Here is a 110299-nt window from a genome sequence, read left to right on the forward strand (position 1 = left end):
GCACATTCAACCACTTTCACTTCTCAGAGCTTTCTCGATGATCCCCAGGGTCAGGACCAGCGTGAAGAAGAGAGATGCCCAAGTTGCAATGTTGAAGAAGCCCCAACTCTCATGTGCCCATCCTGCACTTGCACGAGCCTGGGAGTGAGGACTTCTTTATACATTGCACCCTGGGCACCTCTCCTGCCTCATCCTACACCCTCTCCAGAAAGGTAACTCCCTCTTTCATACCCCTGAACTCCAGATGAGGTCAAACCAGAAGACACGGTGGAAAAGGCTGTCATCTTCCAAGCTGTGCACACTGTACTGTTAATTCTAAGATTTCACTTCTTGTCTCTTAACACCTCTCCTCTTCACCCTAGATCTGCCTCTGCCCCTCCATCCCCTCCCACATACACACAGGGGCTCTGTCAAGCCAGCACTGGCCCATCCTACCCTTGCGCAGTTGATGTCTTAAGACTGGGAGCAGAACTTTACAGTTAATCTGAGTAAATTTTGTCTTGTTTCTTTCAGCAAGTCCTCCCGTTGTGTATCATCTTTTCTTAGGTCCTTATTTATTATTCAGCCGATTAGCTATTTTCCTGAGCCTTGTTTCCATTCATTCATTCATTCATTCATTCACTCATCATATATTCCCTGAGCACCTTTTCTGAGTCAAGCTCTGTGCTGAGGGCACAGAAATGAGTGACCTGTCTCTACCCTTAAGAATCTCTGGCAAAGGAGGAAGCATGCAGGTAAATAGCTGATGACAGCTCAATGGGCTGAGTGTGACTGTAGAGAAGAATGGCGGTGCTCAGCTCATAGAGTGGCACTTAGACCAGACAAGAGGGCCAGGGAAGGCTTCTGGAGGAGGTGACATGGCGTGAGATCATAGGGGCTGACCAGATGATTGCATCATTGGATCTGACACATGAGCTGTCCACATCTTCCTCCAAGTTGTTAGTGATCATGGGGACAAGACCAAGGCTAAGCCTCGTTGCAACCAAGAAACCACTCCCATCTGAAAGAGAAAGTCACCCTGATGAATACCTGCGTGCTCTAAAAGACTGCTGAGAGCTCAGATGGGGCCTTAGTGCAAGTGGAAATTCGAAAAGGGCAGCCCTCAGCAGCCTCAGTACTGCTCCCTCTCTCCACCCACCCCCAGTGTGGTCTGGTGAGAGAAGCACAACCCAAACACGGCGGGAAGGGCCCCTCGAGGTGTGAGGCTCCTAGTCCGCTGCCTCTCTTCCTCTTTCATCCATACGCATTGATGCCTCCCTTTAAACTGGTGACGGAGGAGAGGGCGTGTGACTAGCCTGCAGTCCCCAAGCCAGCCAAAGATAAAAAGAGGCTGACATTCAGGGCTCTGGGTTTGGGAGTATCGGGCAACAGATTTCTGTTCAGAACCTACGCAATTCCTGCCACAAGGAACTTACCCCTCCTCAAGCTTCCAACTAAACTCAGTTCTCAAGCTCTGTATCGAAGCTGCAGTTAAGTCGGCCGGCTCTTTATAAAGGAAACAGCAGCCCCTTCTGTCACTCCGGACTACAGGCCGACTTGCTTTAGAGCTTATGACCTGAGCTGTGCTCCGAACAGGAGGAGGATTTTATTTATACCTCCACCACAACATTTCTGGGAAGGAGTCCAGCCAGACCACTGTCCACTGTCTTTGTTTACTCATCTGCTTTATTTCAAAGGAACTTGGGCTGAGGATTTGGGGATACCATCTGATCTATTATTATTAATTATGATAACAGCAATGACCAATTACTGAACACTTATTATGTGTTAAGCACTTACATGCATTATTATTATTATTTTATTATTATTTTTTTTTGCGGTACGCGGGCCTCTCACTGTTGTGGCCTCTCCCGTTGCGGAGCACAGGCTCCGGACACGCAGGCTCAGCAGCCATGGCTCACGGGCCCAGCCGCTCCGCAGCATGTGGGATCCTCCCGGACCGGGGCACGAACCCATGTCCCCTGCATCGGCAGGCAGACTCTCAACCACTGTGCCACCAGGGAAGCCCTTACATGCATTATTTTGTTTAATTTTCTCAACAATAAAGGTTATTATTCCCACTTTGCAGATTAAGAAGCTGAAAACATTGATCACTTGGTATAATTATTTTTTTAGTTAACAATTTAATAAGAATAATTTAATAAGTATTTATTCATTTATTCACTCCACACATTTGTATTTAGCATCTATTTAGTACCATGAGGAATAAGGCACTGCCTATGCCTTCATGAAGTAATGACAGAGTAAGGAGGGGGAACAAGAGGAGAAAAGAACTAATATTGATTGGTCATCCACTCTGTGCCACTCCGCTCAATGCTTTTAATTGCACTATCTCATCAAATCTTCCAACAATCCTGTGAGGTAAGTGTTTATATATCCATTTTACAGATGAGAAAAACTGAGTCTCAGGGAGTTCAAATGACTTGACTATGTCTGTACAGCTGGTTGGTGGAGGAGCTAGGATTTAAACTCATTTCTTCCTGATGCCAAAGCCCTACTTCTTGTGAGTATATATTCAAAGAAATGCTGTTTTTTTTTTTAAAGTTCATTAAGGCATAAGAAGGGGTCAGGAAGGTGAAATGAACAACTCTGCCCAAGGGCAGGCAGATAATTCACTAAAACAGTTGGTGATCTTTGAGTTCCATTGAGCATTCATTTCCTCAGTTGTCCAAAGAGCCAGAAAATGTTTACTGAGCACCTAGTTGTGCCAGACATTTTACGGAAACCAGGGAGATGATGGACAAGCTAGTATGATGTTACCTGCCTTCATAGGGATGCGATATCAGGGGATAAGGGAGGTCTAGCATTAAACAATGCAACTCCCAGCAAACTCTCCAGTTGGGATCAGGTGCTAGGAAGAAAGAGAAATAACAGGTGTCACAGAAGTACAAGGGGTGCCCTAAGTGAGACTGAGGTGTGTTGGGAAGCCTGGATGAGGAATTCACATTTGAGCTGCCCCAGAAGGCCATGAGCAGAGGCTAAATAGAGAGAGAGGATGTAAGAGCTGCCAGGCAGAAGGGAGAGCACACGGGAAGATTCAAGGCAGGGAGCAGCTAGGAGCACAAAATTTGTGAAAAGGAGAGATGGGAAGGAAGGTGAGGCTGGGGAGGGGAGGAGGATCACAGGAAATCAAGCCAAGTTAAGGGTTGGGCACGTATGTCTGGAGCAGGGCTTCTCAAACTAGGTGCAGGAAACAAAAGTTCTGTTTTTGTTTCTCTGGTCTCTCGTATACCAACACTTTTGTAAAATACAATAAAAATGAAAATTAAAAAAGCAAACATATATAAAATAATAGCATAAACTTATGATTACCAGATTCAATGGACATAAAATGTCTCTGTCAAATTGCTGTTTTTTTTTTTTTTTTTTTTTCTTTTTTTGCGGTATGCGGGCCTCTCACTGTTGTGGCCTCTCCCGTTGCGGAGCACAGGCTCCGGATGCGCAGGCCCAGCGGCCATGGCTCACGGGCCCAGCCGCTCCGCGGCATATGGGATCCTCCCAGACCGGGGCACGAACCCGTATCCCCTGCATCGGCAGGCGGACTCTCAACCACTGCGCCACCAGGGAGGCCCCAAATTGCTGTTTTTGTACTTATCTCACTGTGGACCAGTTACAGTTTGCAAACTGGCACCTGTTGAGGATCCTTCCCATGAGAAGCACTGCTTAGAGCCTCAGGGAGCCATTTTCTGGAAATGTTTCTGGAAGAATAAGTAACATTCAGCCAGGGGATAATGAGAAAGCTACAGGAGAGGAGGACCTTGAGGGCAGAGGCAGAGCCATGGAGAGCAAACTGACGTGTTTGGGGAACGGCAGAGTATGGGGTAGGTGGGCCAAAAGGGTGAGAGGCGAGGTTGGCAAGCAGGCTCAGGTCTGGGAGGCTTCCTTAGCTCTGGTGAAGAGACGAGCAGTTAGAACTGCACTGAGCAGACCCTAAATAGCAAAAGGAGCTGCCAGGGTCATTGCTCTCTTTTGAGTGGTGTAAAGCAGCCATGGGCAGTTCTATGTGCATGAATCAGCATGGTTTGCACACCTGATCGCCAACCTCAGCATTCTCCCTCCACACACACAAAAAAAAAGTAAGAAAGAAAAACAAAGCACCTGATTAGATCAATGCTTAAGTCAAAGGCAACCACTTATAATTTGATTAGAATGCTTAGAAATGCCATCACTGAAGATCTTTAACCAGTAGGAGTGGCCTATACTTCATAGTAACTATTTGACTCAATCTCGGGTATTAGAATTATTCATTTAATCATTCCAAAAAAGAAAAAAAAGAAAAGAAAATTCTAAGTGTAATAGAAATAGCTTCCATTTCCAAGCCCTGGGTACAAATGTTTTTCACACTATATTCACAAACATAGTGAAGCTCAGGGAAATTCCATAGGGTCCCGAAATTCACACAACTAAGTAAATGGCAGATGTAGGATTCCAGCCCGGAATGTGCACTTCTTCCCACTGGTTCACACAGCCCTGTGCTCAGTCACAATGCCATGCTGGTCAAGTGGGAGACAAGGGACCTGGTGGGTAGGATGGGTGGTTCAAGGGCCCCAGGGTAGGACTGGGAGGGCTGTTGGGGAAATATTCCATATCTTAACACATTTTCCTTTGCTGGGCCACCGGGGTTGGCGGGGGTATTCAAAAGCAATGATAAACAGTCTTTTAAAATGTTTGGTTGGAGTAGAAATAGAAAACAACTTAAATGACTGCTTTAGGGAAACACTGAAATGCAAAGGAGATATGATACAGAAGGGGTGTAAGGGCTGCAAAACTGGTTGTTTAAACATTACCCAGCAGACCTTTCAGATGGAAAATCTGATATCTCCTTAAAATTGCTAGAGTGACCCTTCACTGAACGTGTGCTCAGTGCCTTACCTGTATTATCTCATTCAATCTTCACCATGACCCTAGGAAGTAGGTTTGAGTACAGTCATCCCTTGGTATCCAGGGAGGACTGGTTCCAGGACCCCCTGCAGATACCAAAAATCCAAAGATGTTCAAGTCCCTTATATGAAAATGTGTAGTACAATCTGCCCTCCGTATCTCCGGGTTCCATGTGTGTAGATTCAGAAGGCTGACGGTATTCCCGTTATACAGATGAAAAACCTGAGGTTCAGGGAAGTTAAGGGAGTTGCTCAGCGACCCAGAGCTAGTAAGTGGAGAATCCAGCATTTGAACCAAGTCACCAGACTCCAGAGGCTGAACTCACAAACTCAGTGAGGCCTGTCTCTCATGCTGATGAGAGACTGCACGCTTTGGCCAGTGAAGTGGAGGTGAGACTATCTTTGGAAGGCAGCTGGAGGATTCCCTGGGACCCCTGATGTTGGGAGTGCTGGTCCCTGTGGGTCTGAAGTGGGGGCCCTCCTTCTGGCACCAAATAAATGGAGGTCCCGTGGCTCCTCCTGAATGGCCTTTGATAAATTATCTGGATGGACTCATGGGTGAAGTTTTCATTTCTTTGCACGTGATTCCTCAAACAGTTCTCACCCAGACATTGAATGTCCGAGGACAGCGGCTGAAGTCAGGACATGTTTTGCACACGTGGGTTTCCCTTTCTAGCGGGTACAGGCCACAGCACCACAGCCCTATTCAATGCACATAGCAAGTGGAATCCACTTGTTGGTTGAGATGAATATGAACTCAGCACGATGATAATAATACTCCTGATAGACAGCACCATGGCAGTGGGAATCATCCAGGACAAATCCAAAGAAGAAAATAGCAAGCAGGGTCAGACAGAGCTGTGAAGTGCCACCTCTGCTCTCACCCTAAAAAAAGAGTCTCAGAGGGAACTTTTCAATTGATGTGGCCACCAACATTACACTCAATTGCAATCAATCATTCCAGAGGTCTCTCTGCAAACTTCCTACAGAACTGACAGCTGGGCTGAGAAGATGGCCATCCTGACATTAGGAGAAAATGTTTGATAATAAATCAACAAAGTCTTGGTCTTCTTGAAGCTGACATTGTAGAAGGGAGAAAGGCATTAAGAAACCAAATTCATAATAAATAAAACAATTACTGACTGTGGTAAGTTTGGGGAAGGAAATAAACTGCGTGATGAGTCAGAGAATAACTGGGGGAGTGAATCATTCAGGGTCCCAGCGGGAAACATTCAAACTGGGTGACTGGAGAGAGTTTTTAAAGAGACAGTTTACAAAGGTGTGGGAAAGATTGGATAAAGAAGAAAGCTATGGGGCAGTAACACCATGGCTAAAAATGGCACCATTTCTATCCATAGCCTGAAGGGGCAAGGGGAGAAAGCAGTTACCAGAACCTGGAACCAGAGGTCATTTGAGAGGATGATCGACAGCAGTTGTGACCTTTGGAAGCAGAAGTGACACCACCACCTTCAATGACCCAGCACACAGGGAGCAGAAGTAATAAGTAGGACCTAACATCAGAAATATCATTTGATGAAGCAACTGACAAAGGATTAATCTCCAAAATTTACAAGCAGCCCATGCAGCTCAATATCAAAAAAACAAACAACCCAATCCAAAAATAGGCAGAAGGGCTAAACAGACATTTCTCCAAAGAAGACATACAGATTGCCAACAAACACATGAAAGGATGCTCAACATCACTAATCATTAGACAAATGCAAATCAAAACTACAGTGAGGTATCACCTCACACCGGCCAGAATGGCCATCATCAAAAAATCTAGAAACAATAAATGCTGGAAAGGGTGTGGAGAAAAGGGAACCCTCTTGCACTGTTGGTGGGAATGTAAATTGATACAGCCACTATGGAGAACAGTATGGAGGTTCCTTAAAAAACTAAAAGTAGAATTACCATACGACCCAGCAATCCCACCACTGGGCATATACCCTGAGAAAACCATAATTCAAAAAGACACATGCACCACAATGTTCACTGCAGCTCTATTTACAATAGCCAGGACATGGAAGCAACCTCAGTGTCCACTGACAGATGAATGGATAAAGAAGATGTGGCACATATATACAATGGAATATTACTCAGCCATAAAAAGAAACGAAATTGAGTTATTTGTAGTGAGGTGGATGGACCTAGAGTCTATCATACAGAGTGAAGTAAGTCAGAAAGAGAAAAACAAATACGTTATGCTAACACATATATATGGAATCTAAAAAACTGGTTCTGAAGAACCTAGGGGCAGGATAGGAATAAAGACTCAGACATAGAGAATGGACTTGAGGACACAGGGAGGGGGAAGGGTAAGCTGGGACGAAGTGAGAGAGTGGCATGGACATATATACACTACCAAATGTAAAATAGAAAGCTAGTGGGAAAGAGCTGCATAGCACAGGGAGATCAACTCGGTGCTTTGTGACCACCTAGAGGGGTGGGATAGGGAGGGTGGGAGGCAGGGAGATGCAAGAGGGAGGAGATATGGGGAGATATGTGTACGTAGAGCTGATTCACTTTGTTATACAGCAGAAACTAACACAACATTGTAAAACAATTATACTCCAATAAAGATGTTAAAGAAAAAAAAAGAAATAAATATCATTTGAGGGGACTTCCCTGGCTGTCCAGTGGTTAAGATTTCGCCTTCCAGTGCAGAGGGTGCTGATTTGATCCCTGGTCAAGGAGCTAGGAGCTAAGATCCCACATGCCTCTCTGCCAAAAAACATAAAAGAGAAGCAATATTGTAACAAATTCAATAAAGATTAAAAAAAAAAAAAAGAAATATCATTCGGAGGAAACACTTTGATTCTTCACTTCTAGGATGGATTTCCCTGGATGTGAGGTTTGACAATGGCAGGTTAGGAAGAAGAGATGGCCAAGCACAGCGCAGCAATGGCTCAAGACCCCACTGTAATCCCACAGTAAATCACACTCTTCAAGTGCAGTTGCTTTGCACACACCCTGGGATTTGGCCATTGAAAAGGGGCTATTTGCATACCAGGTCAGCAAAGGAAATCTTGTCAGCCTGGAGGGAGGTGGTCTCTGGACCTTGAGCGATGACGTTGGGCTAGCCACTTAGTATTTCCAGGCCTCAGTTTCCTCATTTGTATACAGAGGGCAGTAGGCTCAATGATTTCTAGATACCAGGCAAAGCTGTACAGAGGAAGAAGCACAGACTTTGAAGCCCAGCAGCATGAGTTCAAGTCCCTCTATACTACTGGCTGGACGACCTTGGACACACCATATCTCTGGGCCTCAGCTTTGCTACCTGGCAAATGGGGATGACAGTGTCCACCCAGGCCAATCACAACGTTTAAACAATGTATGTAAAACCTCTAGCATTTTGTGCAAAGAATAGGAGCTCCATGCATGTCTATTCCTGTCCTTCAAGGCAACATGTCATAAGTGCCAAGAGAGCAGCCTCTGAGGTAGATTGGGTTTGAATCTGGCTCTACCACTTTCTGGTCAGGGACCTTGGGCAAGTCATTTAATCTTTTTAAGCCTCTGCATCCTCATCTTTTTTTTTTTTTTGCAGTACGTGGGCCTCTCACTGCTGTGGCCTCTCCCGTTGTGGAGCACAGGCTCCGGACGCGCAGGCTCAGCGGCCATGGCTCACGGGCCCAGCCGCTCCATGGCATGTGGGATCTTCCCGGACCGCGGCACGAACCCATGCCCCCCGCATCGGCAGGCAGACTCTCAACCACTGTGCCACCAGGGAAGCCCTGCATCCTCATCTTTAAAACAGGAAAGAAAAGATACTACCTGCCTTTATAGGGTTGTTGTCAGAATCAAATGAAATAATGTATATTCTGCACTTTGAATATCTTCCCTCATCACCAACCCTCATCCCTTCAGCTGTAATATTCTGCAGCTGTACATAACATTACAAAGAGCTTTCCAGAATGTTCTGTGTGAGATTTTTCTCAGTACTTTTAGTTCAAAAAAGTTACATAGGGTTGGTGGTACTGTCAGAATTTTTGCTATAATTGGATTGAAGCCATATGCTGAAGTCTACCTTGCTTTGCCCTGAGTGACATGCATCCAAGATGATAGTCGGTGTGCCCAGCAAAGATGGCACCAGAAGAAAAGAATCTGCATTTACCTCAGATCCCCAGAAGGCCACCAACCAAAGGGGAGCTGCTGCCAACCCTCCACATCTCAACTTATTGCCCTAACTGCTTTCTCAGACCCCTGGTGTGGCATGGTATGAAGCAAAAGAAATTGTAGCCACTAAGAAGGGAGCTGCTAATTTAAATGTATAGTTTGGCAAAGTGAGCGCCTCTGAAGAGCTCTGAGGGAGATAATGGCGGCTTCTGTTTGGAGGCTGGAGTCAGGAAGGTTGTTAACTGCACTTTAGGGCCAAGCATTGCTATAGCAACAAAGGACTTAGGGACATTTTTGAACAGACTGTTTATTTGGAAGAGTTTACATGATAAGAATAACTTGGGTTCTTTCTGGAAGGGATAACATAAGGACTTTTTTTCCTCTTAAACATAAGGACATTTGAAGGAAAATTCTTTTTCCAAAGCTGCAGAATAAGTGGGGGGAAAAGATTGGTAGGTTTTGTGCAAAAATATTAGTAGTTATAGTCTCTATGTGGAGAGAGTACAGGTGATTTTTTGTTTTACTTTTGGGGCACTTTTCTGAGTCTTCCACAATGGTTTTGGTTTTGTAACTAGGAAAATTTTACATTAAAAATAATATATTGACTATGATAAGACATAAGCCTGGAAATATGAGAAAGCTCAGGATCAAAATGGGAATGGGTGCTTGTGGACGGAAAGAGGGCTGAGCCTGGACTTGGGGGAGGAATGGCCCACAGGGACTTTACAATACTACTGACCCTTGGCCTGGGGTTCCCTGGCTTTGACTCTGGGCAAGCACCCCAGGGGTAAGTGAGTGACAGGTTGACATTTTGCTGAGGGGAGAATTCAAATCCTGCTGTCCTGGGGATGGAATAAGGGAGCCCCGCTCTCCCTTCATCACGTTCATCACCGCTTGACTTTGAAGCGCTTATGAGGCAATTCTCCTAAGATAAAAACCATATTTCATTGCGAAAAGTGGCCATCAAGTAATGGGGGAAAAAAGTCAGTGGTCAATGTGTGACGTGAGAGTTTACCCAGGAACGTCATGACTGGAGGGAAATGAGATTTGAAAGACATACTGTGCAGATATTTATTTTTATATTGTATATTAGGCAATTTGTGAAGATCTTGAGACGTTTTTCTCTAAGTCTCTTTTTCCAGGGAATGATGTAATTGTTTGTGAGGTGAGAGTGGGGTATTGAGGGGGCAGGGAATTTCAGGGGAGAAAAATCTAAGACAGCAAAACTTTCGGCATGCATTTATTGAGCTCCTTATGTATACCAGGCATTTATTTTAAGGAACTCATAGTTATGCAGTAAATATTTAAGCAACAATAATATACTATACTATGTTCATAAACAATATAACATGATTGTGAAGGGTAGCAGAATATACCACTCCAAAATATGCCTTTTTGGTATAAGGATTATTTTGAGCTGATTATTTTTGAGAAACTGCAGGCACAAGAGAAGCTCTTAAACAGAGTAGAAGTTACCCTTGTGTAAGGGACATTTACATTTATAAAGGACATATCTATTTGTAGGCATCTCCGACCCTGTACCAGGAAGAGGAGGATAACTCTAAATCAGAAGAAACTGTGGTCAATGGAAAAGACACTGACTTAAATCTGTATAGCAAACCTTACCCCTGTTTGCTGTGTCTTCCCTGGGAACTTCTCATAAACAGCCTCTCCTCCTCTCCCCATCTTTTTTTTTGTCTGTAGGGGAAGCTGGTATTTAAGGTGAAGGCTTGGGCCATCTCAGGGAGTTACTCAGTTTCTCTGGGTATCATCTCCCATGTATACAAAAGGCACACATGTTAAAAGCAAGACAACAGGCTTAAAATGGAGTTGCTTATGCTAAGCCCTGAGTCCACAAAGCTGAGGCTTGACTTAGTGAAATTACAGTTTCGGCTCCCTCAGAAAAGGAATCTTAAACCAGTCGATCAGGAATCACCTGATCGGCACTAGTGAGGTCATCTGCCCGATAGACCCCTGCCAACTCCTAAAGGAAAGTAACCTTACAGTAACCAACCCACTTCTTTGCCTAGTATAACGTTCTTGTTCCTGCTCCCTTCTGCCTATAAAAGTCTTTCATTTTGTACAGCTACTCAGAGCGCCTTTCTCTCTGCTGGCTTGGAAGCTGCCTGATTCATGAATTGTTGCATAAAGCCAGTAAGATCTTTAAACTTTACTCCGTCAAATTTTGTTTTTTAACAATTTTAATAAACTTCTGTTTGTTTTTCTCTTGTAATAAAATCTGTCTTTTATTACAGGGAGTTGTAGCCAAGAACTTAGAAGGGTAGAGAGAAAAGTATTTTTCCTCTCCCACAGTGAATAAAAACCACAGGTTTGGATTCAGATTTACATCTTAATCTGGTTCTGCAAATAACCAGCTGTGTGACCTTAGCCATTTGCTCAGCTAACAGAAATAAGCCACATAGCCAGGATCTGAACCCATGCATATATGATCCCAGAGTCCTGGGTTCCTTAAATCAAAAGGTTTCAATTGGAAAGACTTGTTGCTTTCTGGCATGTCCTCAGGTTCCTCTGTTCCATCTGGATATCTGTCTGGCTCCAGCTGCAGTTCTGGCTAGGCGACATTCTTCCCGCAGCCTCCTCTGCCCCAGAATCCAGGCTTTGGGACACTGTTTGCTTGGGTTCTCCTACTTGTCTCCATTTTTAATTTTCAGAGCCGTGAATTAAGCAGGAACCAGATACGATTTATTAATTCCATTCCTACCCCATGATCATGCCCAGAGGCTTGTAGGCACACACTGTAAATCACAAAGAATAATAATAATAATAATAAAAGAGCTCTCTGTTGAAAGCTGCCTTAAGGGACATCTGTCAGCTTGTCAGGGACCCCCAGAGAGCCAGCTTCCTCTTTCCTTATTCCAGAATAAACCACAGGAAGAGGAGTCTGTAAGCGACAGGAATTTTGAGGCCAAATGGAGAGACATTCCCAGCCCCATCTGCCTTCTTGGCTAGCCATGAAAGCTTGCCCCTTCTTTTCTACAAAAACAGGGAATTATAAACTAATGTGCCAAGCCCTTTGTAAAGATGTTCAGATGCAACCTTCACAACAGCCCAATTAAGTAAATACTTAAATTATCCTCATTTTACATATGAGGACATGAATACTCAGAAAGGATAAGTAACTCTAGGATGTGCAGCTTATAAACTGAGGAGCTAAGATTTAAATTCAAAGACACATGATTCCAAAGCCTATGCTTTTTTAACCACACTAGACCACTAGAAACTTCTAGATCCTTCTTGAATGTCCTTTTGGAGCCTCCCAACAAAAAAACCCAAACTGTGGTCCTAATGCAAGAGAGAATTAGGTCAGTGAGAATGTTGTTTAAAAATACACAGTGACCTCCAGCTGGCTCCCTTCCATGAGAGACTGGTGAAAGTTTCTTATTCACTCAGCAAACTCTCCCTGGTCCCCACTCTGAGCCAGGCACTGGACTAATTACTGACAATACAGGGACAAATAAGGCCCAGGCCTCAACAAGCTAGCAGGAAAGACAGACAAGGAAACAAATACAGTAAGCATTTTAGGGTGTTCTCAACAAGTAGGGGATACATTGAGAGTACATGGGAGAGATGAGTTCCTGGGTAAATATCCCCATGGGCTCTCAGAGACACTGCAGGGGAGTAGTAGGCATATGGCCCTACCGCTTCCCAGCTGAATGATCTCTAGCCCAAGACTAAACTGCTCTGAGCCCATTTTTTTCCTCATGTGTACAATGGGGACAATGCTATTTTGCAAGGCTCTAACAATAATGAGATAATGCAGGCCATGCTTAATGCTCCTGACCTTCCATCACCATGTATCACTCATCACCAAGTCCATGTTAATTCTATCCCCTAAACATTCTCTGATTTCACTTCCATCTCTCTGCACACCATTTTAAACAAGGTATTGCCAACTTTCACACAGACTATTCAACTAGACTCTTAACTGGACTTCCTGAGCCTATTCTTTCCCTCTTTCAATCTGTTCTCCATCATGAAGCCAGGGCCATCTTTCCAAACCACAAATATGATCTTATCAACCACCACCATTCCCAGTCTTTACCTGTTTAAGAGCCCTTAGTAGCTTCCCATGGGTCTCAGGAGCGACTGCATTCCTCCACACAACCTCCATGGTCTGGCCTTTGCCCCTTCTCCCATCTCTTCTTGCCCTAGGCATCCCCTTGCTCCCTGCTCTTTAGCCTTGCTGGACATTCTTTCAAGCCCTCTCATACACTAAGCTGTCTTCTGATGCAGGGCCCATGAACAGGCTGTTTCCTCAGCCTGGAATGTCCTTCTCTCCTGATCTCAGCCTGAATGTCCCTACCTCAGGGACACTCTTCCTGAAAGCTGCCCCCAACACATGGCACGCCCCTAATTAAATTGAGCTGTTTGTGGATTCCAGTCTGTTTCTTCCTCCAGACCAAGAGCTATCCATGTCGACCTGCAGACCAGCAAGAGACCTGTCAGTTTGGGCTCACCCCTATATGCCTAAAACTTGGTGACTGACACACAAGAGATACTCAAGAAAGAATTGTCGCATGAATACATGCACGGTACTCGATAAGTTTACAAAAATGTGTTTCTTTTCCCTTGCCTAGGGCTTCTTATACATGCAGTTCAAAAAAAGTTGCTCTTGTTTTGTGGCTCCTTTAAAGAAATAAACGATTTGTCAAGAGTCCTCAACAGTTGCCGACTCGTAGAATTTCCCTCTGTACAAGAGATGGTCGGCAGAGGGCCCCACAGGAGCAATTACTGAAGTCAGGTCAGTGAAAATAGCTGCTGCTGGGAGACAACAGACCCTGCCCCCAAATCTGTCTCTCCTTGAACCACTCAGACAGAACCCCACCATCAGGCTGCATACTGCTGTGGGCTCTGGCCCGCCGTGTCCAAAATCCTTTTGATCTAGCCTCAAGAAACATAGGGCAAGTGATCAGAGGCCAATGTAAATTATTTGAACACAAATTCACTACTTGCTGCTTGATTTGTCGGTTTCACGGTAAAGAATCTGTAATCAAGAGCTTGCCCTGTTGGGTAGAATCATGCATGAGTGTTAGGGGAGATCTGCTTTCTATGGGGGCCACTTTTCACTTGCCAGTCAGTAGTTTTATTTCCATTTTAATTTTCAGAGCATCTGCCCCCCAGCAACAGCCTGCGATTTGGAATTCATGGCTCTGTTGTGTGTTTATGCACTGTGCTTGCTTGTAATTGACAAATTTAAATTCTGGTCATATTTCATTTATTACACAGACCCCGGGAAAAATCTTCCGTGAAAACCTGATTACAGCGAAAGTGCCACAAGGTAATTGCTATGAAAGAACTCCTGCAGCAGCGGGGCTGAATATTTCATCCACCCATAAAATGATTATGCTGACAAGGTTCTGAAAAATAATAAAATCTGTTTAATAAAAAAGAAGCAAAATATCGGTGTTTTTACGCACAAAGTATTAAAACATCCTTCATTTTGGACAGATCCTAAGTCATTTGATTTTTATTCAAATGATGACCCACAGCCAAGAGAGTTCTTTTATCAGAGTTTCATAATTCTTCCCACACCACACGAGGCTGCTTTGAAGCTTTCAGGCCTGTTGTTGCCTTCTAGGACAGCCATGAGTGTGCTTTTCATCGCTGTCTTGGATCTTTGGTCTGTGTGCCAGGATGAATCAGAAAGCAGAAAAAACTATGAATATTCAGTGTTTAGATTCTGTGGTTCATCCACTTTCTCCTTGGCCACCATGGGAACTGTCCCTCCATCAGAGGGCTTTTTAGAAGCCACGAAGGTATGACTTCCACTGTCAGAACTTTGCTGAGGGCCCAGCAGAGTGATGGACGCTGATGCACACCCTGGTTTCTCTGACTCTTCGGGATACTACTGTAGCAGGCCAACCCCTTCATTCAGTCACTGGACCAAGATTTATTGAGCACTAACTATGTTCCATGAATTGTGCTAGGCACAGAGTACAATCATAAGCAGTGAGTAGACAAGGGTGAGCACAATGATAGTTTCTTGCCCTTATAAAAGATATGTAGTAATAGTGAAAGAGACCAACCCAAACAAAACTAAAAAGTAAAGAGAAACATACATTTTAAAAGTACAATTTAAATCAAGTATTATATGGAAACATAAGGGGCTGGGAGAGAGGATGGGATGATATTAGAGGATGGCCTCTCTGAACCCTAAAGCATAAAAAGAAACCAGTTTGGGAGGATCAGAAGGAAACAACTGCAAAACAGTTGTCAGCATGTTCTAGGACTGAAAGCTGTGTGAGACAAACAGAAACCAGAGCTCATAAGGCCTTATAGACCAGGGTCAGGAGCTTTGTGCTTCTTCCAAAGTGGACTGTAGGAAACCACTGGAGGATTTTGAGCAGGAGATGACATGATCTAATTTACCTTTTAAAAAGCACATCCACCTGTAGTGTGCAGAGCAAGCAGATCATGGGGGCAAGAGCAGCAGTGGGAAGCCAGTAGGGATTCTATAGCAAGCAGCACAGGCCGGGCTGGGGGTCGGGCGGGGGGATGGTTTCCAAGACCAGGGGAATGGCAGCAGGGCTAGCAGTAGGGAGTGTTTTAGCACAAAAAGTTACATATAAAAATGTAAATATTAAAGAAAATCATGTAAAATCTCAGACCTTAGCACTGGAGTTTACATTATGTTGGCAAGTGAAACTGGAAGCAGACAAACAAAAAGCCTAGGAAATAGAAGAAATAAAGACCTGAATTAGGAAGCACCTGAAGCTGGAATATCCATCTCCTTCCTCCCCACTCCCAGAATCAAGCAGACATTGTGAGTCTCTGTTTGCTGCTATGCCCAGGGAGCGGGGGAGCTTCTGCCCCAAACACTTAATTAGAAATTAAGTGGACCTGATATAGGCCTGAAAATTATATACATACATATATACATATAAGATCTTACGGAAAAACCCAAACAAACTTTTTGGCCAACCCAATATATATATATATATTATTTTATATACATTTATATATACTTTATATACATATATACACATAAAATTTTCAAAAATGACTGAATTCTGGCATCAGTAACCAAAATAAATTTCAACTATGGTCACACATTTAATTTATGTAGAAAATGCTCAATGAAGCCATAAGTCAATATTCCTCAAAATATGGTCCATAGCTCCCCTAGGTTAAACTGGAAGAGGAGGGATTTAAAATGCAGATTCAGGGGGCCCCAACTTAGATTTACTAAATCCGAGTCATTGGGGTGAGCCTTGGAATCTGCATTTTCACTAGCTCCCTAAGTACTTTTTCTACACTGTAAAGTCTGGGAAGCTCTACCTCAAAGTGACTGATATCTTACCATGGTGAGAAATGCCCTGGAGAGTTTAAACTATAGAGAAGCTGGGTTGGGACTAAAGTTACAGCTAGGCTAAATAAATAAATGCAAAAAAGTGAAATCACCCATAAATCTCACTACCCAGGGATAACCATTAACATTTTGGTGTTTATTCTTCCAAACTTGTTTTTATGCACATATACATTTTTTTCATTTTAAAAAAGTGAGTGCACACTTAGATTCTATTGTAATTGACTTCATGAACATAATACATTTTTTTTTCATAAAGGCACAAATTTTTCATTGCATGGCTGGCTGATGAGAGTGAGGTGTGGGCATGGGGGGCAATGCCCAGAGGGAGAAACACCTGATCAGGATCTATGTCTTTAATAAACATGGGAAGTATTGTTGGGAGATGGAGGGCTGACATGATAGAATTAGAAACACATTTTATTTAGGGACAGAGAAGATTTTCCCTGATTGATGGATCTCTGAAAATAAACCCAACTTGTGTCATGAATATGCCTTGCTGGATGAAGGCATTTTCTGAAAAGCCAAGTGCAAAGAGTTTTCAGGCAAACAGGCATAGCAAGCAACTGTCAAAAACAGCACCATGTTGAATACTGTCGGCTTTTGTCCATCTGCTTTTTCAAAGACCTAGCTTCTTTCTTGGGTTACAAGAATGTTGAAGGAAGGAGGGAGCCAAATTCTGGCACAGTAAGTGTCTGCATTTTATTATTTTAGACATCAAGTTGGAAAACCTCAATATTTTCTTGGCTTCCATACCTACTGAATCTACAAGCCTTCAGACTGTTTGTTTTTCTTTTCATGGTTGAAGTGTTTTGGGCATAGGATTGCCAGATTGAGCAAATAAAAGTACAGAATTCCCAGTTAAATCTGATCCTTAGATAAACAAATTTTTAATATAATTATGTGCCATACAATATTTATAGTAACAGGACATATTTATAGTAAGTACCTATTTATAGTAACAAAATTATCTGTCGCTTACTTGCAATTCAGATTTAACTGGATGTCCCATATTTTATTGGCAACTCTATTTGGGTAGCTTCCTATTTCAGAGGGAAACGTTGGCGCAGAACTTAATCTTTTGCCCAGCTTTATTGAGATGTAACTGAAATATAACCTAAGTTTAAAGTGTACAGTGTGATGATTTGATACATGGATATATTGTGAAATGTTTACCGCAATAAGGTTAGTTCACCCACCCTTCAGTTCACACAATTACCACGCTGTTGCTGTGATGGGGAGAATAGTAAAGCTCTACTCTCTTAGCAACTTTCAAGTATACAATACAGTCTTGTTAACTAGAGCGCCAAGCTGTACATTACATCCTTGGAACTTATTCATCTTATGACTTAAAATTTGTACCGCTTGACCAGATTTTCCCATTTTCCCCACCACTCAGCCGCTGGTAACCACCATTCTACATTCTGTTTCTGTGAGGTCAGTGTTTTTAGGTTCCACATATAAGGGATAACATACGGTATTCATCTTTCTCTGTCTGAAAGGCGAATTACGCTCAGTTCACTTAGCATAATATCCTCAAGGTCCATTCCTGCTGTCACAAATGGCAGGATTTGTACATAAAGTAATTTCTTAATTAGAAATCAAAATATTTTAGTTAATGCAGTGATCCATGTGGATTTCTGTTAATAACCTCCTTCTAAAGTTCAGAAGTGTTTCTTTCAGAGAAAAAGAAAATGACTCGGTCCAATGTAATCTCAGCTGCTATGGAAGACAGAAGGCAGCTAATCCAACTTCCACTTCAGACTAGAGGCAGAAGCCATGCGCTGTCTTCCTTTATGTGATTGGCTATGGCGAAAGCATTGGCTGTTCTTTTCTTTTTTTTTTTTTTGAATTTTTGAATTTTATTTTATTTATTTTTTATACAGCAGGTTCTTATTAGTTATCTATATTATAATATTAGTGTATATATGTCAATCTCAATCTCCCAATCCATTGGCTGTTCTAATGAGCGAGGACACTGGTCATGCTCCTCAGGGAATGATCCAAGCATATGCTCATTACCTCCCAAATCTGTGTACACAGGAGTTGTACAAAGCAATATTCAAAAAGGAGTTGATGCTCCAGCAGGAAGCCAGCCCTAGGCACAGAGACCAGCACTTGTAATTTACAATGAGCTATGGGAGGATGGGAATGGGAACTCTGAGAACAAGGGGAAGATGTGAGATAATTTACTCAATTTGTTTTCCTGGAAATGAAGACTTTATGTCAAGAATTTGTAATAAAACTAACTGAGACACTCAGCTCCATAAAATGCTTAATCACCTTGTTGTTCTCTAACAGCTTTTTTCTTTATGGGAGAATTTACCAGCTTTTTAATCTCCTTTATTTGATTAACATTAGAATCAACAAAAGCAACCAGTCTTGGGTTTCTGTAGTGTTGTATTTGCAAACTTATTAAGGAAGATAGATTTGTTTTAACATCTTTATAGGAGTATAATTGCTTTACAATGGTGTGTTAGTTTCTGCTTTATAACAAAGTGAATCAGTTATACATATACATATATCCCCATATCTCCTCCCTCTTGCATCTCCCTCCCTCCCACCCTCCTTATGCCACCCCTCTAGGTGGTCACAAAGCACCGAGCTGATCTCCCTGTGCTATGTGGCTGCTTCCCACTAGCTATCTATTTTACATTTGGTAGGAAAATAGATTTTTTTAGGGCCTCATCTATAACAGTCTCAAGCCTTAAGTAGCAGATCATGCTTTTAAAGTTTTATGTTCTTAGGGAAAAAAAGACAGAATCTATAGTAACTTGAGGAGGAAAAGCACTACAATAAGTAGTCATCATTGTTCTAAGACATTTTTATGGAGGAAAATACATTATTACAATCTATCTTTTTCTGACTTCAGATCTCTTTTTCCCTCTTATAACATTAATTTAGAAGAAGCACAAAGTTAATTCTTTTTTTTAAAAGGCTCATTAATTCATTTTTCCCAAGTACAGTAGTTTGAACATACTCATAAGAAGTGATCAGAACTGTGGATGGGTAGAAGGTCTTTAGATTTAATCAAAAATCCTGTGAACAGACTCTCCGCAGGTATTTGAGCTGAAGCAGGTCCTGCAAACACTTGCTGGACCCTGCGGATGAATGGATTCAGTGTTTTGGGGACAATGGGGCCCCAGAGACACCACATCCTACTCAGCCCCAGCCCCCATCGTCACTTGGTTTTCAGAATTCTCAGCCTCAATGCTATCTCAGCCCACCTACCTTTTTCACCCTACTTCTCTTAAACACCTTCTTTTCTCCTGCTGTTATCTATGGGGAGTTTCCAAACACACATCCAGAATCATGCAGATCTGAGGTGAAGTTTTCACTAGTCTGCATCAGTGAAGGAGAGGCAGAGACACATCCAGTAGGATTTTTGTTAAGGTAGTCTTTTATTCCAAAATTATTATGATCTTCATCTTTTTCTGTTTTCCTTCCTTTTCTTTCTTCCTTCCTTTTTGATTTTAAATTATCTCTGCTCATATAAAACAGTAGTGGCAGTTATTTTTGTTTTGTTTATGATATCCTTAATTCAGAGAATAAATGCTGCTCACCCTATGTTGGTCACTCCATATTTATATGCTCCTTTGTATATTAGTGTGTGTGTGTTCAAATTTAATAATCTGTGAATCTCAAATCATTTCAAAGCCATGGTGTACTTGTTTCCATCATGTTTCAAGAGATGGTGTCCTGGACTGGCAGACAACTTGGTAAATTGAAAAGCACAGAAGGTTCTGGAGTCTCACAGACAAGATCTGTGCTTGGAACTGAATCTGGTTCTTGTGGCCCCTGAGCAGGCACTAAGCTCTCTGAGCTCAAGCTTCACTTTCTATACAACTAGGGTGATAACAGTTACCTCAGAGAGTTGTCAGAAGATGAACACTTCTAACATAATGTATAATATAGTGCATGCTGAAAGAATGTTGATTCCCTGGACTTCTGTGCCTCTTTTTGTCCCCCCTACTCAGCACTTGGAGAAATAGATCAAAAAACGCTCAGTACACAAATCAGAAATAAGAAAATGCAAGACTCTGACACTATCAAGTGTCCACAATTAAAATAGTGAGTGAAGGAAGCATTGGCAGAGAGACTAGTTGGAAATTGCAGAGTTGGGTAGGGTTAATTCTGGAAGACTCTTTCCAGGATTGAGGTGAGTTTTGAAGTCTGTTGAGTATGAAGAAGTCTTTTTTTTTAATGGAAATATAGTTGATTTACAATATTATATTAGTTTCAGGTGTACAACGTAGTGATTCAGATTTGTTATAGATTGTACTCTAATTAATAACTTAAGTTATTACAAAGTAATGGCTATATTTCTCTGTGCTGTATTCTTGTTGCTTATTTACTTTATGCATAGTAGTTTGTATCTCTTAATCCCCTACCCCTATCTTACACCACCCCTCCTCCCCTTTCCCCACTGGTAACCACTAATTTGTTCTCTGTTTCTGTGAGTCTCTTTCTGTTTTGTTTTATACATTTGTTTGCTTTCTCTTTTTAGATTCCACAAGCATGAAGAAATCTTACACAGGGATGGTGTATTGGACAGCAGCTAATCCTATGTTCAGCAACGTGTGGGACATATCTCACTAAAGATATGTGATGTTTTATATGGTACAGAGGCATTAAACAATGTGTAGTCACACTGTTAGAGTTATTCCGCATCCAACTCTTTCAATTCTTCTGACTACATCAAGAAGAAAGTCTCAGTTTGTACTAGACTATCTTTAACATTTCTCTAATACTTAATAACCCATTTTAACAAAGAGTTTCAGGCTTCAGGATCACAGCCATTGAGAAGCAAGAAATATCTAAATGATTAAAAATGTTTTATTTTCATTGTCTTTATTTTTCCCAGTCCCTTCTGCTTAAATTTTATTTCATTCACATCAATGATATAAAAAATTTTAAGTATATTTAAATGTTAAAGGGAAGTAAATTTAAAACATTAAGGTAATAATGTAGGTTGTACGCAGCAAGGGCAACCAATCATAACAGTGGCCCAATAATGAGCGAAATTTAGAAAACACTGATCAGGCCCGTCTCTCTCATAAGGAAATGGATGAGTAAAATGAGATTCAGAGAAAAGAAGTTACTCTTTTCCAAGATCACATAGCTAGTTATCCTTAGGACTGAAGCTCAGTCCTTCTGTGCCCCTCTTCATTTATCTAACTCTGCATCAGACAACAAATTCTAGTGTTAAACTGAAGGTAATTGGATATAAAATAAAAACAGATTATGTGTTGGAGGTTGTTGGGAAGGGACTGGTTGAAGAGGCTGATGAGTGTTATAAGGGAGACTTAGTGAAGGCAGACTTGTATAGAACCTGATGCTGGAGTTCATCAAGTCTAAGGCAATTCCCGAGGGTGTCATGACAGCGATTCCTCTTGGAATCCAGCAGAGATGGCTTGAATCCCAACTTTTCTACTTGGCAAGAGACCAGTGTACACCTCTCAGCTCATCTGTACAGATTTATAGGAATGATAATAGCTAACATTTATGGGGCACATCATCTGCCAAGCCCAATGTGATGCATTATCTCACTTAACCTTCAAAAGAAGACAGAAAGCAGCTATTATTACCCTCATAAAATAGCTGAGGACATCTACAGCTAAAGCAGCAACGGAGTAGAATTCAAGCCCAAGCAGTTTCAGTCCAGAGTCTGACCTTAACCACAATCCTATTCTGTGAAAATTAAACACAAACAAGGGCTGCAAAGCACCTAGCCCGGTGCCTGGCACATAGGCCGCAAAATGCCTTTCAACCCTCCCTCTCTGCCCACGCAGTAGTGCTAGTCACATCCTGCTTGGCATCCAGAACCTTCTCTGCAGGGGCCTAGCCAGGGACTACAACTCCCAGGATGCACCAGGCAGAGAAACTGGCCAATCAGGAAGCCCGGTCTCACTTCCACTGCCGGGTCTCCCCACTTAGCAGCCAGAACTTCGGTGACGGCTGGCGCGCTGGGAACCGAGAGGGTTAGTGTTGTGGGCTGCCCAGGGTTACCAGATTTTAAATAATCTTAATCCAGTTTTGGTGTGTGGGCTGGAGGTGAAGACCGTTTACATGTCCAGGCTGCCTCAGGTTCCATCTTCAGGCGCCAAGCGGGGCGGGTCGCCAGGTCTCTTAGCCCGTGGCTAAGAGCCCGGTTTCCTCAAAGGCATCGTCATCTGTTGGGTCGAGAAGGAGCGGTTGTCTGGGCGGCTCCAGGGAGGGCCGGTGGTCAAGGCTGCTGAGCACGTTTTGCGTTGTCCTGATCAGGTTTGGGAGCCTGAGGACTGCAGAAACTTCGAGGTTGCCTCTGGCTCCATCTTCAGGCCCCAGCCTGTGGCCGCCGAAGGCCTGGGGCTCCTCACGCGTGTCACGCCAAGGAGGAGGATTTGGCCTTTAGAAGGAAAACTTAAGGGATAGTAATCGCTCCTCAGGGGGAGGGCCTGGCCTCTGGCCCCGTGTTAGTGCCTAAGCTGCATTCCTGCCTTCAGTCTGTGGTATCGTGGCGTCCGACCCCCTATTCCCTTGGCCCTCGAGCCTGGTCTCCACTTCCCACCTCCTGGGGAAGCACTGTTTCACCAGCTTCTCCTTTCTCTGAGTGATATCCTGACCGAGCTCCCTGGGGAAGGCTTGACCAGCTCTGGCCTCGCTCTGGTCGACTAGGGTCCCCTTGCCACTCTGGCCTCTGACCCCACCCCACCTACGGGCACCTGAGGGCCCTGGATAACCTGACCCCAGAGTGGAGAGGGTCAACTTTCTTGGGCATTTCTCCATCCATTTCGTTTCTACTTACCTCTTGGTTTTTACTTGTATTTTATTTTTACCTTCTTATCTTTAAGGTTCTTTAATTGTACCATCCCCACCCTACCTCCTTTTTTTTTTTTATCATCTTTGCTTTCTCTTCAAGCCTGGGTCTTTGGCTTTGTCATACCCAAGTAAGAGAGCTGCCATTCCATTTTCACTGCCTAGGGGCTTGTAGGTGGATGCAAAGTGTAGTTTATTCATTGTCTGGAGATGAAAAAAATTTATTTCCTTTACAGTGGCTCTGAAGTGAGTGAAATAGGATAAATTCCCCCGACTCAGGAAAAGGCAGAGGCAAGGAATTGATTTCAAGGTTAGTTTGTTTTCAATTTTTGGACAGCAGCCTCACACGTAACTGCCCACCTTCTGGAGCTGTGTGCACTAACTGTGGTTTATTCAAGTTATTTTGAGATATTTGAATGGCTAAGGTTAGTTTCTAGTGAATCACCTAGAACACCTCTATATATTTATATCTGACACAATTGGCTAAATATATGTACTTTATATATAACATAGTAACACGTTGATTTACACATTTCAGCTAAATTAAAATGTGTGTTGCCCTAAATCCCAAAGCTAAAATAGAAGTGGCCATGTTGCCATCTTTGTAGTCAAGGACTTATAATCAAATCTTATTTTAAGCTTTACTATGTACTTAAAGAAACCATGTATGGACCCTGTCATTCAAGCATAAGTTAGAAAAAGATGCTGACTTACATAAAATTAGAGAAGATCTTATATGAGATTGCTAAATTGTAAGGTAGTTTATAAGTGCTGAGGCTTTCTGAAACGGGGACATCTGCATTTCCATTGTAAGGGCCCCATCTTGTGGATATGGTTTGATTAAAGAAGACACCTCATCCTAAGAATTCCAGTTACAGGTGTTTTCAGTTGGAAAAATATTAAGTTGATTCCTTCATATGTTGGAATTCTAGCCATTATAGTCTCTCTAAAGAGACTATAATTTCACAAATATTTTAGTTCTGAAATAACAGATTTTTCCTTTCAGAAATGTTGAAAATTTAAGTATTTTTAAAGTATACACAAATACTCCTGATTTATACATTGTTTTTGTTTCTCTTTTAAAATCAGATGTCTGACAATAATGTTACCAACCATAAGCTAAATGTGGAAGCCATAATTAAAAATATTAACACAATTTCTTTGGAGTTGAAGAAAATGAAAGGTAAGTATGGAATCACCGAATTAAAATGTTTGCATGTCATTGTTATAAAATAAATAGTAGAGTCAATTTGTGCTTCTGCTGGGGTGAAACTGAATTTTGCGTACTAATTAGGATTTTTCTATTTCTTAAGAAATGCTTACACTGTAATATGAACTAGATCTCTGAAGATGCATTATGTTTGAGCATTGACCTGGAGGTTAGCAGACTTGAATTTTCATCCCTGAATCCATTAATCATTACTAAGCCCCTAAAGTTCCCTCCAAGTCAAAACTTGTAAGTTTGCTTGATTGTGTGAATTAATGGTTCTAGTAGGATTAGATCTTATAGGTTATGATGTTTAGTCACTCAGCTTAGAGACATATTCTGTAATTTTATCCCAGGCATGTAAAATTTCCGTGATTGAATATTTCACCTATTCTTGACCAAACATTTCCTATGTTGGGAAACTCTCTATATCACCAGTCAATCTATTCCATCTTAGACAGTTCTTCTTCATGGACTAGCTGAAATCTTTTTCCCTATTTCTTTCATCCATTGGTCCTATTTCTAACCATTGAAACCACTGACTGTGTAGTGGTTATTCTTATGAAAACCTTTGGTATTTGAAGACAGTCTCTGTGTCAGTTATGAGACCTTCCTACAAGTAACAAAATACCAATTTAACATGGCTTATACAATATGGAAGATAATAAGAAGATCCAAGGTTTGGCAGCCCTAAAGCTAACTCAGAGTTTTAAAGACTTCATCAGGTACTAGGTTCTTTCCATATTTCTGTTCTGTTATGTTCACTCTGTTTGTCACTTCTCATGGTCATTACCTGCAGACATGACCGTATACAGACACTGTCTCTGCCTGTATCTCTCTTTTTTTTTTTTTTTTTTTTGCGGTACGCAGGCCTCTCACTGTTGTGGCCTCTCCCGTTGCGGAGCACAGGCTCCAGACGCGCAGGCTCAGCGGCCATGGCTCACGGGCCCAGCCACTCAGCGGCATGTGGGATCTTCCCGGACCGGGGCACTAACCCGCGTCCCCTGCATTGGCAGACGGACTCCCAACCACTGCGTCACCAGGAAAGCCCTCTTCTACCTTTTCATATTACCTATCACACTGTATTGTAATTGCATGTCTACTTACTTTTCCTATCCCTGCTCATCTGTAAACTCCTTAAGGGTATTCCTAGCACTTAACACAGTGCCTTCATATAATAGGCTCTTGAAAAACACTGATTAAATGAATAATTGGTTCCGGATGCTTGCACTCATGTAAAACAATTAGAGAAGCTTTAGATTCTTCTCAAACTTTATTATCTAACTGTTCTGGTTTGGGGATTATTCTTTCATGAAGTAAAATAAAATAATTATGATCAATGTGTTTCTGAAAAGTTGTGGGGTAGGGCAGGCAGTGAAGATACAAGACTTGTAGAGCTAGACTAGGAAGGTAGACTTCTGGTAAACAGGGAAGATTAAACGAACACTGTTACCCCCACTTTCTCCCAAAAGTAATAATATCAATAGCTAACGCTTATAGCATTTACCATAATCCAGATACTCTTCCAAGAGCTCTACATAAATGGGCTCAATCGTCATAACAACGTTATGAGGTAGGAAATAATACCATTGGCATTTACAGATACAGAAACAGATATAGAGAGGTTAACTAACTTTCCCAGAGTTACCCAACTAGTCACTGATAGACCTGAGATTTAAATTTAAAGTCCTACAAGTTGAGGGAAAGAGTAGTACTAAAAACAAGGGTCTTAAGACAAAGTTTACATATTGAGTTACAAGACCCACAGCGGGGAAACCCACTTGGCTACAAGACATTGGCAGCCAGATTTATACCCTCAAGCAGATTTTTCTTTCAGGAATCTGACCAGCCTAAGAGAAAAGACCTAAAGATACTGATAGCAGAGGTTCCTCCAACAAAATACCCAACCAGATCACCCCACAATATAGACCACCATGGGCAAAGAACTTCCAATTGTCTTTTTAGTACCATAGTCTTAAATATGAGCAGACAAGTATGGAAAACAGATATTTGAGGAAAGCATCTAATGTGAAAAGCAGAGACAAAACCAATAAATAGATTCAATCAATGGGGAAGAAACAGATTAAACTCCAAGAAACTATCATTAATATCCACAGAGAAGTAAGAGAAGATGCTATGTTCCTGAAAAAGGAACAGGATACTATAAAAAATATTTAGAGAACAAAGTTAAAAGTGTGACATAGAAATAAACTCTGGAGAAGGGTTTAAAGATAAAATGAAGAAAATTCGAGTGTGGAGCAAAAACACAGACAAGGAAGTCCAACATCCAATAAATAGGAGTTCTAGAAAGAAAGAACATAGACAATGGCTGGGGAAGAAGTCATCAAAGAAATAATCTGAGAAAATTTTCCAGAGCTGAAGGATATGACTTTTTACAATGAAAGACCCCATCACAGTAGATTGAAAATAGACCCATACTAGAAAACAATACTACAAAATTTCAGAACACTGGAAGAAAAAAAGATTCTTAAATCTTCTAAAGAGAAACAATGATTAAGAATTAGAATTGTATGAAAATTCTCCATAGAAACACTGGAAGCTAAAAGAAAATGCAGCAATGCCTTTGGAAATCTGAAGAAACATGATGTCCAACCTAGATTTCTATAGCCAGTCAATGTATTAAGCATTGGTGTAGAGAGAGAAATTTTCAGACATAAATTTCCCCACCTCAGGAAGTTACCTAGGTTGCATTCCACCAAACAAAGGAGTAAACCAAAGAAAGAGAGACCTGAGATTCTGGAAAAAAGATATTCCACATAAGGGAGGGGTGAAAGGAGACCCTAGGATAATGGTGAAGGGAGTTCCCAAGATGTGAGCTGTACAGCAGTCCTAGAGAGCTGTCAGTCCAGACTAGAGCTGATCAGACAGCTCTAGGAGAGGAGAGGCTTTCAACAATAGAATAGTCAAGGCACTTGACTATACTGAGAGGAGATTTACCCAACTGCAGAAATTTGGGATATATCCATGATAATTAAGCAATGAATAAAGGAAACAATTATTAACTGTGGTTGGGTGGTAGCTTGCAGGAAGGGAAACAGCATGTAGGACTCAGCTGTAAAGATTATATAATCAAGAAAAATTTAAACATTAAATATTGAGCTAAGAAAAATTGTCCTCAAGTACCGTGGGGGAATGGGTATAAGTGAAAAGAGCTATATCTTAATCTTCTGTGATCAGAAGCAAATAGATAATACCTAAAATTGAAAAAAAATATGCATGCCATTTAGAGATATGGAGGTTAAATGCCACCCCTCCCAAAACAAACAAACAAAAAAACACAGAAGAGAACCACAAAAGCAACAAAAACAAAATGGGCTCCAAAAAAGTTAAAAGTGGTTGCCTCTAGGAGAATAGGAACTGCTATTTTTTGCAACATGCTTTATTTGATTCTTTATACTATGTGCGTGTATAACAGATAAAAATAGTAATTTTAAAAATACATAAATTTGCATAAATCAAATTGCAATTTAGTAAGATAACTGACAATTTGAGCTAAAGAGCCCTTCTAGTAAGTTTCTATATCACGCTTATTTTGTAGTATATAAATTTGACTCTAAGTCAAAATTGGGCACATCTAAATTGTGGTTTGAGCAATAATCACTTAAAAGAAAGCTAAATTAAGAATTAGGAAATAGCTCCTTAAAGTAATAATAGTTGCCTATGACATATGTGCTACGATATAATGTCTTCTATTATTTTGTTTTACACAGAGCTCTCCCAGTTACTGCTTTGTGACCTTACCCTATGTTTTGGTCATCCTATGAAGACGGATGATTTAAAGGAAACAGAAAGAAACAACCCCCTCTTTGAAGAGTCTAAAATGTCAGATGTATGTCTTGCTTCTAACAGTTTTTTAATCTGATTTTTTATGTATTTGTTGTGAATTTATAACTTTTTATTGTTGAATTAACACATACCTAGGAGAATTGAGTTTACTAATATATTTAATATAATAAAAAACAAACTAAAAATATGTTGAGTTGTAAAGAATCATTTCATACTCTTGAAGGCTGTTATTTTCTTGTTTTAATGTTTCAAGGAATGACTAATTTATTTCATTAATGCCAAGAGTATGACATAGGAAATTGGCCATGAGGCACTGCTTATCCTTTACCCTATGCTTGAATTTGGCTTAGGTTGAAAGAGAGTCACTAAATTATAAATGTACGGTATGAGTTTATATTAATCAGATCTCTCCTGGTAGCAAGTGCCAAAAGCAACTCAAGCTAGCTGAAGCATTTATTGGGTCATGTGACTTGAAAGTCCATGGTTGGGATAGATTTCAGGGCCTCCACTAATTCATCAGATGTCTGTATCCTGGTTCTGTTTCTGTACATTGGCTTCATCCTCTCCTATTAAAAGCTGAATTCCTCCATATGCCAGGTAGAAGGGGGTAGAGGTAGGGTAGACAACTCCAGGTGTACAGCATTATCTTTTGGGGATCCCAGAGAAAAGAGATCTTCTCTGTCTCAGTGTTTAACATTCCAGAGAAAGATCCTGATTGGCCCAGCTTTGATTAAGATGGGTCCTGAGCAACTGTGTTTGGTGAGGCTGGTATCATATGCCAGGGTCTGTAGCAAAGGAGAGACCCCACGAAAAGAACAGAGTTGCCATGGCCTGAAGAAGGGGAGAAAGAATGCTAGTCATAAAAGCATCAGATACCACTCATTTCAGTCACTGAAGTGGAATGGGTTTTAGTTTTAGGATACCTTTATTCTAAAACTTCCTAATTTCTGTCCCTTTCCACCAACGAAAACTTAATAAGCGTTTACCTTGTAAACATAATTCACTACTATATAGTTGCTTTGAAATCTACCATGTCCTTCATTTTAGATGTTTTTGAACATAAAGTACAGAATACCATGAAGCGAGACACAAGGTCAGCAGAGCTTGCAGTGTTTTCTATCCTCATTACGCAGCACCTAGCTCAGTGCACAGAATAGGCATGACATCGCTTGTTGAATAGCCTGTTGAATAAACAGGTAAATGACTACACGATTTTCAGCTTTAGAATTCCTGAGTTCTGGACCCTAATTTGAGAATTTCCAGTTTCTAAGGATGAAGTTTTGTGAAGCATCCTTTTTATCAGCATTGATTAGAAGTCTCCACATGCTCATTATCTTAGCAAATCGTGCCAGTGGTCTTTCTGTTAGCTCAAGATGCAAGATATTCTTTGTGACTCAGAAAACTCGCAGATTAAACAGAGAAGCCAAAAATTTTTGTTAGTAAAAGTTGTGGGGACTTCCCTGGTGGCGCAGTGGTTAAGAATCCTGCCAATGCAGGGGACATGGGTTCAAGCCCTGGTCCGGGAAGATCCCACATGCCGCGGAGCAACTAAGCCCGTGTGCCACAACTACTGAGCCTGTGCTCTAAAGCATTCACGCCACAACTACTGAAGCCTGCGTGACACAGCTACTGAAGCCCGTGTGCCTAGAGCCCATGCTTCACAACAAGAGAAGCCACCGCAATGAGAAGCCCGCGCACCGCAACGAAGAGAAGCCCCCGCTCACCTCAACTAGAGGAAGGTGGCACGCAGCAACGAAGACCCAATGCAGCCAAAAATAAATAAATAAATAAATTTTTTAAAAAGTTGTGGAATAACAACCAAGGCCTCAAAGGGGAGAACTTAACTAAATGCGAGGTTTTCATTTTGTGAAATGCCTACTACTTTTTGTTAAATGAGATATGTAGGTTGAAGGAAAGAAGTGAATTGCTTTAAAGAATTTATAAAGCCTTTTGGGGAAGGGTGAAGAGAGGGCTTTATGACAGTTGTCAGGGGGATAAAAATAGAAAAATGGTATCTAATTGGAAAGTCTGATCAAATTTTTCCATGTATCTATACATGGCTTTTTCATCTTCCCGGGAAGACTTTGATAAAAATCTACATCACTTGATGATGCTTTTGGAGTTGGGTAGGGGTGGAGGAGGTAGGGTGTGGGTGTCAGTTGTGATGAAATTAAATCTGGGTGTACATGACACCAAAGCCTCATCTCTAAATTTAAAATGTTTTCTTTTGGTATTTGTTGCTTCAGTTTGCTTTAAAACAGAAAAATAATAGTGTGAATGAAATAAAGTCAATAAAGTTGTTTTAGGAACCAAAAAGTGAAGCAAAAGGCAAATTAATTTTAATTCCAAGAAGTTATCCCAACTGCATTTATCTTTTTCATTAAAAAAGTATACAAAAATCCCCCCAGCAAAAGCACCAAATAAGTATGAAACACTTTTGAAGCCTCTTAAATTATTGCTCTTGAGAAATTAAATTTTCAAATTATACATATAAAACTGGTGATTGCTTTGAATGGTAAAGGATTGGCTATTTAAAAAATCAGTTTTACGTGTTATCAAAAGCTATTACCATTTCAGCATTTTGAAACTTACCCCAAATTATTTCTGTAGGTATGTAAACTACTGTACTTGGAAATGGGTGTTCAAATACACATCTTTTTAAAATGAATTATTACAGTTCACTACTAGACTTTAGGTGTGAACATTATTACTCATGCACTTTGCACATACTGAAGAGGAATAAATAAATTATGGGATCTTTGACAGTCTTCATTTCAAACACTTTCTTAAGGGAAAGAACAAAACCCTTGTGTTCATGTTGAGGGGTTCAAATCAGTCCTGAGTGTTTGACGGTTTACCAAGATTGATTGATCTTCCCAGGCTGGGACAGAGGCAGGAGGAAGGTTCATTTGCTTGGCTAACTTGCTAGGGATAACCTGCAGAATACGTTAATGTGCACTGGTATCTGGAACCTCGGTTCTTCCCATCAATGAGCAGAAGTGGCATTTTCCTGAAGTAGTCGATAATATCTGACACAGACAGAAAGTCCTGAAAGATTCAAAATAGGGAGATAAATCAACATTGGAATAGGTAGTGTGAATTTCACTCTCAGTTTTTTTTTTATCTGCATAATATCCTACCTCTTGAAGTATGAGGATTATGGGAAAAAAACGTGTAAAATTTGGCAAATATTGTAATGATTTCTGCTATAGAACTTTGAAAAAAATAATTCCTCACCAATATCCAGCAAACCTTGGACAAAAGACAAATATGTATTTAGGTATATATATTTTTAACCTCATAGGGAATTATATATATTATAGAGATAGAGAGAGGGAGAGAGGGAGAGTCTAATTATGATAGCCTTACCTTAGGATCGTTCTATCTGTGTGGTTCGGTTTTGGTTTTTGTAGCCCTACTTTACTCTAAATCACGAGCAATGCTAGGAGGTATAAGGAATCAGGAGGTCAGACGGCATTGCCGGTGTCTGAAGATGCATAATAGTTCCTTCATGATCTCCGCCGTGTCCCCACTGCCACCTCCACACTCACTTGCTCTGTAGCAAGTCTTTGCATTCATTACCTGGATCACCCTATCCCTGATGGTCAGACTGGGAAACCCCCATCCATCCATCTAGATATGGGTCAGAGGTCATTTGGTACCCCAGACAGAGTTATGCACTTCCTCCAAGACTACTCTGCTAGGTGCCTCCCTCCAGGGCAACTGCAATGAGTGGTTTGTATTTGTGTGTTTCCACACTAGACCAGTAGAAGTCCTGGAGGGCAGACATCTCTGCTTCTGTAGGACCTATGCAGCTCTACCCATGCTGAACCAGTGATTCAAACGTGACCAAAATCATGTGGGTTTTTTTTTCTACTGGTTTACATTACCATAACTTAAAAATATTTGGAGTGAAGTGGAAGTTATGGGTAAGTTGTTTCTCATTCTGGAAATGTTTGATTCAGCTGATCCTCCTCCTGGAAATTTGAACTTAAAGAACATGTTTGGGGCATTAAAGCGACTAGCATAAACCTTGGAAAAATAGAGGAAAAGGTCTTTGGCAATCTGGCCACCTTCATTGGCCTTACTTCCATTTTTAGTAAGCAATGACCCAAGTCATTTTTCCAGATATCCATTTAAGATACAGACCTATAAATACACTGTAATCTTACGTTAAAATTATGTTATAGAGGTGACTTAATTCACCTCTGTGTCACAGAAGGGACTTGCCTTTGGCACCATCTAACCGGATTTTTAAAAATTTAAATGCTAACATATATTTTTTAAGTTACACATGTGACTTTAGACTATTTGGAATAAAAGATATAAGTAGCAGAGGTAGATACTGTTACCATTTTATTTCCTTCCAGTAAATGAAGGGCTTCACTAATGTGACTTAACTCTAAAGTTGCCAGGCAGTATGGACCCCAAAAGAATGCTACAGCAAGGTTCCATGTAGGTAGGTATGCAGAGAGGCATAAATAGAGAATTGGGGGAAATTTTACAACTAGAAGTCCTTACCTCTTTCCCTCGGAGTCCAGTTCCCAACAAGTAAACTTGGCTTTCCTCCTGATAACGGATCTGGATGTTGTAAACTTTATCTTTGTACAACACCATGAGGACGTATGGATTGGTTATTGTTTTTCTAGAGCTGTCTCTAACCAGGAAAGTGCCATCCTAAAAGGATAGATTCTTGTTATTATGGGAGCAGCAAAAGTCAATACTCCTGTTGCCTGTGAGAGCAGTAGACAAGCCTCTAGGGATCTGGGAACCTACCAGTTGGCAATTCAGTGAACATTTAGTTCCCCAAACAACTGCAGTCCCATGTGGCATGGATTTCTTGGTTGTCAAGAAAGAGGCAGCAGAGATTATGTTAGAGCAATTTCCAAATTTCAAAGAGACCTCTTTGAAGTCTCTTGATGAAAAAGGAATCTCTTTTTCAGTAATAACAAATGATAGATGGTTGAGTGGATAAAGGGCCAGCAAAATAAGGACTTTATTGGTTAAGTAAAGATATATCTTCCTACTGCTGAGAGCTATTTCCCTAACTCTTTCTTTCCACAGTCAAAGTCAGAAAACACCCAAATTCCTAAGAAATTTACCCATTTTAAAACCTCATGGTATCCAGGTACAGTGTTTCATCATCAAGCACCTGAACAAAATCCAGTGTGGACCATCTGTGTTCTTATCTCCCTTTTTTTTCTGATATTTACCAAAATAGTATTGTGATTTGTCCTGTACTTTAAAATTTCATTCCATAAATAAGCTACATAATATTAATACTATAAAGATCTAATATTAAAATAAAATGAATTAGGAAGGACTCATTTAAATTACTCCCTCCTCTGTGTATTGAATCAGGATGGTTCTAAATAGCCACCAATCTGCAATTATGGCTTTCCTTTGTTTTTTTTATTCCAGGTTGATTGAGTAACTTCTAGTTGGAACATCTCTGTTGAACAAATATACGTGTGGACCAGCGATTCATAGCCCTGGCTTCACTTTAGAATTTCAAGTTCTGAAGACTCCCAGAGCCCACACAGCACCCCTGACTAATTGAATCAGAATCTCTCCAAGTGAGACCAGAATCAGAATTTTTTAAGGCTTCCCAGGTGATTTAAATGTGCAGCCAAGCTTGAGAACTACTCTTGCAGTCTCGAGATGTGAAAGAAAGATGAAGGATCTTTGCTTTCCTGTCTCTGATATATAGATTTAAGGTTAATGTTCAGCACTGGAAGACAGGAAATCTGGTTTAAGACCTTTCATATTAAATGACAGCTAGAAATTTCTAGCAGAAAGGACAAAAAATCGCTGTTGTCTCTCTCAATACGGGGTCCCTTCACATTGATGTGGATGGCAACTGTGTATCAAGAGGAAGATGGAACCGATAAGACATTGGAAATTTGGGGGAAAGAGAGTCTCCTTTTGATGCTGTGTGATTCCTGTGAAAAGATGAACCATTTTACTTAAGAAAATCTCCTAAGATTCTGCCAGCCAAATGACCACCTTAATTTAGATTTTTTTTTCCCCAGGGTCCTAAGAGTCTGGTAGGACACTGGTAGGTGGAAAGCTGGCACTAATTGGCCCCCTTGGTATAACAGCATGAATGGCACCCAGCAGAATTCCTAGCCCACAATTGATACTCAGTAAAAGTCAGTTCCATTTCTTTTCTTCCATTAATATTTATAACTACTTAAAAAATAAACTTTAGCACAGTACCTGGTTTATCTTTCTAAGAGCCGCTTCTGCCTCTAATCGGGTAATATAAGAAACGTACCAGTCTTCATTTAATGAATTCTGAAAATGTAAATTTTTAAAAATGGTATAAATTTTGCAGTTACATATGTAAGTGAAAAGAAAAGCCTCCAAGTAATCATTACCATAAATCACCACCTCAGTTCCATGAAGTTTGAAGCATTTATTTTCTTAATTTGAATATAGAATCATTCAGGTGGGAATAAATAGAAGATATTTTGTGTGAACTGCTGTTTTCCAGGACACTAGTTACAAAGGTAGCAATGAATAAGCGTTTCATATATAATTAAGCCTCTAATCAGGAACGATATAGATGTAATAATTTCTTCAATGTAGTATAATGATATATTTAATGAAAAAAACTAGGTTAACGAGCAGTTAAGTGACTTATGCAATGTCACAAACCAAGAAACAGATGAAAAACAGCATTATTTTTCTCATTGTTTAATGCAAAACACACATTTGCCATTGGAAGAGGAACACCAAGGAAAAAAGAACATATTATTTTTCATCTGAGTCCTCCTCTTGATTTTTTTCACTAAAAAAATTAAGACTAACAGAAGATAAAAGAACAAGAGAGTATTCATTGGGAGTTTCTGATGATTCGTTTACTGGAGTAGAAATAAAATACAAACATATGCTTTATATTACCTCTTCTTCTGAACGGGATGGTAGCTGAGGTTTGTTTGGAGCTGGCGAGGGAAAGCTCCTGCCTTCACCTCTGGGAGGTGGCCTGTTGGTAGGGCCTTCAAAAGTAGAGCATTTTGAAAGTTCATTTACTTTAAGCAATTTTTCACTTGTCATAACACATTTCCCCCCCAAAATGCCCTTGCACTTATTCCCAGCAGTTAACATTTCAAGACACCACAGCTTCAAATATAATTTTCGGGACTTCCCTGGCAGTCCAGTGGTTAAGACTCGACTCCGTGCCCCCAATGCAGGGGGCACGGGTTCGATCCCTGGTCGGGATCCTGCATGCCACACAGCCAAAAAAAAAAAAAAAAAAAGCCAGTTGTTCGAAACCACAAGGGCTGTTCAGGCCCTATCCTGTAGCCAGGCCAGTGAAATTTTGAGACACTACCACACATTTGAGTGATTGCTTCATTGTGCACGTTACATATATACCACCCATGTGATGACAATGTGGTGATAAAATAATTATGTTCTCATTGTTTTCACAAAAAGAAATTTAAGTTACCCAAGATGAGGTGAAGTTACCTTAAGAATATTTTTAGCTTTTAGAACCAGAGTTTACTACCTGCTGTTCTTTACCAAATTTTCTACAGAGTTCAACTTCCATAGAAAGCCCTGCCAACTATCTGATCAACCAGGAAGTCTGTATTGGGTTCTATAAATTACCCGGCACTTGTGCTTCGCCTTCTCTAACACCTTTTTTTCTTGTTGCCAGTTCCCTGAAACTTTCCAAGAGAATGTGTTTCAGGAAAGGTTTGATTTTGTTGATTTATAATTGCCAAGGCTGTCTCCTGTGTGCCAGAACAGCTGTTAAAGGCTGGGAGATTCTGTGAGTTGAATGTTCTCTTAATAATTCATGCATCATTCATTTGTTCATTCAACAGACATTTATTCAGCACTACTCCGTCCAGGCCCTGAGTAAGGCACCCATGTATGCTACCTTTCATTCTCACAGCAACCCCGCAAGGTGGGTATTATCTTCTTTTTTGAATATCAGGAAACAAAGGCTCAGAGAGCCTAAATAAAGCATGTGCTCTTAGTGGCAGTGCCAAGACTTGAACTTTACTGTGCATAAATGAGAATTCCAGGGGGACCCAGTATCACCCAGGCTCAGGAATATGCATTTAACAAGCACTCCAGGTGGTTCTGCACCAGGGCTGTTACTCCATCTACAATACACCACAAGGGGCAAACTGCCTGCCCCTGGGCCACTGAGAGAGGAGAGTTACTTGGGAAGAGCCAGAGTCTTCCCAGCCATGTCACCTGGATTACTTGAGATGATGTTCCCTGTTTCTAAATAAGCAGATCAGGCTAGCCTGAGCTGCTGATCTTCCTTCTTAAGGCTCCAAGTACCTGAACAGACCTTCCCCATGCCCACCTTTGCAGTCCAACACGGCAGGCACTTTTATAATGTTTGTTGAATGAATGAAATCTAGCTACATGGGAAAGTAATATAATCAAGGCTTATAGTGCATGGCTGTTTTAGAGTTGAGGAATTATTCTCTTTCTGCTTCTGCATCTGCAGGCTAGCACTACTAAGTCATTATTCATGACAGACAATTTACTACTTTTCATTGCAGTCACCCACCACCCTTAACATCTAGATCCTCAAGGGTTTTGGACAATATACAGCACATCCTTTATCTTCCTGACCTTGGGACAGCCAGTGGAGGATTAGACTGAGGACCAGGTGTCCTGGTACTCTTAGGAGAAAAGGGTTCAATTTTGATGAAGGTAGTAAAGTAAGCCCTCTGCATCCACAGGTTCCACATCTGTGAATTCAACCAACTGCAGATTGGTTCAGCCAGTGGGTTGGTTGAATCTGTGGATGTGGAGCCCGTGGATGTGAAGTTCTGATGGTGCTATGCCATTTTACACAAAGAACTTGAACATCCTTGGATTTTGGTATCTGTGGGGTCCTGAAACCAACCCCCCTCCCATATTAGAGGGATGACTCTATTCCAAAAAAATTAACTGACTGTTTATATTAATAATCCCCATCACCAACTCATAAAAGCAGGAGTCTGTGGAATTCACTTTGTGAGATACTGCTGTAAGTGAAGTGTCTGAAGCTCAGATGCCTGCAGGGGCCAGGCAAGGAACACAAAGTAGGTTCACAAAATAATGAGTTGTGGACACTGGAAAATTGAGGGGTGTGTGTGGAGGAACTGTGGAAGCCATATAGTGAATATGGACACTATATCCTCAAATGCCTAGGAAACATTGAAAACGTAGTGGATTTCATTGGTGTCAGCAGTAGGGTCTCACACATACGTGGGATGATGTACCCAATTGAATGTAATAGATGTGCTCCTGAAAAAAGTTCTACTCTTGAGTTATAATTTAAACTTACTAAAGTAGTTTCCTATTTATGACACATACAGTGTACTGGTGTTCCTGTATGTGTACCATGAGTGCCAAAAAGAAAAGAGTGTTTTGTTTTTTCCTCACAGGATTTTTAAAAGTCTTAAGTCAACCTTTAAAAATGGGGTAATTTCACATTAAAAGCCATATTTCCAGTTTTTCTTGAAAAAAAATCAGAAAATCTGGTAACACTAGGTGAGTTTCCTAGCATGAGAAAAAAATCTGTTTACTAGAGTTGGGTGACTTTCCATAGTCATCTGTCAGTCATTCAACAAATATTTTTAAAGTGGCTACCATGTGCTAGTTACTTGCAAGTCTTTAAGGATAAAAAATAAACACGGTCTAGTCCTACCTTTTAGGTCTTTGCTTCTATTCAGGGTGGTCCATAGACCAGCAATACCATCACCACACAGGAACTTGCTAGAAATGCAGAACCTCGGGTCCCATCCAAGACCCACCGAACTAGAATATGCCTTTTACCACAACTCCCAGGTGATTTGTATGCATTTTAAAGTCTGAGGACACTCTCAGCAAATACTTATCATGGACACCCAGAGGAGGTACTACTGAAAATGCAGGTCCTCACCCAGACTTACTGTATCAGAATCTTGGGGCCTGGGGTCTCTTAAACTGTATTTTAAACCTGTTCCTCAACTAGCAACTCCAGGTTAGATTCATTATAGAAACCAAAACTACAGAAAAAGCCAGCACTATCCTAAGTACCATATAAAAACAGCAGGGAGGAAAAGCTCTATGTGGGAAGATGAAGGCCAAGGCTGCCTTCCTGAGGAAGTGTGTGTGTGTGTGTGTGTGTACGCGCGTGTGTCTGTGGTGGTCTGTGTAGTATCCTATCACTCCAACAGCCTTTGGCACACTGCAGAAACTGAGTTAAGGGCTGAATGATGAAGTCAGATACTTTTAGGAAACAACAAAACCGTTGCCAAAAGGCTTTGGGACAGGTTGGCCGTCCAGTCATGATGGCATATTGGCTGGAGTAAACCACTAGAGCCCAGAGTACAAACCGTGAGAGAAGTATGGCGGCAGGGAGGCACTCTGCGAAAAACCACTGTTGCTGTGGAGACAGAAAAAGAACGGATTTTAAGTTGGGTTAGGTTTAAGGGGCCAGAGGGGGAGCCTGGACTGGGGAAATGCTACTTCTTTTGCTATCACTTCCCACTCCCTCCCTGAAACCATGGAAGGCAGGGCAAAGAGAAGGAACTTGTTGGACATACTTCACTGCTGTCCCAAGATGGACCATCCCAAAGTCTAACAAGCTTCTCAAGCCCAAAAGCAAAAGCAACAAAAGAACTGTGTAAAGGGCTTTAAAAGCTACTTTAAAAAGTCAGCTGCAGTTTGAGGACTTTGAGTTTGGAGCATGACAGAAGTCCTCTGGGGAGAGGACTTCCCTTTCAGTTAGGAAAATATATTAAATGGGCATGTTATTGGGGAATGGTGCATCCCCAGGGCCTAGGGGTTTAGAAGGAGAGGGTAGGGAGGCGAGAAACACAGAGAGGGCTCGGTGGTGCTGCAGCTGACAGAAGCAGCATCTCTGGGGGCTGGGGTGGTGGTGAGGAAGGCCCGAGGGAGGCCCCGAAATGCTGTCTGCTCCACGCTGAGCAGCAATTTCCCTAGCCTTTAGCCCAAACCTTCTGTAAAAGCGTGCTCTGCTCAGAAATCTCGCGTGAGTGTTATTTTGTAAGAATGAAGCATAGGGCTGGGGCCCCAGGTGTGATGAGATGGCATGAGAACATGGCAGACATGGCAGAAGAAGGAAAACAGCTGGAAGAATGAGAGGAAGCAGCAGAAAATCAGAGCAAGAGGCGCCCAGGGAAAATGAAACAAAATTGAGACTCCTTCCAGATATCTGGCAGGGGTGGAGGGGTCTTGCTGGTGGGTGAGTTTTCTCCCATAATGAGGGTGGGGACTGAGCCTCTCCCATTGGATAGTGAAGGAGAAGATGCGCCCAACGTGCTGGTGGATGAACCCTCGGGGGCACTACAAGGCAGCCCGACGGCTTATTTATGAGAAACGACCTGAGTCTTCCTCCTGTCCGTGCCTCTGCCTCTGACAGCCTGCCTAATCATGGACCCTGAGAAACACTCTTGCTACTGAGAAAACAGACCTGCTGGGGACAGAGCCTGTGCAGTGACTTCTCCCCATCTGCTAGGTACAAGCTGCGTTTTCTCAGCCTTCCCATCCAAGATGCAGGGTGAACTCCAGCTAATTAAATTAATTGGGTTTCTTGAGTGTTTGTTTCTTTGTTTTAACTCACAGAGTGAAAACATTCCCTATTTCCCACCCAAGAGTCCATTCTGTCTGGGGCCATGACAGGGCAGTCAATTCTGTACCCCTCTGACCCCAAAGCACAGAGACTCAGAGGACAGCAGTGAGTTAACATATGCGATTCTTTAGGCTCAGCTTGGTTTTGTTTCTTAAGACCCAAAATGTTCTGACCCTATGACCGGTGGCTCATTTCTTTCTTTCTCAATCCACCCGACATTCGCTCAGTATCAGTGGCCCCAGACATAATGCTAGGTTAGAACTGAATGATGTCAGCACAAACCTTTCTGAGAAGGCTCCGGGCAGGTGAGCTGATGGGAAGGAGTGCTTGGGCAATGGCTTGGTAGATCTGGAAGGGAAGGTGTTGGAGCTCATGGGGAGCAGTGCTGGCTGGGGCAGAGATCTCTGATGTACTTCGGGGGGAAAAGAAAAAAGAAAGCAGATTGTCGGGATCCAAGTGTCACAGGAACATCCCAGAACTGCTCCCCAGTTAGAAATAGCTAGTCTAAAGGGAGATACAAAAATCCAAAAGATCAAATGTCATTAGGAAGTGATAGGTTTGAAGCCCACCCCCCAAGGTTTTTCTAGATGATTTACTGCCATAGAATGCAGTTTCAAATGCTGCCATTCTATATCATTCTCCATAATACACATTTATTTTATGTTTTTTTTTCATTTTTGAAATGTTAACTTGGCAGAAAATTGTCAGTTGGAAACCATATGAATTTCAGAAAAGATTCACAAGTTTTGTTTTATGAAAGCCAAATTTTATGCTATGTCATTCATCTGCAGTTAGTGATCCTTTAGCCACATGTCTTAGAGAGCATAAATACTAGAATGTTTTCTATCAAACTGTACATGCAATTTTCAATTTTGCTGTACTAGTAATTTGCCCTGTTATGCATGAACTTAACAGTTCTCTTTGGTAACCCAGCCAAATAACTCCATTTTATTATAACTATGCAGTATACCAACTGACATACATCTACTTAATACTAATTTTACAATTATAATGGACTCTATGGAGTTTCTGTACTAAATAATTCCATCTGAATGCCTGAGCAGAAAAATGAAGGAATGGGTTATTAGTTGTAAGAAAGTCTTTCTGAACATACCATCATCTTCATCCTGGTAAGGGGAAGAAAAAAAAGACATTAACCTATCATCAAAACACAGTTTCTCAAAGAGTAACTCTATTTCTGTATTTCTCAATCATAGAAATGTCTCTGTTTTCTTCCTTTAGCAGTTGTGTGTCTCCATAATAAAGATACTGTGGAGGACAGTAAAACTTGCTAAGTAATTTATGATTTCTTAATACAAACGATCATTTAAAGACACTCCAATCTGAGACACTCTTTATATATTTAACATAAAATAGCTTCTGAGGTGTCTAAAAGGGCCCAAAGATCCACTCATAATGATGATATCTACTATGTGCCCCAAAGACTCATATACAATATTTCATCCAGTTCTTCAAGCAACCCTTCAAGAATTTAACATTCCCATTTTACAAATGGAAACATGCTACCCAAGAGGGATTCCTAACTTGCCAAGAGTTACAGAAATTGATTCAAACCTAATCTGCCTGACCCAAAGCTTAACCTTCTTTTGCAATGGTCACTCCTCTTAAAAGCGATGCAACCCTACTGATTCGTGAATAGCTTCCAAGGTGTGTCCGCTTGGTTCAGCACATTTATCTTTAGGACAACCTCCTGAAATAGATAAGGGAGGGGCTCTTCCCTCTACTCCGCAGATAGGAAATGATGTTCAGAGAGGCAAGAATGATTCTGCCATTGACTAGGAGGCCAAAATTGCCAACCTGGACTTGTTCTGTTAGGCGAGCACAGTGGTGGTGAAAGAGCACCTTCCTCAAGTGTTGTTGTGAGGGTCAAATTAGTTACTACTTGTGCCTGGTATATGGGGAGTGCTCAATAAAGTTTGCTGTCCCTAGTCCTACCACTGAGATGAGGCAAGAAGGATCATAGCCAGAATCACTCATCCCAGTTGGCCAACTGGGAAGGAGTCCCAGCAAAGGGCTGCGTAGATAAATACACATGGACTCAGGGAATCCCCAGAATGAAATTGGTCTTTGACACTTCTGCAACCATGTTTCCTCTGGTCCAAAATATAAGACTTCTGGGTTCTCATGACACCAAGTGTCAATCCTTCCAGAGATAGGGAACCTCAGGAATGTGACGTTACCCTCATTTTCAACCTTATCTCCTCTTTGTCCCTATGGCTCTGCAGCCCGACTGCTGTCCTCACCATCCCCACAGGCTCCATGGGCATCGCCACTCACCTGCCTTTGCTGAGGACATTCCTGGGGCTGGAATGCACTGAGCTTTCTCTTGGGGTGTCTATCCTGTGTCCTTCCCAGCATTCAATGGTCACATCTCTAAAACTCACCCTTGTCTCCTCAACCCCCATACATCACTTTCATCCCTTTGCCTCTGTAGCTCATTCTGTGATCATATGCTCCTTAGCATGTGGTCCGTGGGTTTGCCTGTCTCCATCATATCTTAGCACAGCATCTAGCACAGAGCTCTGAAACACCAGGCACCTGTGGGCTGAACCCTTGAACATGGCAGGGGTGCGATGGCCTTCAGACAGCTTACGGTATAGAGGAGATCAGACAGACCTGGATTTCGATCCTGGCTATTTACTAGCTGTGCAACTTACAGTGAGTATCTTACTCCTCTAAGCTCCCATTTCCTCTTTGTGAAAAAGAAACAGTGACTCTTCACAGGGACATTAAATGCAAAGCATATGTAAATCTGGGATGACCAACTGTCCTGGTCCTTGTTTGCCTGAAACTGATGGGGTTCCTGGGATGTGAGACTTTCATTGCTAAAACTGGGCAAGTCCCAGGCAAACAGCTTGTCCAAAGTAGCTAGGTTGGTAACATGTACATAGTAGTAGGCATTCAGTAAATGCTGTTTCCCCTCTTTCTCAGGCCATGGAGGTATTAAAGGGGAAAACAGAGGCCTAGGAAACTTTGCTGTGAGGCCCAGACTCTCCCTTTCTTCTCCCTTCTACCTACTTCCCCTTCATGTTGCTAATTACCACCTGGTAATAGGGCTGAGACTAACCCATCCTCCCTAGGAAGCTTCAGAGGGATAGGAGTTAAGCAATGCAGCATGGTGGGCAGGAGGGAAAGATGGAGGCCCCACCAGGCAGCGGTATTCAGGAGCCTACTGTGTGCAGGCCTCAGAGCAGAGGTAGCCTCGACCTCCTCAGAGCCTACACCGGTTTCCCTGTGCCAAGCATTCACCACATGACATTGTGTACTTACATTCTCTCTTCTGTCTGATCCCCATCCATGCCTGAAATGAATCAGGGCAAAGGAAAAGAACTGAGCATAAATACTTTCAAAGAATATAGATAGTTTCACTTAATCTAATAACGAGAAATGAAACCCATGAGCTGTGATAAAATGGGAAGCAAAATCACCAGCAGAAAAGCAAGGGAGAGGGAGGTTTGGTGACTGAATGTTCTGTCATCATTGTGAGCTGAGCTAGACAACCTTTATTCTGTTTAGCTACTGCTGCAAATCATTACATTAAAGAAAAAAATGTTTAATCAACAAACTAACTCTTAGTAGCTATTAAATTTCACTGAGTAGATGTTTCTCCAAGCAAATAAAAACATTTTAGGAAACATTCTCCTTTGCTGATATTTTAAAACAGCCATCTTGGGGCTCACCCTTCTTGTGAAGTGAAGATAATTGGGAAATGCTGCTGCTTTGGGACTTTTCCCTGATGCACGAGCTGGTCAAACAGATTTGATGACAGCGGCCTTAGGCTGTGGTGGGCAATTGTCTGCCTGGGCTGGCTTCATGTTCTCCTTAGAGAGAGGGACATGAGGAGGACGCTTTGTTGAACGCCTCCTGTCCGATGCCTCACGTCATCGCATCCTGCGTTTATTTAAAACTTTGATATTTTGTTCATTATGATATTTTTGACATTCACTTTGATTTTTTAGAATATTCCATTAAAATATTAACTCAGTTACTGAGGTTTTATTGATGCACCCTGACCCTGGCCGTGATTTAGTCCTCACACTGGCCAAGCAAGGGCCATAGTTATGAATGCTGACTGCACAGGTGAGGTCAACGGAAGCTTTGCTTTTGTCTTTAGTACGGAGCAGAGTTGGGCCCGACCCCAGATATGTTTGTGCCATTGGCTAAATAGGCCCCAAAAGACTGTATAGTAAAGTTAGAAATATTAGAACTGACTTTGGTATTCTGTCACCATAAAACGTGGTTGAGTAGTGAGGAAGACACTAACAGTGACCTAAAACTTCCCACAGGGATTTCCTCTCTGCTGCCTATATGGAAATACAGAGTGGTAGGTATAGTTCCTACACCTTGTGATGGAAGGAAAATGCAACCAAAAATCTGACTGGTTGAGGAGAAGTTCTCCACAAATGGCAGTCACTCCTGTGCTCCCAAGGAAGCATCTCTCTACGCCTCTCTGTGCTAGATGGCCACGTCCTTCCAAGTGACCCAGGCACTCTACATCCAACCTGAGAAGCCTGAACCCTCCTCAAGCCCCAGCAGCAAAATGAGCCCACTCCCACCTGGGAACACCATGGTCTTGGGTCCCTATGCAGAGCTATTTCTACAAGGCAGGAGCTCACGTCACCCCCTCTGCACGACAAGCTCAAGCGACAGAAGACAATTACTTTGGCACAGGTGGCTTCTTCCCTGGCAGGGGGCTGCTTCTGTCGTGCCTTTCCATGGCTGGTGGCAACGGGGGCTTTTGTATCTTGGGTAAATGCTCCCCGAGAGGCCTGCAGAGTTGAGAGAAAGGATGTGTGGGAAACAAACTATCGTCTTACAACACGTGCCACATACCCTCACGCAGGTGTCCAGAACCACTCACCTTCCTGCTGGGGCGGAGAGCTGCAAGGCAGGAGGGAAGATGTGTGAGTGTCCTCAGCACTTTCCACAGGATAAAGACAAGGTACAAAACAGAACAAAAATGAAAACAAACGAAACAAAACAAGGAGAAAGCTTACCTTGTCAGAAATCGCTGGTTTCTTTCCTGTAAGTGACAAACAGCAGGTAAGCCTTGAGTTTAAAAGCTAAGCATTAAAACATTGTTTGATGAACCTGAATCGGAGCCCCTTGGAGGGCTGCTTGGGTTTTTAGCATTGAGGAATCATAGACTTTGGACCTGGAGGTGTCCCTTACAGAGCACCTAATTTTAGAGGCTCAGACAAATTAAATGACTTTACCCAAGGGTCACACAGTGTTGTGTACATACAAACAGTACCGTGGGTTCTGTGCTTCTTTCCAATTTTTTTTAATATAACTGATGATGAAAAGGATTAATGCCCTCTTGAGATTTTATGCCTCTTTCATTTGTCCAGAACTTCTTTGTACAGCCTAAGTTTATTTTCATATCTGAAATAAACCCATTTGCCATGGAGGGGTTAACTTTCCTTCAGTCCTCTGGTACATTTGCCATTATGTAAGGTATTACACTTAGTTTCTGGAAAATTTTTTAACTTGGGGTACAGGGTTTCAGGAGATTCTCCTGGTGGGCTGCAAATCATTTTGTTTTGGTTTTTGTTTTTCTTTCTTTCTTCCTTCCTTTCCTTTCCTTTCCTTTCCTTTCCCTTCCTTTCCTTTCCTTTCCTTTCCTTTTCTTTTCTTTTCCCCTCTCTCTCTTTCTCTCTCTCTCCCCCTCTCCCCGTCCTTCCTTCTTTCCTTCCTTCCTTTTTTCCTTTTCCTTTTCTCTTGGAACAGATGACATGCAGGCTCCCTGAAGAAATACTAGGCCTACCTGAGAACTCTGCATTGCAAAGTTATTCAAAGCAATGTATTTTTTTTTATTCTGTCTGAAGTCCCCTTGAGTAGATACCCTATGCCTTCAATGTAATAAAAGCATTAATTAATTGGATTCAACCAGGTTTAGAAGCAAATCCTGTATGATTTTGAGCTAGTTAAAGTCTTTGAGTTTCAATTTCCTCACCTGTAAAATGGGAATTATAGGTTAAGACTGCATAGGTTTGCTATAAGAATTATAGTTTAAAACTGCATAGATTTGCTATAAGGATCAGGTGACAATTTATATGCAGGGCCAGGCAATGACCCATGGGTGCTGACAATTGTTAGATAGCTTCTCTTTCTTCCCCTCCCTCCAACCCCAGCTCAGTTAACACCCTAAGGTGAATGGTGATACATCCATCTGGAGTTGCATTTTCGCAACACGATTTATTCCCTAAAGACTGAATACATCCCTGGCCCATGATAAGCCCTAAGAATCTTGTTCCACTGTGAAGAGCTCACTGCCTAGTGGGAGAGAGTTGGATGGTATAAAAAATGTTCATTATTTATAAAATTTTGGTTTGAGGTGGAAACCCTACTTCAGAGGGGTACCCAGAAAACTTAAATTTATATCATTAGATATAATGATATAAATTATATCATTATAATGAATAGGTTTTCTTTTAAAAACATCTGCTGATTTATGCATATTCCCTGGGCATGTTAGGAGTCTCCCGATAAGAGTCTCAGCATTGTGAGAGGTTAATTCTCCCAAAACATCACGGATAAGGGAGTAATTCAAGGGTAGAGCTGGTACTGTCAAGAAAAGGTGTCTTTAAAAAAAATAATAAATAAAAATAAAAATATTTTAAAAGGGTAACTTTTGTTTAGGAAGTGACCCTGAAGGTTTTGACATCAGTGTTCCATTTTTCTGATGCTTTGACTCATGGTAGTAAGCAGGGCTGGAGTCTGAAGTCGAATCTCTCAGTCTTCATTTTCACGTAATTTGTCCAGCCCTCTGCAGCAGGCCATTTTAAACTCAGATAGCCAACATAGCTTTGCATGAGTCGGCAGCGTTGTGATATAGTTCAGAGAAACAGCAGCAAGCAGTGGCATCAAATCCAAGAACTGAAAGTTGTTTTGCCAACAAAAGAGGAAACTGAGGCCACAAAGGCTAAATGCCTTGCTCACTGGGAAGCTAAGGAAGGTCTGGGGTGGGCCGGGGGTTCCAGGCTCCTTATCCCTCAAGGCCCAGGGCTCCTTGCCCAGAACTCCCTAGTCCACAGCAAGGAAAATCCAGTGTCTCCAACTGCAGCATTATGTGGTGGAAAAGGGCACCCACTGTGAAGTCAGAAACACTTGGGTTCAAATCCTGCAATTCCTTAATTATGCAAATTTGGGAAATTTATTCAACCTCTCGGAACCTCAGCTTTATCATCTGCAAAGTGAGGATGATAATACTCCCTCTTTGTTGGGCTGGGGTGAGGACTAGAGATAATGTAGAGGTAACTCTCCATATCCATGGGTTCCACACCCATGAATCAACCAACCTCAGATCAACAATATTTGGAAAAATAATTCCAGAAAGTTCTAAAAAGCAACACTTGAATTTGCCATGCACTGGCAACTATGTACATGTATTTATGTTGCATTTACAGCTATTTACTTAGCATTTATATTGTATTAGGTATTATAAGTAATCTAGAGATGATCTAAAGTCCACGGGAGGATGTACATAAGTTATATGCAAATACGGCACCATTTTTATATAAGAGACTTGAGTATCCTTGGATTTTGATATCCACAGGGATCCTGGATCCAGGGATTCCCCCCTACGGATACTGAGAGACAACTGTAACTTATTTGTGGTAGGTAAAGCACTTGACCCATAGTAGGTGCTCAATAAATTGTAGCTCAGTTTTAGAATTGGATTAAAAATAGCTTTATGTAGAGGTAACTGCAATCCAAGAATACTCTGGGCCAACTCTGGAGGAAAGAACTGTAGTATACCTACAGTTTGGTCAACCACCCATACAACAAAAGACAACTCTGACATTTGAATAGCACCTTGGAGTTTTATAAAATATTTTCTCATTACGGAGCACCCACCTTACAAATAAGGAGACCGCTCTGAAAAAGCAACATCCCTGTGGTCAGTGAGCTGCTAAGTTGGCAGCCAAGGCAGCCGACAACAGCTCTCCCAGGCCTCTTGCCTCTTAGCCCAGATGCCTCCCCATCCTCCTTCAGGAGGACATGGGACGGATGTGTGCACACAGATGGCATCCATGGAGAAGCAGGCACAGCACAGGGCTAAGGACAGGAGCTCTGCATCAGGCTTCTCTGAGTCTGGGTTTCCACCCCCATCACTTGGTAGCTAAGTAAATTTGGTAAGTTACCTCTTCATGCCTCAGCTTCCTCATCTGTACAATGAGGATGATTCTAATAGTCCCCACTTCATAGGATTGTGGGGATGGTTAAGCGAGATGGTCTCTGTGAAAAGCATGCAGGAGGCACTCTATAAATGTTGGCCACTGTTACTATGCATCAAATATAAAAGATACCAACCTAGTGCGAAGGGCTCTCTGTCAAACGGAGCTAAGGAACGATCTAGGGGCGGTTTCGTGCTTCTGTCTATGGAAGGAGCAGGGACTGAAAGGGAAACACTGAAGTCAGTTCAAAGAAGAGAGCAGTTGGCTGGGGGAGGGGTGTGGGTGGACTGGTGGGCAAGAAAGGGCAGCCCCTATACTTACGCTTTGCTGTTTTGTGGTTCCTGCTTCTGCCAGGCTCTTCGTGGTTGGGCTGGGGTGGCGGTAGTGGCTGCTTTAAAAGATATCCACGTATTAGGAAGTATTTCCAACCCATCAGCAAGCCCTGAGGGCTTTATCCCCCTAAATAGGTGTGAAGCTGTTCACTTTTCTCCATCCCCATGTTCCACTCACACATATACCTGTCCATTTCTCACCTGAACTGAGCTCCCTGTTCCACACACTGTGAGAGTGTTTTCTGCATGTCACTCCCCTGCCAAGCTTTTTAGTTGCTCCTATCACATTAGGAACAAAACTAAAACTCACCATGGCCTGCAAAGCTCTGCCTGAGCTGTCCCCTCCCCACCCGTCCAACACGTTTGTACGCTCCTCTCTCCAGTGCCCACTGGACTCTCACCGTAAGTATCTTCCTGCAGTTCCTGCAAAATCCCAAGCTTATGCACTCTTTGGCATCTCTGTACTTGTGTTTTCTTCTGCCTGGGATGTTGTTTTCCCAACTCTCGCCACAACTGGCTCATCCTGTCCAGCTCAATGTCACCTCCCCACCTACCATCATGTTCCCCGGTCTTCCCTAACCACAAGTTACTACTCAAATTACCTTGTTTATACATCTCTATACGTGTTTATCATCCATCTACCCCTAACCCAAATAAAAATTTTATGAAAGCAGGGATCTTATTTGTCTTGTTCACACTCTATTCCCAGCAGCTAGAACACTGCTGGGCACTGCAGCTCAATAAATGTCTGTAGATTGAATGAATGAATTCTGCACCCCAAGAGTGAGGTGAAGCGCTACAGATTTCAAGAGCAAAATGCATGTGTAGATAAATTCAGCTCCATGAGCCCCCTTTGTAATAAAACTGCAAAAGCAGGAGGAAGCCATCCGTTCTTAGATGAGGTGTCCCAACTGTGGTGTGATCTGGATTTTGAGCTTTGGGGAACATATGTCCTCTCCCTCCTTCTAGCCCTGACACTTAGCATTCACCACAGCTGTCAAAGTACTCTGGTCCTTTGTGAAGAGAGCACATTTCCAACTATTGACTTCTGATCCTGAACTTCTCCGGGCCTCTCTGGATACAAGCCTACGTCGGAGATACTGCGGGTTCGGTTCCAGACCACCACAATAAAGCAAAAATCAAAAGAAGCCTAGTGATGAGGAAAAATCATAAATTTCTCTATGACAGGACAATCAAACTAAGTCAGAACTGAAACACATATCATATGCCCCCATTGGTGATGGGCCTTTCCTAATGTGCAATGTGCATTTGTATGATACATTAACCAGACCTCCTCAAGGCAGGAGGATATAAACAAACTTTGAGAAAAATGTTACCTTTCTTCTGAAACCACCATTGTGACTTTGAAGGTTAGTATTTCTTTCTCATCCTGTCAGGGAGTCACACTGACCTAAAGGCTCACTCTGTAGGTACACCCCTGACCAAAACATCTCTGATGAACTTTGTGTTTAATACTAACCTGTCAATATGATACATGATTCTTTGTCTCAAAAATGTATGAAACTGAATCTCTAGCTCCTGACCAGTGGAGCAGTTCTCAGAGCTTCTGAGAGTCTGTCTCTCAGGTTATAATCCTCAGTTTGGCTCAAATAAAATTCTCTTTTTTTCTTCTTAGTTCGATTGTTAATTGAATTTTCATTAACACTAGTCACACAAATTTTTTTATTGCCCACTGAATATAAAAGTTACATTTACACTATACTGAAGTCTATTAAGTGTGTGATAGCATTATGTCTAATACAACAATGTGCATATCTTACTTTTAAAATATTGCTAAAAATGCTAACCATCATCTGACACGGCAGACTTGCCACAAATCTTCAATTTGTAAAAAAAATGCCGTACCTGTGAAATGCAATAAAGCAAAATGCAATAAAACTAGGTGTGCCTGTTAGTTAAGCAGAACCACGGGATCTGAGACTGTAAGCTTGAAGAAAGAGGAAAAGGAGTTTGCTGCCTCTCTCTCCCTGGGTTCATGGCATTGCACGTTTTGGTCTCAAACCTTTTGTCCGTGGAATTTCAGATGTTGGCCAGCAGGTGGCGCAAGTCTTTTTGCAGGAGGGAAGGTTGGGGACCCAAATACTAGTAGGTGCCATTAGTTTATTTTACAGTTTTCACTTATTTCAAAAGTCAGAAAAAATAGCACAATGAATACTAGAAGGAGACTTTTTATTATACAAATAGCTTATATTGTTTATGGTAAAGAGAAAATACCGATGATAAAAGCATTATGATGTGTATAAAAATCACTAGTATTTCATCCTCCAAAAAGCCCACTGTGAGTACTTGGGAATGCATTTTCCTGGCCTACATATAACTTTTTCTTACCGGCTAGAATTGGATAAAGATGTCTATAGTTTTTTCTCTCTGCAGAGGAAATCATCGAGTGGACACAAAGTGGCATAACAGAAAGTATGGAGCCTACCGAGTGAGCCCGGCCACCGGAGGGCAAAGGAGGGATGGCGGCCATCGGCCTCTGCGGGGGCACGGGTGGCTGCTGCACTTTCCCGGAGTGGGGCCGGTCTGTGGAAATGCAAAGGCATTAAAATGAAAGGAGAAATGCTACATCTAGGCGAGTGTGGGCCACACCCAGGGCTCTGCAGGAACCCATCCAGCGCCGGCTGGGGGCATCTCTGCATCGCTGGATCCCACAGACTCCCCCCAGCACCAAGGCCAGCCCCAGCCAGCTTGGCAGGGATGTGTCCACACCTGAGTCGTACAGGGTGGGGAGTCCTTGGCCCCTTGCCTTCTCTGTACCTGCCCAGTTTGTCTTACTCTTATACTTCGGAGCAATATTCACCTGACCTCTGGGGAACAGGTATTCATCAGAGGTTTTGTTGATGAAGGCATGAAAAAAGGCCTCTTAAGTAATTAACTCAGCCAGTACTAAGAGGGTGTGTTTTCAGACAAAATTGTACAGAAGTAAACATGTACAGACACACAAATGCCCATATGCATATGTACACACATGCACACGCAGACACACACAGAGACACTTACACTCAGGCACACCCAGCTGCCTGGGCAAGGTGAAATCCACTGTCGTGGCGTATGAGGAACCTGTTCTAGGTCCCCTTCCTTCCCCTCACAAATGCTCTGGGTTGTCCTCCCCGCTCCCACTTCCTCCTTTCTTAAAGGGAGGAGCCAGTCACGGACTCCTGTAACCAAACCACAGACTCTTAACAAAAACTCACATTCTTCTGGTCATCACAGAAGTGTCCCCAGGCCAGGTTGATAGTCTGGCAGTGTTCCATCCCTTTGACAGGGAAAGACCAGGCCAGGACTGTGAGGAGGCGACAGCATTCTTACATTTTGTGCCCTGGGTGCCTATTTTGCCTCACCCTAGTCCCAGTCCTGGGGAAGCAACACTCTTCCGCAGAGAATGGGGCTCAGAACCCAGCAAGCCTGGTCTAATCTCATACCAATGCACCCACTCTGGCCATCTGTCAGCTCCTCTGACCTGTCATGCTCCTTTCAGCCTCAGGGCTTTTGCACGGCCATTTCTACTGCTTAGAATGCTCTTTCCTTCCCACATCTATGCTCACTTAGCCAACTCCTGTTCACCCTTTAAGTTTCTGATTAAATCATATCCTCAGGGAAGCAAGTCCAGATCAGGCATATGTCCCAGCCTCATCTCCCGCGCTTGTCTTCCTGAGTATATATCATGGTTTAATTAAGTCATTTTGCGACTCATTTGTTTGATGTTGCCTGGACTATGAATTCTTTAGGGTGAGGACTGTCTACCATCTCGTTCATTCTGTGTGCTCATAACTGGTATGTATGAGGCACTCAGCGACTTAGTTACCTGTTTCTTCTCAGGGTCTTAATTTCCCTATATATGAAACAGGCTTGATCATTGTTGCCTGTATCATGCAGGGTGCTTCAAAACACAAAATTAAATGTCGACAAAGCGTGAAAGGGCTTTAAAATTGCCCAGTGTTATACAGCCTAAAGGATTAGTGGTATTAATTTTTGTGATATGGATCATAAACTTTCTAGCTCACTCCTTGATATTATGCAAGTGTGTACGTGCCTACTTTCTGTTACCACCACTGCTAGAGTGTGAGCCCTGTGAGGCAAGGGCTGTGTCTTCTTTCCGGATGATTTTGAATTTCAGCATTTAGAATGATGCCTGGCTCATAATCGAAGACCAATAATTTTTGTTGAATGGATGAATGAATAAATGAATGAGGGAGAAATGGGCTGACAGGAGCAGACAGACAATGAAAATCTTGAATGCTGTTTAAAGATTTTAAAGTTATGGCCAAACCACATTCAATATTGTTATATTTACTCGGACAGTCTGTGGGTAGTGGTGCCACCTAATCATGAATTGGTCAAAGATGGGGAGGAGCAGGAAAGTCCTCTTGAGTACCAAAGTCACACTCAAAATAAGCTATTACTTCCAAATACCCTTAACTGGCAGTTCAATATCATCCACCATCAGCAATGATGTGTCTGCAATCATAAATATTTGTCTGCAAATCATAAATATTATGGATCCTCACAGCGAACCTATGTGGTCTGTATTGTTATTGTCTATTTCAAAGATGAGGAAATTGAGGCCCAGAGAGGTGGAGTCACTTGCCCAAAGCCACACAGCTGGTTAGCTGGCATCAGCATGCCAAGCTTTCTGCTACATGGGCGTTGGCCTCCTCCCATACATCGGTGGGGGCTGGGGGCTGGGCTGCCAGGGCCCTTACCTATGTACATGGGGCTGGGGCTGGAGAAAGGCTTGGCAGGCAGGATGGAGTTCTGCAAAGCCTCCTCATCATTGGAGGGTGGCGGCTCATAATCGGCGTCATCTTCCGTGGGAGCCTCTTCCTCTTCATTGGGGGACTCATAGTCACCGTCATCCTCCCCATACTGATCATCATCGGGACTTTCATAGTCATCGTCCTGCCAACACAGTGATGGGGTCAACGCGGTGTGTAGAGGTCCCTTGGCAGTAGGCGTGTCCGCATCTACTCTCTCTCTCTGCCAAGCCTCACAGTGGTCCTCTCTTGGGGGCAGTCAACACTAGCATGGCCCTCCCACTACACATGAGGATACTGAGCTCAGGGAGTACAAAATCACAGGGCCAGCAAGATGTACACTTGGGATCCCCCGTCAAGGTCTTCAGACCACTAGGCAAGTGCATTTTTCTCTACATTTTTTTTGCATAACAGAGAAAAGCAGAACAAATGAGGAGGATACAGGAACAGAGGGATGGGAGAGCCCGCTCTTTCGAGTCAACACGTTTTTGACTCCAAACCTTGCCAAGAGGAAGACTAAACATCAGGAGTGCTTGTGATGCCCCTAGTTAATTGTCAGTTCTGTTCTTAGGGTGCCTATGCTCAAAACTTTCTTCCCTAATGGGGAAACCAGATAACCAAAGCCTGTTAACTAGAAGGCAGGTTAAATTGTGCCTGAGAGGGGATAGTCAGGGCTGGGCTAGTCCCTTTGCTGAGAGCTGAGTGTATAAAAACAACAGCTTATTATTCATGACATCTGACACCGAGTGTGAAGCTGCTCTCTTGGAAGAGACTCTTCCTAAATTTTAAATTATTTATTGTATTTTACATATGCTTCTCTGTGGGTCTCAGGGAAATTAAGCCCCAGGGGCTGGGTGATTGCCTTTGAAGCAACCCATGAAAGTGGACAGTTACAGTAATGATTTCCCAGGCAGAAGTGGCACCATCAGCTGCCAAGCAATGACTGGCTTATCACTCTCAGGTCAAGGTCAAGTGGGTCCTAAATGAGCCCAGGGCATTTCTCTAAAGTCAAGGGCAGAGTGGAAAGAAGCAACAGGAGGTTGCAACTTGGCAAGGAAAGGTGCGCGCCGAGAACCTAGAAATCCTGACAACCTTCCTAGGTGTCTTAAGGAAGCCTGTCTAAGGTGCTCAAGTGAAAGAGGCATGTGTTAATTTTTTGACTTGCGGAATATGTATATTTCTAATATTGGAAGACGAGGTTGAGTACCTTCCTGAACTCCAAAAACAGACTTCATCCTGCCATCAGTGTTCCTATAACTTGAGAACAGAGGATGGAGCCCCTGATGAACGGGAGGGACTTCAGAACCACGGCCTCAGCGCCTCTGCAGCCCTTGCCGACTGCCGCCTAGACCTACAGGGGCTCCCTGCAATCTCTCAGCCTGCACACCCCAGCCCTGTGGCTCCTGACTTTCCACCAGGCCTTTACCCCATAAGCCCTTCTCAACAATAGACTTTTCCTCTCTGCTTCTAGAAAAATTATTTTCTCCCAGTGATTTGGCTTGAATATTTCTATGCGTGTTTTGTTCCTAATCATATTCTGCCCTGTGTATGTGTTATCTAAGCTATAAAATGCTCATAGAATTGGGTTCTTCATCTCCACCACCTCCCAGTGCCCTGTGCAGTGCTGGGCTCTTCATGGAATCCCAAATGTTGTAGCCAGTGGCTAGTGGAGACTCCCTGTTTACAGAGAAGATGGAGGTGGCTAGCCTCAGGCTGAGCTCACAGGAGGGACTGAGTGGCAAGCAGCGGCAAAGATGCAGCTTCTGCCTAAAAATGTAAACATTTGCGGGGAAACTGGTCTATTTTCCCTTTGGAACAGTCATATTCCTTTGTTCTCATGTAGAAAACACAGACTTAGCTAGCACTTTTTTTTTTTTTTTGAAATTCAATGCTTTCTTTTACCAGAATCCCAGCAGGACAAGGGATGTTTAGTGCCTGCTTCCTAAAGGCACTAGAGGCAGCCGCTTACCAGAAAGACCACTGGACGGAGGGTGGGCGACCTGGGTCCTTGGCCTGCCTCTAACTAGACGTGTGGCTCTACATAAGTCACGTTCTCCAGCGGGCTCGGCTGCTTCATCTATAAAATGAGCAGACTGGGCTACGAGCCGTAATGGAGTTCTTAGCCTGAGTCTGGCTTCAAGCGTGGTGACTACATATGCAGTTTCCTGGGGACAAGATGTGCAGAATTCATCAGACTCTCAAAGGCGTCATCATGACCCCTCAAATATAAAACCCAGTTGGATCGGCCCACCCCTGAGATCTTTCCAGGGCTGATAGTTAATTCTGAACTCCCTTTCCCTCTGGGTCACCGGTGGGGACTTAAGCCTATGAGAAAGGCTACTTTAAATCTACTTTAGTGTAGACCATGTGGAGGAGGGGTTTGGGGGAGGGCCCTGCTGTGGAGGTGTGCACAGTGGATAAAGGCGTGGTCAGCACCCCACAGCCCGTGGCCAAGTCCAGCCCACCGTCTGTTGTTTGTCAGTGAAGGGCTGGTGGCACAAAACCAAGCCCATTCATTCAGGTGTCGTCTACAGCTGCTCTCGTGCTACAAGGGTAGAGGGGAGTAGGTGAGGCCAGAGACCCCATGGATCGCAAAGCCAGAAAGTTACTAGAAGGCTCTGGCCTTCACAGAGCACATCATCTGACCCCTGGGTGGCTCTATCAGGGCTTTGCTCCTTTCAGCATCGTGCTGGTTCCTTATGACAAAGGCACTCTGGAAACAGCTGTAAGGTGGAAGAACGGCCCACCCCATACTCACAAAGGATGACCAGCCTCCATTGTCTTCTTCATGGCTTTCTGTGGAAGAGGATAACACCAGCATCGGTACCAAAAGAAGCCGCAAGAAGGAAAGTCAGAGCCGCTCCCCACTCCAGGATCCTTCCCCACCACTGCCCCATTCCAGGCCTTCATGCTACATACCTGGGGGTTAACAATCCAGTATCAGCTCTAGAATTTCTGCTTGAGGGGCTCATTCTGCCAGACAGAGGCAGTGGTTCTTAACCTTTCACATGCATAAAAGTCACTTGAGAGTGCTTTAAAATATGCAGATACCCTGGGCCCTATCCCTAGAGCTTCTGATTCAGCAGGACTGAGTGGGACCCAGGAATCTGCATTTTAACAGGATGTGCAATTTAACAACTGAATAATTGCTTTAAAGACTCAGAAGCAGGAGGGCTGGCTCTGCTTAGGTGCTCAGTTCAAAGCCCGGCCAGGGTCATTCCATGCACCCCACAGAGTCCCTCACTGTGCCTCTGCAGAAGGTCCCAGCTGAAAAGGGGCCATAGCCAGGTGCCCCGGCATAGTGACATCTCTCCTCCCCTCAATCTGGACCAGCAGACAGAAGAACCAAAGCGCCTGTCACCTCCTAAAGCCCTTGCTCTCACCCCTGAGACCTTTACCTGTTTCCTCAGGAAACCGCTGGACTTGGGGTCTATAAAGACAAACAGCATTGCATTAATGGCCCTCCTGACTCAGCGAGATCTCCTTCTTTCCTCAGTCCAGCCCTGCAAGGGGAGCCCCCCGGGGGAGGGTATGTCTCACCACCCAGGACCGCTGTCCTTGTTGCTCTGAAACCAGGGCCAGCCAACCCGAAAATTCTGGAAACCACCAAAGCCATGTTGGTGGTACAACTGGGAGCTTGTGACTGTCTGACTCTCTAGGGGAAGTTCCCCTGATGTCCCAGACAGAGGGCAGGATGCAGGGCAGAGAGGGGGGACCCCAGGACTGAAGGATCACTGCAGATCAGAAATGGGGGCAAAACCAGTCCCGTGACTCCCATTTAAAGTTAGACTTGGGTTTGAAAATTCCATGCATTTCATTAAAGTGACACCAGGCCCTCCACTGCCCAACTCACTTGCGTGTGAAAATGCTCCTTCTCTCTTCATTCTTGTTGATTTCTTGACTTAACTTACTGAGAATCCTACAAGATAAAGGGACAGGGGAAGTGACAAAACAATCATCTCCCCGCTGCCCCAAACTTCCTCCCACTGAGCCCTGAAGTTCCCTGATCTGTGTGACCTCAGGTACCTGGGCCAGTATCGGCCAGCCTGTTCCTTTGGCCTCCAGCCAGTCCCCTCCCCGTGGGGCCTCTGCTTCTCGCTTCCTGAAGAACTTGTCACCTCCATCCCCCTACCAGTCCCTGCTCAGGAAGCTCTCTGCTGGGGCCTTGGTCTAGCTCAGAGCCCCTCTGTGGAGACTGGTCAGCTCACACCTGGCTCCTCTTCCTCTGAAATCCTGCAGCCTTATGATCTGGATATGACCGCTGCGTATTTTATTGCATTAGTATTCCCTGGGGCTGAGGTCCCCTGACTCTGGGTTTGGCATCCCTGTAGTGATATCTAACTTCTAAGAATCTTCAAACCATCTCCGAGACCTGGAGGAATCAGCTGCTTGCTGCATAACTCTTGACAAGAGCTCCCGTGCGCTTCTTGGGTCTGAAATCTCCTTCCATTCTCCGCTCCCTGACTCCTTCTTGGTGACATGGATTTTTAGAAACACTTGGTGAAGTGTTCCCGATCTTGGCACAGCCTGCGGAGTGGGAGACTCCCTGAATCACCCATGCCCAGAGGCCACCCTTGGCCAGGACCCTCTTATTCCTTGGATGTTGTAAACTAGCAAATCCCCCAACCCAGGACAGGAAGGGCCTTTGTGAGTGGGACGGCACCTCTGGCACGCCCTAGCAGTAAGCTCCAGCCTCCCTTTGCACCGTTGCTGTGACCAAGGGAGCCCTCATCAGTAAACAGGCTCATGTTCCCTAGAGATCTGGGACAGCTGGAGGAGCCTGAGAGGTGATCTAGTCCAACATCATTTTACAGATGGCACCCCAGAGACCCAGACGGAGGAAGGGACCAGCCTGCACCGCGGGTTAGTGATGAAGGCCACCCTCTCCCCCCGACATGCACCAGCCCCAGAAGCCAGGCTCCCTAGTTTCCAGAGCAGCACACTTTCAACACACCACATCTGTGTTCATGCCTCTGATGCCAGAAGCCCCCTGGGAGTGAACGAGCCTGCAGCCCCTCTGGAAATGACCCGGGGTCTACACTGCTTCTGCTGAAGAGACCACCTCAAGGTAATAAGTTTGGCCTAAAATAAAATTGCTAAGTTAGCAGAAGTAGTCTTGGCATCTACCACTTCTTGCTTCCCCCATCACCCCCCAGGCCCCCAGGCCCCCCACTTCTCCTTGCTCCCCGGGACCTGCTGCTTGGAACCGTCCAACTCATTAGAGTGACAGGATAAATGAATTGTTAATAAATCCACTGGGAACTTTAGAGGACAGAGAAGGAGAGAGGGCAGCCTTTACTCCTCCATCATCATGTCACTGTTGGGATTTCACACTTCACTGGGAGATGCTTGGGGATGGGGCTTCCCAGTGGCCTCCTGATCACACCTCCAGAACGCTTATTCCTGGTTCTTCTGTTTCCTTTAAGCGATGGTTTTGAGAAGCTGGTGGGAGTCCCTCTCCTCCCTCCTCTGACCTGCGGTGTCCCACACCCTGGCCAGGTGCGTCTGTGATGGCTGCAGCAGCCATCCCCATTCAGTCACACCTTCATTCAACAGCACGCACTCAAGGGCTTCTACGTGCCAGGAGCTCTGCTGGGGCTCAAGGTGCCTCAGTGAACAAAACAGAGATCCCTGCTCTCGAGGAGCTTACTTGCTAGCGGAGAGAGACAGACAATAAACAACGAACATTTAAGGAAGTGAAATTCTAGGTGAGAGTTGTGTGTACACACATGCAGCAGAGGCGCTGGTTGGGTGAGGGGGGAAGGAGTGCATAGGTGGGGTGTGGTTGCAATCGAAAATGAGCAAGCCTCTGGGAGGAGGTGACTTTTCAGCAAGACCTGAACTGGGGGATGCTGAGCAGCACATCCCTGCAGAATGTTGGTGGGGGGGGTGGGGGCTGGGGAGTTGGGGAGGGGGAGGCCCTGAAGGGCTCACACAGCTGCTTTGATCCTGAAAAGACCTCCTGCTCTCTGCAGCTCCTCTGCTTACTGGTATCTTCAGCAGCCAGGCTGGAAGCTGCTGGGCTCCTAACTGGTGAAGGAAGGAAATGTCAAACCACAGAACACACAGAGAAGCAGCACAGAGCTGAGAGCAAGCAGAGCCAGAGAGGGGCTGGCAGCCCAGCCTGCAGCAAACACGGGCGCCCAGGGCCTCCTGCTTTGGGGGGCCTCAGGGCAACCTTCCCAGCCAGCTGGGACCACTGCTGGGGGTGAGTGCAGAGGGTAGCGGTGCTGCTGGACAGAGCAGGAGGTTGTTGCCACCTCTGTATGCAAACCTTCAAGGTTGTCCCCGACTCCCACATCCCCAGAGGACCAAGTGACAGTGAGTGGCCAGAGGTGACTCATTCCCCCCCTCTTCCCCACAAACCCCAGGCCACACTCAGCACCAGAGAGAAAGGCAGAGGGGGCTGAGCAGCTGGTAGACACAGTTCTCTCTGCTTCGTCTGTATTAGCCCCAGAAGTGGAGCGAAATTTTCCACAGGAAGTCAGGCCATGGCAGGAGACAGAATCCTGCCATGACCTGGGTTGCAGTCGGGTTGCAGTCGGGTTGCAGTCCTGTTGCAGCCCTTAGCTTGCTGTGTGATGGGGGCCGGTCTTTGACTTCTCAGTTGAAGGCCTCTTCTGGTGACGTTAGAAGGTACGGAGGGTGGGATGGTGGGTCCTTGCTGAGTTTGACTGCAGCATCCTGCCCAAGGGCAGTGTGACCTCAGGCAAGGCATTTGCCTCCCACCCCCTTGGCCTGAATTCCTCCTCATCAGCAAAACAAGAGGGTTGGCCCTACTTAGAGAATCCCTGACCGGCCTGACCATAGAGATTACATGTTACAGACACTGAGCCCACTGGTGACTTAACCCATCGGAGCCTCCAGGAGAGATGCCTCGGGGTGCGCGTGGGGTGTGGTAGTAACACAAGCACCCTGGTAACATGGGTGATTCCTACCGTCTGCAAAGGTTGTGAAATCACTCCTGTCATTCTGGTATTCTTGGAATTGTTTTTTTTTTCTTTTTTTTTCTTTTTTTTTGCAGTACACGGGCCTCTCACTGTTGTGGCCTCTCCCATTGCGGAGCACAGGCTCCGGACACGCAGGCTCAGCGGCCATGGCTCACGGGCCCAGCCGCTCCGTGGCATGTGGGATCTTCCCGGACCGGGGCACGAACCCGTGTCCCCTGCATCGGCAGGCGGACTCTCAACCACTGCGCCACCAGGGAAGCCCCTGGAATTGTTTTTTAAAAACAAAAAAACTGGAGGAGGAGGACAAGGAAAAGGAGACGGAGGAAGAGGAGGGGGAGCGGGGTAGGGCAGCAGGAGCAGAACACGGGGTCTCGGTCTGTCTTGACATGGTCCCTGTAGGATTCTCCCAGGAGACCTGGGGCTCCCTTTCAATGGTCCCTGTACTTCACCAGCTGTGGATAGAGGGTCTTGAAGTGGGTCTTGAAGTCAACTTTGCTGGTCACACAGACGTAAGAAGGAAGCTATGAAAGAAAGACAGGCAGGCGGAAAGGAAGCCAGGGAGGAAGGAGGGAGAGACGAAGGAAACAGAGCAGATAGAAACTATCAGGGTCCACAGCACACAGTAAGAGTCGATGTTATTTCATGAACACTCCATTTTTGTTCCCTGTGTTGCCACACGTACCAGCACACAACTTAAATGCATTTATTACCAAAGCTTGCATAGCCTGAGCTTTAGATGAGCTTCCCCTGTCTCCCACGAGGCCGGGGGCTTTGGGGGAGGCGGGGAGTTGCTCCCCTGACTCTGTTTCAGGGGCGCGCTGGTCTCTCCCACGCCCAGAATTGGGCAGAAGTCTGCGTTTGCTCCACGCTGCCCTCTCCGGCTCCTCAAAGCCTCTCTGTCCTCTGGCACCACCTCTGTGACCCCTGGCCCGCCTCCTAGCCCACGTTCTCAGTCCTAAACTTGCTCTCACTCTGCGTGTCACCCTTCTTTAAAGGAACAAAACTCTTCCCTTAAAAGTCAGCCAAAGTGAGAGAGTGGCACGGACATATATACTCTACCAAATGTAAAATAGAGAGCTAGTGGGAAGCAGCCGCATAGCACAGGGAGATCAGCTCGGTGCTTTGTGACCACCTAGAGGGGTGGGATAGGGAGGGTGGGAGGGAGACGCAAGAGGGAGGAGATATGGGGATATATGTATACGTATAGCTGATTCACTGCGTTGTACAGCAGCTACTAACACAACAATGTAAAGCAATTACACTCCAATAAAGATGGTAAAAAAAAAAAAAAGTCAGCCTCCTTGAACCAAGAGCCAAACCTCCCAAAGGTCTGTCCTGTCACCTGAGAAGCCAGGGCGACGCCAGGACATGGGCCTCAGGACTCAGGCCTCCGTGTAGAGCCAGGCATGTGAGGGGGAAACAAGAATTTGAGGGCACAGCAGGGTCTCCCCGCTTCTCAGGCATGTCCTCCGCCTGACGGCTTTGCAAGTTCTAGTTTACTTGTACTTCACGGTCCTTTTGGGTAGTAGCCAAGAAGAATTATCCCCACTTTTACCAACAAGGAAAGCAAGGCGCTGGGGAAGTGTTTGTCAAAGGTACCATGATGGTTTTTACATGGAGCTGAGCCAGAAGTCAAGTGTCCTGGTTTCACACTGGGGAGGAGGAGTGTCAGTCGGTGGAGAGGAAGCACTTTTCATATGGGGAGGACTGGGCAGCTGGACAGGGAGTAGCCAGTGAATGGGAGCGGGGAGGCGTGTGTGAGAGGGACCGTGTCACTGTCTCCATCCTGCTGGGGGCTGGGCACATTCTTTCATGGGCACAAGAATGTCATGTTCAGCCCTGGGGCCCTCCTCCATCCTTCCCCCCACATCATCTGCTGTCTTTCTATGTTAGGTAGGCACTGAGTAGATGAGACAGGAGGCTATCCCTGAGGTTAGGAGACCGACAGCCTTATCAGAAGACAGACAAATCAACAGGCATGACTGCATTACCTCTCTGATTGGATCTTAGCTTTTCCCAGCCTAACTTCACTATCGGTAAATGGGTACAGTGTGCATTCATGTTATAAACAGAATCATCCAATGTCTATCTGCTGCCTACACCACCACCGCATTGCTGCTCTCTCCTTATTTTTTAAGTTACACTATATTATTTTAAATATAAAACTTATAGCATTTAAAAAAAAACCTCCAAATGGTCATCAGCAGATGTTGTTTTTTTTTTGCGGTACGCGGGTCTCTCACTGCTGTGGCCTCTCCCGTTGCAGAGCACAGGCTCCGGACGCGCAGGCTTAGCGGCCATGGCTCACGGGCCCAGCCGCTCTGCGGCATGTGGGATCTTCCCAGACCGGGGCACGAACCCGCGTCCTCTGCATCGGCAGGCGGACTCTCAACCACTGCGCCACCGGGGAAGCCCCATCAGCAGATTTTATCACGTGTTCTATCGATTTAACCAGAGCACGCTCAGCTATACCATTGGTGTTAGGCTAGGGCCTCTAAAAGGAAGTTAACATTGCTTGATTTTAAAACCCTCCTCCATTACATTGTCCTTGATGTCTGTGGGAGAAACTATGTCCTGAGAGAGTGACTATATCTTCAGACAGAGAATGCTTCCTCGCCTGTAACCTGCCTGCTTACAAAATCTATTTAGTACTGACTTTTTAAGCATCAGGGAAGGAAATGGAGGTATTCAGAGGAGAGTAATCTTGTTTTGGTCTGCTGTACCTAAACACAATTTCTTTTCTGTAACCCTTTAGGGTAATGATCCAGGGCCAACGAACCTGTGTACAAGGGAATGGAACAAATAAGCACTGGACGGCGCCAGGCAACTTATGTGGGCTGTCTCCTTCATATACACCGTTCCCTGAGAGTTCCTTCTTTTCTCGTCTATCGATGAGGAAACGGAGGCTCAGTGTGTTGAAGCAACTTGACTGAGTCCCACAGCTGGTAGGAGGCAGAGCCCGCCTTAGAACCTGGATCTCCCTTGCTCCAAAGCCCACCCTCCCCAGTGAGCAGGATAAAATAATTAGTAAACATCTGAAATTGTGCTCATTGGGATTTTGCATAAAATGGTTAGAATAGCTAACACATCTTCAGTACATATTATTTCCCCATTATTTCCTCTAACTTTCCCACTGGCCCTTTGAGATATGTTCTATTATTGTCCCCATTTTACAGATGAGGAAGCTGAGGCTCAGGGAACTCAGATGACTTGTCCACAGACTCACAGCTAGTGAATGGAAAAATTTAGTCTCAAGTTGTCTGACCTCAGAGCCTGTATTTTACTCACTAAGCTCTCCTGTGTGCCTGTTCAGATCTTAAATAATATCCTTTAAAAGAATGAGCCCATGCAGTTCATGTAACCCATTCCTTCCTTTTATAGACTTGGAAACTGAGGGTGGTCTAGGACTCATCCCAGGCACAGAGCTCACAGAAGTAGAGATGGAATTGGTATTTATTATACATTTATGCCAGGGACGGTCACTATCAGAGTCACCTAATCAGGGCAGCCCGGACCTTCCCCAGATGCCTTCCCCATCACTCCCCACGTTCACCCTTCGTGTTCCGTGGGCAGGCCCCATAGCTTGTCTGGGGCACACATTCAAGGACATCAGAGGGGGATTTTACTGCAGGCCGAGTTGTTTAAGTTTTCAAATAACTGAAGAAATATCCCACACCTCTACCTCACCAATGTGAGTGTTTAAAATCGTTCTTCTGCAGTAACTAGCAGTTGCTTCTCACGCCACCTCCTTCTCCTGGCTCTCAAACATACAGAGGTCAGCTGAGCTCAGCCTTAAGACGAAAAAGGATCTTCCCAGTTAAAAGTGCCTGCCTCATCTCTTTTCTTCTACTGCTCTGATTAAATCCCCTCCTTCCAGCATCTTCATAGCCACAGCCTAGGAGAAGCTCCCATCTCATCGTGGGATCATAGCCGTCATCTCCTAACTGGGTTCCATGCCTCCAGCTGAGCCCTCCTCTGGATCATCTTTTACATGCCCCGGGAAGAGTCACGATGCAGGTTTTACCTAGTGTTCTCCCTGGTGAACTCACTTCACCAAAACTCTCAGACTCCTTAGAACGGCTCAAAGCATCCTTCGGAATTGCGACCAGTCCCTGTGGTCCTTTTCCTTTTTCCTTCCCCATGTATGTGCCACAGCTGCCTGACCTACTTGCAGTCCCAGTACATGCACGGGTGCCAGGCCTTCGCAATACAGTCCCCGTTTCTAGAATATTCTCTAACCATGTTTCATCTGATCACACCGAATGCATTTCGAGATCCAAGTTAAGTTCCCTTCTTCCCCAAAGTCTTTCCTAATGCCATTTCTTGATTTTAAAACTCTGTGTGAACCAAACTTAACACGGCTGCAGGCTGACTCTGGCCCACCAGCCACTAATTCTCACTCCTGTATGTTAAGGTCTCTCCTTTACGTGGAACTATGGTCTTTTTCTAGAGCATCACATTTCTGTAGTTACAGAAATGTTCGACATCTGTACTCTCCAATAGAGTAGTCACCACTATATCTGGCTTTTGAGCCCTTGAAATGTGGCTAGTGCCTCTGAGGAACTGAAGTTTTAATTTAATTTAGATTTAAATAGCCATTTGTTGCTAGAAAAAACTCTAGAGAAGAACAAGGATTCTTCAACAATAGTTGCCCCTGGAGCTAGGTGGCACCAAAGGCAAATCCTTATTCCTTTCTTCTTCTTCACCCTTCCCGATGAGGGAAACTGGAGAGTCATATTTTCCTTATTTGAGATACTCTGGCAGTCTACCTACACGTGCGACTTTTCAACCTCCTACTTCATTGACCTACTTCCCTTTTATCATTGTGAGCTCTGAGACTTTTAGAGCGAGAGAAAGGACCTCAGACGATGTCTAGAGTAGAGATCTCAAACTGATGGCCCCCAGACTAAATGTAGCCCAGAGATATGTTCACTTTGGCATTTTCAATATTTGAAAATATTTGAGCAACATTTAAAAATTGAGATACATTGCATAAAACGGATATTTCTTGCTACTTTAAGTTTGAAGACTGGGCATCACTGGGTCTATGTTGACTAGAGCTGAGTAGCTGCTGCTCCTTTTGGATGGAGACTATGATTCCAATTTGCCACAGTCTCCACCACTCCCTGTTATTCGCCAATAATGAGGCTTTGTGTTGATGACCTCTTTTATCATCATAATCGTGCTACTATTTTTCTTACAGTGGAGAAATAGTTCTCCATATCCATGCTTTATTCAAAGGTGGAAAAATGATAGGGCTTTGTATTTTTCAACCTGACCCATTTCACCCATTTCTATCAGCTGTCGGCTCCTATAAGCATTTACATGTAGGGGTCCTCCTAGAGGGACAGAAAACACATGGTACAATAGACACACTGCAGCTTCCCGTTTTAGCACCCATGTCACACATAAGAAATGGCCCCCCTTTCCCCAGAATTCTTCTCAACACGATGCCCATGACAGCCATTCCAAGCAGTCAGTACTGACAGACAAAAGGAAATTCATTGCCATCCTTCATCGAGTCCAACTCTCTCATTTTACTGAGGTCCAGAAAACTTGAGCAATGACTGAGTTGGTGATGACACCATGATGATATCTCAGATCATTGATTCTAGTGCTATTTTCAAAGGCCAACCCACCCCACTGGGAAGAGAGAAAATGAAAACGTGGTCCAGAGTCGGACTTATCTTTGGTAAGAGCAGCCAATATACCAGCTGGGCTAGACCTGTTATTTCTTTTTCTCAAGTCATCTTGTAACTTCTCTTCCCTATACCCTGTCCTTGCCTTCACCCTTCATCCTCATTTTCCTATTTCAAACCAACAGTGGTAGATAACTGACTCAGCTCCCCCTGGACTACTCCCCATTCTACCCAAGGAAAGAGGGGGTGTACTTACGGCACCCGGAGTTTAGGGAACTTCTGGATGTCATTCTCTGCCAGGTTCTGAAATGAAGACAGCAGTAGGTTACAACCCACAGGAAAGGGTTCTGGGCCTGGTGAGTGGAGTATGGTATGAAACAATAGGGAACAGTGGGGACTGCAGCAAACTACAGAGTACGCCCCACTCACCCATCCAAAGCGGGCAGCTTCTAGATGGTGCATAAAAGCCTGTGGGCCTGGTGTTGCCAGATCTTTTTCAAAGGGAATCCCGAAACCGGGATCTTATATGAAATGTCCTGAGTTCTAAATATTGACAAATAATTTTAACTGAAGCAAACAGCAAACACTATGAGAGCCAAATGTGTGGGGCCACACAGGACTTGTTCTGTGGGTTGAACTTGGCCATGTCATGACATCTTTCTTAGACTCTCACCCCAGACTTCAGGGCCCCTCTCAGCAGCCGTATGGAGCGGTTATGAGAAGCCAGGCTGGAGAAGGAATCTGTGCCCTTAGGACATCATCACACCCCAACTGCCTCTTTCACCAGGGTTATTAGTAGAATTCTCTAGATGTAAGGATGCAATAAAGAGGCTGTCCAGAGGGAACCAAGAGGGGAAAGGAGAAAGAAACTCATATTTGTGAAGAACTGACTTTGGGCCTCTCCTTACAGCATCTTGATTAATCCTCACATCAACCCTGTGATGTAGAAACTACCAGCATCCTTCCCATTTTAGTGAGAAAGCTGTGGCCCGGGGATGTAAGGGGATTCCAGCTTGTAGGTGACGGAGCTGGCGCTGGGACCCTGCTCTATGGTATCCATTGTCTATTTTCTTCCTGCAAGCTTCACTCTTATCATGTCCAAGCCCTTTGAGGGTCCCAGTGGCCTGTGCTGGGGGCAGGTGGTGAGAGAAGAAGGCACCTGAAAGGGAGGAGGAAGAAAAGAGGGGGGCACACTCTCCATAGAGCCAATGCCGAGGCAAAGAAGGGGCCTCCATAACATTCTAATTGAGGCCAGAAGCCCAGTGGTTAGAGTGAGAGCTCTGGAGTCAGACAGCCTGGTTTGGAATCTTGGTTCCTTCCCTTAGCAGCTGTCTGATTTAGGACAGACGCTTAGTCTCTCTAAGCCTCAGTTTCCTTATCTGTATAATGGGAAGCATAATAATATTAATAGCCCCGTTTCAGGGGTTGTGAGGATTGAATGAGATGACGTATGTCCTGTGCTGGGCTCAGTGCCTGACATACATTTTGTGAGTGATAAATGGAGGTTAGGTGAGTAATTTCTGTCCCGGGGGAGGGAGCAGCTGGGGTCTGGCTGTCTCTTGGATGTTAGTGTCTTTGTTTCTACTTCTGCTCTGGGCTGGGAGCTGCCTGGCAGGTTGTTGGCTGCCTCCTGAGATGAGCTGGGCAAGCTTCCTTTTAAGCACAGGGCCTGGGGCATCTTAGCAACGTGCTTCTGGCCTTGTCTGCTCCAGCTCTTAGGAGCAGTGTCCGACCCAGCTCTCATATCAGACCCTGCGGCAGGGTTGGGGAGGGAGTTTGCCAAGAGTCCTGAGATAATCAGGCTTTTGGTCAAAATTCTTAACTTCTTTTTTTTTTTTTTTTTTTTTGCATCACTGAGCCATGGCATCCCCTCCCTCCAAAGCCACCTCCTTCTCAGGGAGGATACCAAGACTCTTGTTCAGAATGTGGTATGATGAGTGGAGGGCTTCCTGGGAGTTGCCAGAGGGATGGATGCTGAGAACTGGGCAGTCTCTGTTCTGCTGAGTCAAGGACATAAGCTGAGGGAATTTCAGGAAGCATGTGAAGGAGAAGGTGAGCGTGTGAGCATGGCTGGAGACATAGAGGCAGAGGATATTAGGAAAGAGAAAGGCCTTTAGCAAAGTCTGGAAACTCTGGGTTACTTGCACAATGACTTGGAGTTAGACTTGTGGCCTTGCAGGAGTATGCTTATACGCTGAGTGTGTCCTCAAGAGGGACACGAGAGAAAGGAAAGCTGAGAACTGGACCACACCTGGAGAGGCAATGTGGCAGGTGCTGCTGCTTGCCTACCCAATATCCACTCTCTTTCTCCCTTACTGATGGGACCTGGATTTTGTTCAGGGCAGTAAATGTGTCCAGTTCAAAATACTTAACACCCTAGACTCCCTTGCATATGGCCGAGGTCACGGGACTCTGTTGCAGCCAGTGAGATATAACCTGAAGTCTAACTGGATAAAGCTTTTGGGAAAATCTCCCTGAAAATAAGGGGGAATGCATTCCCCATGCACTTCTGCATTTTTTATTCTTTGCCCTTCCCCCCTTCCTCCTGCCTGGAATGCAGATGTGATGCCTGGAGATGGAGTAGCCATCTTGTAACCATTAGGACAGAAGCCACCAGCGGTTTCCATTGGCTGGGGGGCGGGGGCTGAGTTCTTGATGACTTCCTTTAGCAGCTCACCAGCCTCGAGTGCGTAACTCTAGATTTCTTATCACTTGAGAAAGACAAGCCCCTATTTGGTTAAGCCACTGTGCTTCAGTTTCTGTTTCATGCAGCCACACACCTTTCTAACTGACACAGCTTCCAAGCACATGGCCTCCTCTTCTTCAACCTTCTGGAAGCGCAGCACCCCTATCCCCTCACCAGACTTCTCAATGGAAAACAAAATGGCAGCAAAACAGATTCAAAGGGCCTGCTAGATATTACTGAAGAAAGGAGGAAGGAAGGAAGGGAGGGAGGGAGGGAGGGAGGGAGGGAGGAGGGGAGGGAGGGAGGGAGGGAGGAGGGGAGGAGGGAGGGGGAGGAGGGGAGGGAGGGAGGGAGGAAGGGAGGGAGGAGGGGAGGGAGGAGAGGAGAGAGGAGGGGAGGGAGCGAGGGAGGGAATCAAAGAAAGAAAGAGGTAGGGAGGGTTAGAGGGAAAAAGACTGGGGTCTTCCACTTCTGCTTCTAATAGCAGAATGGTCCTGGATATTATAAAGCTGGAAAGGGTGAGATATAACCTGAAGTCTAACATCTCATACAGATGAGATATTACAGCTCAGATCAGAGCCCAAGTTGTACCCAGAGCACCTGGGGCGGAGAGTGGTCTCAGCAGAAGCTGCCGGGTCAGGCCTGGGTTCTGCTGCCCACTCTCCTGGCTCCTCGAGCCCCTCTTTCCACTTCTTCCTGTTCACACAGTGATTAGAGCATGCAGCATATTCTCTTAGGGCCTGACAGGTCCCAGATATTGGGGCAGAGGAGGCAAAGCTCCTTAACCAAGGCAACAACCCTGTCCTAACAGGCCTGAAGCTCACAAGGGGCGCACTGGGGGGACTCCCAGAGCTGGGAGGGACTGTCACCCGCTACCACCCAGTCCAATGTGCTCTGTTAACAGAGGAGGGAACAAGGAGAAGCTCAAGGAGGGCAAGTGCATATTCAAGGTGACCCAGGGCATCAGGACCACAACTGGGACCATCCTCAAGAAAGATGTCTTACTCTCTTTCGACTCAGCCCTGAGAAGTCTCTGTTCTCAGTGCTGAAGGCATCAGAAGGAAATACTCAGATTTAGCAGTAATTTGCAAGAAGAAGAACAATAAAACTCCCAGAACTCTATTGGCTCAAAGCTCAGTATAAAGAAATAACATTGTTAAAAACTTATGCATGGTTAGATTAAATTAAATGTGTGCTTTAGTCCAATTACTAGGTGTGTGACTTAGAATAAGTCACATCACACCTCTCTACATGTTTCTTCAATTGCAACTGAGGTGGTTGGAGCCTTCCTGAAGATAACTTCCTGCTATAAAACAAGCTTCTGGGAGGCAGAAAACACATCTTAATCATCTCTGTATTCCCAGGACATGGCATGGTCTGGTATGTAAAAGGAGCTCAGGAACATGCTTGTCAAGTGAATGACTGAATGATTTAGGTGGGACAGTGAATAAACATGTCTTACATGGCACATGAAAACAAAACTCAGGCCAAAAGGGGCACAGGTTTGGTCTCGGCATGAGACTTAAGAACTGACCAGAAAGGAACATATGACTATGGGTGGTAGTGAGCTCACCATCACTGAAGGAATTCAAGAAGCTCCTGGTGACAGAGATGCAATACAGGAAATGGATTGGTGTGCTGGGTGGAAAATTAGAACATGCACCCTCTCTGGCCCCTTCCAACCCTGAAGTCTCATGGTCAGTTCCCTCACAGCTGCTGACTAGGTCTTACAAGGAAACACAGCTTAACTTGCCCCCCGACTCCAAATCCAATTTGGGAACATCTACCCCATGAGACCTTTGAAGTCTTTTTCCTACTTCTTTTTTAAATGATGAAGGAACATGACCAGAAGGGATAGATTGGTGCAGTCAGGGTCTCTCTTACCCATTGGCAAAGGTGTCATTTTAGGGGAAATGCTCAGACCACCGCCCCAGCCACTACCCAGTGCCTTTAACTCCACCAATTAGAGCTGCATCCCTTTCTATGTAATGGCTTAGTCCTTAATACACAGCTGCATCTTAGTCTTACACTTGAAGCTTTTCGCAATATAATGGAGTGGAGAAAGCCATACCACATGTGTGTTTAATTGGCACAAAACCAACTATGTGAATTTAGTAGAGAAAGAGGGACATATTGAAATAAGGAGGGTGATTCTACCCTTTATTCTAGTCAGTGAGTATGTACCCCAGAGTGAGAAATAGAAAAAGAGAAACTTCTATTCTCCCATACGATCTTTTTTCCCCTTGGCCTTCTCAAAGTATGAGTGGTATTTGAATAGATTTTCAAGAGGTGTGTGTGTGTTAACTATAATTGGATTCCTCCTTATACCTTGACTTTAGAATGTACCTTGGTATGAGTGAAAAATCTGGGAGGTATCCTAAATAGAAGGATCCTGAGAGGTGATGAGAGAGGCGTTCATACAAAACTGAAGAAGGCCACGGGCTGTGTGGCCATCCTGAAGACAGGCATTGCCCCTGGGCATCCCCAGGGACAGGGTAGCCCAGTTGGCCCTGCGGCCATTGATTAAAGTACAGGACTGCTTTGGTCTCAATGTGTCGGACTAGCCAGCGCTCACCAAAAACCGCAGCCCGTCGATGTGGTATGTCTTCACAGTCTTCTCACAGTCCTTGTAGTTCAGCTGAAAAAGAGGAGGGGAGGTGCTGTCAGTGAGGGCAGGTTCCCATCCCTTGCCTGCCCCAGAAGCTTAGCAATTTGTGGTACTTGTGGCTAGCCAGGTCCCCCCGTCCCTTCCCCTGTCTAACAGAGGGGCCCCACCCCTACCTCAGCCCTGCTTTCACTAACTAACCCCTTGGGACGCTCTGAAATGCAGAAATTGCCTGTCTAAGGCCTTGGGGCCAACCCCTAAGGGTTGTGGCACAGAAAGAGCGCCTTCAGAGCTTCAAAGGGCTGGCCATACGCTTCTCTGGCAAGCAGAAAAGAGCTGAAAGAAGAAAATATAAATAGCATCCGTCACCTCGCTACCCAAAGACAACCTCGGTGAAAATGGCGGGGTCTTTCCTTCAGTGGTTTTTCCTAAGCATCTTTCTAAACATAATTGAGGTTATCATTCGTATTCAATCTTATTATCTTGACTTTTCCTCCTGAAAAATATAGGCACTGCCTCATGTTATTACAAACTGATTTTGAAGATTATTTGAGTTTGCTCCCTATTGCTGACCATTTAAGTTGTTTCCCAAACTGCTGCTCCAATAATAATAGAAACTTCTAGCAATTACTGAACACTTGCTATATGGCAGGCACTGTTCTAAGTATTTAAACCAATTTTAAGTCATTTAAGCCTTACATTTTTCAAATGGAGAGTCAAAGGCACAAAGGGTCAAGTAATTCGTATAAGGTTCCATGGGTAGGCAGGTGATAGAGGTGACAACGGGGCTTCAGAGTAAGGAATGTTCTCTTTTCGTTAATAACAGTAAAACTTACATACAGTAAGTGAACAGATTTAAGTGCAGCTTAACATACCAGATCAAAAAACATCAGGGATATTCTTTTACATACAGCTTTTTCTTCTATGTTATGTAGTTGAAGTTAGATTCTCAAAATAGAATTATAGAATCAACAGGAATGATCATTTTTAGGGCCTGGTTGCTTTCCTAGAATCACATCAATTGACAATTGAAGCAGGTGTCTGTTTCACCTCGCCCTCAACAACATAAGCATTTCTATCTGAAATATCTCTAAATTTGATGTTTCTAGATAGAGTATTTAAGGTAAAATATTTGTCCTTGAGAATTCTAGCTTCTCCTCTCAAGTATGGGTCTCACAGTTTGTGGCAGCCTTCTTTGGGGGCAAACTTAAAATCATGACCTTTTCTTATGGCCAACAAATCTAAAGAATGAGAGCAATTGTTGTTACCTCATGGCTTGACAGGGTAGGATGAATATTAGAAAGCTCAGAAAAAGCGATTTAGCAGTCATATAGAAAGCAAGCAGTCTCTGCAGGGCCCCAAACACCCCTTTTATGCATATGCCATGAGGTGACATGGTTCTTGGAATTTTCAACTGCCTTTAATTCATCATTTTAACTGTCCTCTTTATCAGCTGAATCTCTGATTTTTCAGAGTGCTGACTTGGACCCTAGATAGACAGTTCTGCAGACTGGGGCCTGCCTGGGAGTTTGATTCTGAGCCAGTAATGTCCAGGTCGGAGGGTGAGACTCTGTTCTTTTAGCATATACTTAGACGATTCTTATGAGTGCCCAGCTTTGGTTGGCGCTGGTCTAGAGCAGGTACCTGGTGTTGCAGATGGGACCACTGAGGCCCAGAGAGGAGAAGGGACTGGCCTAAGGTCACACAGTGAGTCAGGGACACAGCTAGGATTCGAATTTATGCCTCTGAGCCAGAGTCTTCTCCACTGCATGGCCCAGGGATGCCTTCTTGCCAAGTCAAAAGGAATTGGAGGAGTTAAAGAAATAGAAAACATGACCTCAGTCCTCAGGGTCTTACATTCCAGACAGAGGATGAGCTGCACGTATTTGAGACAGAAAGACACAAAGGCCCACTGCTCTGCATGGAGTCCCCAGCTAGGGTCTAGTGAATAGAGCAGGAGAAAGGGAAGACTGAGCATGAACTGGCCCCCTGTCTCTGCTGGAGGCCTCACACACGTATTTCCTTTATTTCTCCCAGCAATCCCATGAGGTTAGTCACCGTCACTATCTCTGGTTTACTGACGAGGAAGCCGAGGCACAGAGATGAAGTAAAAAAAGGAGGGTCACCCAGCTAGCAGGTGGCAGAGCCAGGATTCAAACCAAGGTGTGTCTGACTCCAGAGCTGGCTGGGGAAGTGCCTCCAAGGGGGACCTGGCCCCAGTGCTTCATTAGAAATTACACCTGCTAATAGGACTTTTGCTGGCTAAGATCCATCCCCAAATGACTCTGCGGTCAGTCCTCTGTGTTTTCTCTCTGGGGGAATTGAGATGCTCAGGTTTGAGGGATGTCTACCTGGGTCTGTGTGTTCCTGGATCCCAGGTGCCCCTCAGTCTCCTCGTTCCTGCTTTCAGTCCCTTCATGCTGGGAAGGGAAAGCTGTCCAGGTTCTGTGGACTTGACCTGGAGTCTGGGCTCTCCAAGAAGAAAATTCTCCCGTCCTCCAACTCAGGCAGAGAGCCGTCCTCCTGAGTCATCCCTGATCTATAGTCCAGCTCTCTCTACTAAAGGGAACTTTACCCTTGGATTCTGCAGCTGCTGTACCATTTGTGTAGTTCTCCTTCCCACATTGGAGATGGGGCCTATCTGTGCCTCTCAGCCCATCCCCAGGTATGCCTTGTTAATTCTCAATTCTTTTGTCCTTTCTTTATTGAGGTAATATGCTGCTTTATAGCATCTTAGCAAATTTCACTTGTGGCCCTAATTTAGTTGGTCTACATTTAAGAAAAGTATTTAGAAACCTCTTTCAAAAGTCAGTTACCTCAATGATCTTTGCGCCCACCATGCTGAAACCTAAGTTTATTATGACCTTTTCAGGAGGGAAAAATAAGAGAAAAGAGATGCACAGAAAGCAGAAAATAACAGGATCTGTGGGCTGTGCCTCTATCATGCCACACCCAATTCAACATTTTCACATTTTTCTTAGGGAAGAACAGTTGTGACAGGAAATACCTTGGTACCATATGGACCCCAAGTTAGACTAGGTGTCCCTGGGAGCCTACTCCACCCCAGGAGAAACAAGAAGTTGACTTAGATAACCTCTAAGGTCTTAACCTAAAATCTTACGCTTGTGATCATCTGGAGTAACAACTGAATCTGATGCCAGCCTCCAGAGGTGGGGGTGTTAGAAGCCCAATTGTCCCTCACAAGACATTTTATCCCTTGGACAGGGATAGAGGGTCCCTGAGTCATGTGACTTGGGATCTGCCCAAGCAGACATGTGACCTGTGGTCCCACCAGCAGAGGAACAAACACAGGGATCCTTGAGCACCTTCAAGGCTGAAAGGCAGGACAGCAACACTCAGCTCTGCCACAGCTTGGCCCCTGACCCTTCCTGGCCAACCTTCTCCTCTTCAGGGGCCTCAGTTTCGCCAGCTATAGTCTGAGGCTCATGTCAGTTTCCCAGCCTGCCTCATAAGACCCTCATAAAGCTCCAGTGACACTCTGTCCAGGTAAGGGCTTGAACAGCCCTCTTTCAAGGTCATGAGCAATGACTTGCCGTGACGCCATCTCCAGCATCATTCATCACAGCCTCCAACCTTTCCTTTATTCTCTCCTACCCCCAGGACTCCATGTCTCCCCTTTCTAACAAGTAGCCTTGATCTCACTAGTTGTTACAGCAGTTCTGAGTCTCAGAGCAAGGACTTTGAAACCAGACAGGTGTGACTAGAATCCCATCTCTGTCACATGTAGTCCCTGGGGCTTTGGGCCAGTTAGCCTCCTTGAGCTTATGTTGCAGCTGAGCCGGGAGGACAGCAATCTTGGAGAGGGTTAGATGGGGCTGTGCTTGAAGAACACAAACTCGAGCCCTGGCACATAGTAGATATTTGTCCCTTTGAGGGCCTCCCATCTCCCCAGAACGCATTGCTGGAGCACTCAGTGGTGCTCACTCAACTGGCGAGGTTGCACGGGGTTGGAAGTTCCACTGCTATCTTTCACACCTCTCATGTTTCACATATTCTGCCCAGACTCCATGTTCAAGCCTCTGCCCAGCCCTACCACCCACAAAACAGCAAGGCTCACCTTCTTGAAATAGTCTGCAAGCATGTCAGGGTCCCAGGCCAGGACCTCAGAGCGAAAGGGCACGTTTCTGAATGCCATGGTTGCTCTCCTCGGATGAAGCTCACAAACTGAGCGTGGGTGTTGCACCCATGGACAGAGAACCCCAAATCCAGAGCGTGGGGGTGTCTTCAGCTCTTCCAACTCCCAGGTACCCTCTAGAAAAGCTCTGCTGGAGCCGATGTCCTTTCTGCTATAGCCAGATCCCAGAAAGCAACAGCTTCCTCTGTGAACAAATATGGTCTCTTCTCAGAAAACGACTCAGCAAGTTTCCTTTACCACTTCCTCTACTGGGCTCTAAATAAGTAAACAAGGAAGCCCAGCTCTGGGGGCTTGAGAGGCAGAGAGAGCTACAGGCTGGTACTTCCCCACTGGCTCCATCTATCCCAGCCCAGTGGGAGGGGTGATGAAGAGAACTTAGACTCCAGTGGGAGTCCAACTATGTTTCAATTAAAATCCCTGGCATCCATATGTCTAAACCACATTCCTTCTTGGCTGGGTCTTTGCAGATGAAAATCTAATTTGATGGTTGACCTAAAATATAGACAATCTCCCACATCAGTGAAGGGGAAGGAGCATGACCTTTTAGTGCTTTCCAACCACCCCTCAGTTTCTCTCAAATGGATAAACTTGAGCTTCTTTCGCTGCTTCCTTATAGTTATTACAAACTCTGTGAGCCAGTGAGTTGGGCACCCAGGACCGAGAAAGGGGATCCACTGGGCAGAGCCAGGCTTAATTTCTGCTATGACTCTTTCCATGCTGGGCAACCTCATGCAAGGGCTGAAACTCTAGGAATCTCAGTTTCCACATCTGAAATACAGGAACAGAAGAATTGCTTCATATGTACATAAAACTTAGATGCATTTAACTAGACAAACTTAAGGGAAAAAAGCTAAAAGAAAAAAATACTGATTGCTATTGATGCTGCCGTATATTCTAGTCACTATTGTTCCCACAGTATATTCTACTCACTATTTATTCCTCCACATATTCTATCTAAAGAGCATAACCCTGGAGACGGGAGATGGGAATCTGGGTTCTCTCAGTCGGTTTCTTAGACCCTGTGCGCTTCCTATATCTGAGCATCTCCTTGACTGAGGGTGATTCCAGTGTCAAAAGCAAACTTATTCGTACAACTTCACAGCCTCCAAACACAAGTTCACCACTCATCTAGTGCCGCATGCACAGGCACACACAGATGACCGTCTGTCCCAATGCTTAAAGAAAGAACAAAGCTCTGTTGCACTTACCAAGTGACGTTAGGTTGGTCCCTGAGGTGATGCCTTCCTGATGCTTTTTCAAGGATAGCTTTGGCCATGCAGTTTTCATCTTACGCACAATCTAAGGACCCTCACTGTAATGTACCAGCCTCGCAAGGTCGTTGTGTAAATGAGATCTGCACGTTGTCCCAGGCCAAGCACCTTTATGGAAGTGGTTCATGAACCTGAGCTGATGTCATCCTCACCTCAGAGGGTGCCAGGGGCATCGACTGAGGCAGCCTAGGCCGAGCACTCCTCAATGGGCTGGTACCTAAGAGCTCTCAGCAACTGACTGTGCTCTAGAAAGCATGGCCTGCTGTTCAAAACTCCGCCGCTGGTGGGAGAGGTCACTTCACTTTTCCAATCCCCAGAAGAGCAGCAAATGATAAAAAACCATTTGAAAAGATAGGAAGAGAGAGTAATCACCTCCAAGTAGGGCAATCAAAGAAAATATGGAATTAGCTGGAATTTAAGCAGGACCTTGGAAGATGCAGCTGAGGGAGGGCATTCTGAACCTGTGTGTGATATATGGTGTGTGTGTGTGTGTGTGTGTGTGTGTGTGTGTGTGTTGGGTTGTACTTCATGAGCAAAAAAACACACCACGCCTGTGGAAAGGAAGATTCAAGATCATCCTTGGAAGGAGAAGCCATTTCTTTTAATGATGTTCACCCACACTCACAAGAATGCAAATCTAGGGGCTTCCCTGGTGGCGCAGTGGTTGAGAATCTGCCTGCTAATGCCGGGGACACGGGTTCGAGCCCTGGTCTGGGAGGATCCCACATGCCGCGGAGCAACTAGGCCCATGAGCCACAACTACTGAGCCTGCGCGTCTGGAGCCTGTGCCCCACAACAAGAGAGGCCGCCATAGCGAGAGGCCCGCGCACCGCGATGAAGAGTGGCCCCCGCTTGCCACAACTAGAGAAAGTCCTCGCACAGAAACGAAGACCCAACACAGCAAAAATAAGAAATTAATTAATAAAACTCACTCCAAATTTCATACACAATAAAAACTACTATTAAAAAAAGAAGAATGCAAATCTATAGAAAAGCAGAAGTTGGAATTAAGGTATAGTTAAATATGAGGCTCTTTTGGAAGAATCATCCAATAAATGTGGCCAAGATGGACAATTTGTAGAGCCCATTTGGAAGAGAGACACAACAGTTAAGAAACCTGGATGACAGTGATGATGACTATGAGAACATCACGACTCAATGTGTGGAATCCTTCACGTGTGCCAAGGAGTGGGCTAAGGACTCTGCACTAATTGACATTTAATTTTTGGCACTATTATCACTCCTACTTTACAGAAGAGAAAACTGAGGCTCAGAGAGGTGAAGCTCCTTGCCCCCCTTGCACCCAGCAAGTAGGTTGTGCGGCCAGGTCTTGTCTGGAACTCTGAGTCTAGAGCCCCTGTCCTTCACCTCTCTGCCACCTCGGGGCTCTGAGATGTTACGTAAGTTGCACAAGGTGGAGCAGGGGTTCAAACCCAGCTCTGTCTCCAGTCTGTGTCATTTCCTCTCTATCAGTCTGTCTTCCACAAAGAGCAGGTGAGGCTGGCGATTAGGAGCAGTTAGGAAGAGGATACAGCCGGGAGACCAGGTGGCACAAGGGGAAGCAGCTCGCTTCAGCTTAGAACCTTTACGATTCCCCAGTCCTCGGTAATTTCCCAACACTCATGAGTTTCACATCTCCTGTCTCCAGCTGGAGGGTTCCAGAAATTCCAGGGGCAGGGCTAATTGACCCCCAAGAGAGGCTCAGGACACCAGAGTGACCCTCGACAGGCTGGCTCACTTGGCCCAGCCTCAGTCTCCACATCTGTAAAATGGGCGGTCATGAGAGCAGCCTCGGGGAATGGCCCACAGCAGAGGGTATGCCATGGCGAGGAAGGCTGGGGCCAACTCACAACGATCCTCCAAAGAGCATCGGTCTTGGCTTCAAGCACAAGGCAGAGCAGAGAGTGGGGAGCAGGTAAGGCACAGTGATGTAGAGCAATGGCCTCGGGGGCGGATACCCTCTCTCATCTCTGTCTCCCCCAGGCAGGTGGGGAAACCCAGAACTCATGAAGAAGTAAATTAAAGGGTTTAGTGGAGGTCTTCTCAGGCTTTGTAATCTCTGTCTGCAGGTTAGGAAGGGGGCAGTTTGTGCACAGTAAGAACAATGTGGTATCAGTACACGGGGACAGGGGCTCGTGGCGTAGAGAATCTTAAATGTGCATCCAACAGAGCCTGTGGGTAAGAGAGCAAATCTTGCAGGGAGTAACATGTCAGATTTTTTGATCTTAGAGACAAAGGATGGATATGGGAACAGCACACTGCACCCCAGAGTTGGGGGGGAGGATCTCCCAATATCCCCCCTGCCGCACCCCATACCGTCCAGACTTGAAGCTCTCTCTTTTTCCTGCTAACCCGCAGAAGAATTAGATGAGAAGATAACTGCTTTTCTTCACAGCTAATCGTAGAGCTGAGAAAAATATGCAGTTTATTAGAGGAGTCTTGTGGGTTGCAGCCTCTGGGGGCAGGGGAAGGAGATGTCACTTAGAGACCAGGAGAGAATGGCAAGTAGGGACTTTGGAGGAGAGACTGTGTTGACCTTCTCAGGAGAGGTACCTACAAAGCTAGAAGGTGGAAGGCAGGATGTGCTTATTTGGATGTGATCTGGACAGAGGGTGTTGCCTGGGGGAGAGAGACAAGGGTGGTGGCATGTGGTTCAGAGAAGGTGGCATCTAGGGACACCGCGAACCGTGGAGAGAATGCCCTCATGTGGGTTCACTCCAGTCTCACCTCCGCCAAACTTATATCACCTGAGGCCGAGATGAATCTCTACTGGAACTTTCCTTAGGGCCTCTGTGGGTTTGTCTATAGTGGGGACCAGAGCTGCAGCCGTCACCTTCACAGGGAGGGGACCATTTCCCCCTCCGCTCTCAGAGGCTGGCAGTGGAACCACCATCTGTGTGGAATCCTTCTGGATGACCAATGGCTCCACCCACACAGGAGGGTCCAGCCAGGAGAGCCAGGAAGGGGCCCTGACCGTTCGGCTGAGCGGGGACAGCTCCATGCACCTGGCAGCCATACACTAAGACAGAATTTGGGGACCCTGCCTGGGAATGCGTGTGTCAGGAGGGACCGGCCTGCCACACAGCCATCCCAGATGTGCAGGGGCCGTCCTCACCATCACTCCTGGAGGCTGGGGGAGGGGGGGAGGGACAGGGGGAGGCACTCAGGCAAGCCCCGGGCAACCCTTCTCCAGACTGCAATGCACTCTGTGTCCTGAGAGCCACCCCAGTCTGGACACGGTCCCCACCCCCCCCACACACGCAGCCTGGGATATGCAGGAGGAAAGCATGAACCAGCTGCTGCATGTGAGACAACGAAGAGCAATATTTTCCACTTCCTCAGACCTGACAATTTCATTCGTTTCAAAAATACATATATATTTTTTTCATCCACTCTCTGTGTCTCTCTTTCTCTGCCGTTTGGGCTGAGATGCGTCAGAAGTTCGAAGGTGGGTGGGAGGAACTGCTTACTAGGACTTCCTGTCAAGCCTCTCTTCCTTGTCTGGCCGATTGTTCACTCGGGCAGCCTATCCCCAGATAGCTCCGCTGTGAAGAGAAACTCCCCAGGTGCCCGCAAGGGTGAGTGGGTTGTGGGCAGGGGACCAGAGAGGGGAAGACAAGCTTCTCTGCTTGATAGAGGAGAAAAAACCTTGCCCCCCTCCCCCCTCCCCCTCCCCCCTCTCCCCCTCCCCCTCCCCCTCTTCCTTGGGCAAGCTGGAGAAAGGCAGTGGAGGAGTGGGTGGAGTGGGTGCCAGAAAGGCAAAAGCAATTTTACCCATAGCCCAGCAAAGGTGACCGTGGCCTACTCCGGCTGCACTCTCCCAGGGAGAGCTGTGGGCCCAGGAAGCCCATACCTGCCCCTAAGAGGAAGAGAAAATTTGTGAGCAACAAGGCCAGCAGCCCAGCATGGCTCAAATCCATTATAGCTCTCAGCTCATTTCACTCTCTCTCACAAGAGACCTATGAGTAAGTAGATGGCAATTTTATAGAAGCTGAGAGACCAGAATTCACTTGCCCAAGTTCCCATGGCGAGTCAGTATGGAGCAGGAATGCCAACTCAGGGCCAGGTGGGTTTCCATCTGTTCTACTTTCACCACTTTTCCCTCAGTCTTGGCAAGTCACTTAGCTGTTGACTTTCAGTCTGGACGTTCCTACCTCAACTGTGGCCCTAGTGCTTGTGGCTGCCACACTATTTCTGGAGCCCCTGATGTTGGCTGCATTACCTGTCTTAATAATATCAGTGCCCTGACCACCAGTTTATATATGACCTTCCAGATTTTTGATGCAGTCAGAGCGCATCTTCCAATACTCTGTCCTGGGAGAGTCACCTTGTTTGGCCTCTTCAGTCCTTTACACCTTCCTGGGAGTGAGTGTCAGAGCTTTCCTGTGAGCATGTTCCTGGAACAGAGGATGGATCCCTTAGAAAGAGGGGGTTAGGGGTTTGGGGAAAAGAGGATGCATCTAGAAAACTGGTAGTTTGTCTATCTAGCCCTTCCGTGAGACCTCAAGGGTTTGGAGAAAAGAAATGCTAGAATCTTATATGTATAATATCATGTGATCCTTATGACTGCTCTTTGTGAAAGGGAGATAGGGGCATATACACCCATTTTACAGATTGCAGAGAAAGAACAAATGTTTGTCCAAGGCCTCACAGATAACTGGAGGGATTTGAAACCAAACCTGCCTGATGCTAAGACTGTTTCCACTGAGAGATGTCGTTTCCATAGATGGAAACTTTACTAGGTGAATAACCAATATTTACCTAGAACAGTTTGTACCAACCATATTTATTAGGCTTTGAAAGAAAGGGTATTTTGTCTTTGAGTTCTTCTAAAATAATGATTCTTGGTTTGCCTACACTTTTTTCTAATTAAAAATAAAACAGGCTTAGCAATGTGAATGCTGAGTTAGTGGTTCGGGCTCATCGAATCCCCTGACTGTACCCTGCAGGTAAGGAGACATTTACTTGGGGTGACAGGCTTGGCTGTCTCAGGCTGTGTAGGGATGGGAGAGGGGGGTGGCCAAGGAGAAGAGTAAAGTAAGGGAGGGAAATGACCGGCCCTCATTCATTTCATCCTTGGACCCTGAAGAAGTCTGCATCGCTCTGCTGTGGAGACCCCTGGAGTTGTCTGGCATCCTCGTGTTCAAGTGTGGTTCTTAAACCATCCTTTTGAATAATGTAAGTTCCCCTGTACTCTGTTGCTCAGGTAGCACAAAGTTGGGTTGTGTTGCTTGTAACCTGTGTTAGTTCAGGCTGCTAAAACAAAACACTGCAGACTGAGTGGCTTAAAACAACAGAAATTTTCTCTCACAGTTCTGGAGGCTGGAAGTCCAAGATCAAGGCGCCAGCATGGTTGTGTTCTGGTGAACAGAACCTTCCCGGCTCATAGCCAGCACCTTCTCACTGTGTCCTCATGTGGTAGAAGGGGCGAGGGAGCTTTCTGAAGTCTCTTTTATCAGGGCACTAATCCCATTCGCAAGGGCTCCACCCCATGATCTAAGCCTCTCCTAAAGGCCTCACCTCCTAATACCATAACACTGGGGGTTAGGATTTGAATACATCAACTTTGGGGGGGACACAAACATTCAGACCACAGTACAACAAAAAAAATCCATTAACTCTCTCTCTCTCTAAAGGCAGAATTTATAGGAATCGAGATTCAGACTCTGGAGTCAGAATAACATGTTTGAATTCCAGCTTTGTTACACACTAGCTGTGTGACCTTGGCCCACTTACTTAACTTCTCTGTGCCACAATTTCCAGAGGGGGATGGGGAAAGCTAAATAATAACATTGACCTCATTAAGTGGTTGTGAGGATTCAATGAAATAAAATTTCAGGCAATGACTACAGCCCCTGGCACACCATAGATGGTGGTTCTCGCTGGCATTGTTCACTGTTGTGAACATATCTGACTCATCCGTTCTTCCCCAGAGACCCGCAGTTAGCTCTATATTTCTGTGGGTTCCTGGGCTGCATACAACACTCAGCTCCCCTTTCCTGTATCATATGTGGGTAGGGTCCATTCCATACACTACTGTGTGATTCTTCTGATGTAGACAGATAGCAAGAGTGGTAGAGTTGAGATTTCCTAAGAATTAAGAAGAGATGCTGCACGCTCAAAGGCCGATGAGGCCAGGGGGAAATGCAGGTGAGAGAAGCTATCTTGGTAGGAAAAATGATAACCCAATGCAATGACAAATGGCAACTTAATCTGGGCATTAGTCAGGAAGATAATAAGGAGGGGTGGGGACTAGGGCAAACAAGGAGCAGCTCAGTCCAAGCCCATTGCTTGCTGTATTGTAAGGAGAGTCTGCTAGTGTAAGAAAGGGGCCCAGTGTTGCCAGATCCTTGATTAAGAAAATCTAGAAACCTGTTACAAAAAGAAAAAGGAAATGCAATCTACTGTGCTAGGCAGAATATAATCAACTACCCTTAAGACAGTGAGATTACCCTGGAAACTTGGGTGGGCCCACAGGGGTCCTTACAAGTGGAAGAGGGAGGCAGAAGAGGAAAGAATCAGTGGGACATGTGATTATAGGAGAAAGACACAGAGAGATGAGACACTACTAGTTTTGAAAATGGAGGAAGGTAGCCACAAACCAAGGAATGTGAGTGGCCTCTAGCTACAGGGAAAGGTGAGGAAAAGAATTCTCTCCTAGACCCTTCAAGAAGGAACAAAGCCCCAAAGTTTAGCCCAGTGAGACCTATGTCAGACTTTCAACCTCCAGACTGTAAGATAATGAATTTATGTTGTTCTGAGTCACTAAATTTGTGGTAATTTGTTATCGCAGCAGTAGAAAACTAATACATCAACTAATTAAAAAAAAAAAAAAAAAAAACACGTGGGCCCAGCAAATCACACCTGATATCTGTTCCTGCAAGCCACTTCTGATTTAGAATCACTGAATGACATAGAATTCATTGGAATAACTCATTGACCTAATCATTGCTCAGAGGTGCCCCAGATCATACAGCTGCGACTCACACTAGGGATGCTGATTCTTAGGGCAGGCTCATGTCACTACCCAGGGCATTGACGGAAAGCAAACGGAGGTGAGCTAATGTCTATGAAGTCCCGGCCGTCGTGACATTCACATCATGTGCGCTGTGCCTTATGTAAATACACCTGTACATGGCTGGGAAGAGAGCAAGAAATAGCAGTTTCAATGGTGTGGGTCACTTGGCCTACTGATCTCTTTAAGAAAACAAATGAATGGACCAGGGTGAGCTCACAAAGTCTGACTACAGGCTCTGTCTTCAGAACACGAGTCCTCTCTAAGAAATGACTTCCTTCTAGACACAGGGCATTGTGCGGGGCCCTTTCCCTGTCACTGCTGTCAACGCAGCTACAACTTCGTAGACTAATGTTCCTGTGTCTCAAGCCAGTCACATGTTATTCTTTGTGTGTGTGTGTGCATGTAATTTCTGAGGCACCATTCCGTTTCCCCGGAGAGGTCTGCGCTGAGTGGCAGCATGAATGACTGTGTTCATTCAGTACCAGCAGCATCTATGGCATTGGTTTTCTAAGCTCTGGGTCCTGTGATGCTTTACACTCAGAGGACGCCTATCAGGGCTGTGGAATGTCTCAAGTTGAACTTCTGGAAAATGGAACCAGAGACTGGTAACTATAGAGCAATAAAGTCCCCCACAGTGGCCGCCCGTAGGTGTCTTTTAGCTATGTGGGTAATCTGCTTGGACCACAGTGCTTCTCCCCACTGCCCCACTCCCAGAAAAGGACTTTGAATACTTTTACCTGGGACATGTTCTCTTCAGTCTGCTGTAGCCCCCAATCCTCCCCCTTTATCTTATACCATCACCCTTCACTCATTCACATTCCCTGCCAAGCCTCCAAAAGAGTTTGAGTTTGGGACAGTTGATGCTTATCCAAGTCCCACATTCAATTCAATTCACTTATTTATTCATCCAAGAAATATTTGTTGAGCACCTACTACATGCCAAAATGTTCCAGGTAATGGGGATTCACCAGAGAACAAAGTCTTTTGTCTTATGGGGCCTTATAACAAAAATAGCAATGGCAAGATGGCGATGATGATGATGATGATGGTAATTAACAAGCACTGAGTATTTACTTTGTGCCAGGCTATGTTCTAAGCCATATATGTATATATATATATATATATTTGCTCAGTGCATATATATATATGTTTATTTCCTCCTCACAACAGCCCTATAAACTATTTCCCTCACTATAAGATAAGGAAACTGAGGCCCAGAGAAATTCCCTGCATATGTGGGAGATAAACATTAACAAGGAACAAATAAGAGACTCTAGGGTTCAACTCTCCAATATGGTAGCCGCTAGCCACATCTGGCTGTTTAAATTAAAAGTAATTAACATGAAATGAAATAAAATTAAAATTTCAGTTCCTCAGCTACATGCATTTCAAGCACTCAATAGTCACCTGTGGCCAGTGGCTACCATTTTGGACACAGAGCATTTCCATCATTGCCAAGCTCTTTTGGGCAGTGCTAGTCTAGAGTATTGTCATCAATAATGGAAGCTCCAGGGACTGAATCTTCTCTGACACTCACCAGTTGGGAGGCCTTGAACAAATGTCTTAAGCTCTCTGAATCTCAGGTTATTGATCTATAAAATGTAGTTAATAATAACACCATTCTCAAGGAGTTTGGGGGAATATGAATTATTTCTTGGCTGTTTAGAACACTGTTCAGCACCTAGTAAACATCTGATCCATTATAGCTATTATTATAAATATATAAAACGATGGGAGGGAGTGATAAATATTATGAAGACAAATAAAGCAGAGGCAGGGGACAGAAGGTGAGGGGCACTTGCTTGGACAGGTCAGTCAAGGAGGTCCTCCTGAGGAGGTGGCATCTGCATGAAGTCAGGAAGCCAGACTTGAGTAACCAGGAAGGACATCCAGGCAGAGGCTGTGGATGAAGACTGTGAGGCTGCAACTTGCTTGGTGTGGTCCAGAAACAGCATCCTGGCAGAGAAGCTGGGAAGGAGTGAGCCAGGGAGAGAGGAGAGAGAGCAGGGCTGGGGAGATACCGAAGGACCATGGGGAGAACTTTGGCGCTTGTTCTGAGAGTGGTAGGGGCACCCGGTGGGTTTGGAGCAGGGAAGTGATGGGATCTGACTTTTATTTTAAAAAGTCACCCTAGCCATGTATGGAGGGAGGGCCAAGGGGGCAGGAGTAGGGGCAGGCAGCTGGTGGCATGGAAAAGAGTGAAGATGAGAAGGTTTCATATTCAGAGCAGCCCTTCACACTGCTGTCCCCTCCGTCTGGAACCCTCTTTGCCCTGATGTCCTCCTGGCTCGCTCCCTCACCTCCTCAGGTCTTGACTCAGAAGTTACCCTTTCAGAAGAGGCTCCTTGTCCCCTTTCCCCCACCCCTTTTACTCCTTACCACTTATCCTGATCTAAGATACAGCATATTTTCTTGGTTTTGTTTACTAAGGAAAGAAAACACGAGGGTGGGGATTTTATCAGCTTTGCTCATGACTGAATACCCAGCACATAAGCAGTGCCCAGCACAAACTAAGTGCTTGAGAAATATCATTGAATGAATGAATCGGTGTATGAATTATAGAGAAGGAGGAGTGTAGGTGATAACTGAGAAAACTGAAGCCCAGACAGGGTAAGTCACCGGCCTAAATCCACAGAGCAGTTGAGGGCAGAGATGGTACTGGAACCCAGGCCTCCCAACCCTGGTCCTGTCCTGTCCCTGCTCCCCCACCACCTCACGTAAGTTTTTCCTTTATTCTTGGAGCTCTCAATAAACATTTTTCTCTCCATGTTTAGTTGTCACTTTTCTCTTGAACCAGCTGTGTCTTGACTCCCTTTCTCCATATTTTCCAGAATATATTCTTCTGTTCAGCTGAACTTTCACTTTTTCTGCAAGCCTGACCCAACTGCAATATCCAGATCGTCATCTGCATCACATGAAAGAGACGAAACAGGAAGCCACGATGCCCAATCTGGTTTCCCTGCCAGGGCAGTCTGCCCAGGAAGATGCAGAGACACTGCCCCATGGCAGCGGGTGGAGGTGCTGAGCTGAGCTGAGCATCCTCCCCCCAAACATACAGCTGCTGAGCCAAAATGGAGGTCATGCCGTTTGCTCTGGTACAACGAGCCCAGGGATTGCCCCAAGAAACCTCATTCAATTTGCCCTCACGGGCAGAGTCCCGACAGCTCAGCCTTCCCTTCCCTTCCCTCTGTGTGATGGCAGAGAGGTCCTCAGAGCTGGTCACTCCATCATGCCCCTTCCCGCTTCCCCTTCCTGACCCATGCAGGAGGGAGGTAATTCTCCAGCTCGCCTGATGGCAAATCTGAACTCTTGCTCTATCCCACCTCTGGTAAAACAGTAAACTTCTCTGTTTTATTCTTTATCATAATATTAAAAATTAAAAGCTACCTTTTAGAACCCTTATTCTATATTAGGCACTTTGCAAATCCACAATCCTTGCATAGCCCATCTTACAAACGAAGACTCAAATGTTACCCCGTGGGTAAGTGGTGGAGTTGGGCTCAGTCCTCGGGTCTGTCTGTGTCTGAATCTGGAGCTTGTTTTCTTCCCTGAGACGCAATCGCCTTTCACTCATTCAGCAATTTTTTATCAAGCCATGTTATGTGCCAGGCACTGTTCTAAGCATCAGGTTATGATGATCAACAAGACAAGGTCCAGCCCTGGAAGAACAAGTGGGAGAGAAAACAATGAACAAGAAGTAAACAGTGGGGCTTCCCTAGTGGCGCAGTGGTTGAGAGTCAGCCTGCCGATGCAGGGGACACAGGTTCATGCCCCGGTCCGGGAAGATCCCACATGCCGTGGAGCGGCTGGGCCCGTGAGCCATGGTCGCTGAGCCTGAGCATTTGGAGCCTGTGCTCCACAACAGGAGAGGCCACAACATTGAGAGGCCCGCGTACCGCAAAAAAAAAAAAAAAAAAAGAAGTAAACAATGAACCCAGAGGTCATGTTCAATAGACGTATTGGTCATGGACACATTGAAACAAGCCCGTGTGAGAGAACAAGCACAGGACAGGGGCTTCTTGGTTTGGTGGTTGGGAAAGGTTCCTTCATGCTGATGGATGCCAAAGACAGCAGGAAGGAGACACTTTACCAGAAGGCCGTGGTCCACCTCGAGAGGGGGCCATGGATTGAGGCAAGCTGTCAGGAGGGGGTGGGGTGCATGGCTGACCTTGGGGAAATTCATGGGGTGGTGTGTCTCTATTTAACCACTAACCATGTAGGGGCATCTTTGTTCTTCACCTCCAGCCTTGTTGATTAAGTAGTGTTTATCATTTCCCCTGTTAGGTTTAATGTCAAACATCTCTTCCTCTGTCCTGGTCCCTCTCTTCTTTTCATGCCTGGCTGGGTCTCCTAATGGGTTTTTCTCCTCCTGACACCAAAGGCTGAGGAACCTTAAAGCCACCATCACAAGGGAAGAAGCTGCAGCAGCAACAGCTACCTCGAGCTCCCCCTGGTGGCCTCTCTCCAAGCTGCACATCCCTCGCCCTCCGCGGCTCCTTGAGCCTCTGGCTCCCCGCCGCCTCCCCGCCGCTGTCCACAGCCACACGCGCCTCCACACGCGCCTCCACTCCCCCTCTCGGTCCGGCCCCCTTTACCGGAGACTTGGTCAGACCTGATGCCTGGCGCCCTCCCCCCACACCCCCATGCTTATCACCCCTCCTGGCTCTTCTTAGCTCTTGTCTGGTCACCTGACAAGGGGTCTAAGAGCCCCATGATTAGACTCAGAGCCCCCGGACCCCACTTACCCAGAAAGTGACTGCAGAGTCACTTCAGATGACTGGATGCAGATCGAGAACATTATCCTGTCCCTTCTAGGAGAACGTGTACAGGACCCGCTCCCTAATTCCCTTCCCTATCGATGCTGAGTATCACCTCCTTGGGAAAGCTTCCCTGAGCCTCCAAATATGGGTCAGGGTCCCTCCGCAGTGCTTCCAGCGGGTGCTGCACCTACCCCTCAGGTAGCCCCACCCACGAGTGGCCATCTGACCCCTCATTGCTCCCACTGGAAGGGGGTCTTCTTGAGGGCAGGTCAACACAATATCTCTAGGAGTGACAGGGTTCCTGGCACAGGTGAGCCTTATGAGGCCCAACTGGCCCGAGTCTGAGGCTGCTGCAGCCCTGCTGTCGGGACCCTGGGAAACCAGAGCATGTGATTGTTTCCGTTTCTAACTGTCCAGGATGTGGGAATCCTTCCAGACGGTAGTGCCTCTTCAGCTTCCTCTTTGGTTTCTCTTAAAAAGCACAACTGGGGGATGTGTAGGCTCAGCCAGGGTTGGAGGGTCAGAAGCACATAAGTCGAGAGCACCCTCTGACCGCAAGCAGGGAGATCAGACTTTCTATGACATAACTGAAAGGGCATATGGGGATTTTTGTATCTCCAGGAAGACTCCAAGACACCCCTGTTTAGAGTGCAGTGACTCCTTAGATTCCATATATATGTGTTAGCATACGGTATTTGTTTTTCTCTTTCTGACTTACTTCACTCTGTATGACAGACTCTAGGTCCATCCACCTCACCACAAATATCTCAATTTCGTTTCTTTTTATGGTTGAGTAATATTCCATTGTATATATGTGCCACATCTTCTTTATCCATTCATCTGACATATATATGGAATCTAAGAAAAAAAAAAGGTCATGAAGAACCTAGGGGTAAGACGGGAATAAAGACACAGACCTACTAGAGAATGGACTTGAGGATATGGGGAGGGGGAAGGGTAAGCTGTGACAAAGTGAGAAAGTGGCATGGACATATATACACTACCAAACGTAAAAGAGATAGATAGCAGGAAGCAGCCGCATAGCACAGGGAGATCAGCTCAGTGCTTTGTGACCGCCTGGAGGGGTGGGATAGGGAGGGTGGGAGGGAGGGAGACACAAGAGGGAAGGGATGTGGGAACAGATGTATATGTATGACTGATTCACTTTGTTATAAAGCAGAAACTAACACACCATTGTAAAGCAATTATACTCCAATAAAGATGTTAAAAAAAGAATGCAGTGACTCCCCGGCACTGTCTAGGGTGCTGAGCTGGTCAGATGGCAGAGATCTGGAAGATACCCAGAGGGGGAGGGGGTGGGGATGGGGACAATGGCGTCACGCCCTTGCAGCCCCCAAAGCCCTTCAAGTTGTCTGCTACCCTCATATTTTATATTGTTTGAACAAAGTTTTGATTTTTTTCTTCCTACAAAGGTAAAACAGGCATTATGGAAACTTGAATAAAATATAAGCAAGAAACAAGAATAATAAAAATTAAACACTTCAAATTTACTGTTTCCTTTTTAAAAAGGAAATTAACATTTTTTTTCCTTTTGCACTGTCAAAATATGATCACATTCTTCTTACAAATCTTCATAACCTCTTTTTAAAAAATATATGCAACATATTGTGAACAGCTTTCCATATGGCTGAACGTCATTCTGGAGCAGCTTTTTAGATGGCTATAGAGCGCCCTGTAGTATGCAGGTACTAGAATTTATTTCAAAACCTCCCTACGGTTGTATATTTCGGTTGGTTCCAAATTTCACTGCTATAAACAACTCAGAAATGAGCCTTCTTTTATCCATGATTATGTCTAGGATAAGTTGTTAGATGTAGACTTGCTGGTCAAGGATATGAACTTTTATAATCTCCTACATCTCACCCTGCTGTTCTCTACTAAGAAAGCTTTCATTTTGGCTCCAGCCAGCAGGGCTCGAGGGTGTGTATTGTCCTTCTGTGACATTTTCTCCTGCCAAGGCTGCCTTTGGTGTTCACTTAACCTGTATTCACTGGGACAGTAGATGGCAGGCCATGCAGTTGGCTCCAATACCCACCTGGGAAAAGTCCTAGAGAAACCTCAATAACCTGGTTTATACCAAGGATGGCTGGTGAGAATATCAGTATCACATTTGGAACAATGATTTAAAATGCCATGAATGTCCTATCAAATACAGCACAGAGGTTAATAGACTCTGGGGTCACACAGACTTGGGTTTGAATCCTTACCTTGACTTGGGCAAGACCTTACTGAGCCTCAGGTTTCTCAGCTATGAAATGGACTCATAATATCACATCCTGATGGAGTATCTTGGGAATTAAATGTAATCAGGTGTGTAAAATCCATAGCACAGAGTACCAAGTGAACTCTCAGCACACAGTAGCTAGAACCGTTATTAAATAGGCACAATAATTTGAGCCAATATAACAACTTGTTTATCTAGTTGAGGCCTTTAAGAGGCCTGTTAAACTAAAAATGATTTCCAACTAGCATAACAACTGTTCTCATGGGAATTGATATCCATATGATTTAATTTCCTTAAACATTTACTATATTCTGTGTTTTGTAATTCAGTGTTTCTTAACATTCTCTGTGAAATTTTATTTGGCTTAACAGGCCCCATTTTGTGTGTGTGTGTGTGTGTGTGTGTGTGTGTGTGTGTGTGTGTATGGTATGTGGGCCTCTCACTGTTGTGGCTTCTCCCGTTGTGGAGCACAGGCTCCGGACGCTCAGGCTCAGCGGCCATGGCTCACGGGCCCAGCCACTCTGCGGCATGTGGGATCTTCCCGGACCAGGGCACAAACCCGTGTTCCCCGCATCAGCAGGCGTACTCTCAACCACTGCGCCACCAGGGAAGCCCTCAGGCCCCATTTTTATAAAGCTTGTTCTAGCAAACTTTCTCCATGGCAAGGCAAGGTAAACTCCCTGGATGGTGAGACTGGGGAAAATGTAGATCCTTGGCTCTCACTGAGTCCCCCTAGTTCAGATCTCCAGGTGGGTCCCAGGGGTCTGTCCCATTAGCAAACTTGTAGCTAAGCGATATAGCTATATCTATTCTTGGCATTGGAACTGGCATTGGAAATTCTAGACGGTAACCATAATCTGGATATCTGTGGACTTCTAGAAAAAAGTATGCTATTTTTGTTTCGTTCTAGTAAAAACACTAACTGATGCATCATTTCTACTCTATCCAGAAGGGAACATTGTCTAGGGTCTTTTAACAGGGTTAACCCTTAGTTTTAAACCTTCTGCTGTGACATTTTATTTTTCTTTCCATCTTAGACCAACCTCTCAGGGGGCCCATGAGGTGTGTCTTCTGGTCACAGTGTTGGCTGGGCCGTATAGCCCAGAGTTCCACATCCTTCCCTGAAGACACAGTCATTCTGGAAGGTGTGTTATTTTCCATCTAAATGTCCTTTGACAATATAAGTGCTGTCTGTGACCTCTGGCCAAGGCGCTGGCTCTGTCTGCAGAAGCCACGTGTTAGAAACCGCTTTGTTCGTAATGGGCGGCTTGGTCTAGAAAAGAGGGAGCCTTTAAAGCGCAGTTTTACACCAGCCCTTTCAAGTCCCTCCAGGAAGACAACTGCTATTTCATTTTATTTTAAGTTAGAGTTCCTCTTTGTCCCTCTCCTTAAAGGTTCTCTTATATCTGCCAAGGCCATGGAATTATCTAATTGGATAACAGGCACTCTATAAGGCACTTGTGCAAATTATTTCAAATTCTCAGAACAGCTTGGGAAGGTCAGTGTAGGGCTCACTCACCTCTTCTGGCTCTCCAGCCTCAGCAACCTCCTTCCACTTAGCACCGTCCTTCCAGTTAGCGCCAGGCACATCCCTTGGGGGGGATGCTCCTAACAGCGCAGCCGTGGGGGAAGGAGTGTGTATTACACAGCAGAACCAAAGCGGTTAATTTTCCCTATTCCTCTCCTCTATTGACACAGCCCATCGGACACTCTGTGCCAGGATTTTGAGATTTGAGCTGGTGACGCAAAGAGAGATGTGCATTCAGCTGGAACATCTGGAGCACTTACGTATGCCTCACCTGGCTCCCGCGGTGCGACCTGCTGTGTGGGTCCCGCAGCCTGACCCTCCGAGGTCTCATAGCTGCTTCCCGCTTTCCAACCTGTTCTCATTCCTTCAGTTCTTTGAGCCTCGAGCCCCCAAACTACACAAGGCATGCCATTTGTCATTTAATGTAGAGTCAGTTTCTACTGCCTGTAACTAAGAACCTAGTCTGATCACTAGGGATTTTGGACCCAAGTTTACAGGTAAGGAAGTCAAGCTCTGGGTTGTAGCTCTTAAGCAAAAAGCTCTCCTCCTAGAAAACTCATGTATCAAGAAATATAGGGCTTCCCTGGTGGTGCAGTGGTTGAGAATCTGCCTGCTGATGCAGGGGACACGGGTTCGAGCCCTGGTCTGGGAGGATCCCACATGCCGCTGAGCAACTAGGCCCGTGAGCCACAACTACTGAGCCTGCACGTCTGGAGCCTGTGCTCTGCAACAAGAGAGGCCGCGACAGTGAGAGGCCCACGCACCATGATGAAGAGTGGCCCCCGCTTGCCACAACTAGAGAAAGCCCTCGCACAGAAACGAAGACGCAACACAGCAAAAATAAATAAATTAATTAATAAACTCCTACCCCCAACATCTTCTTAAAAAAAAAAATCTGAAGCTAAGGGACAAAATATGAATTTGTCAAATTGAAGTAAGGGGTGAATTGGGATTCATCATTATTTATTGTGTTTGAAATATTTAACAATAATAATTAAGAATAAGACTGTGCTCAGCAAAGTGCTTGCCATAGAAAAGGGCAAAAAGTGTCAGCCAAACAACAAATCGAAACACAAATCCCGTGCAGAAGTCCAGAAGAAGCCCAGAAGTAAGAGAGAGCGTGCTGTGCTTCTAGAAGAGCTTAGGCATCCATGAAGTTGGGGAAGGAAGTGGGGGTCAGATCCCAAAGAGCTCTCCTATGCTGAAGGCCAGCTTCAGTCCTGGAGACCCACCCCGCTGGTTTAGCATGGAGAGAAATGAAGTCCCGGCTCCAACTCTATGCCCCTCATAATCCAGGACTATATAGCAAAGCCACTGGAACTCTCCCCGTTGGTGAGAATGCAAAATGGTGCAACCACTTTTGAAACCAGTCTGGTCATTTGTGATCCAGTGAAATTTTCACTTACTGTATGAATATTTATCATAGCATTCCCATTGTTAGGTATTTGCCCTGAAGAAATGAAAACATGTGTTGACACAAACCTGTACATGAATGCTTATAGCAGTTCTATTCATAACTGTCAAGAAATGAAAATAACCCAGATACCTTTCAACTGGCAAATGGACAAAAGGATGGTGTGGTACATCTATACCACAGAAAGCCACTCAGCAATAAAAAAGAATGAACTCTTGACCCATGCAACAACTTGGATGCATCTCAAAGGTATCATTTGGAGTGAAAGAAGTCAGTCTCAAGAGATGACGTACTATGAGGTTCCATATATATGACATTCTCAAAGAGACAAAACTGTAATGATAGAGAACTCATGGGAGATTGCCAGGGACTAGGGATAGGGGAGAGGATGACTACAAAGAGATAGCAGAAGGGAACTTTTTTGGGTATTAGAACCTGTTCTGTAACCTGATGGTGGTGGTGGTTCCACGAACCTAGACATTAAAACTCGCAGAACTGTGCACACAGAAAGTCAATTTTACTGTATGTTAATTTAAAAAAACAAACCTTTTTAAATCCTGGAAGTAGCAGTATACTTTGAAGGTAGTCAGCCGTCCAAGATAATACCTGTGAATTGAGTAAGAAAGATGAGATGGTACAAGTAAAAGATTAGACATTTCTTATAAAACATTTAGAACTTATATTCATCCATCCATCCAGGCATCCATCCAACCAGCCAATCATTATGGGTGGTTCTGTCCAGTGCACATCCAGGGCTCATGGAATACACAATATGATGCAGTCGGAAGATACGGAAAAATGACAAAATGTGATGAGTATCAACAAAGAAGTACTTTGATTACTGAAAGACAGAAACGCTTCTGAAGCAGTTTCCACTTAGGAAAGAATCTGTCAGATGCATACCAAGTCCAACAGCTTTCAATTATTTTCCCAGGTGGGCTATATCCATGCAGCTGTTTTCACATTGGCACAAAATATCTAATCTGGTGCATTTGCAAAATGTGTAGTAGTTACGTTGTTTTGTATATATCTTATAAAACACACCATATCTGTCTTCAACCCCAAGTTCATTTTATGTGAAATGAAAGTCTAAATGTATGCATATGTATTGGGAAATGGAGAGTTTCCCTTCAGTATGTGAACTTTGTGTCCCTCTTGATGGGGATAATGAGCAAAAGAGAGAACTGGGAGCTGAGAATGGAGACAAGGTCAGCAGAAGAAGAGGAGCAGTGTGGATTTATGTCTTCTTTTTATTTATGTGTCATTTACATTTGCCTTGAAGCCCTAAAAGAGATAGCGGAACAGACCAGAGAGACTGGCCTTCAGGCAGCGTGTGTGGAGAGCGCTGCCCACACATGCGGGGCGAGGTGTTGCCACGGCAGCACCAAGACCTATAACCTCAGAGACCAGCAAGGGGCTTTGAGAAATGTCTGCTCGGTAGGCAAACAAATGGATTAATTACCCCAGGCTTACTTCCTTTTCATGATTGAGACTCTTTCATGATTTGAAGATCCAGAGGCAGAACCCAGAAGTTGCATACAATCAAAACTTGGGATGTGGACCAGACAAGGCACAGAAAAAATGTCCCTTCACATGTGTGTTACTTGCAACAAAATAAAATAAATTTGCAAATTAATTTTGAGATGTATAAAAAAGAAAATACGGATAGATGGATGGGCAGAAGGGTGGCTCACTGGTGGATAGATATAGGATAAAAACAAATTTAGGTCCTCAAGGAGGCGGCGCGTAACTTCCCGCTCTGTATGTGTGGGCTACACATAGTGGCTTTCTTCTAATGAGGACACGTGGAAATGGGGGGAAAAAACCTGATAAACGCTACCTCAGCCAGTGATCAAGACCACCTTCAATAGTGGTAAGACACGTACCCCTTGATATGATGTGATGTGAATGGCACTTTACCTCTGTGGTCTTTCTTCCAAAAACCCATAATGCCGGTATGATCATGAGAAAGTCGTCATGTTCACATATAGGCAAGATATGGATACAATCTAAGTGTCCCTCTACAAATGGATGGATAAAGAGATGGGGTATATACAATGGAATATTATTTAACCAGGAGAAAGAAGGAAATCCTGCCATTTGCAACAACATGGGTGGAACCTGAGGGCCTTATGCTAAGAGATAAGTCAGACAGAGAAAGACACATACTGTATGATATTCTTTATATGTGGATTCTAAGAAAGCCCAACTCATAGAAACAGAGAGTAGAATGGTGAGAGATGGGGAAATGGGGAGATGTCAGTCAAAAGTCACAAACTTTCAGTTATAAGATGAATAAGTTCTGGAGATCTAATGCAAAACATGGCGATAATGGATAACAATATTGTATTTCTATGCTTGAAAATTGCTAACAGAGTAGGTCTTTTTTTTTTTTTTCTCTCTCTCTCTCTTGCGGTACGCAGGCCTCTTAGTGTTGTGGCCTCTCCCGTTGCGGAGCACAGGCTCCGGATGCGCAGGCCCAGCGGCCATGGCTCACGGGCCCAGCCGCTCCGCAGCATGTAGGATCTTCCCAGATCAGGGCACGAATCCGTGTCCCCTGCATCGGCAGGCGGACTCCCAACCACTACGCCACCAGGGAAGCCCCAGAGTAGATCTTAAATATTCTCATCACAAAAAAAGAAATGATAATTATGTGAGGTGATGGAGGTTTAACCAACCCTACTGTGGTGATCATTTCACAAAGTATAAGTTTATCAAATCATCACATTGTGCACCTTAAATTTAACACACTTTTATATGTCAATTATATCTCAATAAAGCTGGAAAAATAAATTATCATTTTTTTAAAAAAGAAAGAAAATCATCAGATAATTCCCGATTGAGGGACACTCCACAAAGTACCAGATCATTATTCCTCAAACTGTCAAGGTGATCAAAAACAGGGGGAGTCTAAGAAATCGTCACAGCAAAGAGGAACTTAAGGAGAGAGGACAGTAAGATGTAATGTGGTATCCTGAATGGGAGCCTAGAACAGAAAAAGGACATTAGGCAAAAAGAAAGGAAACCTGAAAACTGTGTGGACTTCAGCTAATAATAATACATCAATATTAGCTCTTTAATGGGAATTCCCTGGAGGTCCAGTGGTTAGGACTCCTTGCTTTCACTGCCGAGGGCGTGGGTCCAATCCCTGGTGGGGAGCTAATATCCCTCAAGCCTTGTGGAGTGGCCAAAGGGAAAAAAAAATTAGGTCATTAATTATGACAAATGTACTATACTAATGTATGATGTTAATAAACAGAAGATATTGAGTACAAGGGACCTCTGCACTATCTTCACAATCTTTCTCTAAATCTAAAACAATTCTAACATTCAAAGTTTGTTTAAATAAACAAGCTTAGTAAAATGTTCATGGTAGAACCAAGGTGGTGGATAATATTGGTGTGCACTATAAAATTCTTCCAACTTTGTTGTGTGTTTGAAATTATTTATAATTTTAAAAATTATTTAAAAAATTAATGTGTGAGCATTTTGTTTAAACTGCAGGGTAGGAAAATCCTGAAATGCTTCAAGCACCTAGCAAGCAAACAAAGGATTGTAAATTAAAATGAACCGTATAGCGCTAATAAAGATGTGCAAATTGCCTCCGAGGTCTCGTCCTCACTTGGTGTGCCATGTTCATTGCTTTATATTACTCAATGTAAAGTAATTTATAAGGATATTAATAACTTTCCCATCAACTTTGGTTTCCCCAACCCTGGACCCCCTCTTGAGATTTTAAGATGCTTAATGACAGTTTCTCCTGAATGCCCCACAGTTGGAGAGATGCTACATATTTACATATTTCTGAAGATGACCTAGTATCTTACTTCAAAGACAAAAACTGAGGCTACTAGGCCTAACTCCCCCACTTCCTGTCCTCCTACCTACAAACATATTTATAACCTTTCTACCCTAGCCCCTTCCTTCCAGACTCAGAGGGCTATTTAGAGTTGACTCCTCCCCCTGTCCTCCATCCCCCGCTTTCTAATTCTACCAGGACAGTCATACCTTCCATCCATTATTTTATCGCTTTTCCAAATCTTCATATCTTCTCTACCAACTCTCTTCACAGCACCCCCAAGCCTGTGAATTTCATCTTTTGAACAATGAACTGAGTCCTCCAGAAGCAAAGCAAACCAACCACAAAAAGTCTTTTCCCTCTGCCTCCGTTCCCCTCTTTTTCTCATAGCCAGGGTTCTCAGGAGGGCGTGGTCTACACTTGCCGTCTGCACACACATTCATTCCCCAGTGCCTAACTCTGCATCGAAGCCTCTTCCCATCTCACTGTTGGCTTCCCCAAGGCCCACAACAGCAGCCTGGACTGTCAGCAGCAGGGGACCCTCAGGACCCAGTGCCTGCTGGGCATTCTCCCCTCCCCTGGCTTCTAGGACTCGCTTTCCTCCCACCACCACTTTGGCTGATCCTTGTCAGCCTCTCTTGCTGGTTCCTCTTTCTCTGGTCACCCTGATAGGTATTAGAGCTCTGTCCTTGACCTTCTTATCATGCCTTAACACACTCTTCCTGCACGATCCTGCTCCTCTCAAGGTCTCCATCATTCTGATGACGCCCAGATCTTCACTTCCCCACACAATACAAAGGGCTGACATGTAACTTGTTTTGAGGACCTACTACTCACTGGGCACCGTTTAAGCACTTTCCATGCATTGTCTCATCTGATTTTTACAACAAGCCTAGGGGATGGTACTATGATTGTCATCCTATTTTACACAGAGAGATCAAACAATTTGCCCAAGTTCACACAGCCTGAAGTCAGGATTTGAATGCTGACCCATGCTGTAACCACCACACTACTCTTCTCGCAGAACATCTCCACCTGGAGTTTCTTCATTTGCCTCAAACTCAACATGCCACAAATGGAGCTCATATTCTTTCCCCACCTTGTATTTTTAGAGGAGGCTCTAGACTTGCTTTTACAATTGGGCAGGGAGGAACTCTTTAAGAAAAAGAAAAGCAAAAGAAAATAGTGACTACAAAATCAGGTTCAGAGTCCTGAAGCTTCAGCCTGGACTTTCCCCAACACATTTCCGGTGCCGCAGCAGGGTGACCATCAGAAACACCCATCTCTTCAACCCTGCTATGACTCCCCATTTTCCTCCAGCTAAAGTCTAAATTCCTTCGCCTAGCATTTCCCAACTCTGGTCAGCCTTGCCAGGCTTACTTCTCACTGTGCTCTCCTTTTGTTCCTTTGTTCAAGAAATAATTCTTGAGTACTAAGGGTTCTAGACCCAATTCCAATGTGTGTGTGTGTGTGTGTGTGTGTGTGTGTGGTAAGGAGGTTTTCCCACACCACGAAGCAATGCTCAGGGCATCATCAAGGTGTCCTATAACCCAGTTCAAATTCTGATACTATCTTCCTGAAATTAGCATCAGATCCCATAAGTTAAGGGCTCACTCTCACAAGACTGCCCCCTGCCCCCAACTTCAGAGGCCAATCTCAGGTCCAGGTTGCCCCTTGTTCTTCTGACCTACCGGCTATGGGTCAGAAATATCCACAGCCCTCTCCTTAGGTTCTATTAACTTGCTAGAGTGGCTCACAGAAACATTTTACTTACTAGATCATCAGTTTATCATAAAAAGATGTAACCAGGAACAGCCAGATGGAAGAAACAAATAAGCAAGATGGGTGAGTGAGAAGAGTACTATAAATCAACCAAAATCACGTCACTGAGGGTGCTACTTTAGAAGAAATGGTCAAGTCACTTTACGAGAAGGTGACATTTGTGTGAAACCCAAATGGCGAGAAAGGGACAGCCAAGCACAGAGGAGTAGAAAGTCCTGATGTGAACGACTTGAGCGTGTTTGAGGATCAGGAAAGGGTAGGAAGAGTAAACAGGGAGAAGGGCTGGGACACGAGGGTGGAGAGGTTCGCAGGGACAAGACCATGCAGCGTCTTGCAGGCCATGGAAAGGAGTCTGGACTTCATTGGAAGTGAGTTAGAGGCATACGTAATTGTTGAGTGGGCGAAGGAGTGAGTGAACACATAAACACGATGCATGTGCACTGTTTCAAATGTAGTTTGTCTCTGGTGTGTCTCTGCCTTGAGCCCTCGGCGACACCTTTACTTGGACCCTCTTCTGACCACCTGGTTGGTGTCAGGTAAAACAACCTTTGTCCTGAACGCCAGGCACGTTGCTGTTGGACAAACTGAGGTGGCCACATTTGCCCCAGGTCCCATCTCAGAATCAAGGCAGAGGGACCGTAATCAGCCTTGCCTGGAAACAGCCCGGGGCTAGCCCTTACCTCCTGGTCCAGGGCTGATTTCCTTGCAACCCCTCAGGGCTCCTGGGTGAAGAGCGAGGTCATAGACTAGGGTGACGGGAAGGGCCAGGGGCAGTGCAAGAACTGGGAAAATCCAGGAACTTTGGCAACAGAGCAGATTTTGGATCCTTTCAACCTACTGTATAGCACAGGGAACTATACTCAGCATCTCATAATAACCTACATGGAAAAAAAATCTGAAAAAGAATATATATATATATATGTATAACTGAATCACTTTGCTGTACACTTGAAACTAACACAACATTGTAAATCGACTATACATCAATAAAATTTTTTAAAAAAGATTTTGGATCTTTCTTGAGCATTCACCTCTACATGAATGACCTTGGACAGGCCTCTCAGGCTCAGTTTCCCCACCGTGACATGGGGACACAAGTACCATGTCATTGGGTTTGGGGGGAAGAGTAAATAAGACCGTTCAGTAAAATAATAGGTTTAGACAAACATTATTTGCTCTTCCTTCCTTTAAACAAATAATGACCCCATTGCCTAAAAGTTAAACTGCACCGTCAGAAAGCACCTTTCTTCTTTGCTCCTGTTCTATCAAACTGAGAAAACAGCAAAAATCATGTGGTGAGTCTCAGTTCCCCATTTTGTTTATATCCAAGTTGATATTTCCCTTTTGCCACAATAGAAAAAAAAAAAAAAGAAAGAAAAAGAAAAATTGAAACAGCTTCACTTCCCCTTCCCTCAAGATCCAGCATGACAATCCCTCCAGAGGCACAGCTGCAAACCAAAAGAAGCAGCAGAGTCTTCAGAAAGCAAGGTGGCATCACTCCAAGGCTTAGAAATCGAGGACAAGAGCTGGGAAGCCGGGGGGAGTTGGCATTAGACCAAGCCTCCGAGGGCCTCCGTGAACTTGGCTTGTACAATACCCTCCCCTTGCCCCACATCACGTGGGAGCAGATCATTCAGATTATTGTGGGAGCAACAATTCATGTGGCCGAATTATTTTTCTTTCTCATTTAGTTCTCTTTGTCTTGCTCTTTAAAACAATGTCCAAACAGACTGTGGGCCACACCGGATCATCTAGGGTTCAGTGTTTTGGGAGCTGGTTTTCTGAAAGCCCTAGTCTCAGGAAAGCTCAGCAAGTTGCCGCATTTCACTAGGGGGCCAATGTGGAGCATGTACGTACACACACACACACACACGCACACCCCTCCCCTGGCCCCAGTTCCACACCACTCCCCTACCCTCAACCCCAGGAAGTAGATTTCTCAACCAGCAGGGCTGGGTATGAGTCACAGGCAATTCCGTTTTCTTTGGGGGCATAAGACTTCCCTCTCGCTCTTGGGGCCACAAGGGGTTGCTGAGAAGGAGATGTGGTCCTGACCTTGAAGGAAATTCCCACGTCTGTACTGTGGCTGGGGAAGAGCACAGTTTCTTTTCTCAGCCATCTCAAGGGTCAAGGGTGCCCTTGTTCCTGGTAAAGGACTGATGTCTGCAGGGGTTGGTGTGTGGATGCCAGGGAGAGGGTGTAGGAATGGAGGGCTAATATGAACTGTGGGCTCCTCAGGAGAGTCTGCCCAAGGTCACATGATGATGGGGAGGGTGTATGTACGTGTGTGTGTGTGCCCACACTTATGTGCAGCTGGTGACTGAGGCTTTCAAACTTTCCTCCAGGAGCTGCTGCCTTTGCGGAGGGAATAAAGGAGAAGTCCCTCTCCCCTCTCCCTCCACCTTGGTTGATCCATGAGGAAGGGTGGTCAGGTCCATTGCTCACACAATGTTCTCCTTTTCCTCAAATCAGCTCAGACTAAGCAAAGAAACAGGGTGGTGGCCCTCCCCCATAGTGCATCATGGTGGCAGGAGAGGAAGGGCCCTACTTGGGGGGACAAGACTCTCCCTGAATCCATGAGAGTTGTCCCGACGGCTCCCTGGGGATGGTCAAGATGAGTCTTCAGGAAGACTCATACCAGGCATCTTCTGTTTCCTTTCCTTTCTCAAGTGGAAATGATGCATCCCTGTCCTTGTGATCCACCTGCAGGCTGCCCACCATCCTTGAAAGGGACAGAGAGGAGAGAGACAAACCAAGCAAAGCCAGTGGGCTTTGAAAGCAGCCTTAGGTCTGATTGCCAGCGCTACCCCAGGGGCCAGCCCTGCCTGAAGCCCTTTGAGTCCAGGTCATTGGAAGGCTGCTATGGGGCCATTTGGTGATCAGAGGGGCCTGTGCCTGTCTCAGGACACAGAGGGCTTCTGTTGGCCACTGACGCCCAGCGTGGGCAGGTGGGAGGGTACCAATCCCAGACAACAAGTTGATGCAAGATGGCACTGACCAGCCAAACCACAGGAAGAAGAGAAATTCAGTAAACAGAAGACACTTCACTGAACCCAAATGAGGTAAATGCCTATGTGTCTGACTTTTAGAAGAAAGGGGAACATGAAAAGCATATTCTTAGCAAGTTTTCTTCAGGAAAGAAAATGTTTCACAACATGTGTCCTGGCGTGGGTACATTTCGGGCCATTCTGAGTCCAGAGTCCTGGTCACTGGCTTCTCCAAGTTCAGTGCCAAGAGTCCACGATGGCCTCTGCTCTGCCAGCCAGGCTGCGGTCTCAGAAAGATCCTTCCCCTCTCAAGGTGGGGAGCTAAAGAGGGTTTCCACTCAGATAACCTGAAACCCAAGAGACGGGTTAAGCTCCTCAACCCCTGGATTAAGTGCTGTTTTGCTGTGCTTACCCCAGCAGAGGGCAGGGCAACATTGCTCTCTTCTCTCCCCACCCCAGCGTCAGGTCCAAGGCCAGAGGAGGTGAGCATTAGCAAAAATGTGGCTTTTTTTCCTTGGTTGGAAAGGCTGAAAGCCTGATATGCTTCTGGGCCTTCGGCTGGCCTAGGTGTTACGAAGATGCTGATGTTACTGCTTTGAGCATCAGCGCTGTGGATTGTGCCAGGAGTGTGGGTGTGTGCATGGGGGCTGAAGCCTCTTTCACCCTGGGTTCGCCTCCATCCCTTACATGGTGAGGCTGGAAAAAAAGCCTGTGGCTTCTCCCGAGGCCTTAAGCAACACCCTTGCCCCCATTTAAATCCTATCTGGCGGCTGTTTCCTGCTAAGGTTATGACATCACTGCACGACGTTTCCTCTTTAGCAAAGCGGGGTCCAGGTGATGTTCAAAGGTTGGCCCCCAAAACTGAAAAGAACAAGAATCAAGGATAGTGTTTACTCCCTAGGAAAGGTGCTGTTTCTCAGGAAAACTGCAGAAGCCCCAGATGCATTTGCCAGACAGAGCTAGATCAGCAGAACAGCGGGTTTGGAGCTGGAGGCCAGTTCAGTTCCGCCAGTGAGAAGAAAAACAATGCAGAATGTGGTTTTCTAGTTCCTGGGGTTTAGGGAGCTCAGCAACTCTCTCTCTCTCTCTCTCTCTCTCTCTCTCTCTGCCCTTGCTGCATCGTTGTTAATTGTGGAGGAAACTCTGCCCTCTCTTAGTATTGACATTGAGTTTCCAGCAGCCTCAGTTTATCTGGCAGTGAAATGGGAAACCTCATTTTAAACTCATCACCTATGGTATGAGAGAGGTGGGTGTGACTCCCATGGGCCTTTCCATATCATCTCCTCCCCCTCAATCGCCCTTTCTCTTTCTCCCCTGACTTCTGCTTGTTCTTTCTCTTTTCCTCCTACTCTCGAGGTCCTCTGTCCTCTGTCCCCTCTCTGCCCCCTCCAGGCAGCAAGATGAAGAGCGTGCCACATTCTGGTTAAGGAGTTTTGCTTTGCAGAAACACAGCCCATTTATGATCCTGCCCTTCCCTTCTAGGGACTTGTGTATTTACATTTAGCAACATGAGGAGAGAGGCTTAGCTGGGAGTTTCTGAGGCCGGGGAAAATTACAGTGATACTTAAAAGTGATGCCCTCACCCAGGTGCTGAGCTGGTGCTGTGCCCAAGCGGCCACTGAGCTCTGAACAGAGGGGCTTGTGGAGGGGGGGGTGTCGGAAAGGAGGGGGCTAAGGTTCCCCCTTGGAGTCATGGTTAACTTTCTCCATGTTCCCAAGCCAAGAGACAGAGACAGAAGCAGAGAGGGAAAGAGGGAGACACAGCAAGACACAGAGAGACCAGAGAGACCAAGAGAGACCAGAGAGGGGAGAGACAAAACATCCAAAGGCTAAAGAGAAAGAAGGAGGTGTGGCAGTTCTTGAATATGTTTAAAAATCACAAATAAGATTTGAAGAGAGGGGAAAGGGTTTAAAAGGGATGTTTTCCCCTTATTTACTACTAAATGAAGGAGCCCCTGCAGCAGGTGACTGGCGACCAGGGGAGGTTCCATAAGAACCAGGACCAGTTAAGTGGCAAGGTCCCCGAGCCTTTGTTCCTGGCCTGCAGGGCAACTTGTACCTTCTGCAGTTTTCTGTGGAGCAGGGTGGTTGAAAAGTACGGTAGACCAGGCACTGAAGCTTGTCCTGAAGAGCCAGGTCATGGGTTGATCTGTCTGGGGTGTCTCAAGTCCCCCATCCCATTAGATATCCCTGTCCGACTAACACTTCTCCCCCGCAAGCTGTAGATGACGTGTTAAAGCAGGGACTGCAGGCCCAGGATCACACATATCCCAGCTGGAACCCAGGACCAGCCACTTACTAGCTATGTGTTTGAACCAAATTCCCTAATCTCTGCGAGCCTTGGTTTTCCCATCTGGAAAATGGGGGTATTAATATCCCACAGTGTTATTGTAAGAATTATTAATAATATTAGTACACTATTAAACAAGGAAACAAGTAATGGTCTTGGCGCTTAACCAACACATACTGAACACCACACTGTGGGTGTGTGTCATACATTCATGACCCCAAGTCGATCTCACATCACCTCCACCAGGTACGGACCACAAACATTCTCACTTTTTTTTGGCGGTACGTGGGCCTCTCACTGTTGTGGCCTCTCCCGTTGCGGAGCACAGGCTCCGGACGTGCAGCCTCAGCGGCCATGGCTCACGGGCCCAGCTGCTCTGCGGCATGTGGGATCTTCCTGGACTGGGGCACGAACCCGTGTCCCCTGCGTCGGCAGGTGGACTCTCAACCACTGCGCCACCAGGGAAGCCCAACATTCTCACTTTTTACATGACACTGAGAAAGGCAAAACCAAAAGTTCCCGCTGACAGGGTGGCTCCAACACCCTTCCCTCTCGCAGCCAACACATCATAGGCGACCAAGATACGTGAGCTTCCTTTCCTTCCCCACCTACCGATGGTTTGGCTTTCTGTTTGGACAGGCCCATTCCCTGCAGCTGGAGTCTAGCCCTGCAGAGCTGCAGAACCCTGGAGAAGCAGCCCAGCCTTGGAGGGCGTCGGGAAGCACCTCGTCCCAAATCCATCAGCCAATAGCTGGTGGAGGTATCCTGGGCAAAATTATTTTCTCTCTCTGAGGCCTCTGATTCCTCATCAGAGGAATGGAAGTAGAGGTAATGCTAAGGGTCTTCCTGCCCAGACAAGCTGTTTCGAAGACCCAGGGTAGGGAGGCAAGTGTTATCAGTGCAGAGAGAAGCCACAGCTCACAGGACGGGCAGAATTCTCTTCCTCTCTCTCAGCCCCACCAAGAGCCTCTGTTAGACCTATAGACCCTCGGGGCATAGGCCGGGCTGTGGCTGCACCCAGACTTTAGAAGGGGAAAAAGGAGGACCACACAACCTGAACTTTGACCTGGGGTTTAGGCCCCCAGTCCATTGAGAGCAGTCAAATTTCAGGATAAAACACATAGGTTGAGAGATCAGACATGTGAGGCTTCAAGTCCATCTTAAGAGTCTCTTCCTAGCTGTGTGACCTTGACAAGTCACAGTCTCTCTGAGCCTTAGTTTCCTCATCTATGTAATGGGAATAAAACTAGTGCTACCTCCAAGGGTAGATGTAACAAAGCAAGGCTTAGAAAGCACCTGGCCCAGCCTCCAGGGCACGGCAAATGCTCATCCACGCTGCTGCCCCTGCACCTGTGCTGAGAGCCGAGGGGCTGTGCTCCCAGGCTTCCCATCCCCACCTGACTCAGGGCCTCGTCCTGCCACCGCTGTCCATACCGGGTACGAGTGCCACTCGCAGGGTACGTGAAATGGCCTTTGAAAGATGAAGGCTCTGTGCTGCTCATGGATTTTCTGTTTAAATTTACTGATTCCCTAATTATAATCTCAGCAAGAAAGAAAGGACCGAGACCAGCAGGGGCTGTCGAAGAGCAATTACTTGGCAATTTTCTTTTCTCCAGTGGAAGCGAAGGGAGGTGTAGGAGCGCGACACAGGGAGCTCAGACTCCCTCCTCCTTCCCTTTCCCTGGGCTCAGTGTGCTCTGCCCTGTTGGCAGGGCTGGGTGGCTGCCTGGGAGCCGACTCAGCGCTTCCTTGGAGGGCAGCCACGGGGATGGTGCTTGGGGGGCAACCAGGGAGGGGGAGCTGGCGGGTGGAGGGGGACTTACCCATAAGGTGACATCTCTTTGTCATCCCCCTTTCTTGCAAAGCTGAAACAGAGCCTGCTCTCCCCTTTCTTCCTGGCTAACAGATAACTGTAGGGCACATACCTAATTGACAGATCTTTCTTTTTCTTTCCTAATTTCCAAAAGTAGAAAGAACACTTGCATAGAATTATCCAGGGTGCTTGTCAAAGATTCAGGCCCCAAAGTCTCACCTCAGGCCTGTAGAATCAGCCTCTGCCGCCTGGGGGTGGGCACTGACATCTGCACGTGGCTAGTGGTCTGGGAGATGCTCACAGATGCTGAAGGCCGCAAGCCCCCCACGGTGGGCTGTAAACTCCTTGAGCCCATCCTGTTTCCACGTGGCAGCAAGATGCAAGGCTGGGCCCAGTGTCTGATACCTGACGATCCATCACTGCATCTTTGGGCAACTCAGCTCATCACCTCTTGGGTGCCTGGGGTCACCAGCTTTGGAATTGTCAGATGCAGAAAAGGATGGCTGAAGACTTGCCTTGTCCTCTGCGCAGAGTGACCCAAGCCAGTACATTGTTGTTTGCAGAGTGTCAGATCCAGAAGGACTCTAAGCAAGCAATTTCTGAGCGTGAGAACAAAGATGCCTGGGCTTCAAAATCTGGTTCCACCACCACTTACCAGCAAGACAACTTTGGACATGTTGCAGCACCTCTCTGTGCTTCAGCTTCCTCAACTGTAAAAATAAGACAATAACAGAACCATCTTCCTGGGAGGATAACTTACGATTACATGGGACACACGCACACTAATGCACATGTACGCCCATGCATGCGCATACACAAACACGTGTGCGTGAACACACGGTACCTCACAAAGTGTCGGGCACATGCGAACTGCGAATTAACTGCTGTTGCTGGAGGCTTACTACACACTAAGCACAGTGCTGAGTGCCATAGCTGGATTTTCTCACCACCTGGTAAGTAGGTTTTTGTCCCATTTTACAGAGGAGGGAACTGAGACTCAAAGAGATGAAGTAACTGGTGCCAGGTTAAAGATGCAGTAAGGTTGGAGCCATTGGTTTATTCATAAAATATTGACTGCTCTGTGTGTGCCAGGCTCTATTCAAGGCATGGGGGATTTTGTGGAAAACAAGGTAGACAAGGTTCCTGGTCCCTTGGCAATCACATCTATTTGGGGGAGATTTGGAGACTGACTCTAAATTGTCTGACTCCAGAGCCCACATGTCTGCCCACCACTCATACTGCCTTCTTCATAGGCCATGGGTCTTATGATCATCGTCAAGCACACGGCCAAGCCTCTCCCATCTCCTGTCGCTGTGTCTGGGTCCTGGGACTCTTTACTTGGAACAGAGTGGGACTTGCTGAGAAGAGCTCTGATCCTGGGATGGGGAAGCAGGTTGAGGGTAGAATACAGACCACCAGGTTCCGAGTGAGGATTGGAGGGTCTCAAAAACTGTGAGTAGAAACAGCACTCATTTTACAGTCAGACCTAGCCTTTGCTGCCTGTTATTCCTGGAAACGTTGTCCAAAGTGCATTGAGATCTCCCCATCACTAGGAAGGATACCTGCTCCTCCACCAAGTCCCCTGACCTACATCTTCTCAGGATCAGAAGGGCGGTCACCCCTAGCCAGGTGGGCTGCAGGTCGGGGAGCAGGAACTTGGGCTCCCTCTACTGAGACAGTGGGGGACTTGCGTTCTAGGCGCAGAACAGCCTCTCTGTAGGACTTCCTCCCTGTCAAGAAGGTGGTGGGGTTGAGAGAGTCCTGGTCAAAAATAGCCCCTCCTGTGGCTGCCAAGGACGGCAACAGCTCCCCGGCAGAGCTGTCAGGAATGCTCGCTCTTCTGAGGTCCTTGCCTCTGCACCTAAACTTTCCCCAGCTGTGCACACACAGATCCCTGGGTTCTGGCCCCAGGTAGCTCCCTCAGCCTCCGCACCATACTCTTAGCCACACCAAACAAGCACTGCTTCCCCTGCTGGGCCCGTTGGGCTGGGCTTGCCCCTGGCCGCTTCCTGCTCACCCCACTGCTCCCTACCGACTGGGGGTGGGCCATGACAGAGAGTGGCCCTGAGCCCCATTTCCAGGCTCAGCTTTGCCTCCTGGAAGCCACCCCATAGTGTTTTTGGAGTCACTTAACATCCTAACGATTAGCAAACTCTTGCAACCAGATGCCTGGGCTCTGCTGAGTCAGCAGAGGTCCCAACAGCAGTGGAGAACAGACCGTGGGCAGTGTCACTTCGAATGAGTCTCGTGACCTCTCAGGGCTGCAGTCTCCTTGTCTGAAAACTGAAACAAAAGGCTGAGGTTAAAAGGGACAAAATATGGGAAAGCACTTTGGAAAGTATAATGCACAAGTCGCTGTTAGTATTTCTATTATGTTTGAAACCGGGAAATCAGCTGAGATGCCTTATTCTTTAGGATTCCAGCGGCTTTTCTTGGATGTCCCCCCACCACGACCATGTAGTGGGCCCCTTCCGTTCTCAGTCTCTCTGCTATTATGTAGATGTTGGGGGGGAGTGTACGGAGGGCAGGGTACTCCCAGTCACCTGGACTTCTGAGCACCTGCTAACACTGAATTAGGCCAGCTTAGGGACCTGCTTGGTTTCATAGGTACCCTGATTCTATTCCACATCAAATCCATCTGAATTTGTAATTCAATCCCTTCTCCTAATTTTCACTTTAAAAATCTGACAAATCCTTTGTATGTAGCCAACTTCACGGGAAGTTCGGGGAGACAGACGGAGCTTACCTCACGGCCACACAGACAACTTAAAGGTGAGTTTCGACATCTCCCTAAACATCCCTTGGTTATTGCCAATACCTGGAGGCCAGCCTCCATCTCCACTTTCCTAAGCCCTCTTCAGCTCTCTCCCATCCCAAATTCCTACCACAAGAAGTTTAGGTCTTTCTTCCTTCAAGGACCCACACCTCTATCTACAAAGGCCATCCCTTCCCTGAGAGGAGCTTAGGTGTCCGTTGAGGGGATAATAACTTCTTTCTCTCCACTACACTTTAATTGATCTCTGGACTCCCCATCATGTGGGTAAGAGATAGGAAAGAAGGAGGGCTGATGGGATGCTACCGCAGGGGCAGAGAGTGAGGATGTCGCAGAGAGGAGCTCCAAGGCTGCACAGAGTTCTGCCCCATAGTTATTTTGGAGGGGGTCTTAGCCCCTCAAGTCAGAGAATCAAACTCAAGCCTTTTCTCCTCTACACGGCAGAGTCTTAATAAAGGTTTGTCCTGAGCTGACCTAGTTCACTAACATATTAAGGAAGGCAGGACCCATACGCTTTCCAACCGAAGCTGAAGCCACAGGAGCAAAAGGGCCCTGGAAACGCCTCCAGGCCCATTGTGTCTGGTCCTTTGTCCTCCTGCTCTGGAACCTCTGAAGCCCAAGGACACCCAGCTCTCAGACTCGTGGCCAGAGACAGAGACAAGAGATGTGACTGAAGCTTCTGAGTAAGGAGGAGAGACGCACAGTCATTCCAGACTCCAGATAATTCCATGTGGGATCAGCACACCCTGGAGGGGCGGCCGTGGGTCTCAGGTTCTTCATCTGAAGAACCTGAGTGGGGGCTTCCCTGGTGGCGCAGTGGTTGAGAGTCCGCCTGCTGATGCAGGGGACGCGGGTTCGTGCCCCGGTCCGGGAAGATCCCACATGCCGTGGAGTGGCTGGGCCCGTGAGCCATGGCCGCTGAGCCTGCACGTCTGGAGCCTGTGCTCCGCAATGGGAGAGGCCACAACAGTGAGAGGCCCGCGTACCGCAAAAAAAAAACCCAAAAAAGGAACCTGAGTGGTCAACATCATAACAATAACAAGAGCAGCAACTGCAAATAATAATAGCTGCCCTTACTTGAGCGCTTATTATGTGCCACGTCCTTACACACATTTATCATTGAGTACGGTAATCATATGATGTAACTACCCTCATTTTACAGAGTGAGGAACGGAAGAACTGAGGCTTAAGAGGTTTCGTTTGTCTAGAGGTGACACAGCAAGAGGTGTAGGAACTGGGCTTTTAACCATCACATGGCCCTGCCTTCTAACCAGTATACCATTTAACACTTGTATCAATTCTCAACTTAGAAATGAACTTCTCAGGTATTATTTTATTTACCCCTCACCTCGATATACCCAACCTGGAAGCTATGTTACAACCACATCACAGACAAGGAAATGAGGCTTAGACAAATGACAAGGCTCGTCCGCCTCTCCTTTGCTCACTGGAATTCGAGGGCGATGCCAAGGTAAAAGGTATTGACATTCTGCAGTGGAAAGATAACCTGGTGGGGGGGAGTGTATATTAAAGGGGTGAGCCTCTCC

General features: G+C 45.3%; 2 protein-coding genes across 2 annotated transcripts; one reads left to right on the top strand and one right to left on the bottom strand.

The window, feature by feature from the left end:
- Positions 1-23356: 23356 nt before the first annotated feature.
- Positions 23357-28211, top strand: LOC309804565 (uncharacterized protein C5orf58; the record flags this gene model as incomplete). The annotated part of the gene is made up of 3 exons (XM_082621985.1): positions 23357-23431; positions 24211-24304; positions 28060-28211. The coding sequence occupies exons 2-3, from the start codon at positions 24211-24213 to the stop codon at positions 28209-28211; spliced, it is 246 nt and encodes an 81-aa protein (XP_082478111.1). The 5' UTR covers positions 23357-23431.
- A 2241-nt stretch (positions 28212-30452) lies between these two features.
- On the bottom strand, positions 30453-75207 carry LCP2 (lymphocyte cytosolic protein 2). The gene is made up of 20 exons (XM_082620230.1): positions 74995-75207; positions 70887-70949; positions 65882-65928; positions 56890-56955; positions 56435-56466; positions 55795-55832; positions 52986-53181; positions 50708-50805; positions 48251-48317; positions 48066-48149; positions 44747-44772; positions 44611-44630; positions 44411-44518; positions 42999-43050; positions 40011-40132; positions 38470-38519; positions 35042-35136; positions 34355-34432; positions 32657-32812; positions 30453-31183 (listed from the first exon to the last, which is right to left on the bottom strand). The coding sequence occupies exons 1-20, from the start codon at positions 75070-75072 to the stop codon at positions 31061-31063; spliced, it is 1599 nt and encodes a 532-aa protein (XP_082476356.1). The 5' UTR covers positions 75073-75207; the 3' UTR covers positions 30453-31060.
- Positions 75208-110299: the final 35092 nt, after the last annotated feature.

The sequence above is a fragment of the Mesoplodon mirus genome (assembly GCF_964341445.2).
Source record: "Mesoplodon mirus genome assembly, chromosome: 5".
In the NCBI taxonomy this organism is placed as follows: Eukaryota; Metazoa; Chordata; class Mammalia; order Artiodactyla; family Ziphiidae; genus Mesoplodon; species Mesoplodon mirus.

Bases quoted from the DNA above. Each gene is read 5' to 3' on its own strand.
- LCP2 (XM_082620230.1), bottom strand. From the start codon at position 75,072: ATGGCATTCAGAAACGTGCCCTTTCGCTCTGAGGTCCTGGCCTGGGAC. The intron at 44,631-44,746 runs GTAAGCTTTCTC...CCTGCCTTGCAG, and splicing joins AACCAGCGATTTCTGACAAG to CTCTCCGCCCCAGCAGGAAG. The intron at 32,813-34,354 runs GTACTGTGCTAA...CTATCCTTTTAG, and splicing joins CTCTTAGAAAGATAAACCAG to GATGGCACTTTCCTGGTTAG.